The 121,452-nt window shown below is 41.3% G+C and overlaps 5 protein-coding genes and 1 long non-coding RNA gene across 12 annotated transcripts; 3 read left to right on the top strand and 3 right to left on the bottom strand.

Annotated features, from left to right (window-relative positions):
* Positions 1 to 2,179: 2,179 nt before the first annotated feature.
* Positions 2,180 to 15,500, bottom strand: LOC131218691 (phosphomevalonate kinase, peroxisomal-like). 2 transcript variants are annotated; one of them, XM_058213389.1, is made up of 11 exons: positions 15,335 to 15,500; positions 14,561 to 14,616; positions 14,314 to 14,464; positions 13,680 to 13,777; positions 10,555 to 10,667; positions 9,848 to 9,900; positions 8,905 to 9,300; positions 7,437 to 7,541; positions 6,833 to 7,060; positions 5,225 to 5,347; positions 2,180 to 2,699 (listed from the first exon to the last, which is right to left on the bottom strand). In XM_058213389.1, exons 2-11 carry the CDS (start codon positions 14,569 to 14,571, stop codon positions 2,436 to 2,438), a joined length of 1,542 nt encoding a protein of 513 aa, XP_058069372.1. In that variant the 5' UTR covers positions 14,572 to 14,616; positions 15,335 to 15,500; the 3' UTR covers positions 2,180 to 2,435. The 2 variants fall into 2 exon arrangements, with proteins under 2 accessions (XP_058069372.1, XP_058069371.1); XM_058213388.1 differs by having other exon boundaries at positions 14,561 to 14,593; positions 15,335 to 15,499.
* Positions 15,501 to 22,349: 6,849 nt separating this feature from the next.
* On the top strand, positions 22,350 to 42,218 carry LOC131218696 (DNA-directed RNA polymerases II and V subunit 8A-like). 4 transcript variants are annotated; one of them, XM_058213400.1, is made up of 5 exons: positions 22,350 to 22,493; positions 28,096 to 28,181; positions 30,313 to 30,470; positions 40,421 to 40,515; positions 42,041 to 42,218. In XM_058213400.1, exons 2-5 carry the CDS (start codon positions 28,109 to 28,111, stop codon positions 42,147 to 42,149), a joined length of 435 nt encoding a protein of 144 aa, XP_058069383.1. In that variant the 5' UTR covers positions 22,350 to 22,493; positions 28,096 to 28,108; the 3' UTR covers positions 42,150 to 42,218. The 4 variants fall into 4 exon arrangements, with proteins under 4 accessions (XP_058069383.1, XP_058069380.1, XP_058069384.1 ...); XM_058213397.1 differs by having other exon boundaries at positions 22,354 to 22,493; positions 28,067 to 28,181; XM_058213401.1 differs by having other exon boundaries at positions 22,355 to 22,493; positions 28,091 to 28,181.
* An 18,053-nt stretch (positions 42,219 to 60,271) lies between these two features.
* On the top strand, positions 60,272 to 60,920 carry LOC131218695 (zinc-finger homeodomain protein 11-like). The gene has a single exon (XM_058213396.1). The coding sequence runs from the start codon at positions 60,342 to 60,344 to the stop codon at positions 60,837 to 60,839; it is 498 nt and encodes a 165-aa protein (XP_058069379.1). The 5' UTR covers positions 60,272 to 60,341; the 3' UTR covers positions 60,840 to 60,920.
* A 17,416-nt stretch (positions 60,921 to 78,336) lies between these two features.
* Positions 78,337 to 79,982, top strand: LOC131218697 (uncharacterized). Its single transcript, XR_009157805.1, has 2 exons — positions 78,337 to 78,436; positions 78,468 to 79,982. It is a non-coding gene; the product is annotated as an uncharacterized LOC131218697 (long non-coding RNA).
* Positions 79,983 to 91,771: 11,789 nt separating this feature from the next.
* LOC131218692 (cytochrome c oxidase assembly protein COX11, mitochondrial) lies at positions 91,772 to 100,408 on the bottom strand. 2 transcript variants are annotated; one of them, XM_058213390.1, is made up of 8 exons: positions 100,249 to 100,408; positions 98,535 to 98,635; positions 98,072 to 98,411; positions 97,823 to 97,875; positions 95,717 to 95,789; positions 95,520 to 95,624; positions 92,588 to 92,668; positions 91,772 to 92,503 (listed from the first exon to the last, which is right to left on the bottom strand). In XM_058213390.1, the coding sequence occupies exons 2-8, from the start codon at positions 98,615 to 98,617 to the stop codon at positions 92,402 to 92,404; spliced, it is 837 nt and encodes a 278-aa protein (XP_058069373.1). In that variant the 5' UTR covers positions 98,618 to 98,635; positions 100,249 to 100,408; the 3' UTR covers positions 91,772 to 92,401. The 2 variants fall into 2 exon arrangements, with proteins under 2 accessions (XP_058069373.1, XP_058069374.1); XM_058213391.1 differs by lacking the exons at positions 98,535 to 98,635; positions 100,249 to 100,408 and having other exon boundaries at positions 97,823 to 97,891; positions 98,072 to 98,211.
* A 5,563-nt stretch (positions 100,409 to 105,971) lies between these two features.
* LOC131218690 (AP2-like ethylene-responsive transcription factor AIL6) lies at positions 105,972 to 117,475 on the bottom strand. 2 transcript variants are annotated; one of them, XM_058213385.1, is made up of 9 exons: positions 116,749 to 117,475; positions 114,259 to 114,742; positions 112,983 to 113,065; positions 109,865 to 109,873; positions 109,221 to 109,309; positions 108,742 to 108,815; positions 108,181 to 108,231; positions 107,506 to 107,582; positions 105,972 to 106,588 (listed from the first exon to the last, which is right to left on the bottom strand). In XM_058213385.1, the coding sequence occupies exons 1-9, from the start codon at positions 116,906 to 116,908 to the stop codon at positions 106,152 to 106,154; spliced, it is 1,464 nt and encodes a 487-aa protein (XP_058069368.1). In that variant the 5' UTR covers positions 116,909 to 117,475; the 3' UTR covers positions 105,972 to 106,151. The 2 variants fall into 2 exon arrangements, with proteins under 2 accessions (XP_058069368.1, XP_058069370.1); XM_058213387.1 differs by lacking the exon at positions 109,865 to 109,873.
* Positions 117,476 to 121,452: the final 3,977 nt, after the last annotated feature.

The raw sequence follows: 121,452 nt of genomic DNA, 5'->3' as shown, positions 1-121,452 counted from the left end.
TGGATGAACTGAAAACCCAAATACTAGCATGATCCAAAACGTTTTGGCCCTACAAATGTTTGCATTCGATCCCCACTGTTTTTTGTTGTGTGGCCCACATGAGTTCTGGAGCTGCCCTTATTTTTGGGATCATGTAGTAACATGAAGTGGCAAACGATATGGATGGGGTGGATTTCTCACAAATGTCATGGTGGGCCCCACCTACTTTTCAGGGATAGCAGTCGATCTGCTAAGCTGCAATGGGCCTGGGTTGTTTCAACCCGCGTTTTGAACTGATCGCACTGGCCCTATTTAAAGTTGTTGATGGCTGGGCCCCACCCATCAGAACTCTATTTCTCATGTTTGTATCCGTTTCTCGTTCTGGGTCCCTCTGGAAGGTGGGCAGTGGCACTCTTACTGCGAGAGCACCTTTAGATGTGTGAATGATCAAGTCATCAATGTGGACCGTCCATTAGGTTCACCTTTGCATGGCTCCCGTATGAGAAGTTCACACTGATAAAAGGAAATTTTCCATCGGACTACTAGCATGGAAACATGGACGGTTCAGATCAACGGTCCAATGATCAATACGAACGGTCCATTATGATTAACTTCTTGTGACATTTATCCCTAAGAACTAAGATTTTGGTAACCATAACCGTCTAAAAAGAGGGCGGTGTTTAGAAGGCTATCGTCCTCCAATCAGAATGAGTGTTTTTGGTGGCCGTCCATGAAAAGTGCGCAAATCACATGGATTTGATGGTTAGGATTGGCTGGAATGGTCCCAATGTTGATTCAACTTGCTATAAGCGATCTCGATCGTCCATTTTGTTCAGATGGCATGTGAATTTAGTATGGTGGTTACTGAGCCATCCAAATTGATTGATTAGGTCGTCCATATCTTATGGTGAATAAATTTATTTATTTTTTTAAAAGGGCTGGGCCTAGGGTTGTCAGTGGCCCAGAATTTCAAATGTTTGGGCTGGGCCCGCTGGTAGCTTTATTCAATATTTGAAGTTTGCCAGACGTGGTCCGGCGGGGCCGATTAATTTACAGCCCTACCGTATGGCATAACATGAATAGTTTTTTTTTTTTCCCTGTACATGCGCTCGCTTGGGGAACGTGTTTCAGATCAAAGCCGTCCATTGAGTGGAAGACTACGTTTAAAAAATATAAATACCGCAGTCCGAAAATCAGGCCATTCCTCTCGTCCAACAGGCCATCATGGCAGAAATGGACGCATGGATTAAGGAAACTTTGTTAAATATTTTTTCGCCGTCCATTGGTTTATGTATGTCATCCAATCCGTCCAATAGGGTCGCACCACCATGAAAATGAGATGGCCAAAAATTAGGCCAATCCAATCATTACGTGGGCCACAAGGATAGAAAATAATGGACAACCACCAAATTCCAAATTGTGGCAGCTCACTTGATGGTTGGATCGGCATGATATCTAGGGCGTCCTGTTTCCATTGCAGGATGACCCTGTTAAACCGCTTGGATGCCATACATACAGTGCAATGGACCCACACACCCCAACTAGTTGTAGCTGAGATTTCCCCACCGTACAGATTACAAAAATGTGGTGGGCCCCATCTGGTTGGGCTGAGCTTAAGCCAAGGTTTTACTATTGATCTTGGACAGACAGCCTACCTGTGGACAGCCCTGTGTTCTACTAGGAATGAGTGATGGGCTGATGGCCCAAAATGGCCCGGGCCTCACCCAAGACGGTACAGCCCTTACCATGGGACCCACCTTGATGCATGCATTCTATATCCATGCCATCCATCCGTTTTTCCAGATCATTTTATGCCATGAGCCCAAAAATGATCAGATCCAATTCTCAGGTTGACCATACCATAGAAACAGTGGTGATTAACCATTAATGGGCCACAAGTTTTGGATCAAGATAATATTTGTTTTTTTTCTTTCCTTCATCCGGGTTTAATGGACCTTAATAACAGGTTGGATGGCAAATAAACATTACGGTGGGCCCTAGGAAGTTTTTAATGGTAGCGCGTACATCACCGCTGTTTCCCATAGCGTGTTCCACCTGATGAGATGGACGCCATATATAAAGGTGGACCCTACGCTAAGGGCCGCACATAATCCGCTCTCCAAAATCTGAAGGCTTAGGCAATGCTAAAAATTATATAACTTTGAAAATAAAATAAAATAAAAAACTGGGCCGCACCTGATGTAGCAACAGAGTATTTATTTTGTAAATTGTAATACAGCCCAACAACAAAAGGAAAATAAAAACAATCAAAGGATCTGTTTCTCTAATCAATGGGTGACAGTTTCTAACTTCACCCATATCTGTGACCGCTTGCATTCAAATGCCGAGCTCCTCCAAATAAAACTCATATTCACTAGTGGTTTTTCACCTTATGATGAAGTTCTTCGGCTAAATCCTACCATCAATGAAGATAATTCTATCAATAAAGGGCCCCACTAAACATGCATTGATGAAATAGCGGACAAGATTTCATTGGCCCGTGGATCACTGCTCTCTAGGCAAACGCCTTGAGGGTCTTCTCTAACCAGCATGGGCAAAACACCGAGCGAACTCCAAGCTTTCATTACATTGCTGCTGGATTCTCCTAAGGTGATAGTGAAAATAGAGTCGAAGCCGCCAGCTCCAGGAACTCCAGCTAGTAGAACTCCCTCCAAATTCATCGTGGCGTCCAGAAGCTGAGTCTGTGATTCAGGCTCTATCTGCAAGGTTTTGAAAACAGAAAGGTGATGAGATTTAGATAAGCAGTAGCAGAGATACGAATTTGTGACTGCTTATACATATCTAAATACATTGAATATTTAAATTCATAGAAAGTCAGGTTTGTAATAAAATCCAAAAAGAAAGTTTTTAATGCTTATACATATCTAAATACATTGAATATTTCTTACTATTCCTACAAGACTTAATTTATATTTCATGACCACTGAGTCAGAGTTGGGTCAAACCCGAATGAATATCAAGTTGAGTTTTTGGGTTTTTAAATTATGTCATGGACCATAACAAAGGCATACAACATCACAAGAGCCATGATCAGGCAAAACTGACACACTCCAATCAATTCCTATCTGCATCTGTGTGACAAGGAGTGCACTTCTTTGAAATTGTACTGAGATGAAATGTGTCTGTGTCCGTGTTCATGTTTCTAACATCCTTGGACATGGTTTTCCATTTCTTTCCCAACTTTAATAGGGTCAAACAGCCAAAAAAGAGGGGGGAAAAAAGAAGGAAAACAAAAGCAGAGAAAACAAAAACAAAGCAACAAACATAGGAATGAATTTTGCAATATCAAATGCAGATGTATTCGGGAGGCAGGTAAAGGAATTTGTAATCACTGCACTTTTTCATGGCATTATCGTGAAAATCTCAAATCCAAATAGCAACATCAATGCATTTCAGTAATGATTTGATATTCATGAAAAAATGGCATTGTTATGATTTTACTGCCCCCCTCTTTTCCTTTTCTGCTTAGTATTTGTTGGATTATATTCCTTCACTCCCCCATTTTTGCTTGGCGGGTTGCCTAATAAAAATTCTTATTGTTTCTCAGAGAAAAAAAAAAAAAACATAGGAATCAGTAGTCAAATGCAGATGTTGTCAAGAGATAACATAATTTGTAATCATTGCACATTTCCTTTACATTACTGTGGTAATTGGCGAAACAAACAAGCCTCAAGTAAATCTTTGCTTTTCACTGCGGGGCCCAAATCTAACACGAGCATATGACACTCTTTCATTGGGCCATGTCAGGGCTGCAGGAAGATTTCCACATCCCCCGTTGCAGATCTGCATCAACTAACTTCTGGGAAGGGTCTTCTAAACGTGGATTCATAGATTGGATGTCTCATAAACTCTCCAAGTATGGCCACTTACGAATGAACGAATGTGCCAAGCACAAGTTACCTAATTGAGTTTTGTTAGGGTTCCAAAACATGTAAAAGTCTATTTAAAGTGAAATGCATTATACATTGCTCCATTTAAGAGATTGAATAGTGCACTTGCATTTTTAGTTTGCACAAGTGGGACCCATATTTAACTAAACCAAAACGTTGTATGATGGGATTCACCGTTGATGGCCCATAGACCAAAAGTAAACCGTGCTGGAAGGTCCTAACAATAGAATATCTGGACTTTTTATTGGTTGAATGGGGATAGTTTTGTTTCTTTCTTTGGAGCATGATCTTTTCTTGTTTTGATTATTTTATTATCCAAAATGTTACATTACCATGCTTTTTTTAAAATGTTTTTGAAGGAAAAAAACAGTTTTTTTTTTTTTTTGAAAATTTCAAATCATAAATGGAACTCAATACCCTAATGGGTAGCCAACATCCTAACGGGTAGCAATTTCAGGTCCAACATAGGTATGGGTGCAGTACCTATTGGCCCTTGGCGGGTATGGGTGTCCCCATACCCAACCCGAACTTTAGCTCATTGACACCCCATGCATGCTCCTCTTTGCCAAATTAGGAGTTAATTGATACTCTGCCAGAGTATGTTGGTTGACACACACACCAAAAAAAAAACATTACATTAACTCAAATTAAACCATCCAAATTGCAGGACCCACTGTGGATAGGTCATCACCCCAAAATCAGATCAAATTGAGTGATATTAAACTCCGATTAATGGCCAGTTGTCTGTTGAATTCAGACCATTGACTATTTTCATTTCAACTGGCCGGTAAATGTCCACCAACTGGCCAGTCAAAATAGAGTAAATGTAAACTTGGGTTTATAACCCATCTAAATTAGGGCGCCCAAGTTGGACAGTTCAATTTAGGTTATGGTGCGGCTTACATCAACTAACACAAAGAAGATACAGTTCATCATCAAACTCTGCTAGAGTGTCAAAGTAATTATCCTGTTTACACCAAAATCAACGTTCAATATGTATAAAGTGCTGTCAAACCTTCAAAAATAACCACAAAATGCCTCAAAAGGCCATGGTCATCTTGAGAATCAGCCACCTCTTCCAAGATAAAATTAGCAATTTTAAGAAAAAAGTTCCCAAAGGTAGCTGAAAACAGATGTGAATGATCTGAGGCCTCCAAGCCTTAACAGCTCCAAGAAAGAGAGAGGGAAAAAGATGGTGCAGACCATAAATCCACGCATGGCTTGTCTTGCAAGCAATGGGCCGGACCCAAACAGCAGAATATATGGAAGTTTGGTCACCCATAATAAATGTCCTATTCTATGGCTCCTATCATAAATATGGAAGAATCACATACCGGAATGCCTGCTGCCTGGCCCATCTGTTGCATATGAAATCTGATCTCGAGCATAGCATCTCTTGCACCAAGTAATGATTTTATAACTGCTTCCTGGCATGGGTCCGCAGCTTGCTCCAGCCACTGTACAGATGTTACAGATCAAACATCAGGTAGAACAACATGGAAATTAGATTTAAAGTAAAGATCGAAGTAAATTAAGAAAAAACTCCTGTAAATTGCAAAGTAAAAACAAGGAATCTCGAAACAGAACAAAGCTACTCAGCCCATCTATCGTAATAATGATTGCATCTGTTGATAAAGGCAGGATGGAGCTAACCATGAGAGATGGAACCATGCCATGAACTGGGAAGATTTGGACCAAATTCTCCAATCAAAGTTTTTTTTTTTTTTTTTTTTTGAATTATTAAACTATCCATAATTGTATACCCAAAATGGAGTTTTGTGTGCGGAAAAAATTGCTATGTGAAAAATCAATTTGCTCCAAAATGTAATTCATACAAATTTGAAATTTCTCATGACTCTTACATAACGGGAAAAAGCGGCAGCTAATGGGAATCTTAGTGTTACTAGACTGGCATTTGTCACTTTCTTTTGCTTAAATTATCAGTGACTTGCTTGTCATGATCGTGGTGAATGTATACAAGATCTGCAACTATCATAAGGTAGGCTCCACCTTTGATTGGCTGTACCCCAAAAACACACTGGTCTGACAATCCTAACTGTTCCATTGGAGGACTTTGGGAATGAAAATAGATGGTTAGAACAAAGTCAACAGAAGTTTCTTTGACAGTCCATCTGTTTTCTAAAAAGATCATCCAATGTAAAGGTTAGCACTGTCCGATCAGTGTGGATTAGTGATATGGCCCATTGGAGGTAAGGCCTAGATGGTGATCTGCTTAGACCTGGTAGATAAGCTGCATAGCTGATAAACCAAAGAAAGTGAAAACATTCTAGGCTTGGTCTATGAGCTTTGTACAAAGGTGACTACAACAAGCTTGACTGCAGGCAAGCTTGAGGTCTCCATAAATCACGCTTGAATGTGCAAACCAGGCACTTGGTCCTTGCATAAGTATCTTATTTTAACCCCCAATCAAAAGAAATGCTATGTATGTGGATAACTTTCAGAAAATATTCTTCAATGGAAAGCTCAAACTACTTAAAACCCAACAATCTTTTGGTGAGCGTCTGCCATGGCTGCTTCTGGAGCCTGGGTAAAGCAGAAGGCTAATGTCCGTCAAGCAGCCGGTCATAAACTTTTGCAAATCTACCACAAACTCCAAATTGCTAGGAGACGCTAAGAGGAAGGTGGTGGTGGAGGTGGTGATGTTATATTTTGAAAATTAATGGTATTGGATTCATGTAATAAAAGCATTGAGCCACAGACTCTTGATGAGATTGTCTAAAGAAAAACAACCATTTCTTTTTTGAAGACCAAAAAAAAAAAATGTAACTACAAAACTTGCTTGTGTCAGATACTCGAACATTGCAAGCTGCCAAAATATTAATACAAGATAGCTACAGCCTGCATCCTCCTAGTCCAAAAGGAATACAGAGAAACTTTTATTTCTACTTCCTTGGATATAGAGCTGATAGATGGCAGATTACCTTTTCGTATCTGTGATTACTGCAGTTCCCAATGACAAGTTTGTATGTCTCGAAGTTCCCATGTGCAAATTTACTCAAGGATTTCAGTTGCATTTCAAGCAATGAATTTGCTTCTGCCAATCTTCTCCATGTTTCTAGGGATTTTTTAGGATCAGATTTTTGCCACTGCTTCACAGCACCTACCATTGATGGTGTAGATGATCCTCCAGTTCCAGGTTCCCCTAATAGCTGACAGAAAATGTAATGTTACTAATTTGATTTTCCTCCACCTTTCATCTTAATAACACAGTTATACATTTTATTTTTAAAAAAAAAAAGAAGAAGAAGAAGAAGAAGAAGCAGATGAAGGATACTTTGCTGCCTTGTATTGACTGCATAAATTATCATTTTGACTAAGGAAGATTGCAAGAATGCCATGACATTCCGTATATATGGCCATGTCCCATCAAATGATCCATTTCACCATCATGAGCAGCAGTACGTTTCCAAGCAACATTTACGATCTCGAAATCACATGCTTAAGTCATAGTAACATTGGAGAAGCTTTTGACATATCCCAATAACTTAGTCATCAATGGGCCATGTGAGAAACTGAGAGACCCACCAGTGTCATCAACGGTGGTAATGAAAACTGAATCTTCTCGTGATCCCACTTTTCTTCCAGGATATGAGTAATGACTCCTTCTAGTGGTTGTCCCTTCACTGCAGCCTGTAGTTCAGCAGCAAAAGAATTATAAAAATTCCAGAAATTTCCTCCAAATTTTATTAGTAATAGTTGTACGGGTCACCAAAATAACAAAGCCAGTACCATGTACTTTTGTAACCTACAGGCATGTGCAAGGTATCCGAAATAAAATAATTAAAAAGGTTGTCTAAAAACCTTTGTAACACTTCAGGTAAGAGCAATGGTATTGTAGACTTCCCCATAACCATTATAAAAACAAATCTACCAGATTATGAAAGAAGAGCTTTGCTAAGCCCAAATGCACCTCTCCTCGGACAAGTTGATATGTTGTGACATGTGCCCTCCTAGGACATGTGGGAACATCTGCGCATGCCTCAGGTGATAACCACTGCATAGATGCCCTAGCCCAAGAAATGAGGCCGATCAACTCATTAGTTGGGCAGCATGCACGAAACCATGGATGGCAAGGAGACCACGGTTTACACCACAGATATTGTTAACATGTGGCCTTTCCTTATATTCTTAATAGTACAACAGCACAAAGTCGTGCAATCAGGGTGGGCGGAGATATCATCCCCCTCCCAAGAGAGTTTTACACCAGTCAGGGCAGCGAGAGAGAGGTACCAAGACTTATGGTGACATAACCTCTTTCCCGCCAAAATGCCACTTGTGTAGGACATCAGTACCAAAAAAGCAGTAGGCACCACCTGAAAGATCAGCTGAGAATAAATCACAACATTCCATTCATCAAGTTGGCCAGACGGGTGGGATCAATGGACAACCGAACCGAAGGTCTGACTCAACATACAGGTGTGCCAACCTGGTGAACAGATCAGCCTGGTTGTTGAGAAGGGTGATCTTCATGGTGGTGCCTAAGTCGCATGTTGGCAGAAAAGATGGTACTGTGCCACATATTGAGGTACTGTTACCTATATGTGATTAAATTTAAAAAATAAAAACAATAATTTAAAAAAGGGCATCGATCCACATTCAATGTGCATGCGTGACCCCCTGATGAGGGAACTGGCCTTTATATTTGGATTAGGTCAGAGGGACCCATCTGAAGCATGTTTGGATGTTCTAATTCATGCTAGGTTGGCATGCTTAAGTGAGTGTAGAGGTAAAGCGGAATTAGCAAATTTCCACAGAACAATCAAATGGGGGAAGGTTAATCATAATACAGAGACTTCACCATCAGTCAAGAATGTCCGACAAAGCACATAATTGATGAGAACAGGAACTTGATTACTCTGCAATCTCATAGGCTGAGAATCAAGTACTCGCAAAGATATAATAGCACAGATACGTCAAACATGTGTGTGCATGTGCAAGCACCACCCACCCCAAACATGTGCGCTGTGGTTTGTGTAGAGAGAGAGAGAGAGACCTGAGCAGAAGAGAGAACTGCAGGAGAAAAACGAATATAGCGTTGACTTCCATACACAGCGGCACTGACATCAAAGCCACTGCCCACTTTCCCTTGTGCTATACAATGAGCAGTTTGAGCTACAACATGCACCAAATCAAGATCTGAACTGGACAATGTTTCATGCAGATTCTTAGCTGTAGATGAGAGATTAACAACTCCAAGGTAATGAAGTACAGATGCAACCACTGCCGTGGTCATTGCTGCCGACGAGCCAAGTCCAGTTTTTGCAACCTCCGGTTTGCATTTCTCTCCAGTAATTGCTCCAGTGGACCCCCCGATGTTAAAGGTAATTGATGAGAAGGGTGGAATTGAAGCCAACACATCTGGTGCCAAAGGAAGTCCATGTGCTTCAATCTAACAAGTAGAAGTTGCACATTTAAATCATCAATTTGTCAGGTGCTGCACAGCAAGTCAAACAATGGGACTAACATCTAATGAATATAAACAACAAAAACAAAGACAGCTAAATAATCACAAGTAAATAAAACCACTGGTGTCATCTGCCAACATAATTTCTATTGGCCTGTTTAACTAACAACATGGTTGGACTTCATATATTTGTAGCTAAAAAATCACAAGCAAATAAAAACCACTGGAGTCATCAGCTAACATGTCTTCTATTGGACTTTTTAACTAACAACGTGGTTGGACTTCATATTTTCTAACTTCTTTTTGTTGTATTTTCACTTCATTTCAAGCAATCCAAGCCCCGATTTTTTATGGGTCATTGCATGATGGTAATGAAGCAACTCTTATCTCAGAAATGTTTCACGGGCTTTTTATGCTTTACGGTATTCGCATTCAAAAGGAAATGGAGAACGCAAAAAAAAATAAAATGAAAAAGAGTTAATGAATGTCAAGAGGATAAACTGACACATTCAACAAAAATCGGCAGACCCACCTGATTCCGGTATGAGTAGAAATCATTGCAGCCTAAGACTGTGATATCAAGACCTGCATGACTAATACATGTAAAACTAAGATTCTTGAATCCAACAAATGCTTTGCCTTTAAATCACAAAGATAATAACAATATTATTCGAAGAGAAATGCTCCAGTGCTCTCAAAGAACTATAAGTTATAGTGCTTCTAGTTGCATCAGTTCATTTGGGCAGTCCACTTGGATAGTCCAGAACACATTTCACAGGTATCATTAAAAAAATATTACTGATTGGATGATCCAATCCATCTTTGATTCGGCCTTATTTTCCTTATGCATCCACTTTTGAAGCCATGGATGGGATGGTTACAATTGCCAAACAAAGGTGATTCTTTAGAATCATACAGGCCCTAACAAATCGATGGATCAAATTGCTGATTGGACCTACTTTTGTGTAAATTATCTTGACAGTCTATATTAAAAGACCATTGATCAAATGGTTCATATTTTTCAGATTGGTGTGATGTTTGCATGGTAGCCCATGAGATGTGTGCTGAACCTAATGAACAGTCTATCAATGGATTGGACTAATTGTCCCAGTGCAACTAGGAGCATTATAACTTATTGCTCTGAGAGCACTGGAGCATCTCTCTTTTTGAAAGATAAATAATAACAATAATAATCATAAACCAAAAAAGGAACCAACAAAATATTTCTGGTGACATTACCTTGCACTAATAGTTTCTGTAACCCATCCTTCTTGCCCTTGTCAATGTATATTGAGTATGCAGCTGCTACAGAATATTGCACTGCTTGTTCCACAAAAGGGTTGCTAGAGTCCCTGAAATCTTATGCCAATAGCAATACTATGACTTTAGAATAAAAGAGGAGCAAAAATCACATTGCTTCTGTGTGTTAAATACAAAAAGAAGAAGAAGAAGAAAAGAAAGAACGAAAGAAAAAAATAGCTATAAATTGCTTTCTTCTGATGTGTGGTGAAGTCCTGAATTTGGACGGTCATGCAGATAAAAAGCATATGATGTGTATACCTTGATATTCATCCCACCAAATATATATAACCCTGTATTTACCAGCTAATGCAAACAACATGGAACACTTAGCTTTGGAGCGCCCTTCAGGCAGTTGATTGAGAGTGATTTTCTTCTCTTTCTTTCTCCTCCTCCTCCTCCTTTTCTTTTCTTTTTTTTTTTTCTTTTTGATTGTGTGTGTGTAACAATGACTAAGGTTATTTTCTGATGTTGGCACTTTGAATTTAGGGAGACTGCATGGATTGCAAAAACATCTCTCAAAAATAAAGGATTGCAAAACATGTTTCTCTTTTCCAAAATAAAACAACAAATTGTATAAATACATCTGATTCAGGGACGGTGTGGGATATTAGATGCTACAGGAACCTCGTCAATAAGGAGGTTTCTGAATATGTTGCTCTTCTCAATCAATTATCTTCGGTCACCCCGATCCAATCTGAGCAGGACAAAACTATCTGGATGAGAGACAAATCTTCCAATTTTTCAGTCAAATCTCTCTACTCTGTTCTCTCGCCCCATCCCCTCACCTGCCCTTTTGTCTGGAAGTACCCGGTCCCTCCTAAGTACTTATGTTTTGGCTGGTTGGGGTCTAAAAATCGGATCCTCACTATAGACAATCTCAAGAAGAAAGGGTTGCAGCTTGTTAACATTTGTCTTTGCTGTATGGAGAGCAATGAATCTGTGGACCACCTCTTCGTCCATTGTCCCTTTATTACGCAAATTCGTCAGGACTTTTTTTCCCGGTTCAACGTCAGCGGATGCGTTCCTGCTTCTGCTTATTCTATGTTGGCCTATTGGCACGGCTTCAAGTTGGACAAGGTTAAATCCAAGGTGTGGAAAATGGCTATTCTGGCTATTTGGTGGGCGATTTGGAAAGAAAGGAACAACAGATGCTTCAACAACTCTCATTCTACTCCTCACGATGTGGGTTCAAGGGCTAAAAGATTAATTATTGAATGGGCCGCCAATGTTTCTTGTCTTAGGGACTTTAATTTCCTCTTTTTAGGCTTGTAATTTTGCGCTTCTGCTATCTCAGCAGCTGCTCTCTGTATTTTCCTCTCTTCGTTTTTAATATATTCTCCCGTTATCTTTTTTAAAAAAAAAAATTGTACAAATACATCTTTGTTTCTTTTGAAAAGCAGATGATTTTTTTCTTCAAGTAGAATAAAACAAATAGAAATAGCCAGCTGCAAGTGACCCTCTCGTCACTCTGCAGCCAAGCAAACGGAGAAAAGCAAAAGATTAACACAAACATAAGGGGACCCCAAGGACCCCTCCCCCACGAAAAATAACAAGCCACTACAAACTTTCCCAATCTCCCAAAAAGGACTGCCATCAAGCACCCACGAAATTCTGGACCAAGCAACATCCAGTTTGAAATCATGACCAGAATTATTCTCTTTAAGGATTCTAGTGGCGACGCACTGCTTCATTCTCAAAGATTCTTCTGTTTCTCCTTCCACACTCCCCAAATAATCCCAAAGAATAATATGTCCCACATTATCATCATTTGGCCTTTAAATGGCCCACGCCTCCAAGCCATGATCAAATCGCCAATGAACATATCAAGAGACCACGTAATCCCAAGTCGAGCTGGGAAAAGATTTTCAGACTTGAACTGCTACCTCACAGAGGATGAAAAGGTGATCAACCAACGCTTCTTTTCTCCTACTCATATGACACCAATGTCTGGGAAAGCCACTCCTCTCTCCTACAAATACAAGCTCATCCAATAGCATGGTTCTATTTATATCATAGTTTCTTCAAGAATAACTCGGCCAAGTTTAATATGATGATGATGATGACAACAATGAAGAGAATTTGCTTCAAGAATGGTCCTAGAGAACCTATGAAAAAAGAACCAAAAAGAAGAAGAAAAAAGTCGATTGCATCCTATAGAATTCTTTTAGAAATCCAGAGGAGAATAACTTTTGATTGGACTAATACTCCAAGTCATGGTGTGCCGTAAAGGCCGTTGCGTAAAGGTAACGGTGGCAACTGCTACACATTACGGGACAGATACAGGTTTTTCAGGAGTTTTTTCAATAAATAATTATTAAGAGAGAGAGAGAGAGAGAGAGAGAGAGAGAGAGACCGTAATGGCCGTTACGGGGCCATAACAGCCGTTATGGCCTGTATCGTAAAGGTAACGGTGGTAGCCATTGCAGCCACCTTTACCCTTACGGAACACCTTGCTCCAAGTAGGATATAAAGTTCTGACAACAACCTACAATACATGCTCCTGTTTGTTAGATGAGCCGGTAGAGACAATGTAGTGTGCATGTGTGTGTGCATGTGTGTGTGTGTGTGTGTGTGTGAGTGATCTGGGGTTCAATCCCTGGTAGTGTCACCTTTCAAAAAAAAAACCTACAATACAAATTCTGCACAAAGGAATACAATTTTACTTAATATTACAAAAAACAAAGTGGTGCTTGACACTTGAACCTTAATAAGAGACTCCATTCAATAACAGAAGTGAACTTAATATGCAAGCACTGGATTCAGGAAAGAGCAGCTTGCGTTGTGAGTAATACATGTTCCAGCTCTAAAGGTTATCAAAAATAACTTGTCATGCCATGACCAAAATACTCATGTTGACATGCCTCCATATGCATTTATGTTGTGCCAAATGCACAAAACGTGTAAGTACCATGTACTTCCACACACAGTCATACATATATGTGTGGAAGACATGCACACAAATATGTGTGTGTACATAAAGATGCTTATGAACATGTATACATGAGGAACTAAGAAAATAGAAGAATTCAATTGCAATGCACTGCAAACCAATAAAAACTTGCCTCGAAGAGGTACATTGGAGGGTTGAATTCTTAAGGGACAACTTGTATGTGATCTCCCTAGAAAGCTGAGGAGATGATAATTTCACGTCTGCCCAAGCCTGAGCAATAAAAAGAAAACACATTGAATTCAACACTTCAACAAAAATCCACAAAGTCCATATCCTAATAATTCAAATTTCATTAAAAATAAATTCATCCAATTTAAGCAAACAAAGAGATAATAATGAAACAAAGATGTTTGGTGTTGCTAAGGTCACATGCACCTCCACACATGGAGAGATGTGCCAACCTGGCATGTGTGAGGGCATCCATGAATAACGTCAGGTGGGCCCTGTTAGAGATTACCTGGGCCAAGAATAGGCCGGCCAGTCCACTCGTTAGGCAGGCTACACATGCACATTAAATGTGGACCCTTGGCAAAAAAAATTTGAACCACCGTAATTTTGTATGCATGGGTCCCACGCATCCACAACTGGACTGAGCAAAGCTCTCGAAATGCTTCACACATTGTAATTGCCAAAGTGGTATGTAAATGTTGATTTTGCATGGCCTCCAAAACTGATGATCCATTGAATTCGTAAGGTAGAGAAACAAACTAACAGAAAAGAAAAGAAATTTGAACAAAAGCACATACCCATGCCCAGCTATTGGGATCAATAGCTTCATATAACGGCCTAACGATCGCATAAAAACGAGCTGTCGTGCTAAGAACAATTCCTGCATTTGGTCTCTCTAAAATCAGGTACCCACCAGTCAACAAAACCTTCCCAGGTGCAGACACAACTCTGCAACAACATACAAATCTGCACGTTTAAAATGGAAAAAACCAATAATAATAATAAAAAATCATAGAAAACCACGCAAATTGAAGATGAACTCACACTTCTGCCATCAACTCCTTTTACCAGTCCCAACTGTATGATCAAATATCCATCAACTTATTGGTTGAAAAAGAATTAGATGCATTTGAATAAATAAAAAAATGAAGTTCATAGTTCCACTCAACAAGAGTAATTTGTTCACTACAAAGATTGTAAAGCTAACTATAGAAAAAAAAAATTTTGAAGTTCATAGTTCCACTCAACAAGAGTAATTTGTTCACTACAAAGATTGTAAAGCTAACTATAGAAAAAAATTACAAAAAAAAAAAAACCCTTACTAAGACTAATTTTTCCTTGCAAGCTGAAAACAAATCAAGTTTTTAAAAAGTAAAAAAGAAAAAGAAATAAATGGAACCATCGGTCCCATCAGATTGATCATCAGACCATGGATTTAGTCCAGATCATCAATTAAGACAATTTGAACAGGTGGATTCTTCGAATCTTGAAAAATCGACTTGTCTGGTGATCCTATCATGGATGGGCCGTCACCCAAAGATCTCCTCGAAAGGACAATCCTATCCTTTCCATCTCCGTCTCCCAATAGACTGTTATTACCGAAGGTCCTGTAATTCTTCCTGTATCTGGTGCTAGAACAGTACATTTCCTAACTATTCTTATGCCAGAAGTAAAAGAAAACGAAGCATGCATTAAAAAGATATGGTGTCGATTCCCAACTAAAATTTCATGGATTTTTGAAGAAAATCTCCAGAAATTTCGATTTTCAGAATGCATGGAAAATAAAAACAGAGAGAGAAGAGGAATAAGATCTCGAACCGTTTTACTGAGCTCTTTTCGCGCCTTTTTTCGATCCGCCAACGATCCTATGGAAATGTATGGATGCTGCGCGAAGTGATTATCCAGCTGCGGAGGACAGTGGACTCTTATGAGGGGAGTCAGAGTCACGTGATGCGCATGATCTGAATCCCTTGCCTTTGAAATACCTAGATTCCGAATCTGTTTGGCAGCTTGTAGTTAAACGGACTGAAATCCAAAAATACCATGCATTGAAACGTAGTATATTTAATTTTATTACTAAATCAACTTTAATATTCTTAGGGCATGTTTTGGAGCGTGGATTTAGAACCCACTCGATTAGAACAGCCAGGATTTGAAACCCCTAGATTTAAAATCCTCCCTGTGTGTTTGGCATCCTGGAGTGTGAATCATGATATATTTAAGGATTTTGACTGTACTAACCTCAAAGTTAGGGCAAATTACCTAGAAAGTTACCATGTTCCATATATCTCAAGAGCAGCCTTCCGACAAGCTTCCGAAAATTACTTAGACCAAAATGTCATTGTCCTTGTTTTAGTAGTGGTACGGTTTTCTATAAAATAAGAAGTTGCATCGTATTTAATACCAATAACGTAATGTCTATGGAACCCTTTTTTGCGCGTGAGCAAGGACCAAACTCGTGGGGCCCACATTGATGTATGTGTATAATCTATGTCACTCATCCTTTTTGTCGTGTCATTTTAGGGTTAAGGCCCAAATATCAGCATGATCTAGAGTTCGTGTGGGCCACATAATAGAAAATAATTGTGACAATGGAACTCACTGTTGAAACTTTCTAGGCTCACAGTGATATTTGTTATAAATGAACACTGCTAAAGTCAGGACTTTTTGGGCCCAGGCGAGCTGGCTAACAAGGTGGACAAAAACGGATCACCCCATTGTGGATCTTAGGCTATTGTACCAATAGTTATCCTGTCATTTGGTAGTAAAGGAAGTTAACATGTAACAACCGCGACCCATATAACATGAGAACTGCGACCCATATAACACAAGAACCACAACCCATATGGGCCCACATTGAAGTATGTGTATAATCAATGTTGCTCATCCTTTTGCCATGTCATTTAAGGGATACGATCTATATAACATGACAACCACGACCCATTTCACATACAAACCACGACTTATGTTAATAATTATGATCCGTGACAACCATGACTCATTTAACATGACAACCATGACCCGTGAAAATTACAACTCATATAACATAACAATCACGACTCCATGAGAAACCACGACCCATATAAACAAGACATTCTTAACAGAGTTTTTCAACTCGTTGAGTACTCGTTGAAGAAAACTGTTACTCGTATTGTATTGTAATTATGGTCGTGGTTGTTACGTTATATGGGTTGCGGTTGTTAGGTTATATGAGTTGTGGTTTCCCATGGAGTCGTGGTTGTTATATTATATGGGTCGTAGTTGTCTGTTATATGGGTCGTAGTTGTCATGTTATATGGGTCGTGGTTGTTATGTTATTGTAATAGTACTGAAAAACCATCAAAATATCCTATGAATCAGTCTTGTGCGGCTCTGAGCCTCTCTTCTGACAGTGACTCTATGAAAATTTTCAACAGATTTTTTCAGCTCGCTGGGTGCCCGTTGAAATTGTCGAGTTGCCGGAGTTCGAAAATTGTCTTTAGAATTTCCTATGGAGGCTGTTGATCTTCAGGAAGATCATCAACATTCTTAGGGAAAGGGTAGAGATCACCCATAAAGAAAGAACACGAGAAGGACTTAATTGCTTATTTGAATATCTCCTCCATTATTTTGATTGAAAGAGCAAAGAAATCCATAAATGCTTAAGTTGTTGCAATAAGGATTCTTGTTCGGATTGGCTTGTAAAAGTAATTTGAAACTCAAATACCACTTTTATAGGCTGGTCAACCAATGGTTAAGGCGCTGATTCCAAGTAAATCACAGGAAAGTAGCAACATTAATGCGATTTCCTGAACAATAATGTGGCGCTGATCTCGAAGGGAATGATTGTGGTATGACGAACAATGGATCGTGGTTGTCATTCACAATGGATCGTGGTTTTTATCCACGTTAGACCATGGTTGTCACCCAACGTTAGATTGTGAATCGAGGGAAAACGAGATGACAACCACAACTCGTGTATCATGAAAACCACGACCTATATCACATGAAAACCACGACCCATATACACACAAGAACCACGACCCATATCACACGAAAACCACAACCCATATAACATAAGAACCATGACCCATATAACACGAGAACCACGACCCATATAACATGAGAATCACGACTAATGTTATGTGGACATTCTCAATAGAGTTTTTCAGCTCGTTGAGTGTTTGTTAAAGAGAACTGTTCTTCATGTTATATTGTAATTATGACTGTTGTTGTCATGTTATATGGGTCGTGGTTTCTCATAGAGTCGTGGTTGTTATATTATACGGGTCATAGTTTTCATGGGTCATGGTTGTTATGTTATATGAGCCGTGGTTGTCATGTTATGCGGGTCGTGGTTGTCAGCTAATTTTCCGTGGTGTGTTCCACCTTAGATTTATATCCGTCTCATTTTCTAGGATCAAGCCCCAAAATGATTTGTAAAAAACAGATGAACGATATTTTGATCAGAGAAGTGAGAATGCAGCTTTAGAAAATGATAGTAGTTTCGAGGAGAGTCATACACCATCATTTACAACTAAAAAGAAAACACTCTTCAAGAGTAACGAGAGTGAGGAGGATAATAATATCCCCATTTGCAAACTTAAGTGGAATAAACTTGTAGAGTTGTGTGATAGTACTGAAAAACCATCAAAATTTCCTATGTATCAGTCTTGTGCAGCTCTAAGTTTCTCTTCTGGTAGTGACTGTGTTATATGAGTCGTGGTTGTTATGTTACATAGATTGTAGTTGTCATGGATCGTAGTTGTCATGTTATAAGGGTCGTGGTCGAGGGTCATGGTCATCATGTTATATGGGTCGTGGTTGTCATGTTATATGTGTTGTAGTTGTCATGGATCGTAGTTATCATGTTATGTGGGTCGTGGTTGTCATGTTATATGGGTCGCGGTTGTTGCATGTTCACCACGATCCATATAACGTGACAACTATGACCCTTACTGCATTACAACCACCTAATGCGACCTATGCTACTATACATATATCGTTTGCACGATTTTCTACGTATTTCATATACTAACTTTGATGGATAGTAAGGATCTTACAACCACGACTCTTACCACATTACAATCACGACCCTCGTGGTTCTCATGTTATATGGGTCGTAGTTCTCATTTCCTACTCCCAGATTGCATGACAACCACGACTCATACATACACATAAGATCCTTACCGTCCATCGAAGTTAGAAAAGTAACGTGCCCTTCTGTACCAAAGTTAGCCTAGCGCTTTTTGAATATGAGATGACTATTGATAAATTGCATGAGTAGGAAATGCAGGCTATATGGGTCGTGGTTGTCATGAGGTAAGGGTCGTGGTTGTCATATTATATGGGTCGTGGTTGCATTGTTATATGAGTCGTGGTTGTTATATTGCCTGGATCGTGGTTGTGGTTTTCAATGTGTTCACTCCTTTTCTATTAGACCATTGGTACCATAACTTAAGGCCCGTAATGGGGTGATCTGATCCATCCACCCTGTCGGCTAGCTCGCTGTGGGTCCAAAAAGTCCTGACTTTAGCAGTATTCACTTCTATCCACCTTGTCGGCCGATATTTGGGCCTCACCCCTAAAATGACACGGCAAAAAGGATGGGTGGCATAGATTATGGATGACATGGATGCCTTACTCCTAAAATAATACGGCATGGATGCCTTACCCCTAAAATGACACGACAAACAGGATGAGCGGCATGGATTATGGATGGCATGGATGAAAGACATAAGCACCGAGCACCAGCCATTGCTTGGTGGTGGGGGGAGTAGCCAATCCGTCACTTTTTTCGGGAGAGTGGCTACTCCATTTCTCCAGGACCGTACAACTTTTGAACCAAGGACAGGCATTTTCATCCGAAATAATATCCAAAGCTTGTTAGAAGGCCACTCTTGGAATATATGGAACGTCGTAGCTTTCTAGGTAATTTGCTTAAACCCCGCTGAAATATATGCTTTGCCCAAAATTAATGAAATTCCAAGTCTTATATGGGCCACAAGCACAAGATCATGTCTGAGTGGCTAACCAACAATTTTTAATCGTTGATTTACATGGACAATGTTGGACGGTGTTAAGCATCATTAGTGGGCCATGTGCCAAATAAAATGATAGTATAGTGACGCATATATTACGCTTGCAACTATTGAAATGATTTTAGGTGTAATCCAAGCTCTCACTGTGGATTTCAAACCCCCTCAAAGAGGGGATATGAAACCCCTAATTAAGTTACTTTATATTGCCAAACAACCAAAGGATTTGAAACCCCCTTAAATCCCCTCGAATCCACGGTGCCAAACGACCCCTTAGTTTGCACATGAGATGTTTGGCATAATAATTATAATAATTCCATTAAAATATATACTTAGCTATAAAAAAAAATTACAAAATTCCAATCCTTGGATGGACACAAGGATAGGATCACAATTGACTAACTAATCATCATTTTTTATTTGTTGATTTACATGTCTAATGTTTGGACCACTCGCATCATTCTATTAATATAATTTTAGGAATGTAATCGAGAATTTGATTATTTTGGGATATCAATGGTGGGCCAGTGTATTGTGGATCAGTAGCCTGGCGATGCTTGTGTAATGCATGTGATACTTTTACCTTAAAAAATGAGCAATAAGGAAAAAAAAAAAGTATCTATAATCTTAATAAAAGTAAGTGATTCAAACTCAATAGTATTGAATATTTGAAATGCATATTGATTAGGGCTGTTCATGAGTCGAGCTAGCTCGAATAACTTGCTCGACTCGGCTTGAGTCAGTTCGGATTGACTCGGCTTGAATGGCTGAGCCAGGCCGAGTCAAGCTTAAATCTTGTAGCTCGAGTTGAGTTTGAGTCGAGTTCGACTAGAGGCCATTTTAACTCGGACCAGCTCGCTAGAGTAAAGATATGGTTTTATAATTTAAATATTATATATATAAAACAGAATCTAAAAACCCTACTCGCACCCTAACGGCGGGCGCGGATTGGCTACTGATAGGTTGAGTAGAAGTGACGTCACCAAGTTACGTGGGCCCACCATGATGTATGTTTTGTATCCACGCCGTCCATCCATAGGAAGAGATCATTTTAGAATAAGATTCAAAGAACGAGTGTCACATCCAAAGATTCAGTGCGCCCCATTTCTCCAGGACCGTACGACTTCTGAACCAAGGATAGAGGCATTTTCGTCCAAAACAATAACCAAAGTTTGTTAGAAGGCCACTTTTGGGATATATGGAACATTGTAGCTTTCTAGGTAATTTGCCTAAACCCCGCTGAAATATATGGTTTGCCCAAAATTGATGAAATTCCAAGTCTCATATGGGCCACAAGCACAATATCATGTTTGAGTGACTAACCAACGATTTTTAATCGTTGATTTACATGGACAATGTTGGACGATGCTGATCATCATTTGTGGGCCATGTGCTCAATAAAATGATAGTATAGTGACACACATATTACGTCTGCAACTATTGAAATGATTTTAGGTGTAATCTAAGCTCTCACTGTGGATTTCAAACCCCCTCAAGGAGGGGATTTAAAACCTCTAATTAAGTTACTTTATATTGCCAAACAACTAGAGGATTTGAAACCCCCTTAAATCCCCTCGAATCCACGGTGCCAAATGACCCCTTAGTTTGTACATGAGATGTTTGGTATAATAATTATAATAATTCCATTAAAATATATACTTAGCTATAAAATTTTTTTACAAAATTCCAAGCCTTGGATGGACACAAGGATAGGATCACAATTGACTAACTAATCATCATTTTTTTATTGTTGATTTACATGTCTAATGTTTGGACCACTCGTATCATTCTATTAATATAATTTTAGGAATGCAATCGAGAATTTGATTATTTTGGGATATCAATGGTGGGCCAGTGTATTGTGGATTAGTAGCCTGGCAATGCTTGTGTAATGCATGTGATACTTTTACCTAAAAAAAATGAGAAAAAAAAAAAGAAAAGTACCTATAATCTTAATAAAAGTAAGTGATTCAAACTCAATAGTATTGAATATTTGAAATGCATATTGATTAGGGTTGTTTACGAGTTGAGCTAGTTCGAATAACTTGCTCGACTCGGCTTGAGTCAGTTCGAATTGGCACGGCTTGAATGGCTGAGCCAGGCCGAGTCAAGCTTAAATCCTGTAGCTTGAGTTGAGTTTGAGCCGAGTGCGACTGGAGGCCATTTTAACCCGGACCAGCTCGCTAGAGTAAAGATATGGTTTTATAATTTAAATAATATATATATAAAACATAATCTAAAATCCCTATTCGCACCCTAACGGCGGGCGCAAATGGGCCACCTACAGGTTGAGTAGAAGTGACGTCACCAAGTTACGTGGGCCCACCGTGACGTATGTTTTGCATCGACGCCGTCCATTCACATGGAGAGATCATTTTAAGATAAGATTCAAAGAACGAGTGTCACATCCAAAGATACAGTGGCACCACCGTTAAAAAATTCTAAAGGCCACCAAAGTTTTAGATCAGGCTGATGTTTGTGTTTTCTCTTCTTTAATGTCTTTTTAAACTTTTTAAAATTTGGAAAAAACACCATGGTGGGCCTTAGGAAGGTTTCAACGGTCCCGCTGTTTTCTTTAGTGGGGTCCACGAAAGCTTTGGATCTGCCTCGTTCTCTGGGTCATGAATGGACGTTGTGGATACAACACATACATCATAGTGGGGTCCACAGAACTCGGTAACGTCACTTCAGTAGCGACTCTCGCTACTCAACCTGGCAGCATCTAATCCGTGTCCCCCAGCCGCACGGCTGCATTCCCTTTCTCTCTTTCCCTTTCTTCTCTTTCTCCACCCCACCCCACCCCACCCAGCCCGCTGCCCGCCGCACGCCAGCCCGCCAGCCCGCCAGCCCGACGAGCAACATCAATCCACCGGACCACCACCACCTACGGGCTACGACCGCCCGAACGCTGCCCGCACCCGATCTCGCCCAGCGAACCAGAGCGGCCCAATCCCGACAAGGTGAGTGCCAGATCTGTTTTTTCTTCTTAATCTTCTTCTTCTTCTGGACTGGCATGCTTCTCACAGCATGGTGGATGAATTGCCAGATACTAGTGTAGCAAAATCTTGTAGCCGAGAAAAACAAAAATCCCCTGAAAACCTAAGCTCTCTAGGGCCCACCATCATATCTATGTCATATCCACTCCATCCATCTGCTCCTAGTCATTTTAGGAGATGAGCCAAAAATGAAGATGGTAAACTCAACTGGGCCACACCACGGGAAACGGTGTGGATGGTCAGGGGCGGGCTAGGGCCAGAGCATATAGGATAGGGCAGGGCTATGGCCAGTCCTGCCTGGCCCTCATATCCACCGTCATTTAGGGCCATGTCCACTTCCCCCATCAGGTGCGTCCCTTCAAGCTTCTCATCCAAGAACAAAACTCAAGTCCATCCAAGAAACGGGTGGCTCACATCACAGGAAACAATTGGAATGTGGACGCTCACTATTAAAACCTTCCAGATAAGGTGGAGCCCAGAGTGCTCCGTATATGCCCACCATTTAAACCTTCCAGATAAGGTGGGGCCCAGAGTGTTCTGTATATGCCATCCAATCCTTTTATCAAAATGCACCTCACCAGGATGAATGGACACCCTGAAAAGCCCAAAAAGCCAGGCCATTCCAGAAATCAGGTAGGCCATTTTAGGCATGATTTTATGTGGACCACCACATAAGTTCTGGATCTGGCTATTTTTGGGACATGGGGTGAAATTGAAATGGGCCACATGATGGACAAAATGGATATCAAACAAACACGATAAACTATTCTACCAGCACTTGTAGAGGAATTGGCTATTTTAACCCTTTTGAATTGATGTTGATGCTGATTGTTGAGGACAAAATATGGTTTTGTGGTATGATATTGATAGTATCTAGGGGTATAACATTTATGTCTTAGTAATGTGGCATTAGCATATGAGACATTTAATTTGTATTTTTTAGCCAAAATTTTAATAACTTAACATATGATGATATGAACAAGCTCGAGCTCGACTTGAGGTAAACTCGACTCGACTCGAACCACTAGCTCAACTCGATAGCTTTGGCAAACAAGCCAAGCTTCAATGTTGAGCTCGAGGCCAAGCTCGAGCTCGAACTCGAATACACCATGGACAAGCCGAGCCGAGCTTGGCCCACCTCGACTTGACTCGGCTCGATGCCCACCCCTAATATGGACTCAAGGTTATAAATGGGCTGGGCTCAAGCCTGAAAAAACAAAATTTTGAATGGGCCTAGCCCGACGGTCTTGTTCGAGACAATTCAAAATCTGGGCCGAGGCCAATCTTAGGCTCAATCCGTTGATAGATTTACATGAACTCAATATACCTCCCAATTCATGCTGTCATACAACTGGATTCTGAATCCACTCTAATACCCCCAATCCATGATGCCAAATGACATTGTAGTTCACACGGACTACAATCACCTATCTTAATGCAATTGATTGACAATGTTTTAAAACCCGGTCTACGGCGAAACCCATTTGATGGGTGGTTCAAGCCAAATCGGTCTAACAATATGACATCATGTTTTATTGTGACTCGCTTGCAAACTCTTGTATTTTGAATGAATTGGAACCTATAGTATAATCATCATGGAATCATGTAAATTGGAATTTTTAATACTTTTCACAAGAACCTGTATTTGATTGACTAAATCAAGTTTAATATCCAAAATTAGTGTACATGTGTGATATTTAATAGAATGGTCCTACTAAGCCATTGAAAATTATACTTTACTGAAAAATGAAAAATATCAAGCCTCAAGTGGGGCCACAAATGTAGGGATCACAAACTAAGGCCTCACCAATATTTTAAACCCATCTATATAGATAACCAATGTTTTGACAATTTGAAATATTCTTTTGGTGTGGTTTTAATGATGCAGCCAATGAGTAGATTATTTTAGGGATTATTAGTATGCCATGCTTATGATAGATTAATAGCCTATTGGCACATTGGTTACAATTACAATGGTTAATGACAGGAAATGAGTAATAATTACTTTTGTAATTGTGTGATAACCTCACATATATTCGAGTGTAATGTTGAGTTTACTACCAATGTTTATTTCACATAAAATTAATGTGAGAATGATAATTTTATAATAAATAAATACAATGTCCTCATCTCTATCCATCTCTTTTATAAAGTAATGAAATGGTAACAATAATTAATATTATTTGCATTACCACTTTGGGGTTGTTTGATTTTTATTGCTCCTTGGGTCCGTTTGATTTTAGGGGAGTACTTCCATCTAAATAAATAGTTTAAAGTGATTGATTTACATTTTTTAGCCCCGCCGTAGTGTATGTGATATATCCATGCCATTCATCTATTTTATCATAACATTTTACGGCATAAGCCCAAAAGTGAGGAAGATCCAAAGCTCAAGTGGCCCACACCACAAGCAACACTGGTTGTAAAACTTCCACCGTTAAAAGGTTTTTCCTTCTTAGGGCCCATAATACCATTTATTTGTTGTTAACCCACTCATAAGGTCATACAAACATGGATAATAGGAAAACACAAACATCAACTTAATCCAAAACTTCTAGTGCCCCCAATAAGTTTTAGTGGTACATTGTTTCCTATGTTATGGTCCACTTGGGTTTTGGACCTGCATTGTTTTATTGGTTCATGCCTTAAAATCAGCTAATAGAACAGATATATGGTGAGTGACAAGCCATACATATCATAGTGGGCCCCATACGAAATTCGCACCCCTCGATTTTAGAGTTAAAAACACAAAAATATCACCATAAGCCTTGAGGATGGTGTTGGAAATGGAATGATAAATAAATAATTATTACCAATTTATATCTATTTACAATGATGAATTGGAAAACAAACAAGTTAAGGAAAACCTAATATGACCTTACACCCTGCTTGGCACTTTGTACTTGATGGTAAATGGGTGTATTTTAAATCCATATAATTGTTTTTTATACATTTAGTAATATTGAATTTGGAGGTAAATGAAGTCGAAGGTATTTCAAATTTATTTTTCATGTGTGTTTTAAAATCTCAATATACCATTTGTCGTGTTTTTTTTTTTAAAATTAAAAAAAACTAACTTTCTAAGGGGAGGAGAGCGTACATGTAACAAAGGTGCCTTTAGGCTGCAATACACTGGACACATGGCACACTAATGATACCTAAAACAATTTAATTATCCGTTGCAATGCTAAAATCACATTGATAGAACGATATAAACCATTCAAACATTGAACATCTAAATGAACGGTCAGAAAATGTAGATGAGTCGCTTATTTGTGATCCTTGCAGTTGTGGTCCACTCAAGGTTTGGAATTTTTTCTTTTTTTAGCCAGAAGTATATATTTTAATGGGCTTAGTATGATCATTCTATCAATATTACACGTATAAACAGGTATCAACTTAGGATGTAAAATTTGATTTAGTTAATCAAATTTAAATACATGAATATACCCACGAATTCCAATGTTGTCCAAACGTTTCGACTTTGCATTTCAACCAAACAAAACATAAGACTTGAATCACCTTAACTCCAATGTAATTTGAAAATTTCAAACTGAAGCTCCCATAACTCACATTTGAAGTTCCGACTGTAAATATCACATTTCATCCACTGGCTTTTCCGAATGCTCCAAACTTTACTTTTCAAGACTAAATTAGTGTTTTTTTCTAGATGAAAATACCCCTACATTACAAACTCATTTTCTGTAATCTTCTCTCCTATCTTTTTCTGTAAAAACCCAATTTATGCAAAAACTCATTTTATGGATTATTCTCTCCTCTTCATACAGTAATACCCCTTTACCTAAAACCCATTTTCTGGAATCTTCCATCCTCTTCATACAATAATACTCATCTACTTAAAACTCATTTTCTTAAATCTTCTCTCTTCTTCATATAAGAATACCCTCACACAAAACCGTTACTTCTTTGTCTTCGTTTTAATTTGTCAATAAAGAACGAAACGGACTCTTCCATCGAAGAAAGCATGCACTATAAGTATATTTGATCAAATTGCCCTAAACCTAAATCGATTTTTTTTTTTTTTTAAAAAATTATTATTATTATTATTATTTTTTGTGAGCCATAGAAGTTTTGGATCAAGCTTGTATCTGTGTTTTCCGTTCATCCATGTCTACATCATCCTATAAACAGGCTGGATGACAAATAAAACATCAACGTGGGGCCTAGCAAGGTTTCAATGGTGGAAATGATTATCCCCACTATTTTCTGTGGTATGATCCACTTGATATTTCGATATGCTTCGATTTGGGGCTCAACCCCTTGAATTAGATGGAAAGACGGATGGACAGCGTGGATAGACTACATACATTCATGTGAACCTCGATCAATTTCATGTTAGGTTCGATTAATTTCATGTGAAGCTCGTTGAATTTCATGTGATGCTCGGTCAATTTCATGTTTGGCTTAGCCAATTTCATTTGAGGCTCGTTGAATTTCATGTGAAGCTCGCTCAATTTCATGTTAGGCTCACTCAATTATTCATGGTCGTATGCACCTTTTGCTATAGAAGAAATGACTACGGATCATAGAACTAATGGCTACGTATCTAATGAAACAATAGTTATGTTACCAATGGCTATGGACTTACTATGGTCATAATCCATAGCCATATTTCTTTACCTACGGCCTTTAGCTTTTTTTTTGGTAGTGGACGGTTCCCCCGTAATATCATAGTGGCACCGTGAAAATAAGGGTCTGTATGGTAGAGGTTTAGTTTCTAAAAGTAAAGTTTGGGTGATTCAAAAAAGCTGGTGGATAAAAGTTGAGAGTTACGGTGGGAAAAATCTCTTTATATTTATGGCAAATAAACGTTGCGTGACCTTTGGGAAATTTAATGGTGGACGTTTAATCACCACTGCTTCCCGTGGTGTGGCCCACCCAAGTGTTAGATATGCTTGATTTTTATGATAAAGCACTAAAACGAGCCGTCAAAACTGATGGACGGCGTGGATATATAATGAAATACATTAAGTGGGCCCCACTGTCACGGCCTCACTGAATTGAGGCGATCTTGATTTTCAATTGAAAAACAAAAACAAAACCCTCACCCTACCTCTGACGGACCGCAGAGAGAGGGAGAGAGGCACGCAGCTGGAGAGAGAGGGAGAGAGGCGCGCAGTTGGAGAGGGTTGCAGGTAGGTTGGTGCGTTTCCCCCTCTTCCCCTCTTTTAAAAAATCTGACTGTTGGGCCTGTAAATCACTATCCCGACTTCTTTTCCTTTCATTCCTTTGGTGTATGCGCCTTCCACAGCGGGGCCCATAATATCAACAACACTGTACAACTTCCGGCTGTAGCGTTGTGTAAGAACATACCTCCTCTCAAACAACGGCGTCACCTTCAACGAACCCACCGGATTTCAGAACAAGGACGGTTCAGAGGGCTGAATCACTGACCCACTTATAGAAACTGAAAACCTGAACAACATACAAACTTTAAGCTTGATCATTGCATAATATCTATATGATTGTTTGGTAGCTTTCTTGTTTTTTGGCTCATGACTTTTAATGCCTTGTAGGTGACTGAATTTTTGTTGCTGTGGTAAAGGATTGCAATAGACATGGTTGAGCTTCTTTTTGAGGATAATTTTGTTGTCACTGCCTTGGATCCTGATGGCAAGAAGTTTGACAAGGGTATTTATCACACACACTCTCTCTCTCTCTCTCCATTTTTAATTTTCCACCTAGCAATTACATTTGATATGGTATTGATGTAAATGTTTGTTGTTGAGCAGAAAAACAATTGTAATGCTTGTTGAATGCTAGGCACAACGAGTTGGATTTTGCATAAAATGCAGTGGATTTGAACTTTAAAAAAAATATTTGAGTTGTGCTAAGGATCACATGTCTTAGATCACATTAGATTTCTAAAGCATCTAATCCTATGATGGATGGTTTAGATTATACCTTTGCGTGATCGATCATGATGTTGATGAATCCTCTTTGTCAATGTTGATCCACCAATTTAGGAGGTATCTTCTTGATCCATCCTATGTCGAAGAGGTCAGAGAGCCTCTGTCTACCCCTCTAGTAGGGGCCAAGGGAGACGCACGCTGTTGCTGTTGGGAAGATGCAGAACTCTTCCCCTTTATGTAAACCACTTAGGAATTTCTACAAACACATAAGGTGCATTGTTTGTGCAACCAACCTAAAAACCACAACAAGCATAATAACAAGTGTAGAATGGAAAGAAAATTAGAAGATAGAGAGAGAAAGAGAGCACCGATTTTATGTGGAAAACCTTCTCAATCCGAGAAGGAAAAAACGATGTTGCTGTTAAAGAAGAATCTACCATGCAATGTTTGAGGATTACATGCTTTCTCTTAAGCTTAGCTTGATGATCTTCGCCCCATGTATACAAAAACCCCTTTATAGAGCCTCTCTTGATGCAAGAGAAAAAACAAGTCTTAGTTTTTTTTTTTTTTTTGGTTGTTTTTTATCGTGTAAGAGACTCACACATGTGAAAACATACGACACATGACTCAAGTACTCCACCCATCTAAAGGTAAATGGCTCACACATGAGGATGGACCATACCCAACAATACCTGTTGGCAAAAAATAGTTACTATGCTAAGGTGTTATTGTATAAAGCTTACACTTGTATGGAATTGTGCCTTTGGTTAGTGAAAAAACCCATGCGACTATGGCACCATAGCAATACAATAATGATACAAGACTGAACTCCCATAATTGATGTTTATACTTTATAGTCCGTATGTTTTTATGCATAACCATAGTTTTTTGAGTTGCATTAAACTTTCAAATAAAGTTTTTATCTCGGTAGATCCTCTTTATAGGGTTTTGCAAATATTTCCAAATGGTTGGCTATACTAAGAATCATTTAATTAGTTCGGTTAAAAAAAAGAATAATCTATTTAGTTCATCTCGACAATACTTCTTTCGTAATCAGGTACTATTATTGTGTTATTTAAACTAGTGTTTTAAATGGCAGTAGCGTGTTGCGTAGCGCTCAACCCTCTGTAGCGTGTAGCTATACTTATATTTTTTAATTTGAAAATAGGAAAAATATGATAAACAGTAAGATAAAAAGGAAAAAAATATAAAAATGTCCAAAAGATTATTCATTTTTTCAAGTATAAGCATGTTAAAAAAGATATTGACTATCATTTATCAAAAGCCAATCCACATATATAAACCAAATTAAATAATTATCACATTAACAACTTTCTAAGAAAACCAGTTTAGTTAATAATGTCTAATTGAAACCACAAGTCACGTGTTTGAAAAGAAATAAAAATCCCACAGGTTAAAAGTATTAAGTATGATACAAGTGCCACATTCCTCAACATCAGATACAAAGAAAACGTAAAAAATAAAATAAAAAATGTGTGTGTGTATCGCAGCATATGCTACATGCTACGATCCTTGTTGTGTTTTGTATAGGGGATTTGCGTTGTTTAGTACGCTATGTAGCGCTACAGCTACGCTACGCTACGAGCGCTATTTGAAACAGTGATTTAAGCACACCTCGCTCCATTTAGATCATAGCTTATTTGAATATTTTTTACATTGATGCAACAAAAACTTTATTGCTCTCTCTCTCTCTCAGTGATTTAAGCACACCTCGCTCCATTTAGATCATAGCTTATTTGAATATTTTTTACATTGATGCAACAAAAACTTTATTGCTCTCTCTCTCTCTCTCTCTCTCTCTCTGATGGGCATTATTTTGCTCTTACCTACCCAATTTAGTACTTCAATTTGATATGTTGAGCTTAGACTTTTCTATCTCTGTTCTGTAGTTTCACGAATTGTAGCAAAGAGTGAGCAATTCGATATGGATTTGCAACTTGATGTAAACATAGAGATATATCCTCTTCGCGTGGATGAAAAATTCAAGATGGTGTTAGCTCCTACGCTAAGCTTGGATGGAACTCCTGACAGTGGCTATTTCACTCAGGTAATCTTCTTGCAAGTGTTTACGTTTCCTTTTGTTGGATATCTAAGGAAAATTAGACTGCCAATATGACTAAGTAAAGAGTTTTGATGGGAAATTTGTTGATGCAATCATTTAGAATTCACAGAGTAATGCATTTGAAAAAGAAAGGAAGAAGAAGGAGAAATTCATAGAGTAACTAAACGGGAAGCAAATAAAGCAATGTCAGCAATAGACAAGGTAACTAGAGAAAAAAGGTCCAATATTGCAATGTCAAAGGAGAAATAACAATAACTTAGAAATCCTGGAATATCCAGCAAAAAGAACATACATTCATTTCCATGGTTGACTTGTCATTTCATTCTTTACTGGCTTCGCGACAACAGAAAAAAGGAAATTTCTGATTGAAACAGCTCCTCAATGGAAGTCTTTTTAGGGGGTCCGTTTAAAAGCCAGTGGATATTTCCACCTTGAAACTCGGTCCATAAAAGGCTGATTTAAATTTATGGGCCCAACCATGATGTATGCGACACATCCATGCCGTCCATCTGTTTTACCTGAATATTTTTGGGCATGAGCCCAAAAATGAGGCAGATCCAAAGCTCAAGTGGCCCACACCACAAGAAATAGTGGCTGTAAAACTTTTAACGTTGAAAAGTTTTTTCTTCCTAGGGCCCACAAGATTGTTTATTTGTCATCTAACCCGATCATCAAGTCACACACACACACACACACACACACATATCAGCTTGATCCAAATTTCTGGGACCCCCAAGAAGCTTTTAATGGTAGGCGTTCAATTCCCACTGTTTCCTGTGGTGTGGTCCACTTGAGCTTTGGATATGCCTCATTTTTGGGCTCATGCCCTAAAATCAGTTGGTAGAATGGATGAACGGTGTAGATAAGCCATATACATCACAATGGGCCCGGCATGAAATTTGCACATCTCCTCGACTTTAGTGTTAAAAATAATCTATTAATGCCTACATCGAAAATGGTGCTGGAATTACCTTGGTAAATAATTATTACTCATGTGTATTCACGCTGGTGAATTAAAAAACAAACAGCCCCTTAGTCTCAAAAGGAGACTTCGAAAACCAAACTTTTGTAACCATATTAAGTACTCCTAAATGTTTCCTAGAAACAGTTCTAATCAATTTAAGCAGCAACTAGAAGTTCCCTTAAGGCTCCCAACACTTCAAAATATGACAGTCCCAAGATCCTTCCCCCCCTCCAACGCACACACACACACGCACACAAATAAAAGAACTCAATAAATATCATCCAATTTCCCATTTTCTTTTCCTTTCTTTCTTTTGATATCCTGTGTGCTAATGGAGGGATTTGCATAAATGATGCGGAAGAAAACACACTCCTAAATTTATACAGTTACTAGTAACCTTTGAATATTTGCTTAAAGTGCTTGTTTTAGCTACTTTTTAAGTAGAGTATTTTAGTTTTGACAAGTTGATGGCCTAGAACTGTGCATCTGTTTCGACAAGAAAACAAATGCGTTTGATTTGGGGGATTTATTCAATGATAACAAAGAATTCGATAAGAGAACATTGATCACATTTATTCTGAGTTCATTTACATCATTGGATTCCCTTGATTCTGAAAACAAAGTACAATTAATGCAATGCAATGAATGAAAGAGAAGACAGTCCGATGACGATTTCGGCAGAATTTCGACAGTTGCTTCAGTCATCTTCTAGGACTCAGGAGGAATGTTGAATTGATCAACCAATCTTTGAGGAGATGGGGGTTGTGCAGGCTCGAAGCCCTTGATCTGACCGTTGAGATCAGTTCTGATCATTCTTCCGATCATTCTTCCTTGAAATGTGGAGCGGTCCCTTGAAATGTGGCACAGAGACAACTAGGGGACCGGGATCGATAAATTTACACAGCCAATATCCGAGAAAATCAGGCCGCTCACGTTGAACGGGCCTACAAATTGCCCAGAATGCAAGATTGCAGGGTTCCCACCATTCGTTCGGCTCAAAACTTTATATATGGCATTGAGACCACAAATTAGCCGTACACGTTAAAATTCAGCCCTTGGATCAGTGTATAAGTGACCCGATGGGCAAGATTAAACAATAACCATTGAGAAAGCATCTTGGACATCCTTGGGAGATCGGGACCCAAACTGAACTGATAGAAAGAGCATGAAAAATGATGGATATCCGCCAAATTTTAAGGTGTTTGCACGATGTACGCTAACATTATTGACGCCGAAAGGTGATTGAGGAATTGATGACAAATCTGTAAATAAGGCTAGAACCATGCATGCTACTATACGACAAGTAGATTTAACGGTGAGTGTCAATTTCCACTTACTTAGGTTGTGCGGCCCACCTGATTTATGAAACTTCTTCATCTTTTACTGCATGTCATAACATAGTGAGAAAAAGACGGTGAACGGAGTGGATTGCTTACCAAACATCACAGCGGACCCCACTCAATATCACAGCAAGTCACGTAACTTTTACGTGATTTCAATATCTTTTAACCATTGAGGTATGCCCACTTATCACATGTGTCGTGACCCACTCGGAGCTCGGATCTGGCCCATCTTTTGGCCAATGGCCTAACATGATCTTCTCATGCTAATGAAGGTATCGGATCTTCCAAAATACCATCACAAGTGGCTGCAGTAGACAAATATCGCCCAATAGAGACGTGTGAACAACCTTCTTCAAAGGGTTGTGCGGAACTCGTGCAACACCTCCACAAATGGTGGCGCACTCCTTTCCCTCCACTAAAAGTGGCGTGGCTTCACTTTCTCAAGAGGAGGTTGCGTGGTTCTCTCAATGAAAATCTTCCCTCCAAACAAACTCCACGTTACGTGGTATATGGAAATTCTCCCAAAGTGATTGCGGGATCGCGCAAGGAAAATCTTCCCTCTAGACAACACTTTGCGTAGATAGCGCAATGGAGTTTCCTCCCAGTCCAGTTGCGCAAGTCGCGCTACATTCTCTCTCCTCTCTCCTTCCGCACAATACTCTCTCCTCCTTTTGTTGCGCCAACCGCGCAAGGCTCCCTTTAGATGTGGAGTATACAACCCTCTTTCATCCCTCGTCTTCCAACATACCAACTGACTGACCAACCCCTCAAATGAGGCAATGAAGGGGTATTTATAGGCCCTTGCTCTCTTAAAAAGTGGTGATCACCACCACTTTTCCCTTCACATAATGTATATCTTCTTCTTTTAAACAACGGTGTCCACCAAGCTCTCCCTTAAATGGTGGTGTGCAATCTCTCCCTTAAAATGACACCTATGTACCCTTTATTACCAAAACACCCTCTTTAATGCCTTTTACTGAAATACCTAAACTACCCCTGGACATGGATTTTTACCAAAATACCCCCGGAGCTGATTTTTACCAAAATACGCTTGGACATGGATTTTTACCAAAATACCTAAAATACCCCCGGACATGGATTTTTACCAAAATAAGGAGTGAATGACCCTGGGAAAGATCTGCACCATGGAATTTCTGTCCAATGCAATGGAATATTTTTTATGCCTCAACAGATGCCTCCTTGATCCTTCTTTGATTGATTCCTGAAATCAAATGGAGGATCGATCTTCTTTCTCCTGAAGAATCTTGAATGAACTGCAATTGAAGGATGACTGAATGATCATGCTTGCATGGAAGACTGGATGGTCATACTTGACCAGAAGATCGAATGATTGCGTTCGATCGGAAGACTGGAATGCTCGCGCTTGAACGGAAGATTTGAATGATCGCAGTCGATCGGAAGATTTAAATGATCACGCTCGGACAAAAGATTTGAATGATCGCGCTCAATCGGAAAACTTGAATGATCGTGCTCGATCGGAAGACTTGAATGCCCCAGCCAATAGCGTCGAGCAGATGTTTTACTAGAGAAGATAGTATTCTCTTTTCATCGAAACGTATGACCAGAAGATCGAATGATCGTGTTCGATCGGAAGACTGGAATGCTCGCGCTTGAACAAAAGATTTGAATGATCGCGGTCGATTGGAAGATTTAAATGATCACGCTCGGACGAAAGATTTGAATGATCGCGCTCAATCGGAAAACTTGAATGATCGCGCTCGATCGGAAGACTTGAATGCCCCCAGCCAACAGCGTCGAGCAAATGTTTTACTAGAGAAGATAGTATTCTCTTTTCATCGAAACTTGCCACTGTAATAGTTGTGATGACTTCATCTTTAAGCAACTTGATCAGAAAACTTTCTTTCAACACTGTTGCTATTGCAACGGTCTCTTTGATCAACTCCAACGACTTTTTCTTTCAATTCTGTGTCTAGGGGGGTTGTTCTTTAATGCTGCTCTTGCTGCAACAACTCTTTCGATTGTATTTTAGGTATTTTGGTAAAAATCAGCTCCGGGGGTATTTTGGGTATTTTAGTAAAAATCAGCTCCGGGGGTATTTTGGTAAAAATCCATCTCCAGGGGTAGTTTAGGTATTTCAGTAAAAGGCATTAAAGAGGGTGTTTTGGTAATAAAGGGTGCATAGGTGTCATTTTAAGGGAGAGAGGTTGTACACCACCATTTAAGGGAGAGCTTGGTGGACATCGTTGTTTAAAAGAAAAAGATGTACATTATGTGAAGGGAAAAGTGGTGGTGATTACCACTTTTTAAGAGAGCAAGGGCCTATAAATACCCCTCCCCTGCCTCATTTGAGGGGTTGGTCAGTCAGTTGGTATGTTGGAAGACGAGGGATGAAGAAGTTTGCATACTCCACATTTAAAGGGAGCCTTGCGCGGTTGGCGCAACAGAAGGAGGGAAGAGAGAGAGTATTGCGCGGAAGGAGAGAATGTAGCGCGACTCGCGCAACTAGACTAGGAGGAAACTCCATTGCGCTATCTGCGCAAAGTGTTGTATAGAAGGAAGATTTTCCTTGTGCGCTCCGCACAATCACTTTGGGAGAATTCCCATATACCACGTAACGTGGAGTTTGTCTGGAGGGAGGATTTCCGTTGCGCGAACTGCGCAACCTCCTCTTGAGAAAGTGAAGCCATGCCACTTTTAGTGGAGGGAAAGAAGGAGTGCGCCACCATTTGTGGAGGTGTTGCGCGGGTTCCGCGCAACCCTTTGAAGAAGACTGTTCACACGTCTCTGTTGGGCGATATTTGTCTATTGCAGCCACTTGTGATGGTATTTCGGAAGATCTGATTCCTTCATTAGCATGAGAAGATCATGTTAGGCTATTGGCCAAAAGATATGCCAGATCCGAGCTCCAAGTGGGTCATAACACATGTGATAAGTGGGCATACCTCAATGGTTAAAAGGTATTGAAATCACATAAAAGTTACGTGACTTGCTGTGATATTGAATGAGGTCCGCTGTGATGTTTGGCAAGCAATCCACTCTGTTCACTGTCTTTTCCCACTATGTTATGACATGGGGTAAAAGATGAGGAAGTTTCGTAAATCAGGTGGGCCGCACAACCTAAATAAGTGGAAATTGACACTCATCGTTAAATCTACTTGTTGAATGGTAGCATGCATGGTTATAGCCTTATTTACAGATTTGCCATTAATTCTTCAATCACCTTCCGACGTCAGTAATGTTAGCGTACATCGTCCAAACGCCTTAAAATTTGGCGGATATCCATTATTTTTCATGCTCTTTCCATCGGTTCAGTTTGGGTCCCGATCTCCCAAGGATGTCTAAGATGCTTTCTCAATGGTTATTGTCTGATCTTGCCCATCGGGTCACTTATACACTGATTCAAGGGCTGAATTTTGACGTGTACGGCTAATTTGTGGTTCCAAGTCCATATATAAAGTTTCGAGCCGAACGGATGGTAGGAACCCTGTAATCTTGCATTCTGAGCGATTTTCAGGCCCGTTCAACGTGAGCGGCCTGATTTTCTCGGATCTTGGCCGTGTAAATTTATCGATCTCGGTCCCCTAGTTGTCTTTGCGCCACATTTCAAGGGACCGCTCCACATTTCAAGGAAGAATGATCAGAACTGATCTCAACGGTCAAATCAAGGGCTTCAAGCCCGTACAACCCCCATCTCCTTGAAGATTGGTTGATCAATTCAACATTCCTCCTAAGTCCTAGGAGATAACTGAAGCAACTGTCGAAATGCTGCCGAAATTGCCATCGGACTGTCTTCTCTTTCATTCATTGCGTTGCATTAATTGTACTTTATTTTCAGAATCAAGGGAATCCAAGGATGTAAATGAACTCAGAATAAATGTGATCAATGTTCTCTTATCGAATTCTTTGTTATCATTGAATAAATCCTCCAAATCAAACGCATTTGTTTGCTTGTTGAAACAGCATCCACGAATGGTACTACTGTTTTTTTGAAAGGTAGTACAGTAACAGCCAAATGTTATAAGTGAATCAATCTGATAATCAGTTACATCCTGTCCACGAATATAAAACACAAAAGAAAATTAGTTTTCTCTTAACAGTCATAATTCAGAAATTGTCAAAATCAGGCTTTAAAATTCCAGTTTCACTGACTTGGTTGGTGCTGAGTCTGAGTGATCATATGACTCAGATAATATGTGCTGGGTTGGTCTGAAACGTAGTTTACAAGATCCCTGTTGACTTGTTCAATATGGATGAGTTACAGGCTGATTTTGGAAGAGTCCAACTGACTTGCCTGATTTGGGCGTAATCCCTACCTCTTTTCTAATTCTCCCCAGTCCTCTGTTGACCATGTTTAGCAAAACTCTGTTTTAAACTCCATTTTGAAAAAAGAAAGTGTATAATTGCTTCCATGTTTAAATCATAGTGCTAGGGTGATTTGCCTGAGCTAGTTACCCTCTCCTCCTGATACATGTCCCTGTGCAATTTAATTCCTTCTTTTCCTTTTTACGCATGAGACTAATGATTCAGTGAGGGCCACTTACGTGAGGGGGCAGAAACATGTCAGGGATCTGGTTGTACGGCACACATTATAGATCCAAACCATTCATCAGATCGGATACACTGCTAACAGGTCATATACAGAAAATCAAGCTAGCAGACTTATCAGGTGAGCGACACGTGTACATTGAATCTGGACTGGTGGACCTTTCTTCAACTGCACATACAAGGTTGACCTTCCTGATCAGAGGACCACTGTTATTTTTAGTCCATGGCATGCCCACTGTATACCCTACTCAATGAATGCTTCAGATCTCCGACACGTGTTTCATATGCCCAGACCTCTGACACTCCCTCCACCCATCAGTTGAAGGGCTGCTCATTAGATTACGATTCTTCACTAGAATCATCACGAAGTCCTTATTCAGTTATGCACCTAAATGGTGGTGACTGTTCAAGATAAAAATGCCATGGTTGTACAGCAATCCATACTGTTGAAATTGTTGATGCAATTGTTTATGGGCCACAACCAGAATCTTGAACTGAAAAGATGATATCAACCATCTGGTTTCCTTCTAATTTGAACCACTTACTATTTTGTTTTTTCTTTTTCGCAAAATGGGTGGAAGATTTATTTAAAAATCCAAGAAAAGATACAAGCAGTAGCTCTGGTACAAGAACAATGTACAATCACAACTGAAGCCTATACATTTACATAGTGCGGCCCACCTGAGTTTTTTAATATCTGAGCTTTGGCGTGTCCCTTCATTTTGGTGGGTCTCACTTGATGAATGGGTTGGATGGCATATAGATAACACAGTGTTCCTACATTCCTATCTGGAAGTTCCTACGGTGGGCGTCACCCTCCCTAATGTACCCCATTGATCCCTTTAGTTTGGCCCACCTGTGTCATGTATCAGTTTGGATTTTGGTATGTAGGCTTAAAATAGGGCGATGTATCTAGTGGACAGGTTCGATGGCACTGAAACATCTCATGGGGCCCCACACAGATCTAGTGCATGCAATTACTATGTTCGAACATGTGAGGATCCTAAGTAAGCAGATCATATTCCCCAAAGAGAAAACTTGATTATCTAGCACTGTGCGATGGATGACAAGATGCTCTTCGTTATTACCTAGAAATTACATACGTGTCATACAATCAAGTCAAATTAAACTACCCAAATTATGGTTCCCAGTTTAGATGTCTTATTAACCAAAAAATACACACTTGATTAGCTGACTACTTGATTGGCGGACATTTAGCGGACGGTAAATATGAAAATATTCTATTGATTCTGTTTCCACAAATGAGTATCCGCAATAAGAGGTTAGGATTTGTGAGCCAATATGTCTGGGACTGACACAGCGAGTCAGTTTAATTTTAGTTAATGTGCGCCAGTGTATGATGTCTGAGTGCCTATATATCAAGCATCATACGCAGCCTTAGTCATCTCCAGCTCGTTAGAGGAGCTGGTAGAGAATGCATAGCGTGTCTGACTGATCCAGGGTTCAATCCCTGGTATTGTTACCTTTCAAAAAAAAAAGAAAAAAGAAAAAAGAAAAGGCAGCCTGAGTGTCATATAAATCTTCCCCGAAAGAGAACTTAAATACTTTGGTAGTACGTGATGAATGACATCCAGGCGCTCAAATATTACTTAGAAATTGCATGTGGCATGCAAGCAGTGTTTTAAATATTGATGATATCAGCTGATATATCCCACGATATATATATCTTGTATCCCACCTGCGATTCCCGCATGTTCGATCTAGTGAGCATTTTCAAATTTCGATCCTTTTATTTTCTGTAAATCATGTTAAATTAGTGTCAAATTGTTTTACATGAAAAATCATGGATTGGGCGCTTCGATTTCGAGATTTGGAGGAGATGGGGCCGAGTTGCGGAAAATTGAAAAAAAATAAAAAATTCCCAATTTCTCGCAAATCATTCGCAATCTTTGTGTCCAAACATAAAATCAAACATGTATGTAACCTAATCTTGTGATTCTTATTTTGCTTTTGAATGTATTCCTTGTGTTTCTAGACATCTTCTTACATTTATAAATTATATGAATAGACATTGAATATACTTGCACCAATTCAGTTAGACAACGCATAGATTTAGGACCCCATACAAAGAAAACCTATTATGTGTACTTGTTTTTTTGTAATGTTTTGATTTCTAAGTGTGTATTGATGTCTTTTTTAACAATCACTTAAGTTTCATTGAAAAATCTGACCAATTTCCCAATGTTTCCCCATGTTTCCAACAACAACGATACATTACATGATACAACCGATATATCCCATGCGATAACCGATATGTATCCGTATCTCAAGAATGCGATACGTAACACGATACCAATATTTCGAACACTGCATGCAAGTAAATTCAAACTATCCAAATTATGGATCCCAGTTCATCTACCAAAAACTTTGCTTATTTTATTGTTTGACTATTGGATTTTCGGACATTTATTCGACAGTTAAAAATGAAAAACATCCAATGATCCTATTGCAATAAACAAGTGTCCATGAATCGAAGGTCAGGATTGTTCAACCAATCTGGTTTCTGCAATATGACTTGGAGACACTGGGTTCGGTTGTTGAACACGGCAGAGAAAATGGCGAAAATTTGATTTCAAATTCCTCGGTTTGCACAACTTGCCACATCTTTCAACTAGAGAGGTGTCTAGCAACTTTTTGCTACACATCTTGCATAGAATTAACAATCCTCCCAAAACCAAATTAAACTCAAACATTTGTTGTACCATTTGTTTATTTATTTTTGCTGTATGGCATTTTGCTAACTTTGTTTATCTGATGCTATTTAGACCATTATCTTTGTTTGATAGTGGTCTCATGAAAGTGAAGCATGGTTGCCGCTTTTTTTTATAGATAAAACATACGGACATTAGTGTCTGCTTCGACCCATGATGACATGCCATTATTGTTATTATTATTATTATTATTATTTTTTAATATGTGATGACATGCCATTATTTTCTTATGCTCTAATGAAATGATGAACTTTATATCTTTCATTTCATTTCTTTTTCTTTTCTTCTTCTTCTCACGCAATGATGTGTACCTTAGAACTTCTGAAGATTTGAGTTTGATTATTGAGACCACGTTGTTTTATCATCCAGGGAGGGAGAAAATCACTTGCTGACAAATTTGAGTATGTTATGCATGGAAAGCTCTATAAGATCTCGGAGGAAGGTTCCGGATCCAATGTGAAAGTGTATGCCTTTTGTTTTAGCATTGTCTTCTTTCCAGGACTAGGCTATTTCTATGAGCAATTGAGAATTCTCCATTTATTAGAAGCACAAATCTAATAATACCATCATCATCACAGCCTCGTCCCAGCTATTTGGAGATGGTTTCACATGATTTGGTTTGCAAAGGTTTTGGCAACTGGGTTCCATCTCACATCCACCCTCCTTTACCAGGGCATGGGACGGGTTGGTATCTTGCTGCTAGCGATAGGTCACTGAGGAAAAAATGCTATTAGGATGCATGCGTCATACAAGTTGTATGTAGTGCCATCACCACTGTAGATGGGGAAGGGAAAGTGTATGGTTATGGGACCATTGATCTGGTGGGCATCCCATGGATGGGCTGTACAGCTCAAAATCATAGTGATTATAGAACTCTAATTATCCGACTGTTGCTAGTTTTTCGGCTGTTGAATGTGTACATACGCTTGGGTTTCAGTTTCTTCAGGTAGAGTTCATGGTTCAAGGATCCAGGCCATTGGTCGACGGATCGACCTTGCATTAAAAATGTTCTTTTTGGGGCAAAATCCCAACCCTTTGGTTCATGGCCTGCTAATTGGGATTGAGAAGAAAAATACAGCAATACTCCACATTCAACCGTAAAAAGGCCCAAGATTGGTAGCTAGGATCCTTCAATCTTGAATATTCTCAGAGTATGGTCTGCCCAGGGTGGGAACTGACAGACCAATGGTCATAGTTTGCAATCCCTACACATTTGCTTTGTGGCCCACCAGATCATTGCTCCGGATCACCGTACACCATTGCCATATGTAAAGTGGGGGTGTTAGGATCCACATTGAAATGACCCAAATACCCTTTTTTCTCCTCTAAATGGAGGTTATGTTGGTAAATTGTGGGGCTCATCCGGTGCATCCAACACATCCAATAGATGCATCCTAGCATGATGATCAGAATAATCAAAAGTCAAGCTGATCTCCATCATCTGGTGGGCCACACCATAAAAAAAATGTATGGAACCAAAAAGAAAAGAAAAATTCTAATTTCATGTGGCCCATATAATGATTTGATCGGCCTGATTTTTGTTTCATCCAATCATCAAGATGGAGTGCATTTGTTGGACGGGATAGATGTTAAATGCGCACCATACGGGCCCCACATTTCTCGACTTTATTGGTTCTTGGAGAAAAAAAGATGAGCCATGTGATTTGGGTCATTTCAAGTTTTCAACCTCAAAAAAGCACATCTTGGGAATTTCTGTTTGTCAGAGCATCATGTGGTAAAATCACAGCTTCTGAGGAATTTTGCCGAAAAAATCCCATAAAAATACTAAAAGTACTTATTTGAACATATGATTAGGTTTTACCGTGGCAGAAATTATCAGGAAAATCTGGCCGAAATTAAAATATTAAAAAGATATTTTCTTTTATAAAATTTATGCCATAGTAAAAATATTAAAAAAATATTTTACTAATTTCAAATATTTATTTAATTTGTAGGTTTATACTCCTTTTCTTCTTTTGTTTTGTGCAGGGAGCTATATGTTTCATTTGGTGGCCTTCTGATGATGTTGAAGGGGGACCCTTCAAATGCGGCCAACTTCGAGTTAGACCAGAGGCTGTTTCTCCTGATCAGGAAATAACATATATAGTCTCCATGAGCCTTTCTTTAACAACTGAAAACACTTTGAGTTGGGTCTGGACCCACAGCTTTGAAACAACTTCCTTTTTTCGGGTTTTTTTAAATATCATAGAGCAGTGGTATACAATGCTCCATCAGAGAGTTTCAGGTTCTCACATAATGTCAATGGTTTGGATCATGGAAACATGGTCCCATCTGTACAAATTGAGGGCCGGAATGGTGCTGCACAAAGTTCATACTAGCTATTTTCTATTGTGGCAGTGACCTGCCGTTGGGTGGGCACACATGTGAATGCTAGGCAAAGCTGAGTGTGTGTTTTCTCATCAATCGCATGCTAGCGCTAGATCCAAGCTGATTGTATGGTGGACCTCACGGTGTAGATTCATGGTCTCAAAACTCAGCCATTCTGATGATTTGGGGGTGGGAATATGGGTTCCGAATAAATGAATGGCTTGGTGAAATTCATCTGTCCAGGTGCGTGGTGTCCATCTGAATATCTGATGATTGGATCAGCCTCATTTATTTATTTATTATTATTATTATTATTTTTTCACCTGGCATTCCTCTGCTTGAAAAAAATGGTGCTACCGGCCAGTTGGTATCTGAACCCGTTGTAGCCCTGAAACTGTGTTTGGATTTTGAACACTGGTTTGGTAACTGATGTTGCTGGGAGACAATTAGAGCCTTGGATTTATGATTTTTCATCTATGGTGCACGCTGGCGGGCCGTGCCTTTCCTTGCACAGCCCGCCAAGGAGGCCAGATTGGGATGTTGATTAGCTCCATAACTGTACACCATGATTATGGATGGAGCTTGGGGCTGATGTAAAATGAGAGAGTGAAAGCAGGGGACTTAAGCTCCCGACCATGGATTCATAATCAATTTAGATGGGTGTCTTTCTAGCGAACAAGGTGTAAGACCTATGGTTTTGATTGTTTTGACGTTATATAGGTGGGCCCATCACAAGTTAGTTTAATGGTGTTTGACATGAGTTAAGGTTTGAATTGGACTTGAATTGTTTGTAACCAAGGGTTTTAGAAATCTCTTGTGATCCTGACGTAGCTCAAAAGAAAAAATATTTGGAAGTGACTCTAACAGAGAGTTATTGGAATATCTTATAATCTTATATGGCCTAAAGAAGAAATGTCATGTGCAAATGTCAGAGATTGGGCGCCCACAGTGAAAAACATTCCTGGGTTTTTTTTTTTTTTTTGGTCTTTTTCACAGGTGGATTAGGTGAGACCCTGCCCTCACCTAAGATGGTGTGGCCCTTATCATGCGTGCGGCCTACCGTGATGTGTGTACTCTGTATCTATTCCATCTATCCATTTTCCAGATCATTTTAGGACATGATCCCAAAAATGAAGATGATCATCAGGTGGACATTGTCTAGGAAACGGTGGTGATTGAACGCTCTACCATTAAAAACTTTTCAGTGGGCAACTTAATGTTTTTGTGGTGTTTATCTGCCATCCAATCTAATCTGTTGATAAGATCACATAAGTCTGAATTAGTCTGAATATAAGGGAAAAAACAAATATCAGCTTAATCCAAAACTTGTGGCCTATTAATGGTCAATCACCACTGTTTCCTGTGGTGTGGTTTACTTGATAATTGGATCTTCTTCTTTTTTTTGGATAATGCCCTGAAAAGATCTGGAAAAACGGATGGACGGGGTGGATACAAAAAACACACATCAAGGTGGGCCCCATGGGAAGAGCCTCCGCTCCCCAGGTTTTGAGCAGTTGGGTGGAGAGTACGGATTCTAATTTTGGTGGGCCACTGGATGAATTATATGGACCACTTAGCAAATGTTGAATTTTATATAGACTCCACCCAATAGGCCATGTTTTTGCTAACAACCCTAGCAGCCAGCCACACCATCTTAGGTTGATAACAGGGATCGTTGATGTGATGGGCCTCAAAATTGATGGATTTTGAACCACAACCGTAATCCTTGGATTGTGGCAAAATAGATGGTCGGGATAGCAATATAGCAATTGTCTAGATCCATAAAAAAAAAGTCCACATATTGAGAGGTTGGGATCTTCCAATCTAAAAATCTTGTGTTGGAGGTCCATCCACAGTGCATGTCATTAGACAAATCGTCTACATCAATCGACCTTTCCATCTGACGAATAGAAGGGATTTATACGCTTCAGAATAAGTGGGGCCCACTGTTAGGCACTCGGTACCATTGGACCTCATGGGCCGTTCATCCTTCTCTTACAAGTACTGGACGGTTGATGGGGAGACGTGGATTGCCTGGTGACCTTACTCTGTGGGGCCCACCATGATGTATGTGTTTCATCCACGCTGGCCATCCGTTTTGCCAGCTCGTTTTAGGGCATGAGCCCAGAAATGAGGTAGATCCAAAGCCACATTGCTCTTGAATTTAAAATATGCCTATTAAAGTGGACCCATAACCTCGACAGCTTATATACAGTGGGCTCCACTTTGAGTCCCTGTTTATCATCCAGCACACCGCCAGAGTATCAAATAAAACCCATCCATTACTAAAATGGTGGTGATGTACAGTTATCCATACCTGAAGGTACGGATGGCGATGCGCCAGGCTAACCCCGGGCTGGACCCACACTCAAAAATACTGCCCCGATCCTCGCATGGGTCTACCATAACTAGGGCTGAAAGTCGGGCGGGTTGGGTTGGGTTGGGTTGGGTTGGGTCGGGTCGGTTCTCAACCCTAGCCCAACCCAAGGTTCCTATACCTCAACCCTAAACCAACCCGAGGTTGGGAATTCTCAACCCAAGCAGGTTTGGCTGGGTTGGCCGGGTTGGTCGGGTAGATATATGCTCATATTTTCATTATTACGTTAGCCTATTATATTTTCAATACACATTTTTGTATCTATAATTTTATTAATTATATACATAGTTATTTATCACAAAGAAGTTCATTCTCTCTAAACAAATAAGTTAAAATATAGGATAACTACACTTTTAAAAGTCACATGGTGTATCAAGCAATCTATTTGGGAGAGAAATCTGGCGTATCTTGTTAGCTTGAGTCATTGGAAACGACGTGGACCAATGAAACCCGACAGGATTAGAATTTACTATGCCTTCAACACAAATGATCGGCACTCAATTATAATTAATTTATAAGGAACTTATATATTGATCGGGTTCGGGTTGGGTCGGGCAACCCGAGACCTCAGCCTGAGCCCAACCCAAGTTTTATTGGGTTGGTGTTTGTATGGCCCAAGACCGAGACCAAACACGATACATGCTGCCCAAGCCCAACCCAATGTCGGGTCGGTCATGGGTTGGTTGGGTAGAACCCGCCCAACTTTCAGCACTAACCATAACAGGTCCTAGCCCGATAAAAAAAATATGTTAGGCCCAGACAAAAATAAAATGAAACCAATGGTCCACATTCAAGATAGATGGTTGTCCAAGGATTATCATGGCATGTTTATTGAATATAACACATGTACATAAAGTTGTGTCGGTCCATCAGGTCGGGTCGGCTATAAGAACTTGAGCCCAAGCTCGACTTGAAAGTTGATCAGACCATGCATGTGACGCATGAGCCCAGACCACAAGCCTAGCCAGTAGGTTTAAGCCTGACCTGGAGTCAGGTTAGGCTCATCCAATCAAGCGGCCGTTTCTTTATTTTAAAATTCATATATTTTTTAAAGCATATATAATTGATTAAATATTTAAAATTGCTTATTTGTTAGATGATAAGCAAAAAATCTCGACTCGACGGGGGAATGGATCCAAACACGATTTTTAAAAAATAGAGATTGGTTGTCATCACCCATTAATAAAATCATGTAGAGGGTGAATTTTTTTAGTAGAGATGGATTAGTTCATATGAGGATTACTTGAAGAGGAAAGATTCGAGAGATTAATGAACTTCATTTGACCAGTTATATACATTATTATTTATATATTATTAATTATATTTTAATTATTATTATTATTATTTTTTGAACTTTATTTATATGGGGCTTATGAGAAATTTATTCTGTCAAGCTTATAATAAAGCAGGAGCTAAAAAAAACAAGTAGATCCAAAACTCAAGTGGGCCACACAATAAGAAAGAGTGAGAATGGAGTCCTTCGTTGAAACCTTCATCAGGCCATGAAAGTTTTCGATCAATCAAATCTTTGTATTTTTAGTTCCTACTAGTGGGAATGATCTTATGAACGGTTTGGATGACATCTAAACATCATGATGGACTTCGGGAAGGTTTTAACACTGGCCCTTTCCATTCTCATTATTTCATGTAATGTGGCCCACCTAAGTTTTGGGTCTATTTTATTTTTGAGCTCCTGTCCTGTTTTGAGCTTTTGAAACTAATGGACGGAGTGGATTTCTCACCGACATCGCAGTGGACCCTATGCAGCTTCCACCTAGAGGAACTTCCTTGATTAGATTCCCATGCATTACAATACAATATTTGGGCACTTCAGGTATTAGATTTGGATGCTTTTCAATGATCCAAGCCTTCTGTGTGATAGGAATTCCTTTGGATGGAAGAATAAAATAAAAATAAAAGGTTGAAATATCCACCGTACAAAGTAAGACCCATAAAATATAAACGGTTTGGATCATTGGCAAATAAACGAGATTCAGAAGCTAAAGCTACATCTGGATGTATTCCATTAAACCTCTTAGGCTTTGACGAGAAATGCTCATACACTACTGGCTGTATGTCCAACTAGTACGCATATCTAACCGTCCAATTTTCCATTTTCCTGGTGGGATAACCGTATTGGGACATCTCTAACCGTCCAATTTTAATGTTTAGAATCCCATCAAATCAGGTACTCACAATGATCCCACTTTACAGAATCCTGATCTTAAACATCAATCTGATCTGATCATCAGGTGGGCCACACATTTACATAGATGTGGACCGTTGGTGAATTTCTCTTTAGCCGTCATCTTTCCTGCCAACGCGTTGCCTGTTCTGATGATTATTTTATCCTGATTTTTTTAAAGAAAGGCATCTAAAGGTGGGCCCACCTGATAAGAGACTGGTGATGGATGTAAAGATCTTTCATATAATAAAAGAACTCTCACATGCAGTGAGTTGGATCACCATGATACAATCCAACTAATGCATAATAGCTAAAGTTTCATATATACAAAAAAAATCCGAACCGTCCATAAGTGCACCTTGGATCAGATCGGTTCTTGTCTGTTGTTTACTGTGGTTGCACCCATATGATGGGTGGATCAATCATATAATTATTTTCATGGTGGGTCTAACCTTATAGACGGATTGGATGATGTAGATACACTACAAGTTGGCACATACACAGTATTTGGACCGTCAGTTACAGTCCAACTAATTGCATGTGAGACTTCATATATAATAGCATTATTTCACTCTTTAACCCATATCTTCTTGTTGGGCTACTTTGGGCCTGATGGTCCATTTAAGTGATGGGCATAGGTGGGCCATCCTTTCCTCATCTTTGGTGATCATTGTCATTTTGGTTTCATCCCTTAAAGAGGAAAAACGTGTTGAGTACACCAACCCCCTCAGTTATTTGAAAATTACATATACCCCCTTCTTTGGGATTATGATAGATATCTCCCCTTTGTTTCAAAAATTCATTGCAGTTTCCCACTCTAATGAAACAAGTCTATCAGCACCGTTGGCTTTAACCTATTGTGGCCCACCTGATGATTGGTTAGCCTTATTTCGAGTGTACAAATTTTTGGTAGAGCGCCTCTTATGGACAGACCAGTTGTTATTTTATAGTTGAATGCATGGAGAAATGGAAGAGATCATTGTCTTTTTTTCTTGAATTTATAAGGCGAGAAAATACTTTAAAATAAGGATTAGCATTAGATAAATTCATTGAATAAAATACTCTAAACGTATATGATGATTTTAAATAAGCAACTCATCCACAAAACTCCAATTGAAATATTTTTCAATAGTAGAAAATTTGCTAAAAGTAGTACAAAAAATGCAAGCTTTTTAAATGCTAGAAATGATGTTAAAAAACTTTTTTTTTTTTTCACGACATCGATTAAAAAGAAAAGAAAAGACTGGCAATTGCAACCTTGGAGAGCTTACTTAGCGGTGGAATCCCCAGTGATCGACATTTGAATCAAGTCGGTTATGACGCCCAAGGTGACCATCTAGCTCTTCCATCACTGTAATGTTTTATGTAAACCCTACTTTATTTGAGGTAATATATATTCTATCAAAATTAAAATATTTTTTTATTAAGATATATATATATATATATATATATATATATATATATATATATATATATATATATAAATTTATAAAAATATATATATATATATATTGATGCGAATATGTGGACATAAGGGTGTACACAAACCAAGCTAGCTCAACTTGACTCGAAAAAGCTCGATTCGACTCGGTTCAAAGTTGAGTGCAAGCTGAGTTGAGCTGATTTTTTGAGCTTGAAAATGAGTTTGAGTCGAGTTTGAGCAGACCCCGGCTCGACTCGACTCGGATCGAATCCAGCTCGAATCAAACTTGGATCGAACTAGTTTGGTGACTCAGTTACTTTGCCATTGATGTTGCTCACCAAATGTTTGATAAAATGACTCAACGAAGTGTAGTTGGTGGCAAGGAAGGTATATACATGAAACAAATACCCTTTTTTTCTTGGTTTTTCTTGATTTTTATGTTGTTTAAAAGTGTTTGATAAAATACTTGTAAAACCATTGTTTCTATTTCACATACAGAGGGATTTTGAAGGTGTAATCCAGGTGTTTGTGGAAATGCCTTAGGGGCAAACTTGGCTCGATCTTGGCTCGAACTTGGCATGAGTTGACCTAAGCTGCCAACCGAACCGAGCCGAGCTAGCTAGTTAGGCTCGAGGGCCAAGTCGAGCTGAGGTCAACCAGTGGCTAAGCCGAGTCGAGTTGAGGCCAGCTTGACTCGGTTCAACTCAATGTACACCCCTATGTGGACGTATTAAAAGAAAACCATGTAGATTTTTATGCCGTGGTTTGTAAATTATTATTATTTTTCTTTTTGATTTCGATATTGTTATGCATGCAGCTGAGAATGAATCTTTTTTCCAACATTTCAATATTATCGTGTGCGTGGTTTTCGAAATAATTATCTTCTTGAACATTCATGTAGAAAGAGACTAATCCTCTCAGAATCTATCATTTTCTTCTTTCTTTTGTCTAAATTTATAATAATATTTTTTCCCTTTTGACAATATATTATTAGCAAAAATTAGAAATATAAATGAGAAGTTAAAAAAAAAAGAAGAAGATTGTCACAAGAGTGATTTGATGATTGGGCCCACAGCCCACTTTGTGGGGCCCACCATCGGATCGCAACGGTCTACTAAGCAACGGAGCTGCCGAGTTTGACGTGAAGAATACAATGCATCATTCCTCTTTCCTTGGTAATGAACTAACATCTCATGGATTCGTAGAGAGGTTCATGAACCTAATAAGACGGCAGGAATCAGAGAACAGTGTCCATCCGTACATTTGGGGGCATGTTTCGGTGATCCAAACCGTTGATTTACTGAGATACACAGCTACTGTTAGCAGCCTGAGAATGATTCCAGATCAGAAGATTCTAACCTTTAGATCATTGGCCCACAAAATGAAGATAAAGTAAACGGTCCATGTTAAAAAGGATTAAAATATTATTATTGTGTGATATTTTCCGGTGGTCCCCCGTTCACGATAAGGCCCATTACTTAAACGGTTTAGATTATTTAAACATGTACCCACATTTACGGAATCCTGGAACTAGTACATTTGGAGGGCTACACGTGTCAATCGGGATTACCCATCCACCGGACCGTTGAAATCTTCCTGGGGCCCACCACGATGTTTATTTTCCATCCAACCTGTTCACAAAAGTTACATAGCATTGGATGGAGGGAAAACACAAATATCAGCTTGATCCAAAACTTCCGTGGCCTCCGAGAAGCTTTCAATGGTAAACGTTCCATGCGCACTGTTTCCTGTGGTGTGGTCCACTTGATCTTCGTATCTTCCTCATTTTTTCGTTCATGCCCTAAATTGATCTGGAAAAACGGATGGACGGTACAGATGAAAAAAATACATTACGTTGGAATCACAGAGTCAGGCCGGAACACCAGGCAATCCGTGTCCTCCTCTTTATGGGACAGGATTCGATCAGGTTGGGGTAACAGCGAGTTCGGTGAGGCCGTGACAGTGGGCCTACCTTGATGTATGTATCGTATATCCACGCCGTCCATCAGTTTTTTCAGATCATTTTATTACATGGGACCAAAAATGAAGCAGATCCAAATCTCAGGTGGACCAAACCACAGGAAACAGTGGTGATTGAATGGCCAACATTAAAAACTTCCTAGGATCCATCTTAATGTTATTTTTTTGCCATCCAACCTCTTGATAAGGTCACACAGACCTTAATGAAGGGAAAACACAAATATCAGCTTCATCCGAAACTTTTATGGCCCACAAGAAGTTTTTGATGGTGGGAATTCAATCAACACTGTTTCCTGTGGTGTGGTTCATCTGAGATTGGATCTGCTTCATTTTGGCCCATACCCTAAAATGAGCTGTAAAAAACGGAATAGACGGTGTGGATATACAAAAAATACATCAAGGTGGGCCTTACCATCACAGCCTAACCAAACTCATGAATGTAAATGACCTGCCACGTGTGCTGCAGACAGACGGCCGTATCGATTCCTATGGTCCACTGCCCATGTCTTGACCATATGATCATCTACCCAAAAGATTAATGCCCTTTGCTTCGAAAATCCCACATACAAACAATCCCAGCCCTCCATTTTCTTCATCATCCAGCTCCTAATTGGACCATCTGATCCACCTTTATCTTTAACCACCTGCCATCCGTAGTGGGGCCCACTGTATGGAAGGTTCTTATTGGTACATCGAAATGCCACGTGTACTATGTTATGATGCCGTACCATTTTCCTATTAAACAGCACAACTGACCATTTCTTTGATCGTGTGATTATCTTCCCAAAGGATTGATTAAAAACAAAGCCATCGATTCCTAACGTCACATCATTTTCTATTTAAAATTGCATTATTCCCACATCATTTATTCATACGGGATTATTTTATTAGAGCCTTGTAAGGACGATGATGGTAAATATCTACACGTGCATCTACACACAGCCACACGTGCCATTGTTATGAGACATCCAAGCCAACAATCAGGTGGGTCCCATTTTTAGACGTTTTCTTTTAAAAAAATACGTTGATCAACTTATTAGGTGGCTCATTATAAGTACGATGGAAACGGACGGATTAGAATAGTATCTGATGGTCCACATTCGATAGGCATGAATTTCAGCCTCGCTGATGAGCTACTGGGCTTGATTGATGCGCCAGGACATCTAAATGGTGGGGTGTAGATGATTTCAAGGGTTGGATGTCCCACACAGATGCCAGGTTGGCATGTGCGGCAGGTTTAATAGTATCCATTGACCACCTTATAAAAAGGGTGGACTGAAAAGCGAATACTTACCAAATCTAGTAAGGGGCGGATGGATCTCACGTCGGCTCAACCACGGCTATTCATCTATTTCCTTATTTGGAAATGTGTACGGTACAACTTCCTCCACGGAAGCATGGAGTATGTGGTCCTCAAAACAAAGAAAACCGGAATGCTTGACCAGACGCCCGATCTTTAAGCGCCAAACACAAGCGTATCACACATGCTGACGTAGAGCTTCTGTGCAAGATCCGGAACGTCAGATGGACTTAGATATTGAATGTTCAGTAGGCTGAGAATATAACCGTCCATTTATTAGATAATCCAGTCTGCTCATATGTTAAGCAGGCATACATATGTTTAATGTGCATTTTCTGTTCATATGTTAAGCAGGGCGGATTAATTTTTAAAAGTAGATATGTGTGGGATGATATCCTAAGTCGTTGTTTTAAGTGTGATCGTTATCCAATGGTACGAAAGTCACAACTTTGAGCTAAGAGTGAACAAAGACTTTTAACTTAGGTTCACACGAATACCTACCAGCATTGATGCGCTGCACACACTTAATTTTATTTATTTATTATTCTTTTAAGCTTGTTAATACTCCTACTGTCAGTTCACACTCCAGTGTTAGCCATCCCCACTAGGGAATTGATACCAAGACCTTATATTAGAAACGAGATATCTTTCACTCAGTCTATCACTTGAGCTATAGATAAAATTGAACAACTTTAGATGCAATCTTCGCTCAATATGTGACGCCTCGTCACTGTGGTCACATATGGGTGGGCACATGTGGGCGGGCCCCAAGGTGGTTGGCAAGCTTTTGTACTGGAAGGCTACTGTGCACACAGTGAAGGTGAAACTTTGTCCCACATCGGAAGTGTCGTTTGAAGTTGTGGTGGTTATATATGGAGTTGCCACCCTATACTGTATGAGGCCTTTTGGAGTGACCCCGAAAACAAAATCGTGTGGGCTGTGTCCAAAGTGGACAATATCATACAGTGTGAGCGTGGGCCATTACAAATGGTATCAGAGCCAAGGACGGCTCTACCCTCGGTGGGGGATATTGTGACGCCCCGTCACTATGGTCACATGTGGGCGGGCCCCAAGGTGGCTGGTAGGCTACTGTGTGCCTAGTAGGCTACTGTATACATAGTGAAGATGAAATTTTGTCTCACATCGGAAGTGTCGTCTGAAGTTGTGGTGGTTATATGTGGAGTTGTCACCCTATACTGTATGAGTCCTTTTGGGGCGACCCCGAGAACAAAACCGTGCGGGCTGTGTCCAGAGCGGATAATATCATACAGTGTGAGCGTGGGCTGTTACACAATATTTACGATGGACATCAAGCCTTATGAGATTAACATCTTCCTATAATTTCAAGTTTAACAAAATATTTGTGAGTGATAATTAGTGTTTGTATTAGATAAGTTCACAACAACAACCATTCATGATTTGCAGAAAATGAGTATTGGATCTTAATCTCTCTAATTCCATCAGTCTTAGGATAATTGGGACATTCTATCGAGATTGCACGAACTTCTGATAGTACCACTCATGGATGTTTATTCCCATTGTTGCCAATTCCTGCGAAAGCCAATTAAAATGACTTGCATGTGATTCGGATGAATTTACGTTGTGTATTTGGAAATCTGCGGGGATATATGAAGATGATTCTACAATAGTACAACTATAGCTAATAAAGTGACGCTACTGATTGAAGAGCAATTGTTTAAAAGTGGCTACAGGACAGATGACAAGAATAAGAGCAAATAAGGCCATGCGGTGTTGAACGGTTATAGTAACCGTCAGAATATGGGAAGGATCTAAATGGATAGGGTAAGGTTATAAATAGTAGAGGAATTCAGTAAGAAATGAGTCTTATACCAGCCCAATCAAATCTAATATTATCTTTGGATTACTCGTAATTTTATATTCCTTAGTATAATCACTCTATATTTTTACAAGTCAATTACAATTTTTAGCATAATCATTTACTTTTCGCCAACAGTTCACATTTCATAGTATAATTTGTAGTATTAATCAAGTAACTATTAATCTCAGCTGTAATTTGAGTCTACTTCTCCATTCAGGATGGTGCTTCGTAGTTATTTTCTATGACCGACTTTAAGAATCCATTTTTACAATTTTATTTTATCTATACTGAAAAGTCTTTTCATATGGAAGACAAAGGTATAACCCATTATGAGAGAATGTACTCTATCATCTGAATATCACTTGATCTTGTTTACATATTGAGCGAGTGACTGAATAGATGGTCGATATCATTCGATCTCGGTCATATACTATGTATCTGCCTATCTCAGCGCTTGGGATAATAGTTGTTCGGTTTGCATTGGGCCGCAAATTCAATTTTGACACACCTACACGTATCACATGACCAAATTGTTGAAAACAACGAGAAATAGTGGGCATTTTCAAGTTTAATTAAAACTTTTGTATAATGTTACTGTTATGATTGAGGTGCAAAATTAGTAAATGAATTATTTAAAGATGGGCTTAAGGCGCATTATGATGTCGTTATCTTTAAGGTAACATTCATATTCTATTAGTGCTTAAATTAATTTACAAGAGGGTTACAATAAATTCATCTTCAGGATGCAATAAGCCTTTTCTCTAAGACTGGAGAAATCCGTTCAATTTGTATTTTTCCAATGTACCTTGCCAAGAGTGGATTGGATCAAATGGACGGTCCACGTATATGAACATGTATGCCGACAGCCCGATTGCAAATGGGTGCGGGATAAGATTTCCATACACAAAAACATTTAAAAGGTTTGAATACACCGTTAGTTAATGACCTTTTTCTACATGGTAGTGAGCCGTCACACGCACGTGACATACGATTTCGGCGATCCAGATAGTTCATAACTCATGATGGTGCGGACCATTGTGATGTGTATGTTTTATATCCACGCCGTCCATCTGTTTTACCGATCATTTTAGGGCACGGGACCAAAAAGAAATCAAATTCAAACCTGAGGTGGACCACACCACATGAGAAAGTGGTGATTGAACGATCACCGTTAAAGACCTCCTATGGCCCACCGCAATGTCTATTTTCCATCCAACCTGTTGACAAAGTTAACACAGGGCTAGATGAATGGAAAGCACAAATATCATCTTGATCCAAAACTTTTGTAGCCCGCAACAAGTTTTTAGCCGTGGATGTTCAATCACCACGGTTTTAGATGGTGTAGTCCAACCGAGACTTGGATTTGCTTCATTTTTGGGCCCATGCCCTAAAATGAGCTGGCAAAGCGGATGGACGGCGTGGATATAAAAAAAATGCATCATGGTGGGCCCCATAGCCACCGTTCCACCAACCTTAGTGGCTCCCGGAATCCACCGTTGATGACCCGTCGATAGCTGACGTGTGTCATTTCGATATGGTTTATCCTTCAATTAGTGTGATCCACGTGTACAGTGGATGATTCACCAATAAAACTAAATTTAATTATACCTCTTTTGTGGGACATGATTAGGGCCCCACACGTGAGGGGTAGTACACGTGTCAGAGACAGGGCCGTATGGTACGTGTCAAAGATCCGGTCCATTCATCAGGTAGACGCATTGCCCTGGATAAAAAATAATGATGGTCGGCTCATCATGCATGTCCAACTTAGGTGAGAAAATTGGACGGCTAGAAAAGTCAGCAGTCCAAATGTGTGTGGTCAGCTTGATGAGTGCAGTACCCTGACTTTTGTTCAGTGCGCCCTACCTAATGAATGGCCAGGATCTCTCAACCCTTTCAGGAAAGTAAGGAAACATGACACGTGTTCCTCCCCCTTGCATGGGCCGCTCATTGAATCACGACCATTTCCAATTTTCCCACACGAGGAAAGGGGGAAATCCCTTAGAATGGCTCCCACGTGATAGCTCTCATGTGGAAGCTGGTTCTCATGGTACACGTATCGAAGATCCAGGCCGTCCATTAGGTAGTACGCACCGTAGACATGCCACGTGCCAGAAATCAGGGCAGTAACACATGCACTGCTTGGTTTTTATAACCGCACATTTTGTTCATTGAAGTTTGACCTGACTTATCAGTGGACAAACACTACTTTTGGTCCATGTCATGATCAAAGTGCACCCTACCCAATGAACGGTCCAGATCTATCACACGTGCCTGGTTTCCCCCCCCCTCACACGATGGGCGCCTAATTGAAAAACGACGCTTTCTATAATGCTAGATGCACCCTGCTCACATTGCCTAATTGGATACGAGCTCCGTGGGGGGCGTGGCATACGTGCACCGGATCTAGACCGCTCAAACACTGATACCCACAATATACGGTCCACAACCCAAAACTGAGGCTAATCGAACGATCATAACCGCTCGAAAGGAACAAGTCCCAAAATGGGCGGTGGTCATTTATTTGATGAAATCGTGCGACGAGGGTGGTGAGACAGGCCTATTTTTGAATGGTGGCCCATCCATCGTATGAACGAGAGCACGAGTGGTCTAGATCTCGTACACGCTCGCCACGTGTCCAATGGGAACCGAGATTGTAAAAAGGGGTGGGACAACGCGTGCGCAATTAGCTTCCATTCTAAATTGAATTTCCAAGAGGGAGAACGGGAGATACAGTTCATGCACCAATGTCACCAAACACTCAAGCGGATTATACCCTCGGCTCCCTCGAAATTAACGAAAATGCCACTGCCTGTGGGCAACATTGGCCCTTTTTTTTTGAGCTGTACACGAGTCGAGTTAGTTCATCTCGCTCGATTCGACTTGGAAAGCTTGACTTGCCTCTGCTTGAAATTGGATTCCGGCCGAGTCAACCTGGTATTTGGAGCTCAAAAAAATTTAGAGCCGAATTCGAGCTCGAACCTCAACTCTAATTGGCTTGGTGACTCAATATTTTGATGATGATGCTGCCCACCAAGGATTTGATGAAATGACCTAAGGAAGCATAGTCCGTTGCATTGGCTGATTGCGAGTAAAGAATGGATAAGAAACAAATCAACTGTCATCAAATCTTGATTAATTTTGCCCACCAAATGTTTGATGAAATACTCGTAAACTATTATTACGGGTTTGCATTATGTAAGAAATTAAAGATGCAGTATATATGTATGAAAAAATGTCACACAGGATCAAACTTGACTTGAAGTGGCCCGACCTACTCAAGGACTGTGCCGAGCCGAATTCAAGCTGGGGTTAGCCACTGGCTGAGCTGAGCTGAGCTGTGCCAAGCTCGACTCGTTCGACTCGTGTACCCGTATGCTCACTGAGGTTGATGTGCTCACACATGCCTATGCGGCGCACGTGTTCTGAACAAGTTGTTGATCTGATACATCTCATCGAGAAGGTGCAATAAATCAAGCCAATCTGCTTGTTAGGTGGGCCACACAAGTAGATAAGAAATGTATGTTTAAAAGAGAAGCATTCAACATGTGTGGCTAACAAGATGAGTAGACCAAGCCAATTTGAGCTTCTTTGAGTGGTTACAATAATAATTAGGGCATGTTTGGTTGTTTTTTGTGTCTTGGATCAGATGTGGGCCCCACTGTTCACCATATGTGGATTACCAACAGGTGGGATATATGACTACCATACTAAAATTGGTGGGTCCCACCTTGATATATGTGTTTGATCAACGTTGTCCATCCGTTTTACCATATTCTTTTATAGTAGGAGCCTGAAAATGAGGCATGTGGTAAGCTCAAGTAGACCACACAACAGGAAACATGGGCTAATGACATCCACCATTAAAAGCTCAAGTGATATATATCCATCATTTAACCTGTTCATAAGGTCAAAAAGACATGAATAAATAACAAAAATATAAATATCCGTTTGATCCAAAACTTTCAAGGTGCCCAAGAAGTTTTGAATGGTAGATGTTCAATTCCACTAAAGCATGTGGTGTGGTCCATGTGTATTCTAGATTTGCCTTATTTTTGTGCTCATGCTTTGAAATAAACTAATAAACAGACAGATGAGAAAATCATATACATATCACGGTGGACCCTACAAATTTTATGTATTTGGTTCCTCTAGCTCCTTCTATTAGTGAAATTGTCAATGTCAAAACGTCATGACCAACATGAATGTCTTATGGAAAATAATTATGCCCAATTATCATTGGAATCTAGTCAAACAGACATAATCATCATTACCTATTTACTAGAATTCACTATCGTAAATGGTAAATCGAATAGGCCCTTGCATAGAAAGAGAAGAAAAGAAAATTTTAAAATTTTATTTTACAAAGTATTCTTGAAAATGACACATGGGTGATTTATTTTATATTGTTCACAATACATGAAATGGTATTAAATTTTTTTTTTTTTTTAAAAGATGAATTTTAAGATGGTTATAGACCGTCTATAAATTTTTTTATATTTAAAAGCGACCATGATTCATCTCTAAAATTTCAAACAACTCTTAACAATTTTTAATATGAAGCAAAATTATCTTATAAATATTAAACATGATTTATCTTATATTAATAAGGGTCTATTGTATCATTTTCCCTTGGACAACAAATGATAGCTGGTTGACCCATAAGGTAAATCACCGAACCGTGTATGCCACGAGGCATCTAAAAGCGCCTTTTAGAATTTCTTTTTGAAAAGAGCTCTTAATATGCCAAATTGGCATACGTTGATCGGTGGTCTACGCTATTATAGTTCAACTAACTCTACTCTATCATTTTAATACATGGATAGGGATATATAGGCAAATAAGTGACTATCATTTTTCTTTTGATAGCTAATGATAGCTAGTTGAATTATAATGTAGATTACCAATCCATGAATGCCATGTGGCATATAAAAAGTACATTTTGAAATTTCTTTTTGAAAAGTTCTTTTAATATGCCAAATGGCATAAGTGATCTTACTTATTATAATTGAACTTGTTCCACCATATCATTTTAATACATGGATAAGAACATTTAAGAAAATTATTAGACTCTTTATGAATATACCATTTGAGAAAAGTTCAAACAATTGAAAGATGTGATAAAATACTAATTAAAGTTAAAAAAGATGATTTATTTGTTTAAATTCAAGGAAGTGAAGGGTGATTTTACAAATATAAAAAAGAGAGGGGGTTATTTTTGTGCTACTGCAGATCGGCCGACATCCACGTACGTGTGCTACTGCAGATCGCCCGACATCCGATCGATTGATGTTGGCCCATCGCGCATTATCGTATTACCATAATGCCGCATTTTAGGGTTTGCTAGAATACATTCTAACTTATTGCCATGTGATATGTTAGGACTTTTTAGTCTTTGAATTTAAGATCATCTTTCAATAATTGAAATTGTTTATATGATGGACCTCACATTAAATGGGAAATCAAAAGAATCAAACTCTCATATTGAAGTATTATAACATTTTGAAAATGAATAGTATATATAACTTTGAATAACCAAATATTGAAATATTTCAATATGAGTGTTTTTTTGTTGGGTATGTCCCATCGAAATTGAGGCCCATTGTATAAACGGTCTGGATTATCGAGAAATGATGAAGTATCAAAGTATCCTATTGCAATATATTAGGATGTATTATACAAAATACCTGGCCCATTAAATAGAACATTATCAGCCATTAATTGCTTATCCTTAAAAAAGACTAATCCCACTCACAGCAATTAAATGAACTTAACCTGGATTCAGCATTTTGTAGGTAGAGTACCATACATAGCATGAGGAATGTTAGTCATGCATATAAGTATAGTGGTGCATGTTGTCCTAACAAGTGGGGCCCACGGTCCGTCCATCCAGATCGTTGAAACAAGGATCAGATTGGAATATCCTGGCCTCAAATTAATGGTCTATAAATAGGTGGCTAAAAAAAATATAGCTATAGTATGAAATCTTAAGCTTTGTGGGACCCACCATGATGTATGTGTTATATCCACTCTGTTGATATGTTTCGCCAGCTCATGTAAAAACATGAGCTCAAACATGGGGCATATGGAAAACTTAAGTGGACCACACCAAGGAACCGGTCGTGATAAAGATGCCCACTGTGAATGTATGTGATTTATCCACGCCGTCCATCCAATTTTCAAGCTCATTTAATGGTTTCAGCCCAAAATTGAAGCATGTCCAAAGCTCAAGTGGACCACACTACAGGAAATGGTGGGAATAATGACAAAAAATAATGATATTTATTTGTCATCCAACCTGTATATGAGATCACTCAGATTTAGATGAAGGGAAACCAGAAATATTAGCTTGATCCAAGACTTCTATGGCCCTCGAGAATTTTTCAACGGTATATGTTGAATTCACACTCTTTTCTTTGGTGTGGTCCACTTGAGTATTGGATATACTTCATTTTTGGGCTCAGTCGAAAATTATATGGTAAAATGGATGAAGGGAGTGGATAAAATACATGAATCACGGTGGGCCACATGGAGTTTACTCAGTACTCAATCGTTGGTCGGGGCTGCAGGCAATGGGCGTCCGTCTTAGTTGAGTCTATATATGCCACGTGAACATTTTATGATTGCCTGCGTATCAGGTGTCACACTCAGCTCGAGTAACATAAAACTCCTCGTTCGAAATACAGTGGCATTTCCGTAAATCACGATACATCCTAAGGTCGTAACCGTACTTTCATTCCTCCCGACCACAGCATTATGACGCAGGAGCTGTTTCTGCCAGCCAATAGAAGAAGAAGAAGAGAGAGACAGAGAGAGAAGAGGAAGAAGAAGAAGAAGAAGACAGAGAGAGAGAGAGAATGGAATCGGAGAGCAACAGCCCAAACGAAGCCTACAGAGAATGCCTCCGAAACCACGCAGCAACCCTCGGCAGCTACGCCACCGACGGCTGCGGAGAGTTCACCCCCGACGAATCAAGCGCCGGCGGGCTAACCTGCGCCGCGTGCGGATGCCACCGCAACTTCCACCGCAAGGTCTACCTGACGGCCCGTGCCGATTCCCCGCTCCTCGTCACCTTCGCCCGTGATTCTTCCGTCGAGCCGCCGGATTCAGAGCGGACGGCGAAGAAGCGGTCGAGGACCAAGTTCTCGGCCGAGCAGAAGGAGAAAATGACCAGATTCGCCGAGAAGATCGGATGGCGGATACAGAGAGGGGATGGTGACGTGGACGAGATCGGTAATTTCTGCAGAGAGATTGGGGTAAGTAGACAGGTTTTCAAGGTGTGGATGCACAACCACAAGAACTCGGCCTCTTCCTCGTCCTCGACCGGTGGCAATGCTTCTTCTCTAACCCAATAATTTTAATATTTTAGCCCTCTTTTTTTAAATTTTTATTGATTGTATCCGTACCTTTCTTTCAATTTTTGGGGGCAGAAAGGTGAAAAATCGCTCCTTTTTTTTAAAGTTAGGATGAATGCGCCATTGACTCACGCCCGTCGGTTGAGTGGGACCCACCAAAGGTATGGTACGACCGTCTGATGAACGTGTAGTGATAAGGTGATATTAGAATTTAATATCCACTCACCGTTCAGTGTATCATCATCATCGCTGTATATTTTATAAGAGAAGAACTTTCATACTCTGGCGGAGTGTGGTAGTTGATACACAGGCGCTTAGAAATTGCATACGTGGTATAAAGAATTTTTTAGTGAAATGTCCAGATTATGCACTTTAGACTACATTTAAACTTATTTATGTTTCTGAATATCAGATTGGCGGAGACTTATTCAACGGTTCAGAATGAAAATGTCCACCGGCCCACCAATCATAGTGTAGAAATAGGGGTGTACAAAAACCGAGTTAGCTCCGTTAGCTCGGTTGTCTTGACTTGAAAAAGCTTGATTCGGTTCGGCTTGAAGTTAAGTTTGAACCAAGTTGAGCTGATTTTTTAAGTTGGAAAAAAATTTCAAACTGAGTTTAAGCTTGCCCGAGCTCAACTTGACTCAGGTCAAACCCGAATAGGATTTAGATTGAATTAGTTTGATGACCCGATTACTTTAATATTGATGTTACTCCCCAAGTGTTTAATACAATGACTCAACGAAGTGATAACTAGTCACAAGAATTGTATGTATATAAAACAAATACCATTTTTTTCATAATTTTGATATTGTGTTGAGGAAATGCTCGTAAACAACCATTGCGGTTATGCATATGAGGAAAAATTGAAAGTGTACTACATGTGTTTGTAAAAATGCTACAAAGGTTCATTTATGGTTTGACTTGAACCACCTCAAAGTTGCTGATCCAGCTAAGTTGGCCAGTCAAGCTTGAGGACCAAGCTAAGCCAAGTTCAAGCTGGGGTCAGCAAGGGGCCAAGCCGTGCTGAGGCTAGCTCAACTGGGTGTACACCCCTGGGTAGAACTTGCTCTACAATAGGTTTCAAAATTTAATCGATGATTATTTGCGTTAATGTATGCCACGTTTACAAGTTGCCTGCGTATCAAGTCTTATAGGCTGCCGGAGTATCAAATAGCGGCCCTTCATAGGTGCGAGACCGTTGGATCTTCTTCATTTTTGGGGTCATTCCTTATAATAATATGAGAAAAGGGGTGGACGGCGTAGATAAACAGATACATCACGGTGGGCCCCCCACAGATGTTGCTAGAGACGGGCGGGGGTAGGACGCAATCCGAGGCCTGTGAAGTAGCGGACTACGTGTCAGGGATCTGTTAGTATAGGGTACGTGTGAGATCTGGTCCATTAATCATACGAGCAATACATATATGTTGATTTGGTTTCTTTCTGACCGTCTGTTCTTTTCATACAAGTGTTACCTTTCTCAGTAGCGAACCTCCCTGATGAAGGGTAGGGATCTCTGACACGTGTCAGTGTCCACCTCTTCACGAGAGATGCCGCTCACTGAGTCACGGATCTCACGAGACACTACAGAATACAGTCACGGCTCTAGCCGTTTGGCTAGTGACCTCATCACCAGCCAGCCAGCTTGTGTCAAAGTGGTGTGGGTCCCACCATGATGCATATGTTTTATCCACGCCATCCATCAATTTTTCCAGCTCATTTCAGAGGTATGAGCTCAAAAATAAGGCAGATCAAATTCTCAGGTAGACCACACCACAGGAAAACAGTGATGATTGAACATCTACCATTCAAAACTTCCAGCCCCATTGCATACTGAGTTACTCAGTACGCTCTCATCCTATATCGCATTGAGTAAACTTAGTTGGGCCCACCGGGAATGTATGTAGTCTATCCATACCGTCCAACCATTTTTCCATCTAATTTAAGGAATTGAGCCCAAAATTGAAGCATATCCAAAGATGAAGTGGATCATACCACAGGAAACAATGGGAATAATGATTTCTACTGTTGAAACCTTTTTAGGCCCCACATTGATCTTTATTTGTCGTCCAACCTATTTATAAGATCATAAGACATGGATAAAAGAAAAGACAAATATAAGCTTGATCCCAAACTTCTTGGGCTTTCAAGAAATTTTCAACCGTAGACGCTTAATTCACACTGTTCCCTACTATGTCCATGTGATGTGGTACATTTGAGCTCTGGATATACTTAATTTTTGAGTTCAAGCCATAAAATTATCTAGTAAAAGTGGATAAAATATACAAATTATGGTGAGCCTCACATAAGCTTCCAGACATAATTATCATCTTCATCCAAAACCCCTTTGGTCCCCCCAAAAGTTGTCAAGGCAAGCGTTTAATCAACGCTGTTTTCCATTATGTCCATTTGAGATTTGGATCTGGCTCAATTTTAGGCTCATGCCAGGCGGCGTTGATAAAAAACATACATCATGGTGGGACACACAGCGATTTAACACGAGGATGCATACTGCAACCTACCCTGCCCATCTCTGGCCACGAACCGGCAGTTCTGTGGTCAGGCCCACAATGATATATATATTTATCCCATTGAACATCCCTTCTCTAAGGTCATTTTAAGGTATGTGCACCAAAATGAATTAGATCCAACGCAGAAGTGGACTATATCAAAGATGACTCTTGCATTTGATGCAACTTGCATTTAATGTTTTGTGCATATAATGCAACTCAAGCTTATTATTTGGTGTGATCCACTTGAGCATTGGATATGCCTTATTTTTGTCCACATATCTTAAAATGTTCTTAGGAAAGAAATGGACAGTGTAGATAAACAGATACATCATGCTGGGCCCACCCATAGAGCTGCCCATTCATGACTAGAGACTTAGCCATCCACCTCCTTAACACCGGCTAGCTGTTACCGGGCCCACAAACTATTCTTCGGTGATGTACGGCAATTATTTATTTTTCCAAATCATTTTAAGATATGAGCCAAAATTAAAGTAGATTGAATGCTCAAGGGACCACACCACGTGAAACAACAGTAATAATGACGACAACTGTTAAAACCTTTCCTAAGGTCCACTGATATTTATTTTCCATCCAACCTGTTATTAAGGTCATATAGACCTGAATGATCCGCCTCATTTTAATAAGTTCACATAAACCTTCGACTTCCACTAAAAGTTTTTAATGGTGGGATTTCAATCCCCATCAATTAATCCACTAAAGCCCTTGATTTGCCTCATTTCCTAAAATGATCTCTAAAAATGGTTTAATAGGGGCGCGGATTAGCTATTTAACTTGACAATAGCAAGTCTTGCTACTGAAGTGATGGCACCGCGTTCTATGAACTCCACCATGAAGTATGCGTTGTATCCACACCGTACATATATTTGGAGAGATCATTTTAGGGCATGATTCAAAGAATGAGGCGGATCCAATGCTCAAGTGGACCCACCACAGAAAAAAGTGGAGATTGAATGCCTACCATTAAAAACTTCTTTGAGCCATAGAAGTTTTCAATCAAGCCATGTTTGTGTTTTCTCTTATTCTATGTATTTGTTAGCTTATAAACAGGTTGGATCTCAAATAAACATCATGCTGGGCCCTAGAAAGGTTTCAATGGCGGGCGTCCCTCTCTCCACTGTTTTATGTGGTGGGGTCCACTTGAAGTTTAGATCTGTCTCATTCTTTGTATAATGCTCTTAAATGATAGCTCCAAATAGATGGATGGATGGTGTGGACACAACACAAACGTCATGGTGGGGCCTAATATTATGCTGACGTTACTTCAGTAGCGGACTCGCTACGGTCGGGTTCAGTAGCTAATCCGCGTCTGATTAATAGCCGGATAAAACACATACCCCAAGGTGGGCCCCACAGAACCCGGACCGATTCTGTCCACGAGATGGCAGGACGAATCCGCTTCAGGCTCTATCCTATTACGTATGAGACACCTATTTCATACGAATCCGAATCCTCTGCTTGACATAAGCAGGAGAATCATGTTTGCTGCAGTGTAATTGCGTCACATCACCACACTGTATTTAATGTATGTAGCGGTGACAACATTAGTGATGATGAATGCCGTAAGATGGAATTTTTCTACTTATGGTAAGCAAAGAGAACGGTCAATGTACTAGATAGTTTTGACTGAAGCGGATTGGCTGGTGTACCACGCTATGTAACAGGTGTATTTATGTCAGCAAATTTTGTGGGTTCCATCATGAGGTATGTGTTATATCCAAACCGTCCATCCATTTGATGAGCTCATCTTAAGACTTGAGCCTAAAAATAAGAAAGATCTAAAGATCAATTGGACCACACTGAAAAAAGTAGTGGGAGATTGAACGTCTACCATTGAAACCATTTTGGGGATCACAAAAGTTTTGGATCAATATGAAATTTGTTTTTCCTCTTCTTTCATGTATTTGTGACCTTATTTACAGATTTGATGGAAAATAAACATTATGGCAGGCCCTATAATTTTTTTAATGGTGGAAATCAGTATCCTCGCTGCTGCTATTTTTGGAGTGGTCCGTTTGAACATTGGATATGATTCATTTTGTCTGATGCTCTAAAATGATCTTGAAAAATGGATAAACAGTACGGAAATAATAAATACATCTTTTTGAGGCACATGTAACTTTGATCTCATCTGAACCGTTGGTACAACTTGAGCTCAAGGAGCATCGGCTCGCACGACATCTATCTACACCAGCTATATAGTTGATGTGTGGTACACCAGCCAATCTGCTTTCAGTCCTGACAGGATGCGGATGGGCTGGAGTACCACATACCTATTGTGTGAAGACGAGTGCAGACTCGAGCTAGCCCAGTTGTACCAACAATTAAAAGGAGATCAAAGTTATATGGCCCCAAAATGATGTAATTATTATATCCACACCATTCATTCCATTTTGGAGATCATTTTAGTGCATGAGCCAAAAAAATGAATCATATCCAAAGGTTAACTGGACTACACCACAAATAGCAGTGGGATAATGATTTTCATCATTAAAACATTCGTAGGGCCCACCATAACATTTGTTTTCCATCAAATCTGTTCATAAGGTCACAAAGACTTGGATGAAGAGGAAAAACAAATATCATATTGATTCAAAACTTCTATAACCCTCAAAAGAGTTTCAATTGTAGACATTCAATCCTCCGCTGCTTTCTGCAGTGTGGTTCAATTGATCTTTAGATCTGTCTTATTTTTTGTATCAAAGCTTAAGAAGAGCTCGTAAAATGGATGGACGGTTTGAATATAACACATACCTCATCATGGGACCCACAGACATCAATACACCAGCCATATTGCTTGTGTGTGGTACACCAGCTAATCCGCTTCCATCTTGACAGGCCTTCAGGCTTTGGAATGCCTACCATTAAGAACTTCCTTGAGCCATAGAAGTTTTCAATCAAGCCATTTTTGTGTTCTCTTATTTTATGTATTTGTTAACTTATAAACAGGTTGGATCTCAAATAAACATCATGGTAGGCCCTAGGAAGGTTTCAATGGCGGGCATCACTGTCCCCACTGTTTTATGTGGTGGGGTCCACTTGAAGTTTGGATCTGTCTCATTCTTTGTATAATGCCCTTAAATGATCTCTCCAAATAGATGGATGGATGGTGTGGACACAACACATACGTCATGGTGGGGCCGAATATTATGCTGACGTTACTCCAGTAGCCAACTCGCTACGGTCGGGTTCAGTAGCTAATCCGCGTCTGATTAATAGCACGGATAAAACACATACCCGAGGTGGGCCCCACAGACCCCGGACCGATTCTGTCCACGAGAAGGCAGGACGAATCCGCTTCAGGCTCCATCCTATTACGTATGAGACACCTATTTCATACGAATCCGAATCCTCTGCTTGAAGCAGGAGAATCATGTTTGTTGCAGTGTGATTGCGTCACATCATCACACTGTATTTAATGTATGTGGCGGGGATAACATTAGTGATGATGAATGCAGTAAAATGGAAAATTTCTAACTTGTGGTAAGCAAAGACGGACGCGGATTTCCTGCGAAAGCTTTTCGCAGGAACTTCCTGCGCTGGGAACTCAGGTGAGGCCCACTTTGATGTTTTTGAGAAATCCTCCCCGTTCATCCGTTTTGTGAGTTCATTTTAGGATATTTTGCCAAAAATGAACCATATCCAATGCTTGAGTGATCCGTACTAAAGGAAAATGTGGTTAGGCAAATTCCTACCATTGAAACCTTCCTGGGTTGAACAGTAATGTTTAGATGTCATCCATACCATTAATAACGTCATTCCTATTGGGATGAACTGAAAACAAAAATATTATCATGAATCAAAACTTCTGTAGCCCCACAAATATTTCAACTGTGGACATTTAATTATCACGTTTTTGGCTCCCTTGAGCTTTGGATACGGTTCAGTTTTGGTAAAATGTCCTAAAATGAGCTCATAAAATGTATGAACGGAGAAGATTTCTCAGAAACATCACAGTGGGCCCCACCTAATTTCCCAGCGCAGGAACTTCCTGCGAAAGGCTTTCGCAGGAAATCCGCGTCCAGCAAAGACAACGGTCAATGTACTGGATAGTTTTGACTGAAGCGGCTTGGCTGGTGTACCACGCTACGCTACGTAACTGGCGTATTTATGTCAGCAAATTCTGTGGGTTCCATCATGAGGTATGTGTTATATCCAAACCGTCCATCCATTTGATGAGCTCGTCTTAAGGCTTGAGCTGAAAAATAAGAAAGATCTGAAGACCAATTGGACCACACTGAAAAAAGTAGTGGGAGATTGAACGTCTACCATTGAAACCCTTCTGGGATTACAGAAGTTTTGGATCAATATGAAATTTGTTTTTCCTCTTCTTTAATGTATTTGTGACCTTATTTACAGACTGGATGGAAAATAAACGTTATGGCAGGCCTTATAATATTTTTTAATGGTGGAAATCAGTATCCTCGATGCTACTTTTGGGGGGGAGAAATTTACGACTGTACGACACATTTATGGCCCATTTACGAGACCAAGCCCACCTTATTTACCTTGCAAGAATAAGCCCCAGCTGTTCGGACGCCTTCCCAAAGGTTGAAAATGCCCCTGCTTTTTCCTTCAAGCGGATCGGCCGCTGCTCGAAGACGAGCGCTAGCGCTCCTCGAACTCCGAGTTATACGAACGGTTCAAAAGAGATAAACGTTACATGGGCCCCACAGTTATGTATTTATTATATCCACAACGTTCATCCATATTTCGAGATCATTTCGGAGCATTATCCAAAAAAAAAATCATATCCAAAGATCAACTGGACCACACCACAAAGAGCAGCAGAAAATTGATTTTCACCGTTGAAACTTTTGTAGGGCCCACCATAACATTTATTTTTCATCCAATCTATTCATAAGGTCACGAAGATCTGGATGAAGAGGAAAAACAAATTTCGTAATGATCAAAAACTTCTGCGACCCCTAAAAGGGTTTCAATGGTAGATGTTCAATCCTCCACTGCCTTTTACAGTGTGGTCCACTTGATAGCTAAATCTGTCTTATTTTTCTTCTCAAGACTTAGGACGAGTTCGCCAAATAGATGGACGGTTTCGATATAACACATACCTCATAAAAGACCCACAAAGGCAATGGGGATTACTGGGAAAAAAAGCCTGCAATCTATAGCTACGGATTATAACCGTAGCCATAACCAAGTAATGCTTTTTTGATATTTCCTTTGCTATGTATCGAAAGTCTTTTAATTAATTAAAAAGGTCCAGAACTGTCCAACAACTTTGCATAAAAAATCTTGCAATTTTTGATACATATTGAAGTATATTTGATATTATCGAACCTATAGCTACGGATTATAGCCGTAGCGATAACTGCAGTCCGTAAACGTCTATGCAAAATTTTTTATTTTTTATTTTTTACATGAAGAACTTTATTCTACCTACAATTTTCTCTAATACATATTTATCTAAATATGTATATATAAGCATATAAAAAAAATTCTCTCTTTTTTTCATTTCTTTCATTATTCATTTAACAAGAATATCTTTTAAACCAAAATTAGTTACTTGATGTACCCTATATGATTTGAAGATACTTTAGCCAACTAACCTAGTTATTTTTCAAGATTCCATCAGGTCGATGGTCGAAAATTCATTTCATTCACTTTGCGGTCAATTTCAATCAGTTCGCGGTCAATTTCATTCATTTCATTTACTTCACAGTCATTTTCATGCATTTCATGGTTAATCCCGGTGATTCTGTTTTGATTCACGGTCATTGCCATGCATTTCACGGTCAATTCCCTTTACTTCATGGTCATTTCCATGCATTTTACGGTCATTTCACTTCACTTCACGATCATTTCCATGGACTTGACAGTCAATCCAGACGATTCCGTTTTGATTCACAGTCATTTTCATGCATTTCACATTCAATTCCCTTCACTTCACAGACATTTCTATGCATTTCACGATCAATTCGCTTTACTTCACGGTCATTTTCATGCATTTCACGGTCAATCTCGGCGATTCCGTTTTGATTCACGGTCATTTCCATGCATTTTATGGTCAATTCGCTTCACTTCACGGTCATTTCCATGCATTTCACGGTCATTCCTGTCTATTTCGTGTTGATTCACGGTCATTTCGATGCATTTCACGGTGAAGTGTAGCGATTGGATCATGAAATGCGCGAAAATGATCGTGAAGTGAAGGGGCATGACCGTGAAATGTGCCAAAATGATCGTGAATCAACACGGAATAGGCAGGAATGACCATGATATGCATGGAAATGACCGTGAATTGAGGCGATTGGAACGTGAAATACTCAGAAATGACCATGAAGTGAAGGGGCATGACCGTGAAATGCGCTGAAGTGACCGTGAATCAACATGGAATAGGAGGGAATGACCGTGATTTCCATGCATATCATGGTCATTCCCGCCTATTCCCTGTTGATTCACGATCATTTCAACGCATTTCACGATCATGCCCCTTCACTTCACGGTCATTTCCGCGCATTTCACGGTCAATTTGCTTCACTTTACGGTCATTTCCATGCATTACACGGTCATTCCTGACTATTTCGTGTTGATTCACGGTCATTTCAACGCATTTCACGGTCATACCCCTTCACTTCACGGTCATTTTCGCGCATTTCACGGTCCAATTGCTACACTTCACCGTGAAATGCGTCGAAATGACCGTAAATCAACATGAAATAGGTGGGAATGATCGTGAAATGCATGAAAATGATCATGAAGTGAAGCGAATTGACCGTGAAATGCTCGAAAATGACCGTGAAGTGAAGGGGCATGACTGTGAAATGCGCCGAAATGACCGTGAATCAACACAGAATAGGCGGGAATGACCATGGTATGCATGAAAATGACCGTGAAGTGAGGCGATTGGACCGTGAAATGCGCGGAAATGTTCGTGAAGTGAAGGGGCATGACCGTGAAATGCGCCGTAATGACCGTGAATCAACACGGATAGGCGAGAATGACCATGGTATGCATGGAAATGACCGTGAGGTGAGGCGATTGAACCATGAAATGCACGAAAATGTCCATGAAGTGAAGGGGCATGACTGTGAAATGCGTCGAAATGACCGTGAATCAACACGGAATAGGCGGGAATGACCATGGTATGCATGGAAATGACCATGAAGTGAGGCGATTGGACCGTAAAATGCGCGAAAATGACCGTGAAGTGAAGGGGCATGACCGTAAAATGCGCCGAAATGACCGTGAATCAACATGGAATAGGCGGGAATGACCGTGATATGCATGGAAATGATCGTGAAGTGAGGCAATTGTACCGCAAAAAAATGACCATGAAGTGAAGGGGCATGACCGTGAAATACGCCGAAATGACCGTGAATCAATACGGAATAGGCAGGAATGACCGTGATATGCATGAAAATGACCATGAAGTGAGGCGATTGTACCGTGAAATGCGCGGAAATGACCGTGAAGTGAAGGGGCATGACCATGAAATGCGCCGAAAGGACTGTGAATCAACACGGATAGGCGGGAATGACCGTGGTATGCATGGAAATGACTATGAAGTGAAGCGATTGGACCATGAAATGCGCGAAAATGACTGTAAAGTGAAGAGGCATGACCGTGAAATGCGCCGAAATGACCGTGAATCAACACAGAATAGGCGGGACCATGAAATGCACGGAAATGACCGTGAAGGGGCATGACAGTGAAATGCACCGAAATGACTGTGAATCAACACGGAATAGGCGGGAATGACTGTGAAGTGAAGGGGCATGACTGTGAAATGCGGCGAAATGACCGTGAATCAACACGGAATAGGCGGGAATGACCGTGATATGCATGGAAATGACTGTGAAGTGAGGCGATTGTACCACGAAATGCGCGAAAATGACCGTGAAATGCACCGAAATGACCGTGAATCCACACGGAATTGGCGGGAATGACTGTGATATGCATGGAAATGATCGTGAAGTGATGCGATTGTACTGCGAAATGCGCGAAAATGACCGTGAAGTGAAGGAGCATGACAGTGAAATGTGCCGAAAGGACTGTGAATCAACATGGAATAGGCGGGAACGACCGTGATATGCATGAAAATGACTGTGAAGTGAAGCAATTGGACCGTGAAATGCGCAAAAATGACCTGAAGTGAAGGGGCATAAACGTGAAATGCGCCAAAATGACCGTGAATCACCACGGAATAGGCGAGAATGACCGTGATATGAATGGAAATGACTGTGAAGTGAGGCGATTGGATCGTGATATGCCCGAAAATGACCGTGAAGTGAAGGGGCATGACGGTGAAATGCACCGAAATGACCTTAAATCAACACGGAATAGGCCGGAATGATCGTGGTATGCATGGAAATGACCGTGAAATGCATGGAAATGACCGTGAAGTGAAGGGAATTGACCGTGAAATACGTGGAAATGACCGTGAAGTGAAGGGAATTGACCGTGAAATGCATGGAAATGACCGTGAAGTAAAGGGAATTGACCGTGAAATGCATGGAAATGATCGTGAATCAAATTGGAATCACTGGGATTGACCGTGAAATGCATGGAATTGATCGCGAAGTAAATGAAATGAATGAAATTGACCGCGAACTGATTGAAATTGACCGCGAAGTGAATGAAATGGATTTTTGACCATAGATCTGATGGAATCTTGAAAAATAACCAGGTTGGCTGGCTAAAGTAGCTTCTCCTACCCCAAAATCATATAGGGTACGTCAAGTAACTAATTTTAGTTTAGAAGATATTCTTGTTAAATGAATAAAGAAATGAATGAAAAAAAGAGAGAATTTTTTTTTATATGCTTATATATACATATTTATATAAATATGTATTAGAGAAAATTGTAGGTAGAATAAATTTATCCATGTAAAAAAATTAAATTTTTTTTTTTTTCATAAATTGGCACAAACTACAGTTACGGCTACGGTTATAATCCGTAACTATTGGTTATATCACCTCCGATACATATCGAATACTCTTCGATATGTATTGAAAATTGCAGGATTTTTGAGGCAAACTTGCTGAATAGTTCTCGACCTTTTTCGATTAATCAAAAGACCTTCGATATATATCGAAAGACATATTGAAAGACCTTCGATACATATAAAAGAACATATCGAAACGGTGGGGGCTACGGCTATGGCTACAGGTATAATCCGTAGCTATAGAAAACACCATAGCCATAAGTTCTCGGTCTATTTATTTATTTATTATTTTATTTTTTACTATTATAATTCCCACCACTTTTTGTGGGTCCTATTATGAGGTATGTGTTATATCCAAACCGTCCATATATTCGACAAACTCATATTAAGGCTTGAGACAAAAAATAAGACAGATCTAGCTATCAAATGGACCACACTGTAAAAGGCTGTGGAGGATTGAATATTTACCATTGAAACCCTTCTAGGGGTCACAGAAGTTTTGGATTATTATGAAATTTGTTTTTCCTCTTCATCCCGGTATTGGATGGAAAATAAATGTTATGGTGGGCCCTACAAAATTTTTAACGGTGAAAATCAATTTTCCCGTAGCTCTTTGTTGTATGGTCCAGTTGATCTTTGGATATGATATTTTTCTGATAATGCTCTCAAATGATCTCGAAATATGGATGAACGTTGTGGATATAATAAATACGTAACTGTGGGGCCATGTAGCTTTGATATCTTTTGAACCGCTCGTACATCTCCGAGTTCGAGGAGCGTCAGCGCTCGTCTTCGAGCACCACCGATCCGCTGGAAGGAAAAGGCAGGGGCATTTTCGACCTTTGGCAAGCCATCCGTACAGCTGGGCTTATTTTTGCAAGGTAAAATAAGGTGGGCTTGGTATCGTAATTTGGCCATAAATGGGTCGTACAGTCGCAAATCTCTCTTTTTCGAGTGGTCCATTTGACCATTGGATATGATTCATTTTGTCTTATGCACTAAAATGATATTGAAAAATGGATAAACAATACGGATATAATAAATACATCATTTTGAGGCACATGTAACTTTGATCTCATTTGAACCGTTGGTACAATTTAAGCCGGAGGAGCATTGGCGCTCTCGTCTACGCACGGCACATATCTACACCAGCTATATAGCTGATGTGTGGTACACCAGCCAATCTGCTTCCAGGTCCTGACAGGATGTGGATTGGCTGGTGTACCACACACCTGTTGTGTGAAGACGAGCGCAGACTCGAGCTGGCCGACTTTTACCAACGGTTAAAAGGAGATCAAAGTTGTATGGCCCCAAAATGATGTAATTATTATATTCACACCATTCATCCCATTTTCGGGATCATTTAAGTGCAGGAGCCAAAAAAATGAATCATATCCAAAGGTTAACTGGACTACACCACAAATAGCAATGGGATAATGATTTTCATCATTAAAACATTCATAGGGCCCACCATAACATTTATTTTCCATCAAATCTGTTCATAAGGTCACAAAGACCTGGATGAAGAGGGAAAACAAATATCATATTGATTCAAAACTTCTGTAACTCTCAAAAGGGTTTCAATTGACGTTCAATCCTCCGCTGCTTTCTGCAGTGTGGTTCAATTGATCTTTAGATCTGTCTTACTTTTAGTATCAAGCCTTAAAAAGAGCTGGTAAAATGGATGGACTGTTTGGATATAACACATACCTCATTATAAGACCCACAGACATCAATACACCAGCTATATTGCTTTTGTATGGCACACCAGCTAATCCGCTTCCATCTTGACAGGCCTTCAGGCTTTGGCTCATATTGGGCCGGAGTTAGGGTGGTGTATGGGGTCTGACACTGAGGCCCAAGCTTAGTACCCCAAAAGCCTATAAACCCGGTCACAGGTCTTTACTAAACCTAATTTTCTCCATTTTCTTTCGTTCTCTCCTTTCCTCTTCCGCAAGAGGCACACCAAAATATCATTTATTCATTGGGATATTCAGGGCTTGGATTCAGGTGGACTTAGGTCAGACTTTGTGTAACGTGTTACCCGGGTAACCCCTAATCGGCTTCCATCTAGAGAACCCATACATTAAATATATACCATTGAAAAAACTGCAATGGTCCACATTCATTTCCACAAATCATCTGGGATCACCATTTCCGTGTGACTGCCATATCTTAGGGCGTTTAAAACAAAAAGAACCGCAAGATGGACGGTAGTGATCGTCCAACTATTTGAACGTGGGCCATTCAGGGCGACACAATGGAGATTAACTATGGCATAGGTACACCGAATCAGGGTTTTCTATAAACCTTAGTTTTAAGGACACTTTTTTTTTTCCAGAACAAAAGCAGCTCTCTATCAACAGCTCTTTCGTACGGGGATATCTTATTTTGGAAGTTAAAATATCCTTTCAAAATGAGAGTGTGGGCCTACTTAAACAAGGATTATACCTGTCCCTTAGATAAAACCCTAAAGAACCCAGATCATCTGAAACTTGCAAATGATGTGGAAACCAGGTTTAAGACCAGCACTCAAGCCAAGCCTGTTTTCTCCACCCCTCTTCCTGAAATCAATTGCTTCTCCTCGGCTAGTCCAGTTTCTGGTCAAATGATTGAAGGGAAGTTTGTTACAGAGCCTACTCCCACCGGCCCAGATCCGAGTGGTACTCGTTATACTGACTGAAGCTGTCGCAACAATCTCCACATCAGTTGGGATGTCTGCTCCTGTGATGAATGTCTTAATGATGAATTTGATGATACACCTCGTCGGTCCAACTCTTTTCAAGCACAACTCCGACGTCGATATGAGGCAGGAGATCCTGAAGTCGGTCTCCTTGGTGAACCTTCTGGCAAGTTTAACTATTATGTCCTTTACCCCAAGAAAAGACCCTTATCCGTGCCTCCTTCCTCATGCAAACCATCACCTCCTCATCCAAAACCTCCACCACCTACACCTCCTCCAAATACACCTTCATGCCCTAAACCACAATCTCCATCCTATAAACCACCTCCATCCCAGCCAAAGCCACCTCTTATGCCATATTACCAAAAGGCCTTGGCCCATCTTCGGTGTTCGCAGTCCCTTCCTCCAAAGCCTCATCCAGTCTCCCTTCCACCCATGGTTTGCACATATGAGCCAACAGCTGATTCGTAATTTCATAACACAGATGACTTTGACCACCCAGCAGAATGCACAATTACGTTTGGAAGATAAAAGAACCCCTTGATCTTTATTCTGATGGAACTCCCAAACATGTTTCTGCTGCTGAAGCAGCTCTCAATTGGCAAGCTAAAAATGCGGCCCAGCAAAACCGCGCGTTACAAAAGATCTTGCACAATCAGCAACAGTTAACTGCCTCTGTTCAAAAGCAAAGTCTTGTTATCCCTCTCCTTGAAGCTCGCATTACAACAGTCGAGAAAGAACTGTATGTCATTGCTACTACAGTTCATGATTCTAATCTTCTCCTTCAAAAGGAAATGGAAAAGAAATCTCTCAAAGCTTAGCTCCAATCCATCAAAAACCTACCTCGTCCTGCTTCCATTTATCCGCAGTTGGCCGAAGCCAACATTGATTTTCTTGGTATGGAAATCAGAAATGGATAGTACTCTCCTCAATCGCATATTGTCGAACATCTTCTCCAATTTTCAGATGTTCTCACGTCTGCCAAACAAATTCAACAGTTCATCAGCAATGTCAATTATGTCTCTGATTTCATCCCGCATGTACACTCGTACCGTGATGTTCTCATTGTCTTACTCAAGAAAGATGCGCCTCCTTGGGATGATTCTCATACAGATGCAATCCGCGCTCTCAAGAAGATTATCCCTCATCTTCCTCCACTGTAGATTCCATGTTCACATGCAGTCCGCATCCTCCAGACAGATGTCAGTGACACCCAATGGGGTGCTGTTCTCCTTCAAGATATCAACGACACTCGAAAAGTTTGTGGGTATCATAGTGGTCAATTTAAGTCTTCTGAACAGTATTACCACTCTACCTACAAGAAAATTTTGGCAGTCAAGTACGGCATCTCCGAGTTCCAGTTCCATCTTCTCGGTCACCATTTTTTGGTCGAGATGGACTTGTCAGCATTCCCACGAATGCTCGATTTTAAGCAAAAGATGATTCCTCAGCCGCAGTTACTACGTTGGTCTAATTGGTTTTCACAATGAAGCTTTACAGTAAAAAAGATCAAAGGAAAGGACAACATCCTAGCAGACTTCCTGTCCCGCCTTCCTTGCCAGCCTCCTTTAGACACCATAGCCTCTCCAGTCATCCATGAACTCTCCATTCCCCATATCTTCCCACTTGAAAGAATTTCTACCCTTCCTCCCGAACTCCAAGCCATAATCCGTTCCATGTACTTTGACTATCGGCCAACCCACAATCTCAAAACCTCCCTTGAAATCCACCTATTCTAAAATGCCCCTGTTTTCCGTCATATCCCTCATCCTCATTACCCACACCTCACACCCATGTCCTTCCAGGATTTGTATTACTTACCTAATGAAGCCTTCTGCTTTTTGTACTATCTCATACAAAGTTGGACAATCATGTTCACCTTCAATGTGGCTTCGCTCCATGCATACCTTGCTCGCATCGAATGGGATAACTTTTCTGGTGCCCATAAACTGACTGAGACCAACAAAAATCTAGCCAAATTCCTTCAACTGTTCCATCCTCTCCATGTTTGGCATTTGCAGCTGCATCATCACAGTGAGTTCATTGAAATCACCTTTTGAAATCCCCGGGAACTCATCTCTACCATTGATGATGCACACTATTGTGTGTCCCTTTGCTTATGATCGCGTGGTGATTCGTGGCTATAGAAATTTCAATTTGGCACACCACTGGCACTATTACGATGGTGTCCTTCATCTGTTCAAGCGCCAAATGTGTGTACTCAACAATGTCCAGGTTGCTGATATTCTCAGTTCTATCTGGTTGAATCCAATCACCACTACCAATGGTGATCTTTGCTTGGACCACTTCATCACTTATGTCGAAAGGAACATGGAACTGCTCATGGCCCCATCCTCCAGCGATGGTGATTCGTCCAATCCAGATGATTGATCTCAGAGTGTACCAAGCTTGAATACAATACGTGTAAAAAGTTCATAAATACAATAATTGCTAATAGATGCTTCTCCAGGTGTTACTCCAAGAGAGTTAAAGCCATCACTATTTGCAATAGTGTAAGCACCACCCTCCTTTATTGCAGCTTTAAGGCAACCCATGCCTCTCCAAGCAATGTGTATTGCCTCAGGACAATACGTGGCCCTATGTATTCCACCCGTTGCTCACCATCAATGCTCGAGGACCTACGTGTCCCAACAGCTGTCCAAGCTTCTTGAACGAGTCCCAACAGGTGTCCCAAGTTATCAATGCTACCTAGAAGATGTGTCTAGCTCCAACCAATGACCGAAGCCCGTGTGTCCTATCTGCAATTGTCAAAAGATGCTTTGAAGCTCAGCAACCCCTAGATGATAAGATTTTACGCTTTGAAGAGTAGCTTGACGTCCGCTCCGCAGTCTGTTTGTATTTCACAAGATAGAAGTAGAGAGAAGTTGAAGTCGAGAAAAGAGTTGTAAAAGTTTGAGTGTTGCTGTGTGCTTTAGTTTTGAATCCTAGTATTTAATGCTTTTAAGAAAAAGTGTCTGTTTTAAATTTCGTCTTTGTATTAGCCACTTACTTCCATAATGTTTTTCATGATTTTTACTAATTACTGATATTGTCTTTCTCACACCTTTTCCTCGATCCATTTACTTACGCCCACATTAACTCCCTTCTCTACCATGTCTTCGCCATCACTTATCGCAGCAATCTTAGTCTCCATAGGATTATGTGTTATATTTTTGTATATATTTTTGTATGTTCTTGTTTAATGTATTTACTTATGTTTTTCCAAACGTTCATAAAATCCTTTGTCAATACTTCAGTTGTTATTTTTTTAACACTCGTGCTTCAGTACCCGTGCTACAGTACCCATGCTACAGTAATTATGCTACAGTACCGTGCTATAGTACTCATGCTATAGTAACGTCGTTATAGCAACTCGCAGTTTTCTTTCCCTCTTATTACGATTCTGATTTGGGTTTTCCGATTAGCATTTAGGGTATAGGGTTTTATCTGTTTACGGTTTTATCCGCTTAGGTTTTATCTGCTTAGGGTTTTATCCGCTAAGGGTTTTATCTGGTATCAGAGCCATGCCTGGATGAAAGCAGAAATGCATACTCCGGGTGCTATAGCCCGTCGCACCTATGAAAAGGCCGTTGCCCGATTCAGTGGCACATTACACGAATGGTGGAATATGTAAGGCCACATATTGTCCTGAGGCAATACACGTTGCTTGGAGAGGCATGGGTTGCCTTAAAGATGCAATAAAGGAGGGTGGTGCTTTCACTATTGCAAATAGTGATGGCTTTAACTCTCTTGGAGTAACACCTGGAGAAGCATCTATTAGCAATTATTGTATTTATGGACTTTTTACACGTATTGCATTCAAGCTTGGTACACTCTGAGATCAATCATCTGGATCGGACGAATCACCATCGCTGGAGGATGGGGCCATGAGCAGTTCCATGTTCCTTTCGACATAAGTGATGAAGTGGTCCAAGTAAAGATCACCATTGGCAGTGGTGATTGGATTCAACCAAATAGAACTGGGAATATCAGCAACCTGGACATTGTTGAGTTCACACATTTGGCGCTTGAACAGATGAAGGACACCATCGTAATAGTGTCAGTGGTGTGCCAAATTGAAATTTCTGTAGCCACGAATCACCACACGATCATAAGCAAAGGGAACATAATAGTGTTCATCATCATATTCTAATCTTCTCCTTCAAAAGGAAATGGAAAGGAAATCTCTCAAAGCTCAGCTCCACTCCATCAAAAACCCACCTCGTCCTGCTTCCATTTATCCGCCCGATAATCCTCTCTTCCCTCAACCAAAGCAATACCCTCTTCCTACTCCACCACCACTACCATGGATCCCTTCTCCTCTGGCCACTATCCCATGGGCCACTACACCCTCTTTACAGGCCTCACTCCCATCTCAGCCTCACCAACCTTCCCCTACTCCATCTTCCTCACAATCTTTTCAACCTACTCCTCCACAAGCCTAGCCAACCCAGTCAGCCTCACACCCTTCCATCCCATCCTCCTTCAAAGGAAAACAACACATTGATTTGGACCATCCCTTTACCTATGATTTGATGGCCTCTTCACTCCCTTCTTTAGAATACCTACCTCCTAAGCCATTAAACCCTATTGCCTCTTTCCTCATGGCTCGTGCCTTGATCCCTTCTTTGCCAGAAGAAGAGTCAGTTCTATCTGACAGTGTCGACTCCGACATTCTTGCTCAGTTGATGCAACAGCCTCATGGTGTCATGCCTACAACACAACCTCTGGCTCCTCCTCCTGATCCTTAGGTAGACGAGGCAGCCAGTGATCTTGATGAAGACTGGCCTCCTCAGTAGCATGCTCCTAGAATGGTCGCTCCCGAGAACGACAATAAGAAGCTCTTCACTCTTGATGATATTCCTCCTCATGAATGGCAACAACGCCTCATGGATATTTATGCCTGGATGAAAGCAGAAATGCATACTCCGGGTGCTACAGCCCATCGCACCTGTGAAAAGGTCGTTGCCTGATTCAGTGGCACATTATGCGAATGGTGGAATATCCTTGGTGAATATCGCCAGCTCCAGTTCCTGCAAGAAAACAGTATTGAAGCTTTTATTGGTTTCATTTACCTTGAATTCATTGACGATTTATCCTCTTACACTCGTTCTGCTCGAGATAAATTCTTAAAGATGAAAGTCTACTCTTTTGAGAAAGCTGACCTGGACAAAAATTATGGAAGAATGTCCAAAAGATTTTACATCATCGGTGGTAAGGATGATGTCAATCTCATCAATGTAGACCAAGCAATGGTCTAAGATGGGTTGAAAGATCCGTACCATCGCTTTCTGAAAAAGAGACGGAGTGGTTTTTAATCCAAAAGGCATAACTGTCCATTGATAGTGTGCATTTGGGACAGTAAACGTTGTTTTGTGCCGATCAGCTGGGTTGATACCCAATTGCCAGAATCCTGCCTTTAAATCAAATTTGGAGAACAGATGAGCATCTGTCAAATGTTGAAATAAGGAGGTACGATTTGGCAAAGGAAACTTGTCATCTTGAAGATATTTGTTTGAACTCTCCATTCCCCATATCTTCCCACTTGAAAGAATTTCCACCCTTCCTCCCGAGTCTCTTTATCCACTCTGCCACATTGGGTCAGATCCATCAGACCTCCCTCCATGCAGTCCAGAAGTTATGCAACCAGCATAAATTCCTGAAACGCGCAGAAAAGATGAACACCTGTCTTGTTACAGCTTGTGAGAAGCCATATCTCTCCATTAAATGCAAAGACAAGTCATCTTGTGACTGTCCCTTCGAAAAAAAGAAGCGTCATTTTCACAAGAAACGTTATTTCAAAGATGGTGATACATGCCCACGCCGCAAATTCAAGAAAAAGCATTTATTATGATTTCTCAAGAAGAAACCTTTTCGTCGTAAGTCTACCGATCAGTGTTACATCTGTAACAAAAAAGGGCACTTTTCCAAACAGTGTCCTAGGCGTCATCGTCCTAAATATGCCAAGTCAATTGAAAAGGCATTCGCTCTTCTACCTCACAAAGATAATGACCTTGAGTCTCTCTACTCTCTCTATGATGATTATGATCTATCAGGCGTTCTTGTCATCAGACAAGAAATTGAAAGTCATCTCTCTGATTCTACTGATGACTCCTCCGAAGATGATTATCAAAGCTCTCTTGATGAAGTTGACAGTATTTCTGAAGTTGTCCTGCTCTCTTCCATTACATCCGTTAGCCCAACTCCGCTCGTCCGAGTTGAACTCTACCGTTAGGACTCTTCTACTCCAATCCATGTTATTGCACTTGCTGATACCGGTGCCGCCATCTCCATTCTAAACCCATCCATTCTCCTTGATTCTTCATGGTCATCCCATTCTCAATTCTTTAGAGCAGCCAACTGCAAAGTTTTCCGTGTTGACAAAATCTCTCATCCTCTCTCTATAAAGCTCTTCCCCAATCTCACCATCACCCATTTTTTACTTGGCTCCTCTCTCTCAGGCAAAGACCTCATCCTTGGGTTTGATATTCTCCACAAACTCACAGGTCTTGAATGGTTACTCAATGGCCTTCAGTATAAATCCTCCTTTTTGCCATGGTCCCAGATCCCAAATGTCCATTTGACACAGCCCATCCTCAACATAAAAAATCTGCTTATTGACCAATGTTGTGCCAATACCCATTCCGAGTTCACCCAAAAACACCCCTCTCCTCTTTGGACTTGTTCCTAGTTCTTTGTGAACCTCCTGTTTAAACAGCAAGTCATGGTTACGTCGACAAAAGCAAGTCACCCTGGAATGAACCCAGATCATCTGAAACTTACGTGAACAAGCATGCCGAGCAAGTTCGTGAAAAACTTCGACTTATCATCAGCTACAAACCATTAAACAAATATCTTCAAGATGACAAGTTTCCTTTGCCAAATCGTGCCTTCTTATTTCAACATTTGACAGATGCCCATCTGTTCTCCAAATTTGATTTAAAGGTAGGATTCTGGCAACTGGGTATCAACCTAGTTGATCGGCACAAAACACTGTTTACTGTCTCAAATGCACACTATCAATGGATAGTTATGCCTTTTGGATTGAAAACCGCTCCATCTCTTTTTCAGAAAGCATTGGCACGGATCTTTCAACCCATCTTAGCCCATTGTTTGGTCTACATTGATGATCTTCTTCTTAAATCTCCTGACGAGAAGACTCATAGTGATCTTCTCCAGCTCTTTCATACAATCTGCGTTGAACACGGCATCATGCTCTCTGAATGAAAGATGCAGTTGGCCCAAGCCAACATTGATTTTCTTGGTATGGAAATCAGAAATGGACAGTACTCTCCTCAACCGCATATTGCCGAACATCTTCTCCAATTTCCAGATGTTCTCACGTCTGCCAAACAAATTCAACAGTTTGTCGGCATTGTGAATTATGTCTCTGATTTCAACCCGCATGTATGCTCTTACTGTGATGTTCTCACCGCCTTACTCAAGAAAGATGCGCCTCCTTGGGATGATTCTCAAATAGATGTAGTTCGCACTCTCAAAAAGATTATCCCTCATCTTCCTCCACTGCAGATTCCACGTTCACATGCAGTCCGCATCCTCCAGACAGAATCCAGTGACACCCAATGGGGTGCTGTTCTCCTTCAAGATATCAACGACACTCGAGAAGTTTGTGGGTATTGTAGTGGTCGGTTCAAGTCTTCCGAACAGCATTACCACTCTACCTACAAGGAAATTTTGGCAGTCAAGTACGACATCGCCAAGTTCCAATTCCATCTTCTCGGTCACCATTTTTTGGTCCAGATGGACTTGTCAGCGTTCCCACGAATGCTCGATTTCAAGCAAAAGATAATTCCTCAGCCGCGGTTACTACGTTGGTCTAATTGGTTTTTCCAAGGAGCTTTATAGTAAAAAAGATCAAAGGAAAGGACAACATTTTAGCAGACTTCGTGTCCCGACTTCCTTGCCAGCCTCCTCCAAACACCATAGCCTCTCCAGTTATCCATGAACTCTCCATTCCCCATATCTTCCCACTTGAAAGAATTTCCACCCTTCCTCCCGAACTCCAAGCCATAATCCGTTCCATGTACTTTGATCATCAGCCAACCCACAATCTCAAAACCTTCCTTGAAATCCACCTGTTCCGAAATGCCCCTGTTTTCCATCATATCCTTCATCCTCATTACCCATACCTCACACCCATGTCCTTCCGGGATCTGTATTACTTACCTAATGAAGCCTTCTGCTTTTTGTACTATCTCGTACAAGGTTGGACAATCATGTTCATCTTCAATGTGGCAGAGTGGAGAGGGAGATTCTGCTGCTCAAGGAGCTTGGTGGTTTCGTCACCAAGAGGGTCAGGAAGAGAATTGAGGTAGACCGGTTTGAGATTGACATCATCCTTGCCACTGATGATGTAAAATCTTCTGGACATTCTTCCATAATGTTTGTCCAGGTTAGCTTTCTCAAAAGAGCAGACTTTCATCTGTAAGAATTCATCTCGGGCAGTGCGAGTATAAGAGGCTGAATCGCCAATGAATTCAAGGTAAATGAAACCAATAAAGGCTTCAATACTGTTTTCTTGCAAGAACTGGAGTTGGCGATATTCACCAAGGATATTCCACCATTCGCGTAATGTGCCACTGAATCGGGCAATGACCTTTTCACAGGTGTGATGAGCTGTAGCACCTGGAGTATGCATTTCTGCTTTCATCCAGGCATAAATATCCATGAGGCATTGTTGTCATTCATGAGGAGGAATATCATCAAGAGTGAAGAGCTTCTTATTGTCGTTCTCGGGAGCGACCATTCTAGGAGCATGTTGCTAAGGAGGCCGGTCTTCATCAAGATCATTGGCTGCCTCATCTACCTAAGGATCAGGAGGAGGAGCCGGAGGTTATGTTATAAGCATGGCACCATGAGGCTATTGCATCAACTGAGCAAAATGTCGGAGTCGACACTGTCAGACAGAACTAACTCTTCTTCTGGCGAAGAAGGGATCAAGGCACGAGCCCTGAGGAAAGAGACAATAAGGTTTAATGGCTCAGGAGGTAGGTATTCTGAAGAAGGGAGTGAAGATGACATTAAATCATAGATAAAGGGATGGTCCAAATTAATGTGTTGTTTTTCTTTGGAGGAGGATGGAATGGAAGGGTGTGAGGCTGATCGGGTTGGCTGGGCTTGTGTAGGAGTAGGTTGAAAAGATTGTGAGGAAGATGGAGTAGGGGAAGGTTGGTGAGGCTGAGATGGGAGTGTGGCCTGTAAAGAGGGTGTAGTGGCCCAAGGGATAGTGGGTAGAGGAGAAGGGATCCATGGTAGTGGTGGTGGAGTAGGAAGAGGGTATTGCTTTAGTTGAGGGAAGAGAGGATTATCGGGCGGATAAATGGAAGCAGGACGAGGTGGGTTTTTTATGAAGTGGAGCTGAGCTTTGAGAAATTTCCTTTCCATTTCCTTTTGAAGGAGAAGATTAGAATCACGAACTGTAGTAGTAATGGCATACAGTTCTTTCTCGACTGTGGCAATACGAGCTTCAAGGAGAGGGATAACAAGACTTTGCTTTTGAACAGAGGCAGCTAACTGTTGCTGATTATGCAAGATCTTTTGTAACGTGCGGTTTTGCTAGGCCGCATTTTCAACTTGCCAATTGAGAGCTGCTTCAGCAGCAGAAACACATTTGGGAGTTCCATCAGAATGAAGACCAGGGGGGCCTTTTATCTTCCAAATGTAACGATGTGTTCTGTTGGGTTGTCAAAGTCGTCTGTGTCAGGAAATTGCAGATCAGTTGTTGGCTCATATGCGCAAACCATAGGTGGAAGGGATACTGGATGAGGCTTTGGAGGAAGGGACCGTGAACACCGAAGATGGGCCAAGGCCTTTTGGTAATATGGCATTAGGGCTGTTCACGAGTCAAGCTAGCTTGAAAAGCTCGCTCGACTCGGCTCGAGTTAGCTCGAATTGACTCGGCTTGAATGGCCGATTCAAGCCGAGCCAAGCTAATTATTTGAAGCTCGAACTTGAGCTCGACTCAGCTCGATTAATAAATATATTAAATATTATATATATATATATATATATATATATATATATATATGTATATATATATATATATATATTAATATAAGTTTTAAGTTTAAACTTAAAAATAAAAAATAAAAAACAAACCCTAGAGTCTCTACCCGACCGCACGCACCCCCTTCCCTTTCCCTTTCTTCTCTTTCTCTGCCCACTGCTAGCCGCCCGCCCGCCTGGACCACCACCATCAGTTTTCATTTCAGATCCACAATAATATGATTTCAATCTCTTGAGATTTACTTCTTAGGCGTGAAACTCAAGAAATTCGAGATGGGTTCTTCTCAGATTTGTTAGAGCTTCAAGGAAATCCAATGATCTGATTGGCTAGATCTCTTTACTTGGATTTTTGATCTATGTTCTGCTTTGTTTCTTTTCTAGTACTTGGATTTCTGCTGGTGGAAGAAGATCAAGAACAGATCGGTTCTTACAGGTTTCCTCATCCGATTCGAAGCTTTATTTGGTTTTTTCATCGGGTTTTGCTTTGATTCTCTTAAGATTTTTGAATTTTTCATCAATGGAGGAGGATCAAGAACAGAATCTATTACTCTCTCACCCAACAAGCTCAAGCTCGACTTGAGGTAAACTCGACTCGACTCGAACCACTAGCTCGACTCGAACTCGACTCGATAGCTTTGGCAAACAAGCCAAGCTTCAATGTTGAGCTCGAGGCCAAGCTCGAGCTCGAGCTCGAACTCGAGTACATCATGGACAAGCCAAGCTAAGCTTGGCCCACCTCGACTCGACTCGGCTCGATGCCCACCTCTATATGGCATAAGAGGTGGCTTTGGCTGGGATGGAGGTGGTTTATGGGATGGAGATTGTGGTTTAGGGCATGAAGGTGTATTTTGAGGAGGTGTAGGTGGTGGAGGTTTTGAATGAGGAGGTGATGGTTTGCATGAGGAAGGAGGCACGGATAAAGGACATAGTAGTCGAACTTGCCAGAAGGTTCACCAAGGAGACCGACTTCAGGATCTCCTGCCTCATATCGACGTCGGAGTTGTGCTTGAAAAGAGTTGGACCGATGAGGTGTATCATCAAGACATTTATCACAGGAGAAGACATCCCAACTAATGTGGAGATTGTTGCGATGGTGCCAGTCAGTATAACGAGTACCACTCGGATCTAGGCCGGTGGGAGCAGGCTCTGTAACAAACATCCCTTCAATCATTTGACTAGAAACTGGACTGGCCGAGGTGAAGCAATTGATTTCAGGAAGAGGGGTGGAGAAAACAGGCTTAGCTTGAGTGTTGGTCTCAAACCTGGTTTCCATAGTCTTCTCTTTACGGCGTACAAATGTTGCTGCATCATTGGAAATCACCTATGAAGCCTCAATCTGTCGCTCATAATTGGTGATCCAATAGGAAGGAAGAATTTCCTTCAACAGGTCCTGCATGAGCTGGCGCGGGACAAACGTGCATTTAGGAACTTCATTTTGTTCAACAGAAATTAATAAGGCATCTGGGCGAGATGCAAGCCCTGGAAGTGGTAAGTCGATGGAGTGATTCTGAATGCGAAAGGCTACTTGGTAGTGAAGAGTAGCTACCATAGCACCATCTTGAAGATCAACGCCAGTGAGCTAAACCTGAGCTTGAAGAGTTGTGAAGAGGTGCGCATCAGTGAACGGGATATTGAAGTTTGGATAAACGGTGACAAACACGGTACCCTGGTTCAGTGTAGTCTGGATTGTGGCAATAACCGCATGCTGGTATTGCCTGAATTTGGTGTCCAGGAGAGAAAGCTTGCAGGCTGTAGGAAGGCCTTTCCTGCCATAGAATGTGATGGCGAGGCGTACCACATCAAAATGCATGTGCGTGTAACCTTGGGCCCGCCAAGAGGAACAAACTCCTCTAGCTAGTTGGCACGAATTGGAGCCTGGTCAAATTTGGAAGACAAGGCATATTCTTTGATGGGGCTGTTGTGCTTGCGGATAAGTTATTGGAATTTTGCTGAAAGCAAACCACGATTTTTTTGGAAAAACTGGTAGGGGTTTGAAACAGGAATGTGGGTAGCTGGAACCTTATCATCAGCATATTCTACTTCATATAAAAACTCATATTTATTACCACTACAAGAAGCAAGAGGAAGAGACCTGGTGGAAGAAGAAGACGAAAACGAAGAACGAGCTGAAGACATCATGAAAGAGGAGTAGGATGTACGGGGAGGTTAGGGCAACCTTAAGAGTCCTGATGAGCTCCGGTGTGTAACACAGTTTGGTACGATTCACCTTTCTTTTATCAAGAACATATTGGCTACAAAAGGGGTGACCTTAATGCCTAACACAGGCGAAACGGTCAAAACTCACCAAAACTGTCTTGATTATCAGAAAGGGATCCTATATCCAACTTGTTTAATAGATACTATCAAACCAAGTGTTCTGATACAGAAGATCGCACGAAGTGCAACTGTAGAGTATACTAATCATGACGACTGTATCTACCTACTAATAAAAGGAGATAGACGATGTCAACACCGAAGAACAACGGGCACACCTGAAGGTAGTCCTGGCCATCCATACACCCCACCAAAAGGTACGCCTTGCGATCACATTCCATGGCAGGAAAGGCCTTCCTACAGCCTGCAAGTTTTCTCTCCTGGACACCAGATTCAGGCAATACTAGCATGCGGTTATTGCCACAATCCATACTACACTAAACCAGGGTACGGTGTTTGTTTATCCAAACTTCAATATCCTGTTCAGTGATGCGCACCTCTTCACAACTCTTCAAGCTCAGATTCAGCTCACTGGTGCTGATCTTCAAGATGGTGCTATGGCGGCTACTCTCCACTACCAAGTAGCCTTTCGCATTCAGAATCACTCCATCGACTTACCGCTTCCAGGGCTTATGTCTCGCCCAGATGCCCTGTTAATTTCTGTTGAACAAAATGAAGTTCCTAAATGCACGTTTGTCCTGCACCAGCTCACGTAGGACCAGTTGAAGGAAATTCTTCCTTCCTATTAAATCACCAATTATGAGCGACAGATTGAAGCTTCTCAGGTGATCTCCAATGATGCAGCAACATTTGTACGTCACAAAGACAAGATTGTGGAAGCCAGGTTTGAGACCAGCACTCAAGCCAAGCCTGTTTTCTCCACCCCTCTTCTTGAAATCAATTGCTTCGCCTCGGCCAGTCCAGTTTCTGGTCAAATGATTGAAGGAAAGTTTGTTACAGAGCTTGCTCCCATCGACCCAGATCCGAGTGGTACTCGTTATACTGACTGGCGTCGTCGCAACAATCTCCACATCAATTAGGATGTCTGCTCCTGTGATGAATGTCTTGATGATAAATTTGATAATACACCTCGTCAGTCCAACTCTTTTCAAGCACAACTCCGATGTCAATATGAGGCAGGAGATCCTAAAGTCGATCTCCTTGGTGAACCTTTTGGCAAGTTTGACTACTATGTCCTTTACCCCAAGAAAAGACCCTTATCCGTGCCTCCTTCCTCATGCAAACCATCACCTCCTCATCCAAAACCTCCACCACCTACACCTCCTCCAAATACACCTTCATGTCATAAACCACAATCTCCATCTTATAAACCACCTCCATCCCAGCCAAAGCCACCTCTTATGCCATATTACCAACAAGCCTTGGCCCATCTTCGGTGTTCGCAGTCCCTTCCTCCAAAGCCTCATCCAGTCTCCCTTCCACCCATGGTTTGCGCATATGAGCCAACAGCTGATCCGTAATTTCCTGATATAGACGACTTTGACCACCCAGCAGAACGCACGCGTTATGTTTGGAAGATAAAAGACCTCCCTGGTCTTCATTCTGATGGAACTCCCAAACGTGTTTCTGCTGCTGAAGCAGCTCTCAATTGGCAAGCTAAAAATGCGACTCAGCAAAACCGCGCATTACAAAAGATCTTGCACAATTAGCAACAATTAGCTGCTTCTATTCAAAAGCAAAGTCCTGTTATCCCTCTCCTTGAAGCTCGCATTGCCACAGTCGAGAAAGAACTGTATACCATTGCTACTAGAGTTCGTGATTTTAATCTTCTCCTTCAAAAGGAAATGGAAAGGAAATCTCTCAAAGCACAAGATAGCCGTGAACCCACGTAATAGATTTTTTATTTTTTTCAATGATCTATTGGAGCTCTTTGTAGCCTACAACTATAACATTGTGCATTAACTCTGAAATGTTTCTTTCAGTGTGCTCCGTCTGTGACGAGTTTTACTTGAAAACTTTGACCAATGATATGATATTAAAACTTTAGCCTTTACATGAAAGGGATTTTAATTTCATATCATCAGCTAAATTTTGAGGAGAAAACTCATTACAGATGAATTATATCGAAGGAAAAAATTCAGAATTAATGTACAACGTTAATATAGTTGTTGGCCATATACAACTTCAACAGAAAATTTTTAAAAAATAAAAATAAAAATAAAAAACCTTTCAAGACAAGTTACTGCCAGAGCGAGCAGTTGGCCCAATAACATATGGATCCACTGAACCAAGGGTCTGGAATACATCTCTCTGTCAATTGGATGGTTAAGATCAGGGGATTAATTCCCAGCTAAGCTCCTTAAATAAAATCAATTAATAGGACACATCAATGATGTTTGAGGCTCATTCCTTGTCCATCCAAGTATTGGGGGGCCCAACAAGGCTGCGCAATTGATTATTTTGAACCGTTCATCCAGTAAACTCCACTGCAGTGGGCCATGCTAATAAAGCAACCGAACAGATAAAAATGCGAATACGTTCAACGGTCCATATTCAACAGGAGAACCCCCGGGCCATCTGGAGTAGTTCCCACTAACGAACGGTCCAAATCATCCTATCATGATGCCAGGCATCAGTGCCACATTCACGAACAGGCCCAGCAATGGACTTTGCACGGCCCCAAGATGTTCATCCACTGGGCCCGCCGTGGATTTTGCACGGCCCCAAGATAGCACCAACGGCTGGGCCAATGCGATTGGGATCCTTCCAAAATGATGAACGGTACAGATCCGCATTAGCGTCCTCAATAGATCAGGTCCCACAACCCAGAAACCTCCCACATTGTAAGATCTAGCAACCAATCTTCGGCCCTTCTTTTTTAGTTGAATGTGGATTATTGCTGTTATCTCTTCTTAACCATCAACTCATGGACCACAAAATCTAAAGGCTGTGATCGGCCAATAAAGGAGATTTGTGAGCATGGGCCATCCATGTTGGTATGCAACCACCAACGGTTAGGATTAATGAAGCATGGAGCAAGCCATTCTTCTATATTTCAGCAATTGAAAGGAATGCAGGCTGGCTCACATGAGCAACCAAAATGAGGGGCACACGTGTGACATCAGAGCCACTCATCAGGCGATCCCTACCACACGTGCCACGTCACAAGGATCAGGCAAATACGATCATTTAGCATCTCCTAAATATCCAAAACAAATGGACAGGAAAAAGAAATTGATCGGCAGTAAGCTTGTGGCCACCTGAGAAATAGATGGCTGTATTTCTTATTTCTTAAGGTTGGGTTGGTTAGCCCTTATCACCTCGAATCTACAAAGTGGGGATTATCACCTCATGTGTGTCCCGGATATCACACACGTGTACTTCATTCCAACATGGGATGTAGCATTTCTCAAATGAGGGACTTTGATACTCTATACACGATGACACTTGATACTCAGGCACTCAGAAATCGCACATATAGCATGCATTAAATCAAATTAAAACATGGGGCTCGCCATCACTCACTCAGTCCCAAAACCAAATTTCGTCCAACAATACTAGCCTCTGATTTGTGGACAATAGTTTCTTGTAATGGGACCATCAGAAAATACTCATCTTTAACCGTCCAATAAATGCTCACCAATCCAATAGTCAAACAATAAAATAATCTTAATTTTTAGCTCATGATACATCTAAAACCGGGACCCATAATCTGGAAAGTTTAATGTCAATTACTTGTATGCCAAGTACGCAATTTCTAAGTGCCCGTGTATCATCCATCACCCTCTGCAAGAGCATTAAAAAGTATCTCTCTTCTCACTAAAAGGTACGCATGACTCCCATCATCACTTGGATAGGCTGAATGGGAATTTCAAAACTCACATGGGCACCCTTCATAGCCATGCATAGCGTGGTGGAAGGATGCTAAGCCCATCCACACATACGATGATCGGTCTAAGGCCCACCTGGAGGGGCACATTGGAGATGTGGAAAAGGACGCGGATTAGCTACTGACAGGTTGAGTAGGGAGACTGCTACTGAAGTGGCATCAAAGTTCTGTGGGCCTCTCCATGATGTATGTATTGTACACACACCGTCTATTCATTTGGAGAGATCATTTTCGAGCACAAGCCAAAGAATGAGGCAGATCCAAAGCTAGAGTGGACCCCATCACCACAGAAAACAGTGGGGAGAGTGACGCCCACCGTTGAAACCTTCATAGGGTCCACCATGATGTTTACTTGAGATCCAACCTATTCATGAGTTAACATAGACATGAACAAAGGGAAAACATAAATATAAGCTCGATTGGAAACTTCTGTGGCCCCCAAGAAGTTTTTAATAGTAGGTGTTCAATCCCCACTGTTTTCTGTGGTGGGTTCCCATGGAAAAAGGTTATGGGCCTCACAGATATTGGACCAATCATCTGACGACTCACATCCAATTTCCATAGTCGACGCACCTCTTGACTCAGATGGGTCTTAGGACTCATCTGAGTCTGATGTGACTCATCAGAGTCGACTCAGAAATGGTCTGATGCAATGCCATTCAATACGACAAGTCACCACTGACTCAGTGATTCAGGTGCATCCCAACAACCACGGGTGATAGAGTAACAGAATGGAAATTACGATGTCTCTGGAAGTTGATGCTGTAGTCTAGTGAATCCCAGAAGAATTTTCAATCGTTGATCTTCTATAATGACAAGCAGAAGCAACGTAGCAGATGCTTCCGTCACGAAATAGTAGGAGAGATGGAATAACTGGGGACAGAAAATATGACTCACCCATCGAAGGTGACGGCTCTTGAGTTTGGCAGCTTCAGTCAAAATAGGAAAAACATAGATGCCCCTGTGGCGATGAATGGCTATCCAGATGCATGCACAGAGCCACCATGCAAGGGATGCATGCGCCTGATCTTAATTGTACAAATGATGGGCCCCACTTCAGATGAGGAATAGACCCAAAATCGCGTTGACTAGATCATTTAACCTCCAATTACTTAATATCTGTTTGTTGAATTTGGACCGTTGGACTGCCATGATGGCCAGCAATGGGACAGCTGCAATAATCCATTTAGGCAGCATTTTTGGATAATTTCCCACCAGCAATGGGGCCCATGATTTGTACAATTCAGGTTGAGATGCATGCATGCTGTGTGTGCAACGACTCTCTGCATATGTCTGGATCGTTGTAAAATGCCAGAGCAAAGAGCAACTCTCCCTGCGAAAACAGCCTATTCCTCACCGACCTTGAAAAATGTGTATGACAAGATCAAGTTGTTGATGCCATCCATTCTTGGGTCGGTCTCGAATTCGGGGTCAATGTAGAAAAACACCTGCAGATTGTATCTGCACTATCAGCCTCGAATGAGGAGATGATCAAGTTGGTATCTGAAGCAGAGAAGGAGAACAATACTAACCGGCATGTCAATCTGCTCGCCCGGAAGAAGGCGCTGCTCCTCGAAGCAGAAGCACTGTATTTTATTGAAGTAGACTGCAGCCTGAGAAAAAGAGAATGGGAAAAACAAACAAAGAAGAACCAACCTGATCAGTCTCCTTCCATACTCAACCGGGAGATTGAGGCTGTTTGGAAAGCTGGGAAGGGTTTGAGATGAAAACCATTTCCATGGATATTGTGTTTTCAGCTGTTAGTATTAACAAAAGTGGTGTGGAATTGATTGCCATTATCATGCTTTTTCCTGGAGGAGTGAATTGATGTCTCTCAAATCACAGGCACTTCCTCTGTTTACTGGGAAGTGGAGACACCAACCAACAACAGAGGGGTCCTTTTGCCTTCTAAAAACAATTGCGATTCAAACAATGGAAAAGGAAAAACAAATCGATTTCCATGGAAAATTTAGTTGCAAAACAAACAGCTGTGAATTCTTTTTCACGGTTTTCCATATCCACATTTTGGATACCTCCTATCCAAACAGGCGTCTTAGTAATGAATGTCCAAAAGTAAGAGGAAAAAAACATGACAAGGGGAGATTATCGGAGCGTTTGGATGCACCAAGTGAGTTGAATCATGAACAGTTTAACTCAAACAAGAGGGAATGAGCAGATTGTAATTATGTTTTCTAACATTGACAGTGACAAAGACTCTCGGTTACATTCCTTCCAAGTCCTTCCAATCATGGTATGCCGTAAAGGCCGTTACGTAAAGGTAACGGTGGAACCGTTACACATTACGGGGTCGTAAGGACTGTAATGGACGTTACGGAGAAAATGACCAGTAACGGCTCGTTATGCGCCCCATAAAGGCTGTAATGGCCCCGTAATGGTCCATTACGGGGCCAATATAAGTTTTTCGACTTTTTTTTTTTTCAGAGAGAGACCATAACGACCTTTACAACATCTGTAACTGCCATTACACCCCATATCGTATAGGTAAGGGTGGTAGCCGTTACAGCCACCGTTATTGTTACGGAATACCTTGCTTCAAATTCCAACTTGGAAGTCATGTGACTGTGATTATGTTTGCAATTTGGGTTAGGGTCAACCTGAACCCGACTGACCCACGAGTTTTGAGTCAAGTTGGGTTTAGTTGTCAAAGTCCTTTGTTTGGGTTCTGGTTGAAAAATGCCAACCCAATTTGAATTTGGGTTGGGTTCAGGTAAAGCAAATTTGGGTCGGGTTAGGTTGGTTTGGGAATAATCCCATGTATTAGGGTCGGGTCATCTTGGAATTCAGGTTGAGTTCAGGTTGGGCACCTCGGGTTGTGGGTTGGGTCCTCTTGAGGTCAGGTAGGGCCCGGGTTGACCCCCAACATGCTTGAGTTGCACCCCTAACTGTGATGCTGTCCAATTCTTATTAACACAATTAAAAATTTGTCATTCCCACATTATTGCTATTCAATTGGAAAGTGCACCATCCATCCATCCTAAAAGCACTCTTCATGCATAAAAATGGAATGTAGACAACAGCAACCGCCCTAGGTCTCTTTCGTGCACCAAAAAGGAACATAGATAACAGCGCACACAGTAAACAGAAGGGAATCGAGCAGTCCTCACATGGGAATAACAGCAGTGTAGACCATCCAAGGATTTGGACTGATACCTTGCTTCCCTCTTGCACCTTTACATGCCACTCATGCGCTAACCTCACCTGTCTGAGTGTTTTATTATCATGAGCATTCTCCAGGCCCAAAAATCAGGACAGTCCAAATTATCAGTGGGATCTCATATGCACATTGAAAGTGGACCACTGGCAGGTTTGTTTTAAGCTGTCCATCCTATTTGTGTGGGTGGCCTACCTGATAAGTAGACCGACTTGATTTCCTCCACAGTTCAGCTACAAGCAATGGGCTACCTTATGCATCGCTCAGATGTCCCACACACTTTCCAGGTTGGCGCATGTGCTGCGAGAAAAGGTGCATGTGGGGATAGCCAACCTCTATGGCAGGATACTCCAGAGGGATTTTTTACCTTTGAAGTTCCTCAAGAATTCTGATTTTACCAAACAATGCCTTGGCTAATTGAAAGCCCCAGTAAGTGCTTTTCGGGGGCTGAAATTACCAATGTGCCTCATCTATCTTTTTCTCTAGAAAGTGGTGAGATCCAGCATGGTGGGGCCCACGCGGTGTCTGTGTGACATCCAACTTGTCCAGACAGGTGCATCCTATCATGGTGGTCAGGCAAACCAAACATCAAGCTGATCCAACCATCAGGTGTGCCACGTATGCTTTTCAAGGTTTTGGGGTGGTGTACATTGTGTGGTGTGGCCTACCTGTTGATTGGATTGGCCTGATTTTGGTATCTCAAATAATCACGGTGGGCTGCATGCACCTGTTGGATAGGTTGGGTGTCATGCACACACCACGTGGGCCCCACAATGCTCGACATTGCCATTTTTTAGTAAAGAAATGGACAAGGGATGTTTGGTACAATCAGAATTCTTGATGAACTTCGCAGTAAAAATCCCTACTCAAAACTGAACTAAAAACTAAAAAAAAAAAAAAATTTAAATGACAATTGGAAGTTGCAGGGATCAAGATAATGAGTCTTGATGGTACCAATCAGCTAAGAGAAGATTCAGGCAATTAGGGATTTCATATGAATTATGAAGCAGACACCTGGGATGCAAGCAATCATCCAACTGACACATGCAAGTGCCACGATGGCACCAATCAGCTAAGAGAAGATTCAGGCAATTTTTTAAATTTTAACAAAATATTGGGCCATATTTCCAGACAAAGGCTTCAACAAGTTATTTTTGTACGTCTGCAGTGGGAACTTTATGCATCATGCCTCTAAAACCAAGCCCAAGGCGCCACACAGTCCATCTAAAATACAAAGTGAGGGATCATCTTGTAACTTCCAATACACCCTGTAAAGAGCAGGAATTCAGTACCTTCATTGGGGTAACATTGTATGTAGATACACCAGTTATAGGAGTTGAACTGCGATTCTCAGCGGTGTAAAATGCAAGAGTGCTTTCTCCTGGTTTGACTCTGACCTACAGATAAACCAGAAGCTGTTACACAAGAGCAATCAATTACATTGAGAGCATGTTGAATAAATGTCAAATGCCCCCATAGAAAAGAGCACCTCTCTTTGTGTAGGAACAAACTTCCATGGCATCCCATCAGCAACATCAGCATTGAACTGTACTACAAGCTCCCTGAAAGTGAAACACTGCGGGCTAAATAGAGATGCCACGACCTCTAAACCGAGGAACATGGACCAAACTAAAAACGATCAAATAAAATACACATTCAAAAGATACCCAGATACATATATGAGTTTGAGCCATGGTAGATGGAGTGTGTTTCTGCATTGAGGTCGGGGGTTCAAGCCCATACTTACCTATCAAATAATGATAACAAAGGCACACATACCAATATAGACACACATTTGTGAATGGGGATTCAATTCCTTGCGTGTTAAAAGGACATGGACAGAAAAAAGGATTTGTAACATGCTATTCTGCTTCATTTAATGACTTCTACTTCAAGCAAACGATCCATTCTATTAGCTTTTAGTTTTAGCAGACAAGGTATTGATTTTTAGCGTTTCTAGCATGCGAAGTTTTAACGGAACTATTAATGCCTCCCGGGTTTTAGCAATAAGATGTTATGGAACAATCTTTAAATAAACTGATTGAAGACCAAGGCTTTCCATAATGGTAACGGTGGCCATAATGCCCACACTGTTACTGTTACGATATGGGCCATTATGGTTGCTACAGCCCCTATAACGGCCGTTACGGTCTTTTTTATCTTCATTTGGAAAAACCTGTTTCGAGGCCGTTACAGGACAGTTAGGGGTCCGTTACCGGGCCATTATAGGCAGTTTTTCCTGTTACGGCTGTTACTGTTACATATCGACCATTATGTAACTGTTTTTGTATACCATGTTGAAGACAGGAAATTGTTAGGATTGAGAAATAAAATAAATACTTTGAGCATTCATCATCAATACTGTATTGTGTCCAACACTAGTGGTGTAAATGGGCCATGGCTCGTCCAAACCCAAACAGTGAGCTTGATACCCAGGCATATCCCACTACAAAAGCATCTAGGTCCATCCCCGGCCCAGCCAGCTACCCAAGTACCCAGTCTAACAATGTTAAATAAATCAGATTTTGCTGGGCTGCCATGTCGGGCCTTTAATGCATAACCAAACCCAACTTGATTGGTCATCAGGTCTCAAAACTCATCCCCGAGATCAGCCACCAAGCAGTTATAGCCTCAGCCCAAATCCAGCCCAAAGCAGGCATATCTGACATAATATGCTGAGCATATACAAGTATCTGAGCATAGCTAAGATGCTGCATTAAGTAGCAAAAGCCTTTTACACACTATTGAAGGTAGGGCCTTTACTGTTCTTTTGGAAAGCAGTATTAAGCCATTTACAAAGATTTTAGTGGAAATTGGTCAGATTTTGTCCCCCCTAATTAAGGAAATTTAATTCATATGTTTAGCTAGTATTGGTTTCCTAAACTACGGGAACCACAAAGGTAAGTAGAAAGTCCTTTTCTTACAGAAAGATGGATGAAAGGGAGACGTTTAAGGTGTTCTATTAGATTAGAAGGGCAGTCTAGATTTCCAAGGAGCTTTAAGGTTAGTGTCCTCTCAATTGTAATTTCTATGTTGCAAAAATATGAAACTAAGGGGAGAAGAAGGTTACTTTCTTGAGAGAGAGAGAGAGAGAGAGAGAGAGAGAGCCTCCAAATTTTGAGAAGTGATTTCAATACTGAACAACAAAGAGGACATAAGATTGCCTATGAGTGATACAACATCAAAGATATTCATTCACCAATGCACAGATACATACTATGTATTTTTTTTTTTTCTAAACAAAAAAAATCCGTTAAAGAGCCACAGCCACTATAAACAAATATACATCATATACAAGAAAAGAAACAAAACTATTTCTACCCCACCGGGAGATGGGACAGGATATTGGACCCCGGCACCCACTCCATTACAAAGAGTTTAGCCTAAAAACATCTATTAATCTCCCCTTTTTTGTTTTTGAAACATCATTGATCATTTCTTTCTAGCCATAATGCCCGTAAGCCCACTAGCATACTCAGCCTCCAAACCCTTTTGCTTGTTTTCTCTATACCCTCCGTGCCATGATAAGAGAAAAATATCTATTGAAAAATGGAAATGAAGGAAGAGAGTGCATTGTTTCAGGACATAACCATACCTTGAAGTGGTAGTTCCATCTTGAGCATGTCGAGCAATCTTTTCCTCCACACTCTGCAGAGACTCAGGCCTTGTCACAAGTGATGAACGATGATTCAGAGAAAATGAAAGTACTAACATGGCAATTTTACATCAAAGCAGCAATTTAACGAGTTTCTGAAGTAGAAAGCTGCAATTAAGAGCTAAGGCAACTAAGCAACCAGTCACAATACAGTTCTTTTACAAGCAAAGACATAAATTCTCATCTCACCTCCCGTCGCTGAACAGTGCCGCCATATCCAGTGGCCTGGCAAAACCTCCTATAGAGAGGGACAGCAGCATACGTACAGCCCACCATAGCACAAACCAGTCCCATCAGATATAGGAAAGTGGTTTGCGAGCTCCGTTCTCGAGCGGTTTGAGAAACATAGCCTCGCCGTAAACCGAATGAAGATCCTTCAAACCTCCGCACACCAGGCGATGAAAACCGGCACCATTTAACATACGGTAACGTGCTATATTCATTGCGCAGGAAAAAGCCCTGTAGTTGAAAATCTGAATTTCGTGCAAAATTAGGAATCCCACCACCTTTAGAAGCTTCTGCAACTTGTCTGCGGCAAGCAAAGACAGTGACTTTGAAGATCGTGTACTTACATAGCATTCTTATTCATAATAAATAAATAAATAAAATAAAACTCAAACGTTTGCAGACCAATTACGGAAAAGATTGGTACCTGCTCAAGTAGGGAAGAAGGGATTGCAATTGATTTAGAGAGGGAAAGAGGTCAATATTCTTGGAAACCCTAGTCCAAAACATGTTGCAGAGATGGAAAACCTAGAAATGAGAGGAACATCCAACAACATGTGAGAACATGGGTGTGGAACAATCATAAAAAGAAAGAAATGTCGCAAATGTCAATCAGAGCCATTGATACATCAGCAAGATGAAATCAGGAAAAAAGAAAGAAAAGAAGAAAGAGAGAGAGAGAGAGAGAGAGAGAGAGAGAGGCACAATGACGCAACCTTTATCCGTGCTAGGGACCGGCAATGAGAGCATAAAACTCCCACAGGCACAATGCATTAGATTATTACATAGGTTGGTTACAATCAAGCGCTATATAATAATCTATTACAAAGGTTGATTACAATCAACAAGTTAATCACAAATGTCAGCTGGTATAGTACGCGATAAACATAAGATATCGAGTCTGGTTAATGTCATTGTCATTATCATCAAAACTTTATCCCATCTAATTGTGGTCAGCTACACAAATCCAAGGAATATAGTTTAATGACAATCAGATGCCCTTATCTATATTTTGCTAATCACAACCATTCAAGGCACGTGTGGCCAACTGACAAGCCTATTTTTGGCCACGTCACCTACACTCAGAGGCCCACACAACGCAAGGATCAGATGTCCTGCATTTATGCCATGTCAAAGCCATCTTCCTTGTCACCTGTAAAATCTTCCACTGCTCAAAATCAACAGCCCAAATCTTCCATTAATCATTTGATTCTACCCTCCATTGGAACACCACCGTTTGGCAAGGACAGTGTGGTCAACCTGAATTCAACCTTGGACCATCCATGGTTAGGACCCACTTACCATGATGGCAGCGCACAACTCCCACTCAAACCATCCAGACCATGGGTCATTCTGTTCTATTCCTGATCGGATGATCCAATCCAGCCAAACCTGATGCATGGCAAATAGCATCCTGTCCATACACGGCCAACCCTCGAAATCACACTGAGAAGATGATCCTAGCCATCAAATCTCCCTACTAAAATAGTTCCCATTTGCCATTTCATTCTACCCTCCATTTAAAGGCCACTGTTTGGCTATGACAGTGTGATGAATCTGAATTCAACCTTGGACCATACATGGATAGGACCAACTTACAAGGATGACACCCCTCCCACTTGAATGACCCAGATTCCGCTCCCGATCAGATGATCCAATCCAGCAAATACCTGACACATGGCAGATCCGCGTCCAGTCCATACATGGGCAACAGTCGAAATCACACCGAGAAGATGATCCAATCCATCAAATCTTCCTACTGAATAATTCCCATCAACCATTTCATTCTACCCTCCATTTAAAGCCAGCCATTTTGCTAGGATAGTGTGGTCACTCCGAATTCAACCTTAGATACCATCCACACAGAGGACCCACTAGGTGGACGGTTAGGATCCACCCCAAGGTTACCCGGATCACACCCCTCTCCCTAACGTTTTCCGTTCCGAATCATGCAATCCAGACAGTAGATTGTCCCGTTCCGTTCCAGATAGGACGATCCAGACAATGATCCATGACACACACACACACACACACACACACACACACACACACACACACACAGACCGAGAGAGAGAACTACTGATTTTTTTTTCTAAGTAAATCCGAAGAAAATTATTTTATATAAAAAAAAAAAACCTAACCTTCTTTCCCGTTTGATCTCAAACATGAGCATGTCGAGGATTCTTGCTCGGAATCGACGAATCCATGGCTTCCGACGTGTTGGGGTTGAGCTAGGTTTTTACCCTTTTTCTGTTTCTTTTTTGGCGACTGCTGTAGGGGTTGATCGTTGAGAGAAGAAGGGGGGAGCTGGTACAGCCTGACATCACCGACGTGGCTACTGGTCTGTGGAAACGGATTCGCCACTGACCCTGCCACTGGCCAATCGCTAGTGATCAGTGCTCTGTGGGACCCACCATAATGTATGTGTTTCATCCATGCCGTCCACCCATTATTCCAGATCATTTTATGGTACAAGCCCAAAAATGAGGTTGATCCAAATCTCAAGTAGACCGCACTGTGTTGATTGAACGCCCACCATTAAAAACTTTTTGGGGCCACAAAAGTTTTGGATCAAGCTGCTATATATATATATATATATATATATATATATATATTCCCTTCATCCAAATATTTATGACCTAATCAATAGGTTAGATGTCAAATAACCATTACAGTGGGCCCTAGGAGTTTTTTAACGGTGGACATGCAATCACTACTGTTTTCCCATGGTGTAGTCCACATGAAATTTATATTTATATAATATTTTGTTTTAAGGCATAAATTTATCTTTCAAAATGAATGAACGGCATGGATAAAACACATAAATCATGGTGGAGTCCACATAGCACCGACCACAAGCCACCTGGCTGATGGCAGCGTCACTAGCCAAACCGCATCCCTGGTCTGTGGTCTGTGGGCCCACAATGATGTATGTACTTTATCCACGCCATCATTATATTTTTACAGATCATTTTATGTAATTATCCCAAAAACGAGGCTGGTTAAAATCTCAGGTGGACCACAGGAAGTTTTTAATGGTGGGCGTTCAATCACCACTGTTTTCCTGTGCTGTGGCCCACCTCAGATTTGAATAGAATTAATTTTCCTTCAATTACTATAAAATAATCTTTTAAAATGGATGGACGGAGTGGATAATACACTTGCATCATTATGGAGCCCAAAAAGCACCTCGATGGCCTGACCATGCGTAGGCCCACATAGGTACACGCCTAGTGCCTACCACAAACCAACCCGAACATAAGGGATAGCTTACATGAGATCCAATCCGTCCATCAGACGTGGTGCCTCATCTTCACAGTAGAAGCCAAAAATCAGGCTGTTAGAAAACTAATGTGGGCCACACCACAGGGAAGATTTTGGATGGGACGCCCCATAGTTTATCTATGCATCGAATCCGTTCATCCGACGCGAATCACCTGGATGAAACTAGTTCCGAAAATTGCTGTGCTGCGAAACTTAGGTGGGCCACACGAGGTTTTTAGTCGTGATTTTACACTGTTTCCCAGGTAAAGCTGGCCCATATGAATTTTGGATCGGTATGATGTTAGCGATCAAGGTCAAATAATAGGTGGATCACCTGATGGACGGTGTGGATCTCATGCACTAGAAGTTTTTCACGAAAGAAGTTGTAGGCACGCCCCTAGCTGTAGTCACGAGCGATTTCCTATTCTAAATGAATAGATGAGGGCATTCTTGTCATTTCATGAGCAGTTTAGTATCCGGTGCGTTTTTTGCCAGCATTCTCTCGTTGTTGGCAATTCATCCGCCTTACACAATTTCGACAATCCAAACCGTCCAAATCAAGGAACGGCCTTATTGATGAAATCGGATTGCGTACTGAGTAAACTCAATTGGGCCCACTATGAATGTATTTTGTTTATCCACACCGTCCATCCGTTTTTCCAGATCATTTTAGTGGTTGAGTCCGAAATTGAAGAATATCCAAAGCTCAAGTGGACCATACAACAGGAAATAGTGGGAATGATGATTTCCACCGTTGAAACCTTCCAATGGCCCTCAGTGATGTTTATTTGTCATCCAACCTGTTCATAAGATCACGAAGACATGGATGAAGGGAAAACAGAAATGTCAGCTTGATCCAGAACTTCTGTGGCCTCTAAGAATTTTTCAATGGTAAACATTCAATTCATACTTTTTCCTATGGTGTGGTCAGTATGCTTCATTTTTTATTTCATGCAATAAAATTATCTGTTAAAATGGATGGACGGAGTGGATAAAATACATAAACCACGGTGGGCCCCACAAGTTCTACTCGGTACGCAATCGGCAATCTGCTTCCGTCATTGATGGATCATGCCCCAAAAGACGTGCCAACTACGTAACCGTAGCCATCTAATATGTATGGTGGATTCTTCTGGCCATTCGAACTTTTAAATGGTTAGGATTGTTCCATCGGTGTCACTATGTGGGGGCCACAAGTTAGATGGTCTGGATTGTCAGAAATTCAAGCGCCGATTAGGTACTACCCGGGCCTGTTCTGAGCTCGGTACAGGCAGGGATTCGAGGGGCCGCCATAATTTATTGATTTCATCCACACTGTCCATTCATTTTTCCATATCATTATAGATTATGAGTCAAAAAATAAGGAAAATAAAAGGTTTAAGTGGACCACACAGTGGGAATTAAATTACTACCGTTGAAAATTTGTTGGGGGACCACTGAAGTTTTGGATCAAGATGATATTTGTTTTTTCACTTCATCCAGGTGTATATGACCATATACATATGTTGGATGGCAAGTAAATAACACGGTGGGCCCTAAGATGGTTTCAAGGAAGGAGGAAATTTGCGTCGAAAATGACAAAAGGAACCTCAATGGCCCGACATTGCGTAGGCGCATACAGGTGCACGGCTAGTGCCTACCACTAACCGACCCGCACGTAAGGGATAGCGTACATGAGATCCAATCCGTCCATCAGGTGCGTTGCCTCATCTTCACCATGAAAGCCAAAAATCAGGATGTTAAAATACTCATCTGGACCACACCACAGGGAAGATTTTGGATGGGACGGCCCATAGATTATCTATGCATCGAATCCGTTCATCCGGCGCGAATCACCCGGACGAAACTAGTTCCAAAAATTACTGTGCTGCGAAAATCAGGTGGGCCACAGCAGGTTTTGGTCATGATTTTACACTATTTCCAAGGCATACCCGGCCCATATGAATTTTGGATCGGTATGATGTTAGCGATCAAGTTCAAATAATAGGCGGCTCACCTGATGGACGGTGTGGCACTTGAAGTTTTTCACAAAAGAAGTTGTAGGTGCGCCCTCAGCTGTAGTCACGACTGTTTTCCTATTCTGAAGGAGTAGATGAGGGCATTCTTGTCATTTCATGAGCCGTTTAGTATCCGCTGCGTTTTTTGCCAGCATTCTCTCGTTGTTGGCAATTCATCCACCTTACACAATTTCGACGATCCAAACCGTCCAAATCAAGGAACGGCCTCGTCATTGATGGACCATGCCCCAAAAGAGGTACCAACTACTTAATCATAGCCATCTAATATTGATGGTGGATTCTTCTGGCCATTCAAACTTTTAGATGATTAAGATTGTTCCATCGGTGTCACTGTGTGGGGGCCACAGGTTAGATGGTCTGGATTGCCAAAAATTCATGCCACGTGTACATTACATGAATCACCACAACTTATTAAAAGTTGGGGAACTAACAAAATTCTACCATCTGACAAAGGAGTTTCGCCAATGCCACATGCGCGGTCCGTGCAGATCTACACGGTGTCACACGAGCCAATATGAAACACACGTGTAAGATCTGAACCTTCTATCAGGTGGGATGCACTGTTTAGATTTTATGGTATAAAAATTGGGCTCAAAGCGGAGGTGCGTGTATAAGATCCATGACAATTGCCATACCCATACAACCCCTGGGGCCCACCTGCGGGTGGCCGTCCAAAAATTCAGGCCGTTGAACTTATCTGGAGGCCTGTGCAAATAGGTAGACAGCCAGAAGAATGGTACTGGCCCTATTCAACATGGCCACGTGGTTCAGCTAACAGGAATCTAGTCGCACCGGCCTACAAGATGGACGGTCAGGATACGTGCTCTTAGCTAGCATGCGTACATCAAAGAAAGCCGTCCATCTCATGCCAAATTGGACCATTTTCTAAATCAAGGACAAGGCCCTTGATTTGGACGGTTTGGATTGTTGGAAGGGTAGCCTTGGTTTAGGCCCAATGGGGTTTAAGAGTCTGGGAAACAATGGTCTGGATTGTCCGATGGGGTTTAGGGCTTGTGAACTCATCAGTACTCGTTACGGCCCAGTCCATGCGTCCAAATTTAGGTTAAGCTCCAGCTACAGTTGGATGCGTAGGGCCCACCGTGATGGGTGCATTGCATGCAACCTGTCCATCGTGTGGGCCCTCTCAAGTTCTCATTGGCTCCCAGAAATGAGGCCCATCCAACAAGTTGGGGGCTCTGTCCTCCCAAGGGAACGCCGATTTCCTGCTCAAGCCTTTCTCAGGAAGTTCGGCTAGGTGGGGCCCACCGTGATGTGTTGTGAGAAATCCACCCCGTCCATCCGTTTTGCGAGCTCATTTTAAGACATCTGACCAAAAATGAGGCAGATTCGAAACTTAAGTAGGCCGCAAGATAGGAAGCAGTGGGGATTGAATGACCGCCGTTGAAACAATCATATGGCCACAGAAATAGTATTAGTCTTAAGTTATTTTTGTCTTCAGTTCATCTCACTGGGAATGACCTTATAAACGGTTTGGATGGAATATAAACATCACGGTGGAGCCCAGGAAGATTTCAACGGTAGGCATTTCTTCCCCCAGTTTTCCCTCTCGTATGGCCTCCTTGAGTCTTGGATCCACCTGAACTTTTGTTGGATCTCCTAAAATGAGCTCAAAAAACGGATGGACGGGGTAGATTTCTCACAAATATCACGGTGGGCCCCACCTTGCTTCTCAGCGAAAGCCATTGCAAGGAAATCCGGGTCCCTCACTAGGAGTCTCGTCTCCCACAGTGGAAAGCCCTATCCAAAATCTGGGGACCTTCTCTCGGATGTCTATTTGTAGCCCTCAAATTAAACGGCTAGGATCATCATATCGTAGAGATCTTTAGCCATGGCCCATCCATGGTGGGGCCCAACGAAAAAATGACCTGGATCACTGAATCACAGGCTACATTGCACAAACTACAAGCTTGAATATGTTGTACTTCTCAACTGAGCCGAGGATCATATTACTCATGTTGAGCAATGTCCTTGGGTTGGGGTCCATTAGCCAGTGGACCCCACTGCAGATGGACCATGATGCAAGTTATTCTCATCAGGACCCTCCAGATTCTCCAATTAGTGGCCTGCAAATAGACGGTTAATACAAGAGATGTCCACTTAATAGAAATGGTCCTCATTCAACTAGAGAAAGGTAAAACATTGATTGGCTAGGATCTGCTGATCTAGAAGAGTTTAGGGAATAATCCTTCCATTTTTTTAGGTCATCTCATCATCACCATCTAAGCCTTAGCTCCACTTTTGAGGCCATCAAATCAACGGTCTAAATCATCAGTTGGTAAAATGAACCATCTAGGGGAATGCTCATATGCAGTTCCTTATGATACACATGGCATACGCAATTAGGGATCAGACCGTTGAGCTAGTGGGCCACCCATCTGGAAATCCAAGTGATTGGACGACTCTGATCATCCAATTGTTTGGCTGAATGTGGAACACAGCTCCAATCATTCCATTTGCAGACAACTGATTGGATTGGATTGCTACCGTGGCCCATCCACTCAACGGTCCTGATCACTAGACATGGTTGCCACGTGTACCATGATGGAACTGAATAGAGCTCCTTGATTCAAAACATCTCTGATTAAATGAAAATTCTACAAATACCAGTCCTGTAAGTTGTGATTAGCAAAACAGAAAGCAATGAGTCAAAAGTGGCACATCAGTCATTTAGGGAAAGTATTAGGGGCATTTCAGTCATTATAACAGAAACTACCTACCTCGAACCGCCCGAGTCAGCTGCACTACAACGAGTGCATTGCAGTCCATGGTTGATCTGCATTAGCTACTGTGCTATCGCTACAATGGCTGTCAGCTGTGGTGGGGTAGCAAAAACTTCGGTCGTTCGGATAGAGAGCCGCCTGCTCGATGGGTCCGTAGGCGAGAGAGCTGGCCGAGTCGGCAGGGTGGAGCTGGAGCAGGTTATGGAAGAGAGAGGTGGTTGGGTCCCCCAGGGTGGGGTGAGAGATGGCTGATGTGTGGTCCACAATCAGGTGGTTGAGGTTGTGCTGTTCGGCTTGGAGGGAGAGCTTGAGCCGCTTAGCAGCAGCGCCGATGGGGAGGGCGCTGTTGGCAATGGCATCCACGTCATATCGGCTTATCTCGAAGTTGGTCACGGCGTTGATGCCCCTGAACTTGATGGCTGCAATGTCATAGGCCTCGGCGGCTTCTTCTTCAGTGCCTAAAGAGGGGTAGTCGGGTCAGGTGAATGCAAAATGAGAATTTCAGTCAGATGGGTCCCACTGGATGACCTGGCTTGGCAAATAAGGGGCGCAGCTTCAATCCACCGAGGTCGGTAGATCACTGATTGTGGGGCCCACCGTGATGTACGTGCCTTACATCCACGCAGTCCATTCGTTTTGACAGATCATTTTAGGGAACGGTCCAAAAAATGAAGCAGTTCCAAATCTTAGGTGGATCGAGCTGATATTTGTGCGGTCCCGTCATCTAGGTCTTTGTGATCTTATCAGGTTGGATGTCAAATAAACATTCCGCTGGCCCACAAGAATTTTTAATTGTGGGTATTCAATCATCACTGTTTCCTGTGGTGTGGTCCACCTAAGATTTGGATCTGCTTCTTTTTGGGGATCATGCCCTAAAATAAGCTATAAAAATGTCTTTTTTAAATCTCCGAGCTATCCCACCATCTGGGGCAGATGTTTCAAATCAATGGATTGGATGACATATGCAGAACATGCTGGGCTCTCTATGAGAATCAAGGGTGTGGGTCCCCTCTCAACTCTTCCTGCTCATGTGGCCCACCTGAGTCATGTTGTCCAGTCCTGGACTCAGATGAGTTAGTCTGGTCTATTGTCACTGCTGAGTGTGTATGTGGACTCAACGGAGTCCAAGATGACTCATATGAGTCATCAATCCATGCAATCTAGTAATGATCAGATGGTTGTGAATTGTGATATGTAGGCAACCATCACCTATTCAAGGTGTGGACCTATCTGGCAGGTGGTCAGGCCCCCAGTCGTCGTAACCATCTGATCATGATCGAAAGGTGGTCAATAGCATATCTCATACACTGATTGTGTTTCACTATTTCTCTATTTTAACTCTTATACTGAGATGTAGATGTGGAAGTGATTATACTGAATGTTCCAAGATAGAGATCTTTGTTCCCAGCGACTCGGCCGATCCTTGCTTGCCACCGCCCTTGTTGGTGATGCCTGACATTGCACCACAACATACAATCTGTAAGCTTCTGTGAATAATCCATGGATCAGACAGTTAAGAAACATTGATGGATGAGAGGATCACGCGGACTCGATCCATGGAGTGCCGTAACAGCTGTTATGGGGCCGTAAAGGCTGTTATGTAAAGGTAACGGTTGTAATGGTCCATTACAGGCCGATACAGGTTTTTCAATTTAAAAAAAAAAAAAAAACCATAACAGCCATTACAGCCCCGTATCGTGGTGGCCGTTACAGCTACTGCTACCGTTACAGAATATGTTGTCTGATCTAAAAGGAGTGTTTGTGGCCAACACTCGACACATTGCAATCCATCTAGTGGGCCATGGTTGTAGATGGTTCATGGTTGAAGATTTCACAGAAGGGGCAATCTTAGCCATCTGTTTTCTCTTTTGATTATTGACCCTTAACCATGTACATTCCTATAGTCAATTCGAATGGCTAGAATATTCTGTTTAGTGTGATTTTCAACAGTGGGATGTCCATGGATAGGACCCACTTGCCCCATCTGCTGCCTGTCATGTATCGGGCTACCACCACCTCAAAGCAACATGCCAGTTTACACGGATTTTACCTTGTCACCCCTCTGTAAATGGAAGCTCCCCTTGAAAAGCCACTGCTTTTCCTGAAACGTGATGCCAATGTAAGAGTGAATGGATGGAGATAATCCAAAACATGGATATGAAAAACCAACATGGAATCCAACGAAAAAAGGAAAACCTTGGATTCCACAGTAGTTTTGTTATTTTGTTCAGACAACAATTTCCCATTTAAAAATAATTTTAAGGTCGATGGTCAGAGAGCGAGAGCTGTCTTTGTTAACCATGGTGTGCCATTACAGGGCCATAAAGACCGTTATATAAAGGTAACAGCGGCAACTGTTACACATTACACAGTAGTAATAGCCGTTATGAGAAAAATGAACCGTAACGGCCATTACAGCCCCTGTATTGGCCTGTTACAACAGGAAAAGAATCACTGATTGGAGATATTTTCCAAGTGAAACATGCATGGTGGTGACTTCCAGATGAATGGTATGGACCATCAGATGGAGGGACAGAAGGGGAGAGGCAATTGAGCGGAGCCTTGCTAGCAAACCTCCGAGTGCATGTTGAGCAAGCTTAAGGCAGGTTACCTTCTTAAAGATGCTATGAACTCCTGCTTGGTCATGTTCTTCATCTCATGAATTTCTCTACTGTAATTTGAAACCTATGGAAAAAAAAAAGGGACATTTGCAGTTAACGCCGTGAAATGGCCATGAGGAGAAATAATGCGAATGGGAATTATACCAAAAAATCTATTGTAGCATTCATGGAATGTAGACCATCAAAAAGAAAATTTCCAACAGGTCTCTATAGAATTCATGAATAGATGATCAGGATCATCTTTTTAGCATGAATATTGGATCATGACCCATCTAGAAATCACCACAAACATGGACAATTTCAATCGCCAATTGGGGAGCTTGAGTTTTGATTGAAGTTGCCCCATATGGCCCAGATGCAGAGATGATTGGATGACAAGAACTGCCCAACCGTCCACTGGCTACTGTGGATAGAGCATTATCCAAAACTCACAGACTATATACGAAATGCACTAAGTGTATAAGATTACTGGAAAGTTGGTAGTGGCTGTCGATCCCCAGTACTTGAGGGCAGCAAGGTCGTAAGCCCTTGCAGCTTTGTCTTCCTTATCATACCCACCTGAAAGAATCAATGGCAGCATAACTTCTTTCCTTAGAATTTCAATCTGGCCTTCTAATAGAGATTCAAACGTAGGAATCTGATACACTTGCTCAAATGAATGTGCATTGTGCATTGAAACGGGGACACGTGTGAGATGGGAGTCGTTCGATGGTGATCCTCAAGACAGGTGGCAAACGGCTGGGTTCTGGGCCAGGTTCGGGTCTGCCTGAGCCAACCCAATTAGTAAATCAAGCCAGAATAAAGAGCCTGGCCTATTCCCATTAGTGATCAACCCTTTGATTTTGGGCCCAAACCCATCCATTAACATCATAAACTGGCCTTTCTCGGGCTTCAGGAGTCCTGGACCCAGTCTGTTGACCAACCTTCGCCACCTCTAATCCCCGTTTGGGTAGGAATCATGCCAATATAATCATCAGGTGGGCTGACTTGATTGGCCTGATTCCAAGACCTGCCATCTAGACAGTGGGGATCACCTGATCATCAGATCAGATCTCATACGTGTAGTCCTCGTTCCCAGTTCCAAGGCAGGTGAACCAAGTAACAGTTACTCACCTAAATAGACTGGATATCGTCCGTTTTGGCAGCCATCCCGATCACATGTTCAATCAAGAGGAGATCTTACATTAGCCAAAACATCAGCTATAAGCATAGACTATTTTGAAAAACTGTATAAGCGTGCGAGTGCAGGCCCACCACCGTGATATGGGAGCTAATGTCAATGAATGGAAAAGATTTTATCCAGTGGGCCACCTTGAATGGCCCATAGGGAATAAATACCTATCTGGGCAAATCCTGTCCAATAACAGACCTTTTTTTCAGTGGAACGTCCCACCCATTTGCAGGCCAAGGTGTGGCCAACTGGATGAACTGTTACAGAAACCATGGGGTGGGCCGGGATGCTACTAATTGCCAGGCTGGCAAGGCTCCTATAGTTATAAAAAAGATGACCAACAGACCATGCTCAAGTACGCCTGTGGCCACCTGATGAATGGGCGAGCCTGATTTTATGCCCAAAGTATGTTCATGGTGGCCCCACCAGATTAATGACCTGGATCTGACATGTCTGCCCAATTAGAATGTGCAGTGGGGCCCATCAACTTCTCACTGGAATAAGCTGACATTTCTCCAAAGAGGAATAACATATGTTAACCAAAGGATATGGAACACCCTAGTTTGTACTTCTGTGGCCATTGTAATCCATACCATTCATCTGATGGGCACCACCATGGAGGAACATGGCCTGAAAATCTCCAAGATCATAATATCCTAGACATCCAACATTTGGATGGCCCTTGTTCTGGGCTGTTGTCACAGTTTTCATTAACCATCTACTTGCAGCCCATCCATCTATAAGAATGTTGGAACAGGATCCATCCACAATGTCCCACTAGATCAATGGTCTAGATAACAGCACCAGAGGCCTCGCTTCTACAAACTAGCATATAAGACTAAAAGCATAATCTGCATATAAGACTCCCCAACAAAACTCATATCATATGCAAATCTTACGTGAATAGGGGTGGGAATCTGACTAAAATGACCATTCCAACAAAGGCTGTCAGTGACCTAGACCAGCAGGTTTTCAATGGACCCGACCCGATTTTAAAGGGCCAGGGACCTGTTAAGAAATTGAGTTGGGTTCAGCCTCACCGTTTTCTACCCTTTAAAATAACGTCTTGTCATTCCGGGTTGGGTCCCCCAACTTAGACCCATTTTAAATTCGGTCTAGTTGGGTCAAGGTTGGGTCAACCTAATTTTAATATTAACATCATATTACTTATTATTATAGCAATAGAAAAGGTTTCCTAAGCTACAAACACGTAAGATAACTCACTTACACACCATGCATGTATCAAAGTGGCACATGTGCGTGCAATCTAATCCACCCAAGGATCGACCTGAACCAAACTAGAAACCTGGGTCCAAAGACTGATGGCCTCAAAAATGAGTGGACCCGGACACAAACCTGGCAAGGCCCGAACTCGACTCCAATTTACATCAGGGATCCATCATTCCTTGGTTTGCCCAATAGCTCATTTCCAAAATGGGCTGTGCCAGGTTCTCCAACCCTAAAATATTGATTGGGACCCAGCCGAATCTAGCTTGCTAGTCAAGTGGGTTCTCAACGGGTCAGGTTCTATAGCACATGTACCTAGCTAATTAGGACCAGATCCCAGTCTTGTTTTCGAAAACCCAGACCTAGTCCTGAATCCAGTCGAGTTCATACCCATTGGGTCTCTGGATCTATATTTAGAACTAGGTTCGAGTCAAATACGAGGATGCAGGTGCTCGCCACCCATCCAACCACATAATAAGTGTGTGCCACTTTGACATATGCATGGCCTTACATGTATGTGGCTTAGGAGATATCATTGCTATAATAGTTTATACTGGACCCCAAATTGACCCACCCAATTTTAACCAGGTCCAAGTTGATGGACCCACCTTAACCCAGCTAGACCTGAATTTTAATCAGGCCCAAAAAGAGTGAGAACTGAACCTGACACACTTTCTTACAGTCCAAAAGAAACCCGGACCCGTTACAACCTTACCTGTGGGTCCCATGCCAATAGACAGCCCTACTCTAATATTGGGCCTTTATTTATCTCAAGCTCAGGCCAGCTTTTTTAGCCACAGTATCATACCTTAGGCTAGACAGGCCAAGGCCACTGAACAATCCCCACTTTCATCCCTACTTACCATGAATTATCTATTGGTGGGTCCCATCATTTTACAGGTGGGCCCATCAATTGATCAGACAGTGGAAGTCAGACTATATGGTGTAAGGACTCTATGGCACCCACCATGGTATGTGTTTTATCTATGCCGTCCATCCATTTTACCAGCTCATTTTAGGGCATGAATTCAAAATTAAAGGATACCTAAAGCTCTAGAGGGGATTGAAAATCTATCGCTGAAAACTTCCTGGGGGCCATGGAATTATTGGATTAAGATGATATTTGTGTTTTCCCTTCATCCAGGTCCGTGCGACCTTATCAACGGGTTGGATGGTATTCAAATACCATCACCTGTGGGCCCTAGGAAGGTTTCAACGGTGGATATCATTATCTCCACTGTTTCCAATTTTGGCAACATGCCTAAAAACCACATAAATCGCGGTGGGCCCCACAGAGTCATTACACTGTTGGTTTCACCACGCAATCGCGTCCGTACAAGTCCGGGCCCACTGCATGCCATTTATAGCTAGTTTTGAACGCAACTTAAATGGCGGCACCTCCCCAAATTTTTTTTTTAAAAAAAAAAGTACATTTGTGCGAGAAAAAATGCCATCAATCATCTAAAGGGAGCAAAACGCACATTCAACTTTTTTCAGAGAGCATTTTAAAGGCAGAGACAGACTGAATGGTTGCTTATCCATTCAAGCCACGCAACGTACGAGACTGAATCGCCTCCCGCACGTGCCGACGTGGCACACGTGTGCATGAACCCAAGCCCCTCATAAGATGGGTCCCACCTATTCCCAATTGTCAATATTCATCATACACGTGTGCGCGCCACGTCATATAATTTTTTTTCACTTTCATGCACGGCACTTATACCGTGGGATCCCGTGATGAGCGGCTTGGATCTCACACAGGTGCTCCACGTAGCCACATGTGGGAGGAGATGTGCACTCATTAGCATTCCTCGGAAAGGATCGGAGACGTACCTTGTCTTCCTTTCCTTGACTGCCCTTCTCTCCTGCAGCTGTTATCCCACAGATGCGCTTCGTATCGTCCAGTCCATCTGTGTCTGCGTCAGTCAATCACATGGATATTTCAAAATATTACTCAAATGACTGAAGAATCGACCGATACGGACTGCTACGTGTCGGCCATCGGATAACCGGACAGGGATCGTGTAGCATATGCATAGTTACTCGAGTGGATATACATTTTCAATTTTTCAGCAAGTGGGCCCCACAAAATTCAATGATCCAGCCTTATCCCTTTCAAGGAGAGTGTAGCCCATCATTTGAAAGATCCGGACCATTGGTCTCTTGGATCTCAATTGGATGGTCCATTCCCCAAAAATCATCTCGTTTGGAAGATCCTAACTTCCAAAATTTCGCCTGAAAATCTAGACGGCAGATAACAGAAATGCAGACATTTTCAACATTCAAAAGCATATATTAGCGGCCAGGATCTTCTTGCATAAGACCCAACGGTCTGGATCATTGAACCATGACCCGCACGAAACACGAGAAATGCGAAGGCACGTGCACCAATGTGCTGGTGGGCTCTATCATGTAAAGTCGCCCGGAAATCAGGCGCGTCCGTGGGTGGGAATCCATGTACTGTAAGATGAACGGTTTGAACTTTGTACATTTTCCAGGTGCGGTATTACATTGTTCCTCTTGGTGCGGCATGTAAAAAGAGTTTTATCAGGCTGAGATTTTGTATGTACGTTTAAAATACATTTTCTAACCTGATGGACGGTACAGATTTATATATAAAGATATGGTGGGCCCCAAAGTACTTGGGTGTTTTTTAAATGTATTGGCACACACCTGTGAAGATTGAACGCCCACCGTTTAAATGTATTGGGGGCAGAAGTTTTGGACGAGGATGATATTTGTTTTTGTTTTTTCCTTTCATCCAGGTGGGATCCATCTCATGAACGTGTTGGATGGAAATTTAAACATCATGGTGGGTCTCGGTATGGTTTCAACGGTGGCATTTCATTCCATACAGTTTCCTGCGGTGTGTCTCACTTAAGTTGTGGATATTCCTCAAACTCATCTAAAATCCTAAAATGATCTGTTGAAACCGATGAACGGAGTGGATCAAACGTAAACATCAAGATGGGCCCCACGAAGACTATGGTTACATGGGATTCCTATAATACCAGTCAAGTCGCCAGTCCGCAAAACAAGGGTGCTAGACGATTTCGGTCCGTGGGTCATCAAAGGAACTGAAAAAGGCCCCAGAGAGATGCTTAATTACCTTGTTACCCCTCTGTAAACTGAAGTTCTCTGACCAGAGGCATCAGCCACCTTAGCCACTGCAGCATCAGCTGCAGCTGCAATAACCACACCACCGCCAGCTTTCTCCAGCCTCTGTGGCCCCACCAACGAAAACCCACGTGTATTCTCTGAAAATGCCAGCTCACTCCCGGACTCCGGCGAGTAGTCAGAAAAGTTGCCGGTCGGGAGCATGTTCCCTGTCACCGACGCAGAGTCGTCAGCCTCTGAGCCTGAATTCGCCGAGAATGCATGGAATCCGACCGGTGCCGCTGCAGCAATCGTCTTCAGATCTTGTTCGTAGACAGAGCTGAGGGACGACTCTTCGGCGGCATCAACTCGGCCGTCGGAATAGTGGGCCATTGGAGCGAAATGGGTGGCCAGAAAATCTTCCATCTTGGGTACTGAGTGTTGGGTTTCTCTGAATTCTGTTGTGTAGGGGATCGGAGGTTTGAAATTCGGCCATTCTGCAATGGAAGTAACGGAGCTGAGATAATCCAAAAGACGCGTGTTTGAAGTGGATAGTGTTTTGCTATTAATAATAGACTAGAAAACAAGCATGGGAAATCACTCGGTGATACCTGACTCAGTGAGTTATCTGAGTCGACTGGAAAACATGTATCCATTGGGACCCACATGTTGAGATGGCCCAGCAATCGAAACCGACAGACGAGGTTTGGCTGGTGAACCCAACACCAGCCAGCTATCTGGTCTCAAATCTCTGTGGGCCCCACCATGATGTAAATGTCTCATCCACGCCGTCCATCCATTTTGCGTGCTCATTTTATGGCACGAGACAAAAAATAGGCAAACCCAAATCTCAGGTGGACCACACCACAGGAAAACAGTGTTGATTGAACGTCCATCGTTAAAAACTTCCTAGGACCTACTGTAAGGTCACGCAGACCTGGATGAAGGGAAAACACAGATAGCAGCTTGATTCAAAACTTATGTGGACCCCAAAAAGTTTTCAATGATGAGCGTTCAATCCCCACCGTTTCCTGTGGCGTGGTCCACCTAAGATTTGGATCTGACTCATCTTGGGCTCATGCCCTAAAATAAGCTGAAACAATAGATGGACGGCGTGGATAAAACACATGCATCATTGTGGGCCCACAGAGCTTTGACTGGTGCTGTGGTCACTAGCCTTCTAACCGACCATCTTCTGGATTATACTCTATATTCATTAAGAAAATCAAGCTGAATGGATGATGCCGACCGTCAATAACGGTGGATGACTTTAGAAGACTAAAAAAGAACAAGATTTTCAATGGCCGACATTCAACTTTAGAAATCAAAGGCCGTTATCATCAGCAACTGGTGATTATGGGAACGTATCTTATCTGCGGCGGAACCAAAAAGATGGACGGTTGGAATCATCGGACCATCTCAACATGTGCATGTCCATCCTGAGTCGTCCACTTCACAAAAGAGAGCTCGTTTCCAGCCAATGCTGCAAAGGCTCGACCAAAATGGCCCACCAGATGATAATCTAGACCGTTTATCTAGAATATCCAAATGTAGATGGACCAGACGGGAAAAACTTCGCTTGTTTCCAGCTCAGCTATATATCGACCTTGAAGATCCCTGACTGGCCAGATTTCTGCCACGTGTCTCGTGCATGGTGGGATCTTCTCCATGTTCACCAACTGCCAAGAATACGTTTTGCCTCTGTAGCGACTGAGGATCCATCGTGCGTCTCCAGTCACTGGGGCCCACATCATGAGATGGTGGGATGATTTGAACCGTCCATATTCTCGCTGCCACCACAAATTATCTATCTTACTATTATAGATCATCAGCTATAATCCTCACCATTCACGTTTGGAGTTGAATGTGGGCCGTTGAAATTTTTATTTTCATTATTCTAAATTTATCTACAGATATGGATGCAGCGTAAGTTTCTTTCGTTGACCCGTATGGCATTGAGTCTACAACATGGACGGCTCTGGGCCAGAGTGGCCGCAGACACGCGCTCGAGCCTGAGTCACGAGAGAGGAAAAACGAACTCTCCCCCTCAATCGTCACATTCCGTGGGGTTTATCAAAAGGGGAAATGATCCAATCCAACCATTTTTTTTTTCCCGCCAACACTCCACATGTGAAGATTATCCTGTCCGTACAAAATGTGGCCCATAGATGTACGGTAATCTGGAACGAAAATCAGACCGATCCGTTTATTAGGTGGGCCAAGCAAGTACGGTACGTTATACCATCAGCCGTATGAGTGAATCGGCCCGATTTTCATATCGGATTATCATCTTAATATTCTACGGACAGGATATTCTGATTATTCAAACGGCGGCAGGAAAAAATGATATCTGCCGTTGGATCCGATTATTTCTCTTATTACATAAGAAGAAGAAGAAGAAGCTACTTCATGAGTCGTCGTGCTAAAACGCGATCCGAGTTGACTCAGTAAGCTCGGGAGCCAAGCCACCGAGTTCTAAAACTATATAATTCCTTCTATTTACCATTTCCATGGAGGGCCTCAAAGAAGCAGTTCTGAGAAGAAGAAGACGAATCGAGAAAAGAGCTTCCGTACGCTTGCAGCTTCTCGGACTGGCAAGGCCGCACCATTTCCAACGGCGAGACTGAGAACGAAAGCCAGCCGCTGGTATTTCCAGGCGCCATTTCTCCTCTTACCGTCAGATGCTCTTCCCAGCTATCGTCAGACGATCCAGAAACCCCCAAAAGAACGGCTGCAGAAACGCCTCAGATACGCAGTATCCAACGCTCCTCATTTTCAGCGTCCTCGCATCGGCGTAATCCGATCGTCGATTCCTACAGATCTCGAAGCGTTTTACTGAAATCGCTTCAGACTGCTCCGTTTCCACTCAAATCAGCTGAAGAAAAGCTCGGATCAGATCTCGAAAGCAGGAGAAGGAACGGATCTGAAACTCTCCAGCTGCAGAAGCTCAAAAACGGCGTGGAAAACCAGACGAGAGTATCAGTTTCTTCCGAGAATCGCTCGGAAACCTCATGGACGGGCGATTTCTGCTGCAGAATCGGGAGAAAAGATATGATTTGGGGTCGTTTTGCAGAGAGCTTGCGGAAGAAAAGACGGGAGAGAAGGTTGGAGAGATACAGGTGTAGGGTTTTAAGAGGAGGGTTTTGCGGTTTTATTGCAGATAGAGAGAGGTCTTTCAAATCATTCCTTTTTTCTCTCTTTTTCTTCTCTGTAGTTGAGAAAATCTGTCTGCGCTCGAGCAATGCTGCGGAAATTCGGGCGGCGAGTGGAAAGAGGATTATGGTAGAGCGGGAAGGACTGAAATACGGTAGAGCTGTCTCTTCACATGACACGTGGCAATGAATGTATTCACCTGGTCCACCCGGCAGAAGAATAGACGGCTTGTGTTTTGAGAAGATGACCCATGAGATAATCCTAACCGTTGCATTTTATACAGATTTTACACTGCATGTTTGACAGTTGGCTGTTTTTGTTCCCCACCGTTAATCTAATTGTAGTAGATCGGACGGATATGATTTCAGATATGAGTGTTTTTTTGGGGCATGGACAGTTCGTACAAGAGAAATGCATATGGTCGACTCGTTCGAACATTACATGATACGTGTCATATGGAGAGATGGCTCTTCCATTTTACTTTCTTACAGCTCTACCGTATGGAAACAGATCATGTGCGGCCATGGACTTACCCAAGACGGTGCAGACCTTACCGTGGGGCCCACCTTGATGTGTGTATTTCATATCAACTCCGTCCATACGTTTTTACAGATCATTTAATGAGATGATATGAAAAATTAAATAAATCCGAATATCAGGTGGGCCATAACTTAGGAAACTATGGTGATTGACCATTAAATATGTTGTGGGCCATAAAGGTATTTTTATCAAGATTATTTTATATTTTCCCTTCATCCAGATTTATGTGACCTTATGGAAAGGTTGGATGGAAAATAAACATTAAGGAAACATTAGGGTGGGACTTATAAAGTTTTTATTAGCGAAGCATTCAATTTCTATTGTTTCCTCTGGTATGGTCCACCTGAGATCTATCTGTTTATATGTCATAAAATAATCTCTAAAAACGGATGTACGGTGTAGATATGGAATACATACATCAAGGTGGGCCCCTCGGTAAAGGACTCACCGTCATTTGTGAGGCCGGGGCCGTACCTAATCCGCTCCCCACCGTATGACCTCCTCGTTTTAGAGAAATACTCTGATACTCTGCCGGAGTGTGATGGATAATACGCAGTCAGTTAGGAATTATTGGCAAAATACATATGTTTCTTTCAACTAATTCAATACAATTTATGATATCAGTTTATATGTTTTATCTACCGAAAAATTTCTCTACTTCGTGCTGCTACTGGGTTTGGTTTTCGGTAAGTGTTAAAAAATATTGATGCTGGTATGGCATGTGGACAATGTATATTTCTAACACGTAAATGATGTTTTATTTAGGGTACTATTAGGCATGCCAAAAGTTATTACCGTTTGGTTTGGTTTTCAGCAATTGAAATGCAATCATGTCATAGTTGAAATTGCAGTACAATTGAAACAGAACAATTATAACCACAAGCATCATGATAGGTTGACGATATGTGCTGTATCACCGAGATTTAATGAAATCGGCCACCTATTCAACCACTCACTCAATGTATAAACAAAATTACATGATATTTATAGTGTGGGATTCGTCCTCTGATGATGGATTACATCTTTGTATTCCATACGAAATAACTTTTCAATACATATAAATTGAAATGAGAAAGTGATTCCTATAATTTATTGTGAAGAACAATTGCAAAATACCTTTCTAAATAAAGAACTGAATTCAGCATATAAATATATGTAGACTCAAATTATAATTGTAATTACTAACTAATTAATTAACGCTATGAATTACACTATAAAATATAAAAAGCAGGTTAAAAGTAAATGATTACACTAATAAATATAATTTAATTTACAAGAAAAATTAAAAGATTATACTACGTTAATTAACTAGTAATTTGGTAATTGAAAGAAAATATTTGATTTAAGTTAATTAATATGAGACAAAAAAAATTTATTAAATTTCTCTCCAATTATTGGCTTCCTGTATTTACTCTTTCACCATATATCGTGTAATTGCTATTTCATGATTATTCTTTTATTAGTCGTTTAAATAATGATGTGGTAATATTTGATATGTTCGATATGTATTATAAAGAAGCCTTCTCTGTGCATCTATGCAAATCTTCAAATGCACCACGCGGATACAAATCACGAGTAACATATTTTGATGGGTTCTCACGAGGAATGGGGAAAAATGGAAACAAACTTATGTTGTATGAAAATTAATTTGTTAGATTTTTATTGGACTGTTAAAACAAAAGTACCGCATGGATATAAGTGTTCACGGATCAAGGGTTCAACACCGGGTCAAGGGTTCGAGTACCCATAGGGGGTGAAATTCCGCTACTGCCTGCGTGTGTAGGGTGTGTGCGGTGGCAAAAAAAAAAAAGTGTTCACGGATCAGATTTCAGGATTGTTCATACAATCTGATATATATATATTACACAAATTAGACGGTTTGATTTGATTTAATATCTCACACGTGTGCAATTTCTAAATGCATGCGTATCAAGCGTATTACGTAGCCAGAGTATCAAATAACTCCCGTGTTTTATACCGCAATAGCGGGGCGCCAGCTCTCAAGTTGGAAAGTGATCTCTCTCTGGCCTCCGCAATGCGCCAATGCCGTAAAGAGGATTTATATGATACATGGCCAGCATCATTGGACGGCGTACACGTATTTTTTAAAAATAGCAAGTGGGGCCAATGATTTAATAATCCAGACCGTTGATAATTTGACTCCCAGAATTATCAATGAAATATGATGATGTTAATTTTGGTGCTTACTTCATTCCATTATCGAAAGATATACAATTTCTTCTCTTAACTGCCTGTGCATGCAACAAATGGAAGGTTAAGATTTATCGTGGAAATGACATCTTTTCTGGCATATCCCATTCGTGAAATCCGGATCAACGGTCTGGATTACCGACCATAAATACCAATTATCGGAGATAGAATACCGTGCATGCATTCTGTGCGATGCCGGTCACGTATCATATAATACCTGGCGGCAAAATGCGTCCGGATTCCGGGAACTTCAGGTGCTCTTGGAATCTCGAGGGGAGAAGATGGATAATCCCTGTAGCCGTTCACGTGCGAATATGGCACAGGTGCGAGATACGGACCGTTCGTCAGGTGGAGGGTCCCACGTGTAAGCCTTTTGTTAATTTCAAAAAAACCTGCTCTTAGGCATGGCCCATCTAATCAGTGGACGAGTCTGACTTCTGTTCCAGGGCGTGATCATTGTTCTTTCTCCCGAATGAAGGCCCTCGGATCTTCCACGTGTGTTCTCCCTGATGAATGGCCCGGATCCTTCGCATGTGAGCCATTTTGGCCTTGTTCTCCTTGGCACGATCACATCCCGTGATCCCAAAAACAATATTAATTGAACGATCGGAGCCGATACTAATGAGTGGAATGCATATGGGTGGTTAGGATGAAGCTGGTCAACTATTTAATAGTGAGCGAACACGAGTTTACTGATCGAACGGTTAGATTGGCGTGATATGATTTAGTTTTGAGCCCTGATAAATCTAAAGTGGGCCCTACTGGTGAACGGTTCATGCGTTGGGCCACATATTGGATTTCCACGTCAAACCAAAAATGAATCAATCGCTTATAAATCTATTATTTAAGTTATTACCAATCTAAAGTGTGGCTTACCTGATCAACGGTTCAAGTCTCCTTGAATTGTTCTCACCATAGAGAAGTTCTTTGATTCAAAATAAAAAAAAACTTTAGATTACGTGTAAAATCCTTTCAAAGTTCAATCGGCTTCGAGGTGGGCATTTCCGACCCGGTCCAACGGATCCGACCCGATTAGAACCGACGGCATAGATCGGGCCTAATTAAGTGTGGAAATCCAGATCCGGTCGTTTTTTAAGTCAGGTCTGGATAGAGGTCTATACGGACAGAACCGGACTAAAAACCTGAACCAATTAGAACCGCACCAAACTGACCAAACCCAACCTGAGCGGGTAATATAAAATAAGTTTTAAATTTTTTACCTTAATCGTTTACATCCCTCCCCTCGTTTCTTACCCTACCAAATGAGTGCTGCGTTTTGCTGCCTGCCTACGCCCGATCTTCT

The sequence above is a fragment of the Magnolia sinica genome, chromosome 11, assembly GCF_029962835.1.
Source record: "Magnolia sinica isolate HGM2019 chromosome 11, MsV1, whole genome shotgun sequence".
NCBI classification, from domain to species: domain Eukaryota; kingdom Viridiplantae; phylum Streptophyta; class Magnoliopsida; order Magnoliales; family Magnoliaceae; genus Magnolia; species Magnolia sinica.
This window is presented reverse-complemented; position numbering and strand designations above follow the sequence as displayed.

Bases quoted from the DNA above. Each gene is read 5' to 3' on its own strand.
- LOC131218696 (XM_058213400.1), top strand. From the start codon at position 28,109: ATGGTTGAGCTTCTTTTTGAGGATAATTTTGTTGTCACTGCCTTGGAT. The intron at 28,182-30,312 runs GTATTTATCACA...TCTGTTCTGTAG, and splicing joins TGGCAAGAAGTTTGACAAGG to TTTCACGAATTGTAGCAAAG. The intron at 30,471-40,420 runs GTAATCTTCTTG...TTTATCATCCAG, and splicing joins ACAGTGGCTATTTCACTCAG to GGAGGGAGAAAATCACTTGC.
- LOC131218690 (XM_058213385.1), bottom strand. From the start codon at position 116,908: ATGGCGCCTGGAAATACCAGCGGCTGGCTTTCGTTCTCAGTCTCGCCG. The intron at 114,743-116,748 runs GTAAATAGAAGG...CTTCCATTGCAG, and splicing joins TGAGGCCCTCCATGGAAATG to AATGGCCGAATTTCAAACCT. The intron at 113,066-114,258 runs GTAATTAAGCAT...TGACTGACGCAG, and splicing joins GTTTACAGAGGGGTAACAAG to ACACAGATGGACTGGACGAT.
- LOC131218695 (XM_058213396.1), top strand. From the start codon at position 60,342: ATGGAATCGGAGAGCAACAGCCCAAACGAAGCCTACAGAGAATGCCTC.
- LOC131218691 (XM_058213389.1), bottom strand. The intron at 9,901-10,554 runs GTAATGTCACCA...TTAGTCATGCAG, and splicing joins ACAGAAACTATTAGTGCAAG to GTCTTGATATCACAGTCTTA. The intron at 9,301-9,847 runs GTGGGTCTGCCG...TCTACTTGTTAG, and splicing joins TCTACTCATACCGGAATCAG to ATTGAAGCACATGGACTTCC.
- LOC131218692 (XM_058213390.1), bottom strand. From the start codon at position 98,617: ATGTTTTGGACTAGGGTTTCCAAGAATATTGACCTCTTTCCCTCTCTA. The intron at 92,669-95,519 runs GTACTGAATTCC...TCTTTTTCTCAG, and splicing joins ACAATGTTACCCCAATGAAG to GCTGCAGTCTACTTCAATAA. The intron at 92,504-92,587 runs GTTAGTATTGTT...TACAATCTGCAG, and splicing joins GCGAGCAGATTGACATGCCG to GTGTTTTTCTACATTGACCC.